This window comes from Sitophilus oryzae, unplaced genomic scaffold (genome assembly GCF_002938485.1).
Source record: "Sitophilus oryzae breed Bouriz unplaced genomic scaffold, Soryzae_2.0 scaffold_1385_pilon_pilon, whole genome shotgun sequence".
NCBI lineage: Eukaryota > Metazoa > Arthropoda > Insecta > Coleoptera > Curculionidae > Sitophilus > Sitophilus oryzae.
This window is the reverse complement of record NW_022146043.1, coordinates 202,782-321,130: the sequence shown is the minus strand read 5'-3', so window position 1 is coordinate 321,130 and position 118,349 is coordinate 202,782. Positions and strand designations below refer to the sequence as shown.

The window sequence follows — 118,349 nt, the reverse complement described above, 5'->3', positions numbered from 1 at the left end:
AGAATGGAAATAGTCAATACATGTCATTATTGACAAAAAAATAAACACGTTCAGTAGATAGTTATTTGACTGAAATAATAAATTTGGGAAATTTTTATTTTTTCAAATTAGTCATAAATTTTTCTGCGAAAAAATGATGAAAAGTTTCTGTTGAACTTTTTGCACAAAAACATTTCAAATTTATGATTTCAGTGTAATCAGGGCCGGGCCCAAGGGGGGGGGGTGGGTGCGATGGGGATCTACCCCCCCCCCCCCAAAGTCGAGCCAGTTGGTTCCAAATGCGGTTGGCAAAATCTACCTACCAAGCTACTAATCGTAATAAAAAAAATAGAATATAATTTTTAACTAACTAAAATTACTAAAAATCAAAAAATCAAATAAAAATTTCAATTCAGTACTCTTAATTAATGGGAAATGTCATCGATCGTCATTTCATAACCATCGCTGACGCCGTTTTTTTTCGATTGTAAAATCGGTTATTTTTGGGGCTTACTCAACCCGGTCTCACAATGCAAATTCACCTCAAATATCCATTTAGTTGGTCATCGGCGAGCACTCTCTCATTGTACATGAAAATAACAAAACAAACATTTACTGATCTGGATAAAATTGATAGTTAAATAGTAAGACTCACCCGGGGGTACTCCGCCCCCTAGCCACTGACATCACTGATATTCTATTCAATATATCACATTCCATATCTTCCATCTAATTCAAATATTATTCGGATCTATTGGTTAATAATCTTCAACAACTAGCTAGTGTCACCTGAAATAGTATAGGGGCTTCCCCCGGACGCAATTCTGCCGCTAAACAGATTAGCATCCCAATCGAATAAGCTATTTGGGTGGCTCACCATCCCAACGCCGCATCGTCAATCGAGAAGACATTATGGAGACCTCAAACTCTCAAGACCAACTCGAAGGCAAGACGTCACAAGAGGTTTTCTTACCGTGGTCAAACGACCCCGTTGGCTTACAGTCAAACGACTTGCAACTATATTAGTCAAAAGACTCGCAACCTCCATTTGTCAGCTCTGTGACAAAACACAACACTACACAGCCGGCGGGCCTATCAACGACTGACTGACCTGCCGCGCCCGTGCAAGCTAAGCCTCCTCTTACATCAAAATTTTACCTGATCACAAATATTTACATGGCTTGCCAATGAATCATACTATTTTCTCTAATCGACTTTCATATAGAGTGTTTTAGCATTACTAGATAAATAAATAGAGAGTTTCTGAAGGAAAGCATATTTTTATTAGAATAGTGAATAAATAAAAGCATTATTATAACAAACTTATTTTCCAAGTTTTACACGATCATACCGTATTTGGCATAAAAAAGGTCAAGTTGTTTTTTTTTACTTCCCCCCCCCCCCTATTACGGCCCTGAGTCTAATAACTATTTACTATTTAGTAGACTTGTTTAATTTATGTCAATGATGATGACAAGTAGGAGTCATAGTGACATCAAAATCAAATGTCTCATATCAAGAAACTCCTAGACACAACTTTTCATCGAAATATTGACGTTTATTATAAAAAATTATTTGGAAAAAATCGAAATAAAAATGAAATTTCTACACCCTGTATCTCCGAAACTAAGCATTTTAGGACATACATTTATATGAACTTTTCTACTTATTTTTATCTGCAGAATATGCTGCCAAAGTTTCCGATACAGTTCGGACCACCCTGTATTTTAGACTTTTCTTTTAGTGGCTAAATTCCCAAGCTTTTTTCAGGAAATAATTGTTTATGTTTAGTTAATGAGAGAAAGCTAATCTTAAGTTGGATAACCCTGTATATAAATTAGAATAACCTCATGTTTATTATTTTAATAAAAGAAAAATATTAATATGTATACTTTTGTATAGTTCTTATAGTCTAGTAAATAAGGATACAAAGCTGTGGAACATGATTTATCAAATTGTGTATGACAATGTTTCTGATATCTGGCACCCGCACAAAATTGTGATAAAACAAATACTTCTTGTTGGTTAAAGAGACTTTAAGAACAAAATGTCAAAAAAAGACTGTAAACAAATCTTGACAAATAAGCTATTATTAGTGAAAATATGAATAAGTTTGCAAAAATCTGAAAATTTTTGGGTCAAGAAATGTTTGGGCCAGGATTTTTATTATCATGAAATATGACAAAATTCAAACAAGTTTCAAAATGTACTAGCTGCTGATTCTACCTTTTAAATGAACTTTGAATCGTCAAAAAATATTAAATTTTAGTCGAATTATTAAACAAAAAATTGTAAATTGCATATTTTGGCAGATACTTGCAAAAAACTGATTTATCGGCCAAAGCTGACCGAGCACGGTGTTACAATTTCCCCCTTTTAAAATTACTGCCCAAAAGGAACACAATCCACCTCAAAAGTGTGTTTCAACCTTCATTCACTGGACTACTACAGAAACTGAGATCTATGAAAGCAAGAAAATTCAATATATCAGTATTATTCTATAGGGACAATGGATATTACAATTCATATTTGCATAATATTGAAATAGACAATGATTACATATCTTTCCTTTATTCAAGGTATAATTATAAATACTACATAGTAGTTGTGTTTCTGAATGTCTGAAACAATTATCAACGGAATGAACTTTAGAAGTGATGCTGACTATTTATACCCAATACTTCAAAAGTTACTTTTGTTTTATAACGAGATCTTGTAAAATAATAAAAAATCAATCAGGGTCGAATTTGTGTCTTGTTTCTGCAGATTCGGCCTTGACAATCGAATGCGTGAACCGGTCATGCGTGACGGAAATATTTTATAAATAAAAAAATATATTTAATCAATATTTTATAAGATTCATTTTCGTCAGGTTCAGTAGTTATGTAATATTAGTTTCTTATTATTCACTTCGGTATTATTCATGATATATTTTTTTGCAGACAGAGAAAACAAAGAAAATAATCTCATTGTGTCGGGTGGCCAACCTGAGAACAATAGAGAAGTGTCTAGCTCCAGCAGGCAACTATTCAGCTTGACCAATCAGGTTTTTTTTCACAACAAGGGGCCGTCCTCTGCTGGAAATACTGCGACCTGTGATGCCTATTGTGTTTCTATATCTGCACCTATTCTCCTATCCCTGTTCCCTGCACTAACTTATACAGGTTCTTGATAGGCTGGGAGCATAGTTCCTCCAGTTCTAGCCTAGCTTTCCCAAATAAAAAAGTATCGCTTGCGATCCAGAGCCTCGCAATGACATATTATGTGCTCCCCTGTTTCAGGATCTTTATCGCAGAGTCTGCAGCAAAGACTTCCTTGATACGGGTTGAGCTCGTTCAGGTAACACTTGACAACCATGTGTCCTGTCAAGAGGCCTGTTGTAATCCGCAATTTATTCCTGCTAAGCATTATCAGTTCTTTTGCGGTTTTAGAGCTAGGTCCATGGATAAAAGCCTTGCTGTGCCTGTGCCTTGTCTGTTTCTCCAGTGAACATTCTGCTTTTCCCCGATCCAGAGTTTTAGTGCACTACGGGCCATACATTTGGGTATTCCCAGTACTGGCTCTGGACCAATCAGGTTGGTTAGCGTGGTTATTTGAAGGGTGTTAATTCATTTGTGTTTGGGTCAAAAACTCTAACGTGATTGGTCTCTAACATGATTGACAAAGAACTTATAATCATAGAATAAACAACAAAAATAAAATTCTTTTATAGGTACTGAATATGTCGCATGATCAAAAAAATTCGTTTAGTTAATGACGATTATTGACATTTACCATAATATTTTACATATGAAATAACAACGATCTTCATTCCCAAGCCAACTTTGACGCCGTTCTTTGTTTAATCATATAATATTGTATTAAACTGTTTAATGATTCCTATTATTAACGTACTGGCAACACTGTCTCCGGCAGCCACTCACTCTGTCGAATGAAAGCAGAACTACGATACAGTATTCTTTATCTGCTGCGCTGTAAACGATCAGCGCGCAGCGGCGCAGACCTAAACTAAATCTCGGAATTCTCGGACAGGCTGACGGTAACGCCAGCTACATCTCGGACAGGTTTTGTACCACAAAATCGCCCATTAGGTTACGCATCTTCTTATTTCTTCAATCAACGATAGAACGGTTCCAGATACATAAATACTTAATTTTCAAAAAAAAATTGGAATTTTAAACTACACCATTTAAAAATCATTTTTGCTCAATATAAAAATAAATTTCAACTTTGGCAGCAAGCGCCATTAAAAAATAACGAAAAGTATAGGCTAACTAATTGACTTCTAGGGCTTGACCTCGCCAAAATTATCAACGGTTGTCATTTCCCAGCCGTTTTTGACGCCGTTTTTTTCCATTTTATGATATTATTAGAAAATTAGTATTTAAAAAATTAAAAATAAAAGAGATACGTAAACAAATAGTGCATTTTTATATTAGTTAGTAAATAAACTAAATTAATATGAACAAATTACGGTTACAAAATTACTTTGTACAGTACTTGCAAAAAAGATAGAAGTAAATTAGATAACTATAATAATTGTACTAAAAACTATTATTTTATGTACCTGACACGAAAGTCAAGGTTATATGCTTGAAAGATATTTCTCACTTACCTGTACATGAAGTTTGCCACTCACCAGATTTATAAAAATAAATATAGTATTTTAAACAATATAAATATGTTATTGAAATAATCGATCCTTAACATTTTTTAGTATAGTAGCTGATACAATATGATCGAAGAAAAAAATCGGCCTCAGTGGTGTCTATGAAATGAAGATCGCTGTCATTTTGTATGTAAAATTGTATGGGGAATGCTATCAATTGTTTCATTTCCAAGCCAACTGGATGCCGTTTTTTTATCGATCATACGGTATAATGATTGGCTATATCTAGACTATTATTTTATATTAATATGTCGATACTATTATAATTAATAAAATTAAACAAACAAATGTTATTAAATAAATTTGCAGAGGATAAACAAATTTCTATAATTAAAATTATTGGATATTAAATTATTTAACACGTTTAAAATGTGTTTATGTTTAAACAATATGTTGTAGAACATAATTTCCCAGTTATTAATGAAGTTTTTGAAAAATATAGTAGTATGTGTGTCCATGACAGTAACCTTCCTGAAATGAATGAAAATGTAAAATAACACTATGTGGTTACTGTAGTAACATTAAAATGATGCAATATTTACCTAGTTCATTTGAAACCAATGAACTCTCTTGAACTCAATTCATAATTATTGGGAAGTAGAATTGATTTAATTGTACTCATTTATTATTGATAGTCTTCAAAAATGCGTTTTTATAGGTATTCGTGCATACAGGGTGTCCCAAAATTTCGTGGACATAGTTTTGGAAACAAAATAAGTTCATTCGACACAATTTACTTCTATACAAAAGTACTTCGTTCGTCCGTTAAGGGGGTATGAAACTTTAAAAAACTAAAAACATTTTTTAAAGTATTTTAAAACCGTTATTCCGATTTGAATAAGATTTGGTGTAACTATGCTTTGCTTGGTTTTGCCAAGTGTTTAACATTTAACTTTCACAAAAATCAAGGGTAAAAAAGTAAAAAGTACGGGAAGGATGAAGTCCGTCTGTCTCTCTGTAACACGATAACTCAAAAACCGCTAACCGCAATTTTTTATTATAGGAGCTAAAGATGCCCGACGCACTGTTGCACGACCCTGTGCAGGATGAGTCTTAAATAAGTGCAAATATTTTCAGGGCTTGTAATTCTCGATAAAAGAATCATATTCTCTCATGTTTCAAATAAATCCAAAATAATCCGGTTATTTTACTTTGAAAATTTCCAAAAAGAAATGATTTTTTGCTAAAATTTTGAGGACCATTGGATTTTTTCTGGATTTTCTTTCTTGTAAATTTCAGCTACTACCTATGTTGCCATATTATCAGGAATTATGTTTTCTAACTAAAAACTAAAAAAATAGCCAAAAATAAAAAAAAATCGCGAAAAACTTCATAATCGTGTTTCTGGGGTCGAAATATACTATTTCTAAAAATATTTGCACTTATTTGAGACTCTGCATAAACCAAAACAAATATATGTACCTATTGAAAGAATCCCGAAATTATTGTGATCGAAAAGAAAATCATTATTTCATCAAAAATCACAAGATCGATCATATTTGTTGTACACTTTTTGGTACACAGTGTATAATATCTATTTCTGCTATCAAGAGTAGCATGCAGTTTAAAATTATAATTGGTATCTTAATTAAAAGACCACAAAACACCAAAAGCTACAAGAAACATATCAATAAAGAAATAACAGTTGTAGTTCCTGTATTTATTATTTTTGCAAATTTGAAATGATATAAATTTAAATTAAAATCCATTAAATTCCAAAATCTCGCTAAAACAATACAACAGCTACCCAATAACTGCGCAATTGTCGCAATCACGTGGCAAAATCTACACCAGAGACAATCATTTTTTCCTCGCGTCTATCTCTGTATATGTAAATGCCGTTCACCGTATATAAATACAATGCTCACCACCGGTCCACTTTTATTGTAAGCTCACAGCGTATCGCAAAGACACGGTACTCGTTCACGAAAGGAACCCGACCGTCGATCTAGGTGCCTGCTGTCAGTCAGCGAGCTTCAACTGTTCCAGCAGCGGCGGAAGAAGAAGCAGGAATCGCCGCGCGTCAAGATCAAGCGGTCCGTGAAAGTGAATCTTATTCATAATCGCAGGAGAAAGTTATTTCTTCGGCGGCAGGCTGAAGATTTTCGTTGATCGATTTCGTCGAATTAGGACTGAGTGAGTTCCAAGATGGACGCCGAACAGTTCAGGGAGTTCGGCAAGGCGGCCGTTGATTATATTGCTGATTATTTCGAGACTATCAGAGACAGGTGAGAGTAGAGACAATTTTCTTTGATTTTGTGTTAATTTGGTTCTTTTAATATTACTTAATTTTAAGTTTCAAAATGTAAATAAGTATTGTAGTATACAATTCTGAGAAATTTTTTATTAATCTGGTTTCCAATTTTTCATGGAGAAATAAATAGAAAAGAAAGAAAATATCTATAACGATTGTTATGAAAAAAAAAATATAAATTTGAGATATTCGATTTAATGAATTTTAAATTAAATATGGCTATACAGGGCGAGTCTTAAAAAAGTGCAAATATTTTTAGGGGTAGTATATTTCGACCCCTGAAACACGATTATGAGGTTTTTTCCCGATTTTTTTTTTAAATTTGGAATTTTTTGAAATTTATTTTAGTTTTTAGTTAAAAACAAAATTTATTGATAATATGACAATATAGGCAGTAGATTAAATTAACAAGAAAGAAAATCCAGAAAAGATTCAGTGGTTTTCAAAATTTTAGCAAAAAAGCATTTTTTAGGAATTCTGATTTTACATGACTGATAGTAAATTTAAGTATACAGGGACTCCCTGTATATTAATGTATATTTCAATTTTTCCTTAAATTTTCATCTATAATCGTAATACACATAGTGTACCTAAATTCAACAATTTCCGAATTACGAAGTTTTGATTTTGAAATATTAAACGAAAATTTTGTAATTTCCAGACTTAGATATAATCTCATTTTATACATCTATAAATGATAACTCGAAAACTAATGTAAAATATATCATTGTTAAATAAAACCAAACACATATCGAAATTAATTAAATCGAATTTTTTAAGTGATAAATTGAATGATTCAGTGTTGTGTCAGTGTTGTGAAAAACAAGTCAATAACTCGGAAACGGTTGGTTTGAGGTACATTGTGTGTACTCGAATTTTGCTTAGAATGGAAGGAAGAACCGAAATATGCAATAATATATTGGGGGTTCCATTTAAAAAAAAATTAAACTTTGATGTGCCACGACTTTATGACAAACCCTGTATACTTAAATTTATTACCCGCTAATAGATATCTAAAAACCCTATAACTTTTATATTTAACTTTTTGCGGTACCTCTTATATTTTACTTAATAATGGACCGTTCCCATACATATCAGCCACCCTGTATATACAGGGTGTCCCAGAAATAAGTGCAAGTATTTTAAGGGCTGGTAGATCTCGATAAAAGAAACGTATTTTCTCTTTATCGTTTTTCAAATAAGTCCAAAATAACGGAGTTATTTTACTTTGCAAATTTCCAAAAAAAAAATGATTTTTGCTAAAATATTGAGACCACTGGACCTTTTCTGGATTTTCTATCTTGTAAATTTAATCTAATACCTATGTTGTCATATTATCAAGAAATTATTAACTAAAAACTAAAAAAAATTCCAAAAAAATGTTTAAAAAATTTCGAATTTTCAAATTTTTTTTTCGCGAAAGAAACCTCATGGGCGTGTTTCTGGGGTTGAACTATACTACCAGTTAAAATACTTCACTTATTTCTGGGACACACTGTATTTGCCAATTTGATCCCGTTTTTTTATTTTGATAAAAAAACCCAAAATAACCAAATTGGCTTGGAAATGGCGATCCATAACATTTACTATATAAAATAACAACGATCTTCATTTCCAAGCCACCTTTGACGTCATTGTTGTTTTGGTTATATCGTATCAACAGTTGAATAGTTTCAATTGTTTATATTTTAGTAGTTCTGCAATATTTGACTATCAATAATTTCAATGTAAGCATGTCATAATTTCATTGTAAATAATAAACTAATAATAAAAATTAACCAATTATTTTTAGGTTAGTTATTTTTAGAAGTTTTATTCTGTTAGTTTTATATATTTTCTAACTTTTTCATGTTCAATTGTTCTATTTTATTCTGTTTTTAGTAGTTTACCTTTTTAATTTAGTAATTATTCTTTTCTACAATATCCCTTTTATTTGACGAATTTATTTTAATTAAAATCATTTAAAGAATACAAAATGACTTTGTGTGGTTTTTCGCTCGAAAAATTGTCAATCTTAATTATTATTGATTTGTTCCTTCGTATTCTTCAATAATATGAAAATGTATGCATAGAATGCATTAAAATGCACACTTTAATATTTATGTAGAAACACAAAAATTAATTTTTGTCATACGCTCCCAAAAACAGCTATTTTACGGACTCATTTCAGTCCGTAAAATGTTTCTTTTTCGGCCTAGGCCGTAAAGGTCATCATGGCAACCTTTATGGACTAAAATGTCTAAATTCGTTATTTGGTTGTTTTATTTTGTCATTCGAAATTTGTCACAAAATCACATAAAATTATACATATATTTATAATTAAATTATTAAATACTAACAATATCAAAAGCTAAGTTATTTGTTTAAAGTAAGTACCTAGGTACTTACTTTTTCGTGGAAATAATTTAGCAATACATCTTCATTTACAACGAATACGCCATTTTTGTCTTTCCATTCATTAAAAACATCATATTCTTTCTGGTAAATGGCACGAGACTTCACAGGAAGTAAATCCAACACGATTTCTTTGGCCTTATTAGCAATATGTTCGGGATTTTGGAACATTTTAAAATTGTTGATGAATTTGTGTGATTTTGTGACAAATTTCGAATGACATGTCAAAATGCGATGAAATAAACAAACTCGTTACTAAGATATGAATTTATAAGCCAACTTTTTCAAACATTATAATTTCAAATATGGAAAATTTGCAAATATGCGTTCTAAAAAACTGTAAAAAGCGTATGACAAAAAATAGTGTATGTAACACGTACCTAAATTATGTTTTTTAGGACTCATCTACTATTTCGGACTCGGCTAACGCCTCGTCCGCAAACAGTAATGATTCGTCCTAAAAAACATCATTTTAGGTACTAGTTACATAAATAGCTATTTTGTCATACGCTCCCAAAAACAGCTATTTTACGGACTCATTTCAGTCCGTAAAATGTTTCTTTTTCGGCCTAGGCCGTAAAGGTCGTCATGGCAACCTTTATGGACTAAAATGTCTAAATTCGTTATTTGGTTGTTTTATTTTGTCATTCGAAATTTGTCACAAAATCACATAAAATTATACATATATTTATAATTAAATTATTAAATACTAACAATATCAAAAGCTAAGTTATTTGTTTAAAGTAAGTACCTAGGTACCTATTTAAAAGAGGCTTTTAAATTAAAATATTCTTAAATTACAGTCACAAACATTCAAACCATCGTCAATTTGGTCGAAATATTCCATGCTGAGAGCAGTGTTAAGTGTTAAAGAAGATATTATATTGACAAATTTCCAAAACTTATTGCTTTTTTGAAGAGGAATTCGGTTGGTTACGAGCCTAAAAAGTCTAAGGTTTTGTCCATAAAAGAGATCGGTGATTTTTTGGCCACGGCTAGTGATGAAACTTATTTACTTACTAAGGTAAGTTTGCGATAATGATTTTTAAAATATATAGATGGTTTCTTATTCCATTGTATTTGATTTTTAAATTATTAAATACTAACAATATCAAAAGCTAAGTTATTTGGAAAAATAAAAATGAAATGAACAATTTTGTGCATTTTGAAAACTTGCATCTGCAATCGAAACGACTCCTCCATTGGCAGGTAAATTTACTTTCTGATGAGGTGGAGTAAATGCGAACGATGATGTACTTGGTAATACATCCGTGGAAGTGGTCGCGATTTTCTTTTCCCCCATTAGCAGTTTGCAAACTTTCTTCTTTTTCTCAATAGATTCTTCTATGTAACCTTCGGCCACTGTGGACGACCTAAATAATTATTGTTGTTTAGAACAAGATCGGAAAATATTAAAATTTTTACCTCCAACCTCCTAGGCGTTTCAGCGATGTAAAATCCACATCTGCATCTGCAGCAAGAGTAGCAGAACTACGTCGGAAACAATGACCTGTATATTCGTTTGGGTTCGACAACTTTAAAAATGCTGCTACAATCGATGGCATCTTCCCAAATGAATGAATGCCGACTCGTTGCACGGTGCATTTTCCTTTACGATAAGAGATGAAGACATAATCATGTGGTACATTTTTTGGCCTAAGACAAGCATATTTTCTATACAACTCAACTGGATTGACAACGTTCCCTTCGTTCACCACCGGAAACACTCTTTTGATATTAGTTTTTGTATCCGCAAGGGTAACTAAAAGGCAGCTGTTGTCTTTTTCTATGATGTCTTGCACTCGTAGAGAGTACAATTCTTCTCTTCTACATGCTCCACAAAGGCCAATGACAAGAGCTACCTAAAAATCAAATACAATGGAATAAGAAACCATCTATATATTTTAAAAATCATTATCGCAAACTTACCTTAGTAAGTAAATAAGTTTCATCACTAGCCGTGGCCAAAAATCACCGATCTCTTTTATGGACAAAACCTTAGACTTTTTAGGCTCGTAACCAACCGAATTCCTCTTCAAAAAAAGCAATAAGTTTTGGAAATTTGTCAATATAAATATCTTCTTTAACACTTAACACTGCTCTCAGCATGGAATATTTCGACCAAATTGACGATGGTTTGAATGTTTGTGACTGTAATTTAAGAATATTTTAATTTAAAAGCCTCTTTTAAATAGGTACCTAGGTACTTACTTTTCGTGGAAATAATTTAGCAATACATCTTCATTTACAACGAATACGCCATTTTGTCTTTCCATTCATTAAAAACATCATATTCTTTCTGGTAAATGGCACGAGACTTCACAGGAAGTAAATCCAACACGATTTCTTTGGCCTTATTAGCAATATGTTCGGGATTTTGGAACATTTTAAAATTGTTGATGAATTTGTGTGATTTTGTGACAAATTTCGAATGACATGTCAAAATGCGATGAAATAAACAAACTCGTTACTAAGATATGAATTTATAAGCCAACTTTTTTTCAAACATTATAATTTCAAATATGGAAAATTTGCAAATATGCGTTCTAAAAAACTGTAAAAAGCGTATGACAAAAAATAGTGTATGTAACACGTACCTAAATTATGTTTTTTAGGACTCATCTACTATTTCGGACTCGGCTAACGCCTCGTCCGCAAACAGTAATGATTCGTCCTAAAAAACATCATTTTAGGTACTAGTTACATAAATAGCTAATATGTAACATTTTTTTAAAAATCTTTTTGGACAAATAATATAACAAAATTTATATTTATCGCGTTCAACTGTTGATTACTTGTCACAAACTGCTATTGTGTACATACCAAAGGTCTTGAACTAATAAGAAATTATAAAAATGCTTTTGATTCAGATTATTTTGTAGTTGCAAAACATGAGATTATGATTAGTGCAGAATACTTAAAATAAATATGTCTATAATGAGACTTTAATTAGTATTTTTTATTATTTGGTGCTACAAAACTTATAAATACTTTTATACACCAGTTATTACTATTCAACAATTGAACAATTCAAACTTTACCTACTGAAATACTAAATTTGATCCAACTTCTAAAATACTTCATTCGACGGTTAAAAAAGTGCTGAATCCTGTTGTTATACCTGGCTATAATTTTAGTACCTTACAAATATGTTTTTTTTTTTAATTTCAGACCAGTCTTATCCAACGTCCAACCAGGCTACCTGGGAGACCTCCTGCCCAAAGATCCTCCACAAAACGGCGAATCATGGAGAGACGTTCTTCAGGACGTGGATCGCATTATAATGCCAGGAATAACCCACTGGCATAGTCCACATTTCCATGCGTATTATCCCACAGCACATTCTTTTCCTGCTGTTGTTGGAGAGTTGATGAGCGCTGGATTTGGCGTTGTTGGATTGAGCTGGGTAAGTTTAGTGTTTAGTGTATATGTTTTAATACTCATAATTGGATTTATTATACAGGGCGTGTCTTAAATAAGTGCAAATATTTTTAGGAGTAGTATATTTCAACCCCAGAAAACACGTCTATGAGGAAAAATTTTAACATTTGGAACTTTTAAAAAAAACATAATATCTTCATAATATGGCGACATATGTAATAGATTAAATTTACAAGAAAGAAAACCCAGGAAAAATATAGTTATTCTCAAAATTTAAGCAAAAAATAAAATTATTTTGAAATAGTCAAATACAGTATCTCGGTTATTTTGAACTTATTTGGAAACCGGTAAAGATAAAATATGTTTCTTTTATGAAGATCTATCAGCCCCGAGAATATTTGCAGCTATTTAAGGCTCACCCTGTATAAGACACTATGAAAATCTTACCAACTAGATGAAGATGTAACATTTAAACATTTGATTAGCTAAGGTTTTTGGTGATAGGCTTCTTTCTGTATTCCTAAAAATAGCTGTAAAAAAGCTATATTCTTAAGATTACTGGGAAATAAATTGAAAACTTTATAAGTCAGAAGTATATTGAAGAATTTTGTATTTTTCTAAAATGTAGTAACGTTGATTACAGTTGTTGGTTGGAACCTTTGGTGTTACACAGCAAAATAAAACCCTAAATCACCACAATACACCAAAACACTTTTATTTTTTACACTGGACGCGCGTTTCGCTAAGCATGTATCATGTATAGTAACGTATTGTATATCAAGTGTAGTAGCGTGTAGTAACTTTAGTTGGGACTGTAAGATTATTTAGTTAGGACACATAAGCCCGGTTTTGACTCTAGGTACTTTTATTTAGGGATATTTTGCTTGCAGTATAAGATTATAAGATGATTAAAAACCTAGTTTAAACTTAGAAAAGGGCTGGCTCAATTTTAATCGTCAAATACCTAATTTTTGAACTAAGTTCAACGAAAAGAAGTTATTAAAATTTTGAACTTGATTTAAATCTGAACTCACCCTGAACCGAGCATTAACAACCGGACCTTAAGAACTACAAACAAATAGCACAAAAATATTGGAGGATAAATTAGAATGATTTTATTGAGGTTCTAGATAAGTTTATAAAAAAAACTGTCAAATTTCGGTCAGAAAGACAAAATATTGTGTCGTAGTTAGTATCGTGTTAAAAAAACAATTAAGTTAAATCTTTTTTATACTGTCATATTCTTTTAATTGCCTATTGTATTTGTTATTATTAATTTTTATTATTTCTTTAATTATTTAATTAACGTTTTATTTTTCTTAATTCCAAACAATTTCGTAGAAAACGTATGAAACATAATATATAGATATTAATTACTGCAAATTATAAATAATTTAATGAGATTTGCGGTGAGAATATAGAATAAAAATGTATAAAACCAACACGATTAACCTTTTATTATGTCATTCTTAATTTGCATTTATATCAAAGATAATTTGATGTTTAATTAAAATCAGAATTATTTACCGCTAAAACACCTATGGTTTTATAATATTTATAATTTTAATTTAAATACCATAATTCAATCTCACTGATTTTATTTTTTTTTTGAAAACGTCTTATATACTGAGGGTGAGTCTTAAATAACTACAAATATTTTCCGGGCTGGTAGATCTCGATAAAAGAAACATATCTTCTCTTTACCGTTTTTCAAATAAATCCAAAATATCCGAGATATTTTACTTTGAAAATTTAAAAAAAAATGATTTTTTTCTTAAATTTTGAGAACCACTGGATCTTTTCTGGGTTTTCTTTCTTGTAAATTTAATCTACTAGCTATGTTGCCATATTATGAAGATATTATGTTTTTTAACTAAAAATTAAAAATATTACAAACATATTTTCAAAAAATTCCAAAATTTCAAAATATTTTTTCGCGACAAAAAACTCAGACGTATATTTGGTGTCGAAATATACTACCCTTAAAAAGATTTGCACTTATCTAAGACTCACCCTGTATTTAATGTACCTAATTTGAGCGTCAAACTTAAATAATAAATTCTGAAAATAATTTTCATTGTCAGCTGTCAATTTCAGATGTAAGAGTAAATTTTATCGAGTAAATTTCGAACTGAAATTTTATTTATAGGCTTACTATGACAACATTTTTTATTCAATCGTACGGAATATTTATTTCAAATTATACAGGGTGTCCCAGAAATAAGTGCAAGTATTTTAACTGGGAGTATAGTTCAACCCCAGAAACGGAATTCTCAAAAGACATTTTTTGAAAAGAATTTTAGATTTTTTTTTAGTTTTTAGTTAAAAAACATAATTTCTTGATAATATGGCAACATAAGTAGTAGATTAAATTTACAGGAAAGAAAACAGATAAAAGATTCAGTGGTTTCTCAAAATTTTATTTAAGTAAAATAACTCCGTTATTTTGGACTTATTTGAAAAACGACAAAGAGAAATTTTTTGTCGGCTTATCTCGATTTTTGGCGATTTTGATGGGTCATATTTTAACATAGCGAATTTGCGCATCTCAATATTGTACTTTTTTCATTTTATATTAGTTTAAAAATTTGCCCCATCTCAAATACTACAATTCTTCGTTATGACGAAGAGACGTATGTTGAGATAGGGCTCTTTGTTATATCAATTATTGTTATACCAATTGTTATACTACAAGAAAGATGGAATTTGAGATAGGTCCTTTTGTTTTAAGTTATGAAAATGCATGCGAGAGAAAATCACACCACAGGAAAATTTTGATCGAAAGCAAAACAACGAAACGAAAATTACCCTGATGGAAAATTTCCCGAAATCATAATTTCTCTAAGAACATTTTAGCGAACCAAAAACTTGCCCGAAAAATACAATAATTTTCATCTCATTATCATTGTCAGGCCATTGGCATTGTCATCCCTACCAATTTTTGGAAAATTTTATTTATTTTGCCTATCATCATCCAGCATAAACACGTAGAATGGAAGTCGAATTTGTTATCAATAAACAGGGAAAACAGAAACTGTTACTCCACAGTTATTTGTATAAAAAAAAACGAATGAAGAAACATGTTTTTTTTTAGTTTAGTTTGGTTTTTATTATATGGACCGTGAGTTTAAATGCCCTGTATTAATGCCCTCAATTAACTAAAAAATTACTAAAAATATATTAGTTAAAAAAATGCATTTTTGCATAAAAAACAATATTAGATATTAAAATAAGCTAGATAAGAGTATTTTAATTGATTATTATTGTCTTTGCTTCTGGCCTGAAAATTGTCTTTGTTTTCAGTTGATCTAATCCAACGCGAATAAAAGTATTTAAAAATATTTGATTCTAATTTTTTGGCGATTTTCAGATTTTATTGTATGTATGTATTGTATTTTCTTGTAAGTATTCTATAATGTGAATATTGTATATTTTTTTTCTTATTAAGAACACTTTACCGTCACTTTTAAATTTATTTTACATGGGCGTATGTATACTATTCGTTCGGGGAAATACATTTATTATTATTATAACAAAAAGGCCTATCTCTATTAAACAACAAAAAATAAATTATTTATTAGAATTTACGCTCAATTTATCTTCAGAACATTTCCTCAATGTCTCCGTTTAAGTGTTAATACAAAAACACTATTAAAAAATTAAAAACTTTACATCTATTGGCCAAATAAAGTAAGTGATTTTCTTTAAATTGCTCTCCTGAAAAGTAGTAAAAATCGAGATAAGCCTTTTCGTCATAAAGCCGACGATTTCACCTAATAATTGACCGTTTCCACCATAGACTTAAAATAAAATATAGACTGAGCATCTCATTCATAAATAGCTGGAACATGCGGTCAGACACTGTCTTGTTATTGTTGTGTTATTGTTTTAGGTTATAACGAGTGCGACACGAGCGATAGATAGGTTGTCTCTGTCGTAACGGTCGTTCCCTGACGACTCTGCCGAGAAACACAACACTGTCTTTCGTTTCTCAAGTACACCTGAACTCTCCGTATCATAGCCGGGTATTTTTTTTATTTTAATGAAGCTATAATAATTAAATTAAAAATATATCGTATTTAAACTTTTTTATATTTTATTGAGATTTAGGACAGGTTTTTTAAATAAAAGTTTAGAAAAAACAATTTAGAGTCCAAAAAGGATAAAAATAATAAAATACACGTTATAGAAGAAATTTTATAATCGAAATTAGGTAATTTTTGAAATTAATAATAAATTATTAATTTTAGTCAAACATTTACAACCCCTAATATTAATCAAAACAGGATCTATTCCACAGATATAATAGAATCGGCGACAGGGAGAGAAAAAAAAATATGATTGTTGTAATTTTTTTTCTGGTTAAGTGATGTCTTATTATGTAAATTAGAGAAAACATAAATCTGTTCCATTAAAGCAAGGAAGGTGATAGGAAGTGGATAAAATAAAAACTACATTTATTTAACTCGGTACTGTCTTTATTATACCGGGTGCGTCTCAAAAGTGGCTCATCCCCCATAATTTTTTTATATTTTCAAATAAAAAAACAAGATTTAGTATGTTAGTATATGAAATAAATTTGGATTGATTGACGCATCAATTGTTTTTGGTCACTTCCTGTTTCACCGGAAATGACTATAACTTTTAATTTTTAAACGGCACCCTCGGTATATTTCTACTTTATTCGATAGAAAATGACACTCTGAATATAATGACATATCATATGTCAACTTTTGACATTTTCGCATATGGTTTAATTGTAATTGTAACACGCGGTTCATAACGACAATTTGACTCGAAATACCAAGTGTGTGGTATCAATATATTCATAAAAAATGCTTTTTCCAAATATGCTAATGAGTCACCCTTGTTCCATTTGAAAAAATTGACATATGTATGATTAAAAATACGATTTGTACATCTTTTAACCGGCCTAGACAAGACACGAAACCTATTAGACGATCAAAACTATATTTCCAAGGCTCCTTGATTAAAACTTAGTGGATTGAAAAAAACTGGATTGAAATTTAAAATAGGATATGTTTTTAAGCGACAATGTCAAAAGTTGACATATGATAAGTCATTCTATTCAGAGTGTCATTTTTTATCGAATAAAGTAGCAATATACCGAGGGTGCCTTTAAAAATCAAAAGATGTAATCATTTCGGTGAAACAGGAAGAGACCAAAAACAATTGCATACGTCAATAAATCCTAATTTATGTCATATACCTACTAACATACAAATCTGTTTTTTATCTGAAAAATAAAAAAGTTATAGGGTTGAACCACTTTTGAGACGACCCGGTATATTAAAAAATATTGTTTCATAATGTAATATCATTTTAAAATTCTTGTACGTTATTTTAGATTCTGAAGATAATTTTAGAATAAACCGGAATATATTTTTAATAAAAACATTATTAATTTTAACAGGGTTATAATTATGATTTTGTTACAATGTAAGTAAGTAAATAATGTAATGTAAAAGAAAAAATTCAGATTTTACATTTTACTAAAATATTATCTAAATAAGCGCCTTTCTACAACAACGCCACTGACTGCCAATGGGTAAATTGAGAGTTGCCTACCGGTCCAAAGTCGTTTCAAGACTTAAATGGATTATTTAAGTCAAATTTCTTGCAAATTTGGCACTGGCGAACCATATTTTATAGTTCCTGAACAGAAAAAGTCAATAAAATAAACACTTAAGGACTACAAGCTAAGAGAATGCGTTAATACAGCCGGGGAGATAGCGGCAACAAAGCTTTACCGCACACGTGCGACACGTACTACAAGGTAATAAATGAATGAATAGGCTCCTCGCCTCTAATCGGTGTTGTCATATTGTAAAGAACTTATCCTTATTAAACAGTATCCGACTTATAATTTAGTAGTATAAGGACTATTTAATACATCTATGGAATATTAAAACCTACTTTATTAAACTGTAGTATTAATATCTCAATATATGTGTATAACAAGAAAAAAAATATTGATAATATTAAAGACGTGACAACCTAGGCTGGATGAGGAAGGCTCGGTCGACTGTATCCAGAAGTAAACATGTGTACAAAAAAGGTTGTTTGTCCGCGTTGAGATGTAAATAGTGTAGTCTATATTTTATTTTAAGTCTATGGTTTCCACACATAACAGCGACCCTGTATAATTTATTAGACCCTGTATAATTTATTAAATACAGGCGACTGTTAAAGTGAAGAATTATTTTATAAACAATTTCAATTAGCAAATAATCTGTTTAAACATGATGCAATAAAATATTAGGTTGTTTACCTTTACGGTAATTAAAAATTAACGCTTAAATTATGTGACAAAATATAATAATTATTGTAAAATAATGTAGGTTTAATTTTAAATCTACTACGTCACCACAAACAACAGTTCAATAAACAACAATGGCACTGACAATGATTTCGTTGGACTCCAGCTCTAGGTCATGGATAGCAAGCTGCGAGCTCCAATTTAATTGATTTTCATTGATTGTAAAACAGAAACTATTTACCCATTTATAAATATATTTTCAAATATTTACAACACAGGAAATTGATTGTTTATTTTGTAATATGCAAAATTACTCATTGTTTAGAGAAAATTATTATTAACCTACATAATATTATATTTTGATTTCTTCATATTTGCATACATCTGAATCTGTAAGTTTCTCATTAAGATGACTTAGCTTTTTTTCAATAGGACAAAAATTAATAAAAAAAAAGAAAAGAGTATTCCGACAATGATGCTTGAATTTCGGAGATAGTCGTTAACCTACAAATTTTGATTGCTTTTAATTTACATACACCTGAGGCTGTAGGTTCCTGATTACATATTGCATGATGATTATATAAAAAGCAGCCTTAAGAGTACCACTCTATTTTTAAATTTTTATTGATGTTCTTTGAATGATAGATAATATACGAGATGATAAACGAATTATAGATAATAAAGGACAAGAAAACCATACCACAAACCACAAACAATACTCTTATAACTGCTATACCTATAATATCAATAATATTTTGAAGAGAGTTAAAAACACAGGTTTAAAAATATTAAATAATATTTTGAAAAGGACGTCTAAACCAGAAGTAAAGAATTTGTGTGGTTTGTGGTCTAACACTTGTCAAAACATTGTTTTATATAAATTAATGGGAACTTGCTAAAAACAAGTTTAATTTAAAATCTGCCGAAATTTAATTATTAAAGAAAGTCAAAATTTGTTTCACAACTATAGCAAATGTTATAATAATATTATAAACCGACCCCGTGAAAATTTGCACGTTTACCAAAAATTGTTTTTGCAACTTTTGTTTGTGTAACATTTTGAGAGAAATTAAATTATTTTAATTGTGGTCAGGATTGTTAAATGTATATACAGGGTAGCGCCTCTAATACGACACGGAGGCTACAATGAGAACGGTAGCAACGGTAATTTGTATTTAAATGAAATTTTGGGAGCATAATATGTAGGTTAATTGAAAGCATTTTATAAAAATATAACGGTAGGCATATCAGAACCACCTATATTTTATCAAATAATAAAGAATTACTAACACTAAATCATAAAAATGAAAATCTTTTTCTAAGGGGTAGGCAACCTTAATAGTATTTGAAGAGACGTGAATTCCCCATTGAACATACTGCGTTTTCAATTTAAAATAACAGTAACTTGCTTTTAAAATTGGACAATATTCAATATTAATTTTGTCTCGCCCTGTATAACCTTTCGAGTCAAGTTTTAATTTGATTTAAAGAACAATGATTATTTTAACTCCATAAAGATAGAATCAGACATAGCTACTTTTGTTGCGCAGCACATTAAAAAACTGCGCAACTTGATCTGCTGCAAGTGTGAATATCTAGGCAACCTGCAACGTTGCGATCGCAGCTTGGTTGCGTAGGCTACCTTTTTGTTGCGCGCAGTTTAAGAAATAGCCGTGTGTGAACAATTGTTGAGGAAGGTTGCAAGTGCAGCAAAAGATTACTAATCAGCTGAAACTTTTACTGCCGACATCGGTGCAGTATTCTGTTGGTATGCCCGAAATGTATACACTTTTTTCAGTTAACTCCAGGATTTATATGTAGGTATTTAGTAAAGAATTAATCGACAAATTGCGATGTCGTCGAAGTCAAAACAAGCGATTTGGAACACAGAACAGGTAAAATGTTTAATAGAAGCGGTAAAAGCAAGGGAGTGTTTATGGAATATAAAAAGTCCATTCTATCACAACCAAACGAAAAGAGGAGCCGCTATTTCGGAAATTTCTTCTGAATTACATATGCCCGATGAAGACATAAAAAAGAAAATTCACACGTTGCGTGCACAATATTCGAAAGAAAGTTCAGAAGTGAAAAGTTCCAAATCCGGTTTGCTCTCCCAAAAGGTACACACACGATACCTTGAGCTGTGGGTGGTGTACTAATGAATGATGCCCAAGGCTGCAGCTACTAAAATATGTTGCAAAAGTAGCGCTTTGGTGTGAACATATGAAAAGCATGTAGTGTCGACCTGCAACTTTTTTATGCAGCTGTTGCATAAATACTGCGCGTTTTGGGCTACTTTCTGCTGATGTATGAACACTGTCTGCAACTTCTGTAGCGGCTGCAAAAAAATTGCGCAACAAAAGTAGCTGTGTCTGATACTACCTTAAGGTTATACCGGGAAAATTCCAACTTTTATTGAAGAGATATTATACATGTCAAAAACCTTACCTTTTAATTATTTGCTTCTGTAATGAAACTCATCCATACTTTTTTCTTAGAATCCGATATTAAATTAATATACAGGGTGAGTCTTAAATAAGAGCAAATATTTTTAGAGATAGTATATTTCGAGCTCTGAAACTATGAGGTTTTTCTCGTAAAAAAAAAATTGGAATTTTAGACTTAATTTTTAGTTAAAAACAATATCTTCATAATACGGCAACATAGGTACTAGATTAAATTTACAAGAAAGAAAAGATCGAGTGGTTCTCAAAATTTTCAAAAAATTATTTTTTTTTAATTTTGAAAGTAAAATATGGGTTATTTTGGACCTATTTGAAAAACGGTAAAGAAATATGTTTCTTCTATCGAAATCAATCAGTCCTAAAAATATATTTGTACTTATTTAAGACTCACCCTGTATAGAATGTTCCATTACAAAAGAAAAACATAATTTTGATGTGTAACTTTTTGGGAACACCCAGTAGAACATTAAATATTTTAAAAAAATGTTCTAAATTAACATACATACCTATGCTCATCAAATTTCATTTCAATTCAAACTGTTGTTCTTTTTGGAGCTTCCGCTTTTTATGAGCGACGCGACGCCACCCTGTACGATGTACTAGGTCACCATATATTTTGAACAAATTACTGTCTAGATAGAAAACAACTAACGATCCCATTACAGGAACAAAAAATCACAGAATATTTTTTTCAAAATGCAACTGGAGTCGTTCAATCTAATGGAAATTATATTTAAGTGGTTTTCTACTATCTGGCCAAAAAATGGCTATTTTAATTTATACATGATATTTATTTCTTCATTTTTTTCAGATTGCCAGTCCAGCTATGACCGAACTTGAAGTAGTCATGATGAACTGGTTAGGAAGAATGTTAGGACTTCCAGAAGAGTTTTTAAATTGCTCAGAAGGACCAGGAGGTGGTGTTATACAGGTAGATAAACCTCCTTTAAAAAAAATCTGAATAATTTTTAATTAAATTTTTATTTAAAAGGGTTCAGCCAGTGAAGCGACTTACGTTGGTTTGCTAACAGCGAAAGAAAAGAAAGTTAAAGACTTGATGGAAGAAGATAAAAACCTAACTGAAGCCGAAATCAAAGGAAAACTGATTGCTTATTCTTCAGATCAGTCAAACTCCTCAGTAGAAAAAGCAGGTTTATTAGGTAAGAATGATAAAATAATATAAATAATATAGTATATGCTATATTCTTTATATTATACTACCACTATACATGGTGGTTTTATGTCAATTTTTCGTAAATAATGTCTAGAGATTCGCCTTGCCAAAATTATTATCGATTGTCATTCACCTGGCGTTTTATGACGCCGTTTTTTTTTTCGAACATACGGTATATGATATGAACAGATTTTTCTGGTATATATTTAAATTTTTATCTATTTGAAGATCCCGAAACTACCCCAGTGCCGTTGAAATATGTTGGAAAAAGAATTATACCGGGTGCGTCTCAAAAGTGGCTCACCCCTATAACTTTTTTTATTTTTTTTCAGATAAAAAACGAGATTTGATATGTTAGTAATTGGCATAAATTTGTTTTCGGTCACTTTCCGTTCTTAAATGGTACCCTCGGTATTTTTTTACTTAATTCAATAGAAAATGACTCTGAATAGAATAAAAAATCGTATTTTAAATTTCAATCTAGAATGCCACAGTTGTGTTTGCCATATAGTGCCATATGTGTGTGCCATAATAGTGCCATAGTTGTGTTAAAAAAACACTATTCTTTTACCAAGGATACTTAGAAACATTTATTTCATCATCTAATGTTTTTAGTGTCTTGTCCTGGGCGGTTAAAAGATGCCCAAATCGTATTTTTAATCATATCTCGATTTTTTCAAATGGAACGAGGATGGCTCATTAGCATATTTGGAAAAAGAATATTTTTACGAATAATTTGGTAAACCACACACTTGGTATTTCGTGTCAAATTGTCGTTATGAACCGCATGTTACAATTCCAAATAAACCGTTTGTCAAACGAGAAAAGAAATGTCAAAAGGTGACATATGATATGTCATTCTATTCAGAGTGGCATTTCTTATCGAATAAAGTAGAAATATACCGAGGGTGCCATTTAAAAATCAAAAGTTGTCATCATTTCCGGTGAAACAGGAAGTAATCAAAAACAACTGAATACGTCAATGAATCCTAATTTATGTCATATACTAACATACCAAATCTCGTTTTTTATCTGAAAAAATAAAAAAGTTATGGGGTGAGGGGTGAGCCACTTTTGAGACGCACCTGGTATGTAGGAGTCTTCATTTCTTGCAAAAAGTCCGATTTTTCGCTGGAAAAGAATCCTACGAATTAAAAAAGTTATCTTTGGGAAACACTAACTATGTGTGGGTACCTATCTATTTCAAAAATGAAATCTTGTCTTCAAAAGTTTTAAATTTAACTGAAAAAAAATTATAACTAAACATAACAAAATATCCTATATCAGCTTCAAAAAGAAAAATTTTTTAGTTTTTTGAACTATTATTTATTATAAATTATAACTATTTATATTATCTGCTGGTAATCCAGCCCTGAAGACTGCTCCTTGTTTAAACTCTTTTGTATTTCATTCAACGCTAACAGTACTCTAAAAATAAAAACGCACTTAGCAACCAGATCATACATATACGTTCTTATAAATCTATGATTTAGCGATATAATTTACAATCACTTGCTGTTAGGCAAAACTGCATAAAAAACCTCATTAGTTAGTTATACCTACCATTTTTTCATATAAATATAAGAGAAAAATCCTAGCTTATTCAAGGTTGACAGTAATTATTGAATTTTTCCACAATTCTTTCAACTTTTAATAATCGTTTTGATATATAATTTTTTGCATTTATCATAGAACAAGATACATTTCTTAGAACTATCTAAAATAACGTAGCTAAATCAAAACCTCATTAACATACTGCCTAATTAGCAATATTCAGTGGATTTCTTTAATTAACTTATAGCTATTAGTTTTTGCTTTACTTGTATATAAATCATGCAGTTATGTGCATGTTACATTTTAAATTCTGTTATAATTAACCTTAGCTAATGACAGAGTACGTAAACTATGTTGTGAGAGTAACAAGGGGCAAGAGTTATTTATGTTATTGCGAACAAAGCATGTTGTGCTAATAAGGCAATAATTTATTTTCAGGATCCATGGTTATGAGACTGTTGCCAACGAACAAAGAGGGACAGTTAACAGGAGAAACTTTACAAGAAGCTATAAATAAAGATAAGGCAGCCGGATTAATACCATGCTATGTAGTAGCAAATTTAGGTAAGATATAAGTGATATATCAACAGGAGAGTATCTTAGACCGTATACTGCTTTGCATAAAAGTTAAAAAAATTACCGAATTTTTCGGCTTGGGCGGTTGTTATTATTGGGAATATTTAGATTGATCTCTTCCACATCTTATACATATATATTTTTAAGATTTTTATTAGCATTATTTTAATAGAAATATCAAATTTTCAAACGTCTTGCAAATGGCACGATTCAGGACACTATAGGCTTCCTATATCGAACCTACTTATTCTTCTTCTTCTTTAGGCCTCTTCTAGGTTTTTCCATTTACGCGATCTCTAGCCAATTTCATCCATTGTGTTCCTGCCAATGTTTTGACGCCATCGACCCATCTTTTTTTTGGTCGGTCCACACTTCTTTAAGTTCCTCTTGGTCTCCATAGTGTATGACATTTTGGGTACATCATCGGTCTGGATCCTGTTGTGCCCCATGTCCGATCCATTGCCATTTCAGTCTTGCCACTCTTTTAAGATTACAGTTGCGGGTTGGAATCTTTGGTGCTACAACAACAAAACAGAACACTAAATCACCACAATACACCAAAACACTTTTACTTTTACACTGGACGCGCGTTTCGCTAACCATGTTAGCATCATCAGCTGATTAAAATTAGTTTTTTAACTGTAATTCATAATAACCTCGATCATAACAAAACTCAAATTCGAAAAATCATATGTCATATACCGGGTGTGTCTCAAAAGTGGCTCAAACCTATAACTTCTTTATTTTTTCAGATAATATAACGAGATTTGGAATGTTAGTATAACAGCATATCACATAAATTAGGATTTGGGCGTATTCAATTATTTTTGGTCGCTTTCTGTTACACCGGAAATGACTACAACTTTTGATTTTTAAATGGCACCCTCGGTATTCTTTTACTTTATTCGATAGAAAAGGACACTCTGAATATAATGACATATCATATATCAATTTTCGACATTTTCTCATCTAGTTTATTTGAAAATTTAACATGCGGTTCTTAACGCCAATTTGACTCGAAATACCGAGTGTGTGGTACCAAATTATTCCTAAAAAAATGCTTTTTCCAAATGTGGTAATGAGCCACCCTCGTTCCATTTGAAAAATATGACATATGGTTAAAAATATGATTTGGGCATAGTTTAACCGAACAGAACAAGCCACGAAAAACATTAGACGATCAAATCTATTTTTTCAAGGCTCCTTGATAAAAATTAGTATTTTTAACACAGTCATGGCACTCTAGATTGAAATTTAAAATAAGATTTTTTAAAAGGAAAATGTTAAAAGTTGACATATAATATGCCATTCTATTCAGAGTGTCATTTTCTATCGAATAAAGTAAAAAAAATGCCGATGGTGCCATTTAAAAATCAAAATTTCCCGTGAAATGGGAAGTGACCAAAAAAACGACTGAATACGTCAATCAATCCAAATTTATGTCATATACTAACATACGAAATCTCGTTTTTTATCTGAAAAAATAAAAAAGTTATAGGGGGTGATCCACTTTGGTATGACGCACACGGTATGTCAGTTTTCGTCTTCGAAAATGCAATTTGATAACACGACGTTTGTTTATTTACAAGCTAGGATCTTAGAGATTTTGTTTTGTTACCATTTTTATTTTATTTTTTGAAAATAAGACAAAAATTCTGCGCTACAAACCATACAGAGTCCATGATGTAGAATGTTTAAGAGGGTTAGAGTTGATCACCGCGACCTTATAGATCTATTGTGTGTTCCCCTTTCTTGAGTTATAACGAGTTATAACTCATCAGACAGTCTCAGGGCTTTAACAAAAGCCAGTATCTGAGACGGCTCCACAGAGGCCAGCTCTCCATCCTCGACATCAGCCGTACCAAAGTTCATGGCACGAATGGTCGTCGTTTCGGCGCACTCAGTGATAAAGTGTTTCCCCATTTTTCCTACAGAATCTGCGCCTTGTTTCTCAGCTTGGGCCTACTGAGGTGTTCGTTGAGGAGACAGTGTCCTGTTAGAAACCCCGTGACAATCCAAAGATTGTTTTTACTTAAATCAAGGAAAATCTTTGATTTTTCTCGGTCGTAAGTTCTGAGGAATTTTTTCGAGTGTCTTAGACCGTTGGAGGACACCTATTCCAAGTTAACGGATGGAGTCTTCCAGATTCTTCAGTTCCGCTTTCAGTTGGTTCCCGTTTGGAAAACAGAACGGTTCTGGTCCAGTTAGTGGAGTGTTCGCTTCTTTCCTAGCTAGAGCATTTGCTTTTTCATTGCATTCTATCCCTTGGTGAGCAGACACCCAGAGTAGGAGGACTATTTTTTTACGTCCATGATCTTAATGAGTGAAATCTACAACAAAAAATAAAACATAACTTTTTACAAGTTAGTATTTTGGACAGTAGGGTACATTAGTGCCAGTCCGCATTCTATGGGTTGAGTTGCATTCTACAGGGTGTTCCTTAATGACATGCATGACATTTAAGGAGATGATGCTTGGACCTTTTCTAAGAAAAAAATTTTTGTATGAATATATGTATGTCCTAAACATCTTAAATTTTCAGATACAGGGTGGTAAAATTTTCTTTTTTTTTTAAAATATATCTGATGTTATATTTGATACGCGTCTTCCATGCATTAAAATATTGCAGAAATGATTCCACACAAGTCACCGCATCAGATTTTCAGCGATTTGACCCTGAAGTAAACTGACTTTAATTTTTTTAAGCAAAAATTATGCGTAGAAGAAATAGAAACGAACGGAGATTTCGAAAATAATTTTTATTTTAAGAGGAGTCAGTGCTTTAACCACTTTTTTCTCTAAAAATATTTAATGTAAAACCCGTATGGACGACACTGGTTGAAATAAATAAAATTCTTTCTACATGATGATAAAAGAACATAGTACATAATGCATAGCAGATGTGTATCAAGTTTCATAAAAATATCTATAATAAAAAAGAGTTACTAAAAAAATTAGACTAATTATTATGTTTTATTAGAATTAATTATACCATACCACCCTGTATCTCAGAAATTAAGATGTTTAGGATATACATTCATAATATGAAGATTTTCTGTTAGAATAGGTTCAAGAATCACCCCCTTAAATATTAGCATGTCATGAAGGAACATCCTGTATAATTATTTTTTCAGTCTTTAATCTATGTATAAAAATATAGTACTTGTCTTTTGTCTTTGAGTTTTTTGTTCAATGTTAATAATTAATTAATACACTTGGAGATCTACCTATAGTATATTAAAATAGTATTTTAACAAAGTAGTAATTAATTTAACTTATCTTTTCAGGTACGACACCAACCTGTGCCTTCGACAACTTGGAAGAACTCGGCCCAATATGCAAAAAAGAAAATGTATGGCTCCACGTCGACGCAGCATATGCCGGTACCGCCTTCGTATGCCCAGAATACAGGCATTTGATGAAAGGCGTTGAAATGTCCGACTCCTTCAACTTCAACCCCCACAAATGGATGTTGGTCAACTTCGATTGCTCAGCGATGTGGATCAGAGATGCCAAATATCTCGTCGAAGCTTTCAACGTGGAAAGGATTTACCTGAAAGACCAACACAAAGGGTTAGCACCCGAATACAGACACTGGCAGATCGCTTTGGGTAGACGATTTAGGGCGTTGAAGATCTGGTTTGTCTTGAGAATCTATGGTGTGGAAGGAATTCAGAAACATGTCAGAAACCAAATCGGTCTAGCCAAGTACCTGGAAGATCTTGTAAAGAAAGACAGTCGATTTGAATCTTGCAGTTGCAGCATGGGTTTGGTTACGTTCCGACTTAAAGGTGACGATTCCCTAAGCAAAAAACTTTTGCAGAAGATTTCAGATAGAAAGAATGTATTTTAATTGCGGGACATTTGAACGGAAAATTTGTCATAAGGTATGCGGTTTGCAGTAGACTAACTGAGAAAAGGGATGTAGATTTTTCGTGGAAAGAGATCACAGAAGCGGCAGAAGAAATAGTACCATCAAAGATCAGTTCCCAAGATATACCAGACAAAAAGAGTATTCACGCTTTAGATATTAAGACCTTAAATGGGAACATTGAGAAGTCAAAATAGGTTAATTTCTATGTCTAGTTTAAATAAGTATTTTATTGTTATTATTTGTTAAACTTACTAGCAGTAGTTAATTTTTGAATTTGAAAGACTTTTAGCGAATTCAACGTTATTTAAATAGATTTTGTACATATTATATATGAATCTACCTAAGATAATAAGAGTTTTAAGTTGATTACATTGAGTTTTATTTGTTTATTTCCTTTAAATGTAGTTTAAGTTTGTCTAAAAGAGAAGCGACAATTTCGACAGACGATATCTAAAAACTACAGAAAATGTAAACTACTTTAGAATTAAAATGACACACAACAACTGTCAATTTGGTGGAATATCATTGGAATATCCTTGAATCGTTGAAATAGATTGGGCTTTTAATTTTTGAATGCTAAATATCTCGTTGAAGCTTTCAACGTGGAAAGGATTTACCTGAAAGACCAACACAAAGGCTTAGCACCCGAATACAGACACTGGCAGATCGCTTTGGGTAGACGATTTAGGCGTTGAAGATCTGGTTTGTCTTGAGAATCTATGGTGTGGAAGGAATTCAGAAACATGTCAGAAACCAAATCGGTCTAGCCAAGTACCTGGAAGATCTTGTAAAGAAAGACAGTCGATTTGAATCTTGCAGTTGCAGCATGGGTTTGGTTACGTTCCGACTTAAAGGTGACGATTCCCTAAGCAAAAACTTTTGCAGAAGATTTCAGATAGAAAGAATGTATTTTTAATTGCGGGACATTTGAACGGAAAATTTGTTATAAGGTACGCGGTTTGCAGTAGACTAACTGAGAAAAGGGATGTAGATTTTTCGTGGAAAGAGATCACAGAAGCGGCAGAAGAAATAGTACCATCAAAGATCAGTTCCCAAGATATACCAGACAAAAAGAGTATTCACGCTTTAGATATTAAGACCTTAAACGGGAACATTGAGAAGTCAAAATAGGTTAATTTCTATGTCTAGTTTAAATAAGTATTTTATTGTTATTATTTGTTAAACTTACTAGCAGTAGTTAATTTTTGAATTTGAAAGACTTTTAGCGAATTCAATGTTATTTAAATAGATTTTGTACATATTATATATGAATCTACCTAAGATAATAAGAGTTTTAAGTTGATTACATTGAGTTTTATTTGTTTATTTCCCTTTTAAATGTAGTTTAAGTTTGTCTAAAAGAGAAGCGACAATTTCGACAGACGATATCTAAAAAAACTACAGAAAATGTAAACTACTTTAGAATTAAAATGACACACAACAACTGTCAATTTGGTGGAATATCATTGGAATATCCTTGAATCGTTGAAATAGATTGGGCTTTTAATTTTTGAATGCTAAATATCTCGTTGAAGCTTTCAACGTGGAAAGGATTTACCTGAAAGACCAACACAAAGGCTTAGCACCCGAATACAGACACTGGCAGATCGCTTTGGGTAGACGATTTAGGGCGTTGAAGATCTGGTTTGTCTTGAGAATCTATGGTGTGGAAGGAATTCAGAAACATGTCAGAAACCAAATCGGTCTAGCCAAGTACCTGGAAGATCTTGTAAAGAAAGACAGTCGATTTGAATCTTGCAGTTGCAGCATGGGTTTGGTTACGTTCCGACTTAAAGGTGACGATTCCCTAAGCAAAAAACTTTTGCAGAAGATTTCAGATAGAAAGAATGTATTTTTAATTGCGGGACATTTGAACGGAAAATTTGTTATAAGGTACGCGGTTTGCAGTAGACTAACTGAGAAAAGGGATGTAGATTTTTCGTGGAAAGAGATCACAGAAGCGGCAGAAGAAATAGTACCATCAAAGATCAGTTCCCAAGATATACCAGACAAAAAGAGTATTCACGCTTTAGATATTAAGACCTTAAACGGGAACATTGAGAAGTCAAAATAGGTTAATTTCTATGTCTAGTTTAAATAAGTATTTTATTGTTATTATTTGTTAAACTTACTAGCAGTAGTTAATTTTTGAATTTGAAAGACTTTTAGCGAATTCAATGTTATTTAAATAGATTTTGTACATATTATATATGAATCTACCTAAGATAATAAGAGTTTTAAGTTGATTACATTGAGTTTTATTTGTTTATTTCCTTTAAATGTAGTTTAAGTTTGTCTAAAAGAGAAGCGACAATTTCGACAGACGATATCTAAAAAACTACAGAAAATGTAAACTACTTTAGAATTAAAATGACACACAACAACTGTCAATTTGGTGGAATATCATTGGAATATCCTTGAATCGTTGAAATAGATTGGGCTTTTAATTTTTGAATGCTAAATATCTCGTTGAAGCTTTCAACGTGGAAAGGATTTACCTGAAAGACCAACACAAAGGCTTAGCACCCGAATACAGACACTGGCAGATCGCTTTGGGTAGACGATTTAGGGCGTTGAAGATCTGGTTTGTCTTGAGAATCTATGGTGTGGAAGGAATTCAGAAACATGTCAGAAACCAAATCGGTCTAGCCAAGTACCTGGAAGATCTTGTAAAGAAAGACAGTCGATTTGAATCTTGCAGTTGCAGCATGGGTTTGGTTACGTTCCGACTTAAAGGTGACGATTCCCTAAGCAAAAAACTTTTGCAGAAGATTTCAGATAGAAAGAATGTATTTTTAATTGCGGGACATTTGAACGGAAAATTTGTCATAAGGTATGCGGTTTGCAGTAGACTAACTGAGAAAAGGGATGTAGATTTTTCGTGGAAAGAGATCACAGAAGCGGCAGAAGAAATAGTACCATCAAAGATCAGTTCCCAAGATATACCAGACAAAAAGAGTATTCACGCTTTAGATATTAAGACCTTAAATGGGAACATTGAGAAGTCAAAATAGGTTAATTTCTATGTCTAGTTTAAATAAGTATTTTATTGTTATTATTTGTTAAACTTACTAGCAGTAGTTAATTTTGAATTTGAAAGACTTTTAGCGAATTCAACGTTATTTAAATAGATTTTGTACATATTATATATGAATCTACCTAAGATAATAAGAGTTTTAAGTTGATTACATTGAGTTTTATTTGTTTATTTCCTTTAAATGTAGTTTAAGTTTGTCTAAAAGAGAAGCGACAATTTCGACAGACGATATCTAAAAAACTACAGAAAATGTAAACTACTTTAGAATTAAAATGACACACAACAACTGTCAATTTGGTGGAATATCATTGGAATATCCTTGAATCGTTGAAATAGATTGGGCTTTTAATTTTTGAATGCTAAATATCTCGTTGAAGCTTTCAACGTGGAAAGGATTTACCTGAAAGACCAACACAAAGGCTTAGCACCCGAATACAGACACTGGCAGATCGCTTTGGGTAGACGATTTAGGGCGTTGAAGATCTGGTTTGTCTTGAGAATCTATGGTGTGGAAGGAATTCAGAAACATGTCAGAAACCAAATCGGTCTAGCCAAGTACCTGGAAGATCTTGTAAAGAAAGACAGTCGATTTGAATCTTGCAGTTGCAGCATGGGTTTGGTTACGTTCCGACTTAAAGGTGACGATTCCCTAAGCAAAAACTTTTGCAGAAGATTTCAGATAGAAAGAATGTATTTTTAATTGCGGGACATTTGAACGGAAAATTTGTTATAAGGTACGCGGTTTGCAGTAGACTAACTGAGAAAAGGGATGTAGATTTTTCGTGGAAAGAGATCACAGAAGCGGCAGAAGAAATAGTACCATCAAAGATCAGTTCCCAAGATATACCAGACAAAAAAGAGTATTCACGCTTTAGATATTAAGACCTTAAACGGGAACATTGAGAAGTCAAAATAGGTTAATTTCTATGTCTAGTTTAAATAAGTATTTTATTGTTATTATTTGTTAAACTTACTAGCAGTAGTTAATTTTTGAATTTGAAAGACTTTTAGCGAATTCAATGTTATTTAAATAGATTTTGTACATATTATATATGAATCTACCTAAGATAATAAGAGTTTTAAGTTGATTACATTGAGTTTTATTTGTTTATTTCCTTTAAATGTAGTTTAAGTTTGTCTAAAAGAGAAGCGACAATTTCGACAGACGATATCTAAAAAACTACAGAAAATGTAAACTACTTTAGAATTAAAATGACACACAACAACTGTCAATTTGGTGGAATATCATTGGAATATCCTTGAATCGTTGAAATAGATTGGGCTTTTAATTTTTTGAATGCTAAATATCTCGTTGAAGCTTTCAACGTGGAAAGGATTTACCTGAAAGACCAACACAAAGGCTTAGCACCCGAATACAGACACTGGCAGATCGCTTTGGGTAGACGATTTAGGGCGTTGAAGATCTGGTTTGTCTTGAGAATCTATGGTGTGGAAGGAATTCAGAAACATGTCAGAAACCAAATCGGTCTAGCCAAGTACCTGGAAGATCTTGTAAAGAAAGACAGTCGATTTGAATCTTGCAGTTGCAGCATGGGTTTGGTTACGTTCCGACTTAAAGGTGACGATTCCCTAAGCAAAAAACTTTTGCAGAAGATTTCAGATAGAAAGAATGTATTTTTAATTGCGGGACATTTGAACGGAAAATTTGTCATAAGGTATGCGGTTTGCAGTAGACTAACTGAGAAAAGGGATGTAGATTTTTCGTGGAAAGAGATCACAGAAGCGGCAGAAGAAATAGTACCATCAAAGATCAGTTCCCAAGATATACCAGACAAAAAGAGTATTCACGCTTTAGATATTAAGACCTTAAATGGGAACATTGAGAAGTCAAAATAGGTTAATTTCTATGTCTAGTTTAAATAAGTATTTTATTGTTATTATTTGTTAAACTTACTAGCAGTAGTTAATTTTTGAATTTGAAAGACTTTTAGCGAATTCAACGTTATTTAAATAGATTTTGTACATATTATATATGAATCTACCTAAGATAATAAGAGTTTTAAGTTGATTACATTGAGTTTTATTTGTTTATTTCCTTTAAATGTAGTTTAAGTTTGTCTAAAAGAGAAGCGACAATTTCGACAGACGATATCTAAAAAAACTACAGAAAATGTAAACTACTTTAGAATTAAAATGACACACAACAACTGTCAATTTGGTGGAATATCATTGGAATATCCTTGAATCGTTGAAATAGATTGGGCTTTTAATTTTTGAATGCTAAATATCTCGTTGAAGCTTTCAACGTGGAAAGGATTTACCTGAAAGACCAACACAAAGGCTTAGCACCCGAATACAGACACTGGCAGATCGCTTTGGGTAGACGATTAGGGCGTTGAAGATCTGGTTTGTCTTGAGAATCTATGGTGTGGAAGGAATTCAGAAACATGTCAGAAACCAAATCGGTCTAGCCAAGTACCTGGAAGATCTTGTAAAGAAAGACAGTCGATTTGAATCTTGCAGTTGCAGCATGGGTTTGGTTACGTTCCGACTTAAAGGTGACGATTCCCTAAGCAAAAACTTTTGCAGAAGATTTCAGATAGAAAGAATGTATTTTTAATTGCGGGACATTTGAACGGAAAATTTGTTATAAGGTACGCGGTTTGCAGTAGACTAACTGAGAAAAGGGATGTAGATTTTTCGTGGAAAGAGATCACAGAAGCGGCAGAAGAAATAGTACCATCAAAGATCAGTTCCCAAGATATACCAGACAAAAAGAGTATTCACGCTTTTAGATATTAAGACCTTAAACGGGAACATTGAGAAGTCAAAATAGGTTAATTTCTATGTCTAGTTTAAATAAGTATTTTATTGTTATTATTTGTTAAACTTACTAGCAGTAGTTAATTTTTGAATTTGAAAGACTTTTAGCGAATTCAATGTTATTTAAATAGATTTTGTACATATTATATATGAATCTACCTAAGATAATAAGAGTTTTAAGTTGATTACATTGAGTTTTATTTGTTTATTTCCTTTAAATGTAGTTTAAGTTTGTCTAAAAGAGAAGCGACAATTTCGACAGACGATATCTAAAAAACTACAGAAAATGTAAACTACTTTAGAATTAAAATGACACACAACAACTGTCAATTTGGTGGAATATCATTGGAATATCCTTGAATCGTTGAAATAGATTGGGCTTTTAATTTTTGAATGCTAAATATCTCGTTGAAGCTTTCAACGTGGAAAGGATTTACCTGAAAGACCAACACAAAGGCTTAGCACCCGAATACAGACACTGGCAGATCGCTTTGGGTAGACGATTTAGGCGTTGAAGATCTGGTTTGTCTTGAGAATCTATGGTGTGGAAGGAATTCAGAAACATGTCAGAAACCAAATCGGTCTAGCCAAGTACCTGGAAGATCTTGTAAAGAAAGACAGTCGATTTGAATCTTGCAGTTGCAGCATGGGTTTGGTTACGTTCCGACTTAAAGGTGACGATTCCCTAAGCAAAAAAAACTTTTGCAGAAGATTTCAGATAGAAAGAATGTATTTTTAATTGCGGGACATTTGAACGGAAAATTTGTTATAAGGTACGCGGTTTGCAGTAGACTAACTGAGAAAAGGGATGTAGATTTTTCGTGGAAAGAGATCACAGAAGCGGCAGAAGAAATAGTACCATCAAAGATCAGTTCCCAAGATATACCAGACAAAAAGAGTATTCACGCTTTAGATATTAAGACCTTAAACGGGAACATTGAGAAGTCAAAATAGGTTAATTTCTATGTCTAGTTTAAATAAGTATTTTATTGTTATTATTTGTTAAACTTACTAGCAGTAGTTAATTTTTGAATTTGAAAGACTTTTAGCGAATTCAATGTTATTTAAATAGATTTTGTACATATTATATATGAATCTACCTAAGATAATAAGAGTTTTAAGTTGATTACATTGAGTTTTATTTGTTTATTTCCTTTAAATGTAGTTTAAGTTTGTCTAAAAGAGAAGCGACAATTTCGACAGACGATATCTAAAAAACTACAGAAAATGTAAACTACTTTAGAATTAAAATGACACACAACAACTGTCAATTTGGTGGAATATCATTGGAATATCCTTGAATCGTTGAAATAGATTGGGCTTTTTAATTTTTGAATGCTAAATATCTCGTTGAAGCTTTCAACGTGGAAAGGATTTACCTGAAAGACCAACACAAAGGCTTAGCACCCGAATACAGACACTGGCAGATCGCTTTGGGTAGACGATTTAGGGCGTTGAAGATCTGGTTTGTCTTGAGAATCTATGGTGTGGAAGGAATTCAGAAACATGTCAGAAACCAAATCGGTCTAGCCAAGTACCTGGAAGATCTTGTAAAGAAAGACAGTCGATTTGAATCTTGCAGTTGCAGCATGGGTTTGGTTACGTTCCGACTTAAAGGCGACGATTCCCTAAGCAAAAAACTTTTGCAGAAGATTTCAGATAGAAAGAATGTATTTTTAATTGCCGGACATTTGAACGGAAAATTTGTCATAAGGTATGCGGTTTGCAGTAGACTAACTGAGAAAAGGGATGTAGATTTTTCGTGGAAAGAGATCACAGAAGCGGCAGAAGAAATAGTACCATCAAAGATCAGTTCCCAAGATATACCAGACAAAAAGAGTATTCACGCTTTAGATATTAAGACCTTAAATGGGAACATTGAGAAGTCAAAATAGGTTAATTTCTATGTCTAGTTTAAATAAGTATTTTATTGTTATTATTTGTTAAACTTACTAGCAGTAGTTAATTTTGAATTTGAAAGACTTTTAGCGAATTCAATGTTATTTAAATAGATTTTGTACATATTATATATGAATCTACCTAAGATAATAAGAGTTTTAAGTTGATTACATTGAGTTTTATTTGTTTATTTCCTTTAAATGTAGTTTAAGTTTGTCTAAAAGAGAAGCGACAATTTCGACAGACGATATCTAAAAAAACTACAGAAAATGTAAACTACTTTAGAATTAAAATGACACACAACAACTGTCAATTTGGTGGAATATCATTGGAATATCCTTGAATCGTTGAAATAGATTGGGCTTTTAATTTTTGAATGCTAAATATCTCGTTGAAGCTTTCAACGTGGAAAGATTATACTTAAAAGTTAAAAGACCAACACATAGGCTTAGCGCCCGAATAACACTCTGGCACATCGCTTTAGGTAGACGATTTAAAGCCTTTAAGATCTTACTCAGCTGTTTCAAACTATATTAGGGTTTCCTATACCTATCTAGCTCAGATTTTGAATAAAGAGCAATTTTTCAATAAAATGGCAACCAAGCGAGCTGATGTCATGGCAATTTTCTAATGACAGTTAGTAGTTATTTTCAAAATCGAAATTAGTTTATGGATTTTATTTAAATTTATAGCAGTTTATTTTTATTTAATTTACCTACGATAGTTTAATAAATAATATGTATTTAATATTCTATCAAGAAACACGAAGAAGTAGTTCTTTGATTTATTTTACGATGACTTGAAGATATATGAATTTTCTATAAAAGAGCCAATTACGGCAAATTCATTTTCTTCACTTCCAACGACAGGTTTCTGCCTAATAGGTTTTTTTGAAACCACACTACCAGCTCTGCAAAATAGGACAATTAGTTTTTCAGAGGAACGCTTATCAGGAATATTCCTATTTGAGTATCTTTGCATAATATAGTATCTTGCTCAAAGGCATAAGCCTTTGAGGCCAAAAAGCAATTTTGCTCACAAAATAAAATGACTCACAACCTAGAATTTTTTAGAATTTAGAATGAGTGGGAGGGGGGTTAATCACTTCGACCTTACAGATCCATTGTGTCCCCCTTTCTTGAATCATAACTCATCATACAGTCCCAAGGCTTTGACAAAAGCCAGTATCTGGGACGGTTTTATAGAGGGTAGTTCTCCATCTCCAATATCAGTCGTACCAAAATTCATGGCACGAATGGTTGTCGTCTCGGCGCACTCAGTGATGAGGTGTACTGGTGTTTTCCCATCTTCCCCACAGAATCTGCATTCGCCGTTTCTTCTTAGTTTCAATCTACTAAGGTGTTCATTGAGGAGACAGTGTCCTGTTAAAAACCACGTGACAATCCGAAGATTGTTCTTACTCAGACCCAGGAAGATCTGTGATTTTTCTTGATCATAAGCCCTCAGAAACATTTTCGAGTGTCTTAGACCATTGCAAGATTTCCATTCCAGGTTGCGGATGGAATCTTCCAAGTTCTTGAGTTCCGCCTTGAGTTGGTTACCACTTGGAAAGCAGAACGGTTCTGGTCCAGTTAGTGGAGTGTTCGCTCCTTTCCTAGCTAGATTATTTGCTTTTTCATTGCCTTCTATCCCTTGGTGAGCAGGCACCCAGTGTAGGAGGACTTTGTTTTCTTTGCCTAATTTATTCAGCTTCTATGCATTCTTTGACCAATTTCGAATTGATTGATACTGAGTTGATCGCCTTTAACGCTGCTTGACTATCAGATAAGATGGCTATTTCTTGTTTCCGATAGTTCCTATCTAAGATAAGTTGTACGCATCTCTCGATAGCGTAGATTTCTGCCTGTAGGATACGAGGGTAAGTGCCCATTGGGTCGGAGTAATTAGCTCTCGGCCCAAACACTCCGATCCCTGTTCCCGTATTGGTTTTGGAAGCATCAGTATACCAAGTTATGGTATGGTCTTTTAACTGCTGGGCAAGCGTTTCGCTCTTTCAATCCTTCTTATTGCTCAATACTACATTGACATGTTTGTCAAAGTTGTACGTTCTTGGCATATTGTCCACTGGGAGTTGCAGGAGTGTACTCACAACCTAACATATCCATTCGTTCCGATATTGCAGATACTTCAGATACTGATTTATTTTTGTCAGTTTAATAAGATTTATGAGATAGTAATCAAGTATTAACTATTAAGCTAAAATGTAAGCCATTTATTTTAATTCGTTTACTACACAACTAATTACTGTCAATATTTTTTTAATTATATTTACTTTTAAAGTCTTTAGCTAACTTATTTTTAATTGTTAACACGCGGTATTATTAAATAAATTGTATTATTAAAATTACTGAAATGCAAATATTCTTTGATATTTTCAATTATAATGTTTTTAGTTTTTTTGTTTATCATGCAATTTTTTTATAAGATACAAGTACAATTTTATTTCAAAGCGCCTATTTCTTATTCAGTACTATTCCATTGGGGAAAAATATCTAATGAAGCATTTATTATTATTTTTAAGAATATTGTGCTATTATTAATTATTTTAATTTCAGGCTTATATCACTTTGTTAATTGTTAATTGATTATAATTGGCCGTAATTCTTTTGATCTCTGGAACTCCAGTCTGTCAGATTCTTGCGCATTTTTTTTTGTGGTAGTATTTTTTGTATGTAATCTTATTTGCTATTTAAATGAAAAAATGCTTATTACCCACCGAATAATCGACGAATCTATACTAATATATAAAATCCTTAAGTGACTGACTCACTGATTAATCACGATCCGGCTCAAACCACTCAACGTAAGAAGTTCAATTTTGGCATACAGGTTGATTCTAGGGTGTAGAGGTTCGATAAGAAGGGATTTTTCGAAATTCCAGTTCCAAGGGGGTGAAACCACCCCTCAAATATTACAATATTTTTTTATTTAAAAAACGGTCAAGTTACCGAAAAAACGCTTAAACACGTATAATTTATTTTGTTTTTTTACATATTTTAAGTTTTTTTAAAAATGTTTACAGGGTGTTTTGCAAAATCTGATCATTGATTAATCACAGTACTGCTTAAAGCGCTTTACATAAAAAGCTGATTTTTGGAAAATGGATTGATTTTAGGGTGTAGAGGTTCGATAAGAAGGGATTTTTTGAAACTCGAATTCTAAGGGGGTGAAACCACCCCTCAAATATTAGAATATTTTTTATTTAAAAACCGGTGAGTTTTTCGGAAAAACTCTTAAACACATATATTTTATTTTGTTGTTTTACATATTTTAAGATTTTTTAAAAATTTATACAGGGTGTTTCATCAAATATGACCATTGGGTAATTACGATTCTGCTTAAACTGATTGACGTTTAAAGCTGATTTTTGGCAAACGGATTGACTGTGGGGAGTAGAGGTTCGATAAGGAGGGGTTTCTCGAATCTTAAATTCCAAGAGGGTGAAAACGCCCCTCAAATATTACAATATTTGTTGTTTAAAAAACGGTTAGTCTTTCGGGAAAACGCTTGGACAAGCATAATTTATTTGTCTTTTTACATATTTTGAAATTTTTTAAAAAATCACACAGGGTGTTCCAAAAAGTTGGGTAATTGATTAACCACGATTCTGCTTAAACTGCTTGACGTAAAAAGCTTATTTTTGGCAAACGGATTTTTCGAAAGTCAAATTCCAACGAAATGAAACTACCCCGCAAATATTACCAAATTATATAATAATATCGCCATATTGTTTTTTCTCATGCTTTCTAAATGTGAGAAAATTTTATCCAGTTTGTATGTTAATGGAAATTCTTGCTTTGCTTTATCATCACCATTACAAATGATTAATTCATTCGTTGTCGCTGATATTTTAATAACCTTATCAGTAAAGAAAACTAAATCAATATATGTATTAGGCCAGTTTTGCCAAATGTAGAGCTAGGTTACCTAAGTAGAGAATTTCCATAAACGGCACCACAAAAAAGGGAATCATAGAAACACATAATGGAAGATATAAACACATATATCGTTCCTGGATTGCCGCAGTGGCATTCTCCATATTTCCATGATCTCCAGATTCTACTTAAACAGCTTGACGTAAAAAGCTTATTTTTGGCAAACGGATTTTTCGAAAGTCAAATTCCAACGAGATGAAACTACCCCTCAAGTATTACCAAATTATATAATAATATCGCCATATTCTTTTTTCTCATGCTGACATAAATGTGAGAAAATTTTATCCAGTTTGTATGTTAATGGAAATTCTTGCTTTGCTTTATCATCACCATTACAAATGATTAATTCGACGCGAACGAAGTCGCGGGTACACGCTAGTTTGTTTATAAAGAGTTTGGTACTCTTAATGTCGTCTCGCGAGTACCCTACTTCGGATGTGGCGGTACGTTACGCGCTCTTTTTCGCTACGATAAAATTATGACATCGCGTCTATTACGTGTTTCGGTGATTTAACAGCTGCGGACGAGGGAGAAAGTGGATTCGCCGCGATTACTTCCTTCATTAAAAGAAGAATTGACCGCATTTCTTCGCTGGCCATTCGACGTCGCGCGATGGACGTCGCACAGTTTAAAGAGTTCGCCGACGCGTCCCTGGACTTCATCGCGGATTACTGTGAGAATATTCGACAATTGTGAGTAGATTTCAGTGATTTATTTATCAATTGAATGCATTCATTACCTATTTTTTCTTAATTTTTCTGGTGGAGAAAAAGTGAAAATTAAGGCCTGTAAAACGCTCTACTTTTTGTTATTTCGGTACAGTTGTTTCATTAGTATTTTTTCCTTTTTTTCTGTATTTGATTCATCAATAAAAAAACTTATAAATAATGTAAAAAGAAAAATACCAAGTGACCCAGTGTTTCTAGAAAGCTTCAAAGTTTTCTTTTATCGCATTTATAGAGCAATCTTTATTACAAAATATGCGTACAGTGCTAGGGTACCATGATGACACCAATACCGGGTGCGTCTCAAAAGTGGCTCACCCCTATAACTTTTTTATTTTTTCAGATAAAAAAACGAGATTTGGTATGTTAATATACGACATAAATTGGGATTGATTGACGTGTTCACTTGTTTTTGGTCACTTCCTGTTTCACTGGAAATGACTACAACTTTTGATTTTTAAATGGCTCCCTCGGTATTTTTTTACTTTATTCGATAGAAAATGATATTCTGAACAGAATGACATATCATATGTCAACTTTTGACATTCTCGCTTAATATAAAATAGTATTTTAAATTTCAATCTAGAGTGCCGTGGTTATGTTAAAAACACTAATCCTTAATCAAGGAGCTTTGGAAAAATAGATTTGATCGTCTAATGTTTTTGATGTCTTGTCTTGGCCGGTTGAAAGATGCCCAAATCGTATTTTTAATCATATCTCAATTTTTTCAAATGGAACGAGGGTGGCTCATTAGCATATTTGGCAAAAGCATTTTTTTACGAATAATTTGATACCACACACTTGGTATTTCGAGTCAAATTATAACAATATAATTTCAAATAAACCATATGCAAAAATGTCAAAAGTTGACATATGACATTTCATTCTATTCAGAGTGTTATTTTCTATCGAATAAAGCAAAAAAATACTGAGGGTGCCATTTAAAAATCAAAAGTTTTAGGCATTTCCGGTGAAACAGGAAGTGACCGAAAACAATTGAATACGTCAATCAATACTAATTTATGTCATACACTAACACACCCAATCTCGTTTTTTTAACTGAAAAAATAAAAAAGTTATACGGGTGAGCCACTTTTGAGATGCACCCGGTATATTAATCTTTTAATCTGTGATTTTTTCAAGATATTTTATGATTCCTTCTGTAGGATAAAATATAAACTATGGCGTGTATAATTTACTAAATTCTTGTAAAAAGATTTTTTCAATACTGGTCTGTCGATGTGTGTTTCCAACTTCTTAAAAGAAAATTTAATATATCGTAATTTTAATTTTTGCAAATTCGACATTAATTTTTAAATTTAAAGATTACTAATATTATTTTAATATTTCGTATTTTTCCCTAAAATCTTAAGGTCCTTGAAAAATATTCCGTTTTTAAATATTCAGTGATTTATAATAAACTAGGCTTTGATCTCCGAAATTATTAAAAAATGCCCAGTAGATATAAGCCAGTCAGTATACTTAATTTAAATTAAAATATAAAGCGATTCACAAAGAATATTAATAATATAAATCTGCGTTATGGATTTATTATTATTGTCATTGATCTATTCAAGTAAATGGAAGATCAAAAAGTTGTGATTAACATTGAACTTGATAACAATTGACAATTATTGAAATCCCAAAAAAAAAGCAAAATCTAACATAATTTCATTTAATCTAACATTTCATTATTCTTGTATATAAAATATTTGGATATTTATTTTCTTATTTTGATAAGGTAAAAAAATAATATGCTTACAAATGATTTGACAAAACATATTGAAACTACTCATATCACTAATTACCGGTAAAAATCAAAGATAAATTTCTGTTATTTTTTAGGCCAGTTTTACCAAATGTGGAGCCAGGTTACCTAAGTAGAGAATTTCCACAAACGGCACCACAGAAAGGAGAATCATGGAAACACATAATGGAAGATATAAACACATCTATCGTTCCTGGATTGACGCAGTGGCATTCTCCATATTTCCATGCGTTCTTTCCGACAGGCCAGTCATATCCTGCTATCATTGGAGAATTGTTCATGGCAGGAATTGGAGCAGTAGCATCAAACTGGGTAAGTATAAATTTTCTGACAGAAGGAATAACGTTTTTAGTAAAAAAATAGTAATTTAAATAAATTCAACTATTTCAATATTCATCATCTGCAATTCATACCAAACAAACTTTTAATCACGTGATTAAGCTTGATCGGCACAGCGTTGCCCACTTTTATAAATTTTTTTTATAATCAAAATATTTTATAAAACAAAAATAAATTATTTATAAGCATGATATGAAATATATATAATTTAACTTATGGATAACTCTCTGGATATTAAATTAATGAAAAATTTGTTACCACCATTATAACGTGATATCTATTTTGTAAATTTCTTTTTTATACAATTATTTTAGGAATCCAGTCCTGCGGTAGTTGAATTAGAAGTTCGAGTTATGGATTGGTTAGCAAAAATTTTGGGACTTCCAGAAGAATTCCTTAATTCTTCAGATGGTCCTGGAGGAGGTGTAATTCAGGTAAATAAATTATTCAGAAGTATTAGAATTATTAGTAGTATTAGATTTCTCGAGATAATATGCGAAAACTGTTTTAGCTAACTGATAACTAATAATTAATATTTAATTTTTAAAGAGAAAAAACGCAAAAATAATTTGGATAAGGCGGGTTTTGTTGCAGTATGATGCATATTGCTGGTTTTGCTAAAGCAAGATATTTGCAATTTGATTTATTAGATATGGTATTTTATTAAAAATAGATAAGGATTTGAAATGGATAATCGTCAGTAGTAATATTATACTTGTGTTAAAAACCTATGAAAAATGCGGGATTTGCTACAATAATGACAATAAAAAGCAAATATATGTAGATAAGGTAAATATTGCTGCAGTAACATAATTTGTAGTGAATTATAGGAATAAGCGACTTTTGCTGCAGTTCGATACTATATTTTTATGTAGATTTCAGGGTCCACTATGAATATTATGTCATTAGGACATTTTTTTAAATGTCTCAAATAATATCGATGTTTAATAATTTTTTATACATTATTAAAAGTGAACATTGTTAAAATAATAATGTTAAAAATATATAGGTTGTGATATTTTCATGACCCTGTATAATAATTCTTATAAAGATTTTACAATATATTTTTATGAGAAATACAAAATGGAGATAAAATGTAAATTAAGAAGTCTAGAGTATATATTTTGAGTTAGTTAAAGTAACTTTGAATGAATATGAATACTCCTAATTCTACGAAGTAACTCGGCTGTTGGCGAGAACCGGTCAGCGAACCATTACCTACATCACGTTCATTAGAATTATTTTTAAAATATATTTGATGCAATTTAATAATAATAACTGGAAATAACAATAGGGTCGACGTAACAACCAGTAATTGAAGGCTAAACTCAATCGGGGTCATCAGCTGTTTGTAAAATTATGTTTTATTATATTTAATATGGTAATATTAAATAATAATAAATTTTAATTTATGTAATTTAGAATATTTTTCCACCAAACCATGCGTAGTGTTTACTCATGTGTTTACATGAGTTTAATAAATACTAACTAGACGAATTATTCTTCAGTCAATTTATTAGTAATCTTGTATGTACAGGGTGGGCCAAATTGGACACTTTTAAAGAGAAACACCTTTTGCTATAGGAGATAGACGAAAACCAATATCAGTATCCGGAGATCATTTTTTATCAAAAACGTGATGTTAAAAACCGGACATCGATATCTGTTACCGTTCGGGAGTTACGGGGTGTTTCTGAAAAATGTCCATTTTTAACAATCACTGTAACTTTTTTGCTATGAAAAATTTTGTATTTTTATGAAAATATCTCCAAAGCACCTTTTTACCTAGAATTTAATGGTTTCAGTATAATTTTTTTTAAATTAATAATTCAAAGAGTTATAAACGGAAAAAAAATTATTTGGAAAACCCTGTATATTTTTTATAATTAACTGAAAAGAACTTAAAATGGCCATTCTAAAAATATATAGTCACCTTCAAAATACAGAATTTTTAAAATTTGCCACTTTTAACTAGTAGGCTTTGGACCCCTTATTTTTGGAAAGGTAATTTTAAATTCTTTTGGATGAAATAAAAATATACAGGGCGTCCAACTGAAAAAATTAAATTTTCTGTTCATAACTCTTAAATTATTAAATTTAAAAAATTATACTTAAACCATAAAATTCTACGTAAAAAGGTGCTTTGGAAATGTTTTCATAAAAATTAAAAAAATTCCAGAGCAAAAAAGTTACAGCGGTTTGTTAAAAAAGCACATTTTTGAGAAACACCCTGTAACTCCGGAACGGTAACAAATATCGATGTACGGTTTAACCATCATGTTTTTGATAAAAATTGAGCTCCAGACACCGATATTAGCTATCTCCTATCGAAAAGGGTGTTTCCCTTTAGTAGTGTCCAATTTGGCTCATCCTATACATCTTTCTACTAATCTATTGTGATTTTGACGATATACAAATGATTCTCCCATCTATGTATTGAAAATACTTTTCTATATCACATATCATGTTTATTTTATTTTTTTCGCTGGATGACTTAATAAAACAACATGATCGAAAAAAAACGGCGTCAAAGACTACTGGGAAGTGGCAAGCGTTGATAATTTTGGCAAGATCAATCTCTAGACGTCATTTACTATAAATTGTCAAAAATTAGCACTACTTATAGAAAGATTAAAAAGGATAGAATATTTCCAAACCCACAAATCTATTTCAAAAAAATATTTTTTTGTCTTGAGAAACTACATCATTTAAAAATAATTTTCTTCTTCTAACTGTGCCTATCATCTCCTTTTCCTACTTTGGTAGTATCTTAAATTGTAAAATATATATTCAATCTTTTACAAATAAATACTATTCGTTTAAGTAAAATTCTAATTTTGGATTTGGAATGTCTTTATTACATTTTGTAATAAGGTGCCGAACAGGTGAATTTCTGATCATCTTCATACTGAAGCTGGTAATAAATGTCAGAGACTCACCTGTTCGAAACTTAGTTACAAAATTAGACACTGCAAGTCCAATATCAAAGTTTTACTCAAGAAAAATCTAACAAATACTTATTTGTTATTTTCCAGACCGCTGCTAGTGAATCAACCTTGGTGGGTCTACTCGTCGGAAAACACAGAAAACTTCAAGAAGTAAAATCCAGCAATCCCAACCTACAAGACTGTGGCATTTTAGGAAAACTAGTTGCCTACACTTCCAAAGAGTCTAACTCTTCAGTAGAAAAATCCGGAATTATAGCTTCCGTTAAGATGAAACTCTTACCAACTGATGCTGATGGCAGTCTTCGCGGTAGCGTTTTGGAAGAAGCTATAAGAAAAGATAAAGAAGATGGTTTAATACCTTGTTGCGTGGTGGCTTCCTTAGGAACTACAGGAACTTGCGCTTTTGATAACATCGAAGAGCTAGGAAAGATCTGTCAAAGAGAGAACATGTGGCTTCATATTGATGCAGCTTATGCAGGCACAGCTTTATCTTGCCCAGAATACAGATACCTTCTCAATGGAATAGAATACGTAGATTCCTTCAATTTTAACGCCCACAAATGGTTTTTAGTAAACGGTGATTGTTCAGCTTTATGGTTTAGGAACACCAAACAAGTAGAAGATGCCTTTAAATTAAAGAATATCGTAGACCTACCTCAATTCCTGCCCGAATTAGAACACTGGCAAATACCAGACCATCGTAGATTTAGGGCTTTAAAACTCTGGTTTGTTATCAGAATCTATGGTGTACAGGGTATTCAGAAACACGTGCGACATCACATTAGTTTAGCGAAACATTTTCGATCTTTAGTGGAGTCAGATTTGCGTTTTGAAGTGATTACGTCGAATTTAGGAGTGATATGTTTCAAACTACGTCAGAGTGAAGCTGTGACTCAAAGAATATTGGAGAATATCGCTAAAAGGAGAAAAATTTATATTATGCCGTATTATTATAAGAAACAACTGCTGTTCAGGTTCGTGATATGTAGCCGGTTTATCACTGTGGAAGATGTTGAATGCTCCTGGAGGGAGATTTCATCTCAAACATCTGAAGTTTTAAAAACTTTAGAGGAAGCGTGACAAAGGTCTCAGAGGCAAGGGCCAGTTGTTGAAATGTTCCTTATTGTTACTGTAAATATTGTTGATGAAATATTATACACTTTATTAAAAAAAAATGTTTTGTTTTATTATATAGTTTATAAAATGTTTTTATTTTTATTTTTTGAGCTGGAAATGTTCATATCAGGTTTTAACTGGTATTTTCAAAAATAATATACGGAGTCAAATATTACTGTTATTGATATAAACCATATTTTTGAAATATATATGCCACCCTATAATTAATTTTCCAAAGTTTTCAGCAAGAGTGTCTAAAAATTTATATTAAATAATTATTAGCTTTAAACGGCAATAACCTACAAGACTGTGGCATTTTAGGTATTTTAAATCAAAACGTAAATATTTCAAACGTCGACAAGATTAAAAATGCGGTAAACCTTAATCAAATTTTTCTTTATTTTAACCGTAGAAGCTAAAAATGGAATAATATACAGAGTGTTCCATTTAAAAATACAAATTTAATATTTTATATTTGTTTGGGACACTCTGCATCTTTTAAAAATATTTTGAAATTGAAGCTATAATAGTCCTTCAACGAACCCAAACTTACAATTTGTAAAAATCTGATCGTTTAGCGACAATGCTCCGTGTTGTATGTTATGAATAACCCTGTATACATTAACAACACAGGTAATATAATGAGTAAAATAAAGAAAGTATTACCTTACATATTGCTTTAAGCTCTTTTGGCATTTTTGTGCATGTCAAATGATCAACCTTTTAACGTCACTGTCGTCAAAAAGCACAAACTCAAAATTTTAGTATAAAAATGATAATACCTCTATTTTCATCGATCAGACCAATGTTAGTGAAACAGTCGAGATGGTAATTTGTATCAAAAGTAGGTACTACGTAGAGGTATACATTAACATTAATAATTTCTAGCTTTACAAAAACGTTCGAGAAATTATTAAGAACGTTTGCCACAGCAGGTGACGGCAAACCAACTGGAAATTTCCAACAATGCACCATCACAGAGAATATGGTGGATCCTTGTAAGCCTGAGCCACGGGTTGTGATCATAGGAGCTGGAATAGCTGGATTGAGCGTAGCTCAAAGATTAGCGCAATGCGGTTTGAGCAAATTTGTGGTTTTGGAAGCAACTGATAGGTATTTTAAATCAATAGTAATTAATTATACACTTAGCTACTTAGAACTTAAAGAAGTTAATGACTTTACTAAATGGCTAATTCTGTGACGACAGTCACTAATATAGAGTTTCTTCTTCTTCTTCTTCTTCTTTTAGAAGGCGTATCGCCTGTTTAGTTCCGGTTTCCTCCTCGTCTAAGCAACTCTTGCGAGGTTGACTGCCAACTGTCTTGCCAACGTTTAGGTGGTCGTCCCGTAGGTCTTCTGCCATGGGGTACGTTGTTGCGAATTATTATGGCCATTCTGTCGGGGCCCATTCTATTGACATGCTGGTTCCATTCTCTTCTTCTCTGCCTTATCCATCTGACAACGTCGTTTGTTTGGCACTTTTCTCTTATCTCTACATTTCTCTGTCTGTCCCTCAATGTGTATCCAGTTATCATTCTTAAGGTCTTCATTTCAGTAGTTCGTAGGATTCTCTTTGTTACTGATGTTTCAGCTCTGGTTTCCGCACCATATGTCATCACTGGTCGTATGCAGGTTTTGTATATTCTTGACTTACATTCTGTACTCAAATGTTTGTTTTTCCATATGGGATATTTAAGATGTCCTGATATTGCGGCAGCTTTATTGGCTTGTTTCCTTACTTCCAGGAATCCTGAGCTTGTAATTTTGCATCTGAGGTATTCGAATGACATTATCTGATCAATAGTTTTGTTTTTTATTACCAATTTGCACCGTAGAGGCTCCTTTGTAATGGTCATGCATTTGGTCTTATTTGTAGAAATTTGCATGTTAATTTTTTTTGCCTGTCTGTTAAAAGTTTGTAGCATTCTTTGGAGGTCGTCCTCTGACTCTGCAATAAGTACTGCGTCATCGGCATAGCATAATATGTTTACTTTATGCATTCCCATTCGATATCCTAATCCAGTATCTAATAGAGTTTATTTAAATAAAGTGAAGACAAGCTTTGATACAAAATTTAGAGTAATATGATTGAACATTAGATTTAAAACTTTTAACCTTTTTTTGAATTTGAAAGTGTCGACGAAATATTAATACCTACAGGTATTCTTTCCCATGGATAATTGATTATAAAATAAAATGATTAAACCATGTCGAAAGATTGAAAAAAATAGTATCACTGTTAGGTTATGACAATATGGTCTAATGACAAAATAAACTTTCGTTATTTTCAACAAAACATTTCAAATTCAATTACTTAAAGTAAATCAAATTAAATCATGGAACTGAACACATAATTTTTTTTAAACATAGCCATTCGTTTTGGAACTAGTTTATTTTAAATTGCTCGAAACTAAAAAGAAAGTACAGATTATACCGGGTGCGTCTTAAAAGTGGCTCACTTTTAAAGTTTTTGTATTTTTTCAGATAAAAAAACGAGATTTGTATGTTAGTATATGATATAAAATAGGATTGATTGACGCATTCAATTGTTTTAGGGCACTTCCTGTTTCACCGGAAATGACTACAACTTTTGATTTTTAAATGGCACTCTTATTTTTTTACTTTATTCGATAGAAAATTACATTCTGAATAGAATGACATATCAACAGGTTCATAAACACAGTTTGACTCGAAATACTAAGTGTGTGGTACCAAATTATTCGTAAAAAATGTTTTTTTCCAAATATGCTAATGAGCCACCTTTATTAATTGATTTGAAAAAATTGAGATATGATTAAGAATATGATTTCGGCATGTTTTAACCGACCAGGACAAGAGACGAAAAACATTAGACCATCAAACCAATTTTTCCAAAGCTCCTTGATTAAAAATTAGTACACTGCCATGGCACTCTGGATTGAAATATAAAATACAATTTTTATTTTTTACGAATTTACTCATTTATTTTTATGCATTTTTTACGAATAATTTGGTACCACACACCTGGAGTCAAATTATCGTTATGAACAGCAAGTTAGAATATCAAATAAACCATATGAGAAAATGTCAAAAGTTGACATATGATATGTCATTCTATTCTATACAGGAGTGCCATTTAAAAATCAAAATTTGTAGTCATTTCCGGTGAAACAATAAGTGACCAAAAACAATTGAATAGTCAATCCTAATTTATGTAATATACTAACACACGCAATTTGTTTTTTTTTATCTGATAAAATAAAAAAGTTATAGGGGTGAGCCAATTTTGAGACGCACCCGGTATAAAGTGTACTATTTCAAACTAAAATATATTTATTGAGTTTTTTTATAAAGTATTAAATAATTGAATTAAACCACATTTCAGTTTGTAGTTTTTATGCAATTCTTAAATAATATTGTAGAGAAGTCAAACTAAGCTTTTCAGACTAACATTAAAGACATATTAAGGTTAAATATTAAAAAGACAAAACAAAAACATTATTTTTTTTATTAATAAAACACTAATGCTTATACATTTTCCAACCATAAATATAACATTAACAAGACAAAGACAAAAACTGTCGCCATCTATTGAGCTAACAACCTGTTACACGTTCCTTCGTTAAAAACTGGAACTCTTATTGATTTACTTTACAGGCCAGGCGGCAGAATCCATTCCTGCTGGTTAGGGGATGTTGTAGCTGAAATGGGTTGTCAGTTTATTCACGGCGCCTGCATAGGCAACCCGGTATACACCCTAGCTGCTCAGGAAGGTCTTTTGAAAAGTCCATTGAAGAGAATCACCTATTCAGATGGGTATTGTTCGTTGTTTCATTAGTATTTTAAAAACGTAATTTTAGAAACGTCTCTTAATAAAAATAGCCACTAGTAATGGTTCTCCAGATATTTGGAATCGAAATTATCATTGACATATATTAAACATGTTGACTAAATAGTTATTAGACTGAAATCATAAATTCGAAATGTTTCTGTGCCAAAAGTTCAAAAGAAACTGTTTTATCCTCATTTTTTCGGAGAAAAATTTATGATAAATTTTTAAAAAAATAAAAAGTTCCCAAATTTACCATTTCAGTAAAATAACTATCTACTCAGCCTGTTATTTTTTTGTCAATAATGACATGTATTGACTATTTCCGTTCTAAATATCTTGAGAATGGTTGCTGGTAGCGATTTTTACGTAAAGACATTTTTTGCGTAAAAAATCATGAAAATGTATATTTTTCACTCATTAGTTTTATACAGGCACAGACAAAAACTTCTTACTCCTCAAAACAGTTAAAACACGTGTAGGCGGCGCCCCTATAAATAGGAGTCATATTAACACCAAAATCAAATTTCTCATGTCAAAAAACTCCCACACACCAATTTTTATCCAAATATTGACTTTAATTCAAAAATTATTTGGAAAAAATCGAAATAAAAATGAAACTTCTACACCCTATATCTCCGAAATTAAGCATTTTAGGACATACATTTATAAAAACTTTTTTACTTATTTTTATCTGCAGAATATGCTGCCGAAGTTTCCGGAATACAGTTCGGACCACCCTGTCTAATATACTAATTACATTTCTAGTGTATATTGCACAAGCGATGGAAGATGCGTGGACAATTCGGTAGCCCTGCTAGGACAGCACGTGTTCAAACAAATCTTATCTGAAGCTTCCAATCTATTTACAATGGGATGTGGAAAAGAGCACGGAAACCTTTATAATTTCTTAAGTAATGCACCACAATAATTGCCTAAATCATACTACAATTACACAAGTGTTTCGTAGCTCTAAGAATTCAACAGGAGTTACAGTTATTCCCCGAAGAACAGAGATATGACTTGGCTCGTGTCATGTATGGAAAAACAAACCAAATTAGATATATTACTGGAGAGGATTTAACTAAAGTCAGTGCCGATAATTTCGGTAGCTACATTAATATTCCAGGGGGTAGTATTCAGATTCCAGTTGGATTTGTCGGTATATTAATCCTTTGTTATACAGGGTGTTTCAAAACAAATGCGAAAAACATCAGGGGGTGATTCCTTGTTCAAAATAAAGAGTAGTTTGCTTTATAAACATTGGGTTAAAAGTCAACCATTAGGGAGATATCGCGGTACAAAGATGGCGGAAAAATAATGTTTTTATTTTTTATCTTGAAAACGAAAAGAGATAGACTAATGACATTTTACGGAAGCATTACTGTTATGAAAACACACTTTCTGGTAATTTTTTCACTTTTTTAAAATGAGTGGAAGGGGTTGAAATAAACTACCCCTATCATTCTTGTTAATTAAATTTAAAGAAAAATCTTATCAAACACATGCAAAAAAATTAATTTTGATAGTTGAGTTTATTTAGAAACTTTTTTATCTCTTGTGTTTTTTTGATAAAACTCACCGATTTGAAATTAAAAAATAAAATGTAAAGCATTACATGTCAGGACAAAAAACATTTTTAGATAAAGAATCTAGTGGGCAGCTGTAATTTTTTAGGAAAAAATCTAGTCGGCCGCTGTCACTTTTTAGGATGTTTCTAATATTGTTTTATTTGACATTACCCTACTGCAATACGTTATTATCTAGATTATTATTATTATCATTATTATCACTAGATTCTTAATCTAAAAATACTTTTAGTCCTGACATGTAATGCTTTACATTTTATTTTTTAATTTCAAATCGGTGAGTTTTATAAAAAAAATACAAGAGATAAAAAAGTTTCTAAACAAACCAAACTATCAAAATTAATTTTTTTGCATGTGTTTGATAAGATTTTTCTTTAAATTTCATTAACAAGAATGATAGGGGTAGTTTATTTCAACCCCTTCCACTCATTTTAAAAAAGTAAAAAAATTACCCGAAAGTGTGTTTTCATAACAGTAATGCTTCCATAAAATTTCATTAGTCTATCTCTTTTCGTTTTCAAGATAAAAAATAAGAACATTATTTTTCCACCATCTTTGTACCGCGATATCTCCCTAATGGTTGACTTTTGACCCAACGTTTATAAAGCAAACTACCCTTTATTTTGAACAAGGAATCACCCCCTGAAGTTTTTCGCATTTGTTTTGAAACACCCTGTATATTATTTTAAAATTGCACAAATCTACTATTTTATATACTATATACATATGTTACAGTTGAGGGTTGGAACCTTTGGTGTTCTTCTTAAGGTGTGGTACAGATTTCTCGCGTTGGTAATGCTAACACGCTGCGTAGGCGTTCATCTTTTTCTTCCTCATCAGATTTTACCCTGGAGAATGTAGTATGTGTCCCAAATATGTATTTTCCTCTTCTTAGTGATTTCGAAGAGTTCACGTTCTTCTAGACCAGCTCTTCTGAGAATGTCTTCATTCCTCACACGTAGGGTCCACATTGTGAAGGCTTCAATTTTGTTTATTGTTGCTACTTTCAGTGTCCATGCTTCCACACCATATAACAAAACGGACCAGATATAGCACTTTAACATTATGTGTCTAAGGCCAAAGTTCAAGTTCCTATCTGTGAGAAACCTTCGAAGTTTTAGAAAAGTTGTTCTTGCTTGTTCGATCTTGCATTCGATCTCCTGATCTGGATTTCACGTTTGGTTAACCATCCATCCCAAGTATTTAAGTTGTGTGACCTGCTTGATGAACTATCCATTTAAATAAATTCTGGTGGTTGGACTGTTGAACAGCCATAAATTTAGTTTTTCTAATATTAATGTTTAAATCCAGTCTTTGGCTTTCGTTGATAATCTTATTTAAAAGAATTTGGAGATCATTTGCATTGTCTGCCAACCATTTGCATTGTAATTGTCTGACAGTATCTGCCAATACCATTGTCTGCCGCATATTGGATATTATTAATTGGAATGCCATTTATTTTGAAACTAATGGGACTTTCGGTGATTGACTCAGTGAATGCTCTTTCCACATATAAGTTAAACAACATTTGATACAGTATAAACCCCTGCCTTTTTTATTTCAAAATCTTCTTCTTTGGTGTTACAACAGTAAAATAAAACACAAACACAAACACACAATTTACCACAATACACTAAAACTCTTTACTTTAGAATTTGGAACTGGACGCGCGTTTTGCCATGTTAGAATCATCAGCAGATGATGCTTGATTGAAACTAACTGAGTTTATATCAGTCAGTTAGTTAATTCACCATTTCCGAAATTAGTTGTACCAAAGTTTATATCACGAATGGTTGTGGTTTCTGCGCACTCAATGATGAGGTGTTCTAGTGTTTCTCCATTTTCCTCACAGAATCTACATTTTTGCTGTTGTTTTTTGGCTTCAATCTACTGAGGTGTTCATTGAGGAGATAATGTTCTGTTAACAATCCCGTGATAATCCGAAGATTATTCTTACTTAAATCAAGGAAATTCTTTCATTTTTCTCGGTCGTAAGTTCTTCTATGTTTCTGATCTTTGGTTTGGCAAACCTTTTGCAGGCATTCGTTTTAGAGTACTTCCATATTTTGCTTCAAAATAATTAATAAACAATATCGTAGGCACTTAGTCACAATTCACAACACAAAATGAAATATTTATACACTATATAGCTCGAAAAACTTTAAAACACTTATTTCACAATTAAAATCGACAAAAATTATTAACTCACACATACACATAGCCTGCTACTGACGTCACAAAGCGAGAAGTTTTTGCATACACATGGCAGACACTTTCGGCTGAGTGAGCAATTCTATTAGGTTAACTATTGGTTAGGTTAACTGTTGGTAACTGTGTATTAAAAGTGTTAGAATTCACTGATTTCTGGCTTCTACTGTAACATATTTTAAATTTATTATCTTAAAGATTTCAACTAAATAAAATAATTATTTTCAGGTGTTCTATCACCCTTATTAAAAGAACTCCCCGAATGCGCTGTCAAGTTCGGTAAACCAGTTGGTCTAATCAGATGGGGAGCTGTCCAAAGCAGAAAAAAAGGTCCTAGAGCTATCGTTCAATGCTGTGATGGTGAGGAATACTGTGCCGACTACGTAGTGGTCACCGTTTCTTTGGGCGTGTTGAAGGAACACGCTGAAAAAATGTTTTGTCCAGCTTTGCCTACTAATAAAATGGAAGCTATTTCCGCACTAGGTTAGGCATATTTTTAAGCATAATATTAATAGTGAATAATAATTATTATGTTACAATTTTAGGCTATGGGAATGTAGATAAGATATATTTGGATTACGATAGGCCGTTTTGGGTTTGGTCGGAAGGCGGTATTAAGTTTGCTTGGTCTCCAGATGAATTGGCTCAAAGATCAGATTGGACTAAAGGTAAACTGTCTTCTTCTTAATATATCTGTTAATTAATTTTAACGGTATTTTTAGACTTTTTTTAAAATACAGATAAAAATAATATCTTACATAATTATTGAGGATATGATTCTCTTTTCGTTATTTAATTTTTACGTTATTTAATTACTCTCAGCTACCCTCAATACTTTTGTGAGTTTGAAAAAAAATATTTTACTTTTATGATAATCGGGACATCTAAAAGTCGGATTAAATTATTGCATAATTAATTAATTTGGTTTTATTTTAATAATTAATAATACAACATATTGTATTAATTAAACAATACACTATATTTAGGTTTAGTATCTGTAGAAGAAGTAGAAGGCAGCAAGCATGTATTGTGTGCTTTTATTTCGGGTCCAGAAGCTGTTATAATGGAACAAGCATCCGATGAACAGGTAGCGGAAGGTAAGGACGATTTTTGACACAGCTTATTAAGTACCAGCTGGTCATTTTCGCTTGTACTTGAGTAATGTAAAGGCTGTAGTTTTTTACTATCCTAATTCTAATTTATAATTAACATAAAAACCTATTATTAATGAATAATTATGTTATTGTGGTACTCAAAATGACTACATGTAATCAGATCAAGAATTTTGATCTGATTATTCAAGTGGCTTGGAAATGACGACCCAATAACAATCAACTTTCATATACAAAATTCCAATTCTATTCCATTTCCAAGCCACCTCTAATTCCGTTTCTTTTTTAATTGTTTGGTATGTCTTTTTTTTTTTTATAGGTATAACAAAACTTCTACGACAATTTACTGGAGACGCTTCTCTGCCGTATCCATCGACTATCCTTCGATCCAAGTGGGCTTCGGATCCATATTTTTGCGGATCTTATTCGTACATGAATATCAACTCAAATGTGGGACATCAATGCGATCTCAGCTGTCCTGTCCCGGGATCATGTGATCCTGTTCCTCCGATCCTTTTGTTTGCTGGTGAAGCAACATGTGCAGGTAAAAAAAACAAGAACTGTGTAAATAATAAATATCTTATTTTTAAGACATATCTTTTAATGTTTGCCATTTAATAATTAACTTCTTTTCTGCATTTTTGAAAGATTTCTTATATGTAATATGTAACGTATGATCGAAAAAAAAGTCTGCGATGACTATAAAACGAAAATCGCTGTTATTTTATATGTAAAAATTATTCGCAATAATGTCACTGTTAATTTAAATTCTGACACAGCTTTCTTCTAGATTTACAACCAATACCAACTGTAGAATAAATAATAAATAACATAAAATATGCTCAGAAAATTTTAACAAATACGCAAAATTTCAAATCAAATTCAAATATTGTGTTAAAAGTTTAAAAGAACCTTCAGATTCTAAATGCGGCATAATTTTTATTTTGTGCTATTCCAAAAAACAACAATTTTAGGGTAAATGTTATTTTACAAAATTATTATATAATTTTGTATGTAATTTGTTTTATTTTTTAAAATTACAAAATAAGTTTTATGTATGGAGATAAAATTAAAAAACACAATACAGGGTGTCCGGAAATTAATCCAACAAAATTTGGTCATAGATTCTTGAAAAAAATAGGTGGCCCGTATTTTTTATTTTTAGCCAGTGACCCCCCTTTTCGGAATTTCGCCCCAAAAAAGAGGTTTTTTTTAATATCTCAGGGCCCTTTTGGACGAAAATCACTAAATTTGGTACACGTTGTTTTACCATAAAATGACATTTTTTGATGCTATTAACTTTTTTTTATTTTCATCAGTGACGTCCCTACGGTATTTAAACTAAATATTATTGAAGAAAAAAATGGTACGCCACTGTTTTTTTTAATAAAAATTACTTTTAAAATCTACATTAAATTTGGAACAAATTTGATCTCTTGACTTTTTTTCGTACGACGCGACGCACCGTTTTCGCGTAAAAAAATAAAAACCATTTTTATACATGACCAAATCGCTAAAATTTTGTAAAAAATATAAATTTTCGTAGCAAGATTTAAAAAACGGCAATTTAGGTTTTTGGTCATTTTGGTACTCACTTAGGTAATAAAAACAAGATTTTGAAAAATAAAAAATAATTTTAAACTTAAGTTTGGCGTTTTAAAAATGTTGCCATTGAAATTTTTTTTTGTTGCGGTAAAATTTTAGCGATTTTGTCATTGCCAGTTAGTCTAATGAAAATGGTTTTTATTTTTTTACGCGAAAACGGTTCGTCGTACGAAAAAAGTTAAGAAATCAAATTTGTTCCAAATTTAATGTAGATTTCAAAATAAAATATTTTTATTTAAAAAGAAAACAACGTGTACCAAATTTAGTGATTTTCGTCCAACATGGCCCTGAGATATTAAAAAAAAAACCTCTTTTTAGGGGCGAAATTCAGGGGGCTGTAAATCCGAAAAGGGAGGCCACTCGCCAAAAATAAAAAATACGGGTCACCTATTTTTTTTCAAGAATCTATGACCAAATTTTGTTGCATTAATTTCCGGACACCCTGTATATTTTGCACTTTATAGAGTTTTTCTTGATAAAATGGCGAAGGAGAATAAAGTGCTATTGAAATATTTTCAAGAGAGTATGTCTCACCTCTCTCAATAATAAATTATATTCGTATAAAAAACATCTTTCCTTTGACATAGATTTAATGAGGACTTCGCAAAAGAAATATACAGGGTGGTCCGAACTGTATTCCCGAAACTTCGGCTGCAAATTCTGCAGATAAAAATAAGTAAAAAAGTTTGTATAAATGTATGTTCTAATAATAATATATATATATATATATATATATATATATATATATATATATATATATATATATATATATATATATATATATATATATATATATATATATATATATATATATATATATATATATATATATATATATATATATATATATATATATTAAGGATTTTTATTATTAAATATATATTTTTTACTCAGTAGTATACAGATACGGACGAAAAGTTACTCTTCAAACCAGATAAAAATTATGTAGGTGGCGTTCTCTAGAAGTAGGTGTCATATTGACATCCAAATCAAATTTCTTATGTCAAAAAACTCCTAGATACCAATTTTCATATAAATATTGACGTTACTTCAAAAATTATTTGGAAAAAATAGAAAAAAATGAAACTCCTACACCCTGTATCTCCGAAACTAAGGACATACATTTATACGAAGTTTTTTACTTATTTTTATTTGCAGAATATGCTGCCGAAGTTCAGAAATACAGTTCGGACCACCCTGTATATTTCTGTTGCTTAGGTTAGTGTTCATAGAAAAAAATAATATATTTTTTGGAAAAAAAAACGGCGTTAAGTTGGCTTAAAAATGATGATATTTACCGTATAATATTACATATAAAATGACAGCAAACTTTATTTCCAAGCTATATTTGATGTTTTTCTTTTGATCAAATTGGATTTCTTTATTAATAACTAATGATAATAAGAAATAAACGATAATATTTTATTTTCCTTATAATTAGGTCATCACTCTACTGTCCACGGTGCCAGACTGAGTGGTATACGTGAAGCCGAAAGAATAGTCCAACTAACCAGAAAATTCGGTGGACCTCCACCTCAACTATAATGGTCGAAGGAATATTAAAACCCTGTAATGAATTCTGCAGATAATAATTATATATTTTTGTATTTTTTTAAGATTTAACAATTAATACTTTTTTGACACATGTAATATACATTTATTGTTTATTTGGTCGTTTTTTATTACCTCTTAAATCTATGCACTTATAACTAAGAAAAATATATAGATAAATGTCTTTTGCTTTACAAAAAGGAAATAAATAAATAATTAATACAATACACACATGTAAATAAATACATCTTTTATCTCTAAAAAAAATATTCACATCAAATGCACAATTAGTTTGGTCGTTTTATATTATAAGTATATAATACATATAAAACTGGATATGATTGAATAAAGTTAAAATCGAGTTAGCTTGGAGATCAATAGACCTACTCTATTTTATCATAGTATATTGTTTTAAGCTTGATTTTCATGCATCCGTTAAGCCGGAGTCTCATGCATCCGAAATCCGATGACACGACGATGCGACGGTGCTGCTATTGGTCGAAATATTTTGACAACAATTTTTATCCGATAATTTTATCCAAACCAAACTAATCATCCGACGTCGTATAAAGTTAAATTTTGTTTAACTTTTGTACAATATCGTGTGTTTTTTAACCTCACTTTTTTTGAAAACATTTGTTTTTAAAAACAAGTTTAGTGGGAAGTGGGCAATTTCGGGATATTTGGCGAGGAAGTTATTTTTATAAGTGTTTCTCCAATAAAACATGACATGAATCTCTATTCAGCGCAGCAGAAAAATGTCAAAACTGTCAAATTTCGGAACGAACTTTCGGATGCATGTGACAGGCTTTTTTTATTTCACACGATAACTTCAAATTTCGGATGTTGTACCATCGGATTTCGGATGCATGAGACTCCGGCTTTATACGTTGGTACGATGGTCCGACGATGCTATGATTGGTCATACCGTTTTCGCGCCACTTTTCATCCGTAAATATTTTACTTCAGCCCGTCAACGGACCCGTTCATACGATAACGGACGTTTTGATACTTTTTGGACAAATTTAATCTAACCTTAATAAAAATATAAGTAAAATAGCAAAATCGATGGAAACGAAAATATAAAATGACACGAACGTATATCCCATAAAAGGAGGCATGAAAATGCAATACATTTAAAACCTGCGTTATTTTCTAACCATTCAAAGTCTTTAAATTCTACCAATAAAATTAATATCATATCAACGTATCGATGGACAACGGATGCATGAAAATCAAGCTTTACGATACAGTTCGAAATAAAATGATTTTTCAAAGCTCCAGAGTAAACAGACAATTTTTATTATAAAATAATAAAGATTAATAATTAAATTTTAAATTAAAATATTTAAGATATCTCCAATAGATCGGAAATTTTATATATGCTGTCGTGACCAACATTTTTCGAAAAGAGATATTTTTATAGTTTTATTACTTTGTTTCGTAATGGCAGTTTAGGATTTGACAACTCGATTCTAGTTTTATTCAACCATACAATCACTAACCCTTATATAATGAGCAAAAATCAACGTGTTTTAGCGAAATATATCCAAATAACATGATTGCCAAAGCTGTAATATTCTGGTACGTAGTCTGTGGAAGATTCTCGGCCATTTTCATTGTTTCTGTTCGGCAAGAACTTCGTCGGCAGCTTCCTTAACTTCCTTCCAAGATACGTCTATGTCATTTTCTTCAGTGAATCTTGAACATATAGCCAACCTGAGGAAATAGGTATCGCGGATTTTTGATGGTACCAAGTGAATAACACCTGAAATTATTAATAATTATTATTAAATACGAGAAATCATATTCGTCATTATTAATTATTATTAAATCGGGAAATACCGGGTGCGTCTCAAAAATGGCTTGATATGAAATATATACAGTATAAGTATATACAGTGTGGTCCGAACTGTATTCCGGAAACTTCGGCAGCATATTCTACACATAAAAATAAGTAAAAAAAGTTCGTATAAATGTATATCCAAAAATGCTTAGTTTCGGAGATACAGGGTGTACAAATCGCATTTTTATTTCGATTTTTTCCCAATAATTCCTGAACTAAATTTGATATTGGGATGAAAATTGGTGTCTGGGAGTTTTTTGACATCAGAAATTTGATTTTCATGTCGATAAGACTCCTACTTGTAGAAGGCGCTACTTACACATTTTTTAACTGGTTTGAAATGTAATAACTTTTTGTCCGTACCTGTATAAAGCTATTGAGTATACAAATATACATTTCCGCTGTTTTTTATGTAAAAAAGGTCTCTTGGTAAAAATTGCTACGAGTAATGGGTTTCGAGATATTTGGAATCGAAATTATCAATACCTGTCATCATTAGCATAAACTAACAATACTAACATATTAACTATAAAATAGTTATTAGACTAAAAGATGTCTATACCTAACTAAAAGTTTGATTAGTTATTAGACTGAAATCATAAATTTGAAATATTTGTGCCAAAAGTTCAAAGGAAACTGTTTTATCATCATTTTTCGCAGAAACATTTATGACTAATTTAAAAAAATAAAATTTTCCCAAATTTGTTATTTCAGTCATATAACTATCCACTCAACGTGTTTATTTTTTGTCAATAATGACATGTATTGACTATTTCCGTTCTAAATATCTTTGCTAGTAGTAATTTTTACCAAGAGACATTTTTTACGTAAAAAGTCACGGAAATGTATATTTTTTCACTTAGTAGTTTTATACAGGTATAGTAAACTTCTCTGGAACAGGCATATTAAGAACATTACCAGCAAAGCCACAAAGGTTCTCATGATATGCAGAAGACTGGCGGAAAATAGGTGGGGCTGCACCTCTAACATTTTGCGCTGGATGTATACCATGATAGTAAGACCCATGATTACTTATGGAGCAGTTGCTTGGTATACAAAACTAGAGCACTGTACAGCAAGGCAAAACCTGTGCAAAGTACAGAGACTGGCATGTATCTGCATCACAGGTGCCATGAGAACATGTTCAACAGCAGCAATGGAGGTCATTCTAGACCTAACACCCCTGCACATTGTCGTCGGTAGTTATGTCAATGTCAATGTTCAATGATTAGAATGGTCATTGACGGAAACAGTACTGGGAGAATTTTCAGGTCAGGGGCTTGGAACACCCTCAAAAAGAAAATTCCATTTCTCCAACTCCCAGTGGATGACATACCAAGAATTTACAACTTTGAGAAACACCTCACTGTAGTATTGAGTAATAAAAAGGATTGGGAAGAAAGAAACGCTTACTCAGCAAATAAAAGACCATAACATCACGTGGTATACTGATGCTTCCAAAACCAAAGCAGGGACAGGGATAGGAGTATTTGGGGCGAAAACTAAATACTCCGAACCAATGGGCACCTACCCCAGTATCCTTCAGGCAGAAATTTGCGCTATCGAAAGATGCGTACAATTTATCTTAGATAGGAACTATCGAAAACAGGAAATTGCCATCCTATCCGATAGTCAAGCAGCACTTAACGCGATCAACTCAGTAACCATCAATTCGAAGTTGGCCAAAGAATGCCTAGAGAAGCTCAACAAGTGAGCAAGAAAATAAGTCCTCCTACTCTGAGTGCCTGCTGCGAGGATAGAAGGCAATCTAGCGCAAATGATCTAGAGAAAAGGAGCGAACACTCCACTAACTGGACCAGAACCGTTCTGTTTTCCAAACGGGAACCAACTAAAAGCGGAACTGAAGAATCTGGAAGACTCCATCCGTAACTTGGAATGGGTGTCCTCCAACGGTCTAAGATACTCGAAAAAGTTTCTCAGAACTTATGACCGAGAAAAATCAAAGATTTTCCTTGATTTAAGTAAAAACAATCTTCGGATTGTCACGGGGTTTCTAACAGGACGCTGTCTCCTCAACGAACACCTCAGTAGGCTGAAACTGAGAAACAACGGCGAATGCAGATTTTGTGGGGAAAACGGGGAAACACCAGAACACCTTATCACTGAGTGCACCGAGACGACGACCATTCGTGCCATGAACCTTGGTACGTCTGATGTCGAGGATGGAGAGGTGGCCTCTGTCGAGCCGTCTCAGATACTGGCTTTTGTTAAAGCCCTGAGACTGTATGATGAGTTATAACTCGTTATAACTCAAGAAAGGGGAATACACAATAGATCTATAAGGTCGCGGTGATTACTCTTCAAAACAGTTAAAACACGTGTAGGTGGCGCCCCCTAAAAATAGGACTCATATTAACACCAAAATCAAATTTATCATGTCAAAAAACTCCCACTAATTTTCTTTAAAATATTGATGTTACTTCAGAAATTATTTGGAAAAAATCGAAATAAAAATGAAACTTCTACACCCTGTATCTCCGAAACTAAACATTTTAGGACATACATTTATACGAACTTTTTTACTTATTTTATCTGCAGAATATGCTGCCGAAGTTTGCGAAATACAGTTCGGTTAGAGAAACTTACTAGCTACCATGAATACACTTTTAGTTTTTACCTTTTCCATTGATCTTTTTCAATAAAACCTCATTAAGCTCGTTGGTTCCTTTGAGCCTGAAACACACCAATCCCATAAGAACTTCTTCCGTTATTTCGAATCTGTCATCTCCACGGACTTTAGACTCGAAGTAATGGGCTAAAGCAATGTGTTTGCGAATGTGAGCTTGCAAGTTTTCGAGTCCGTATAGCCTGAGAACGAACCACAACTTCAGTGCTCTGAATCGACGACCTAGGGGTATTTGCCAATGGCGGTAGTCAGGTGCGGATCCTAAATAAAGAAAGAGGAATTGTAGAGGAAATATAAACGGGATTAACCATTTTAGAAGAAGCAATTTTTTTATGAAGAACGCATTTTTATCAAAATGTCAATAATAACAAAGTTTTTCCTCTTGTAAACACAATCCGGGGACACACTGTATATTCAATAATAGGTACACATCAATATAAATTCCGAGATAGCTCATTTTTACCTTGTTGCTCATGCTTAAGATATAATGGGTCCACATTGAAAGCATTCACCAGCCATGATGGATCCTTTAACCACATCGCGGAACAATCAAAATTCACTAGCAGCCATTTGTGTGGATTGAAATTGAATGAATCGGCCCTTTCAATGCCTTTCATTAAGTACCTAGAAAATATTAATACATTTGCTTATTGAATTAAGGATTAATGTGTTTGTTTGTACCTATATTCAGGACAAATGAAAGAAGATCCAGCATAGGCGGCGTCTACATGAAGCCAAACTTCGTTTTCGTTGCACACTGGGCCAATTTCGTCCAAACGGTCGAAAGTACAAGATGAGGTTGTTCCTAAAGTTGCTACGCACTGAAAGAAATATATTAAATCAAAAAATAATTACAACAAAAATATATTTTATTAGTTACTGCTAGTAGTTAATTAGCCACAAAGCCCGGTTACAAAGTGTATTTGAGCCAAATACACTTGGACTGTGCTTGGATCTCGGAGCTGATTTAAAGCCCGGATGACACGGTACAAGGGTACTTGGATCAAATACACTAACTTGGATTCTGCCATTTAAATATACTTATACGGATATTTAGCGCGCCTCACTTGTACGCTGTTTGTATGGTATCACATGTTTTATTCAAGTCGAGTTGTAAAGCTTCGTAGCATCCAAGAAAGTAGACTTGTTGCTAACTAAACCTTCCAACTCAACTTGGATAAAACAGGTAATAAGATACAAGCAGTATCCAAGTGCACTTGCTCCAAGTACAAGTAGACAGTGCCAACGCGCCAATGAAAAAAATAATGAAAATTTCAACTGTTATCTAGAAACCACTCACACCAACAACGAGTGTTTATAAGAAGCAGTGAAAGAGAGATCTTTTCATAAAATTGTAAAAATATGTAGCCTATATCATATACATATACCTACTTAGATGATCTGGGCTTAAATTTTGTTAGTATTGATTTCCAGACATATGTCTATTTAATCTTTTCTTTATAAAGTGAGGTAACGAATCATCTTATAAAGTGTTTTACGAATATAAAAGACACCTTTAGAACGGCTTTTTAATGTTATAGTATTTGCGATGATAAATTTTAATATCGATATTATTTTTTTCGAATTTTTTTGTCGCAATTTGTACAAACTCTTTTCATTCATTACTGATAAAATCTAAACTCGTTCTCTTACGTAAAAAGGAATAAGGCCAGCTTCACGGTCCTCCTTAATGGCCTGTTCCACCGTCTCTCCCCTGAGTTTGTTGCTGGCGTCCGGCTGAAGAGAACGTAATCTAACCCCTCCCAGGAGACCGGCACGTTCAACAGACGAGTGACTTTGACCTGGAAAATGTCGATAAAATACATACAATATGATACAAATCGAAAACAAGACAGTTTTAAGTTTTTGATTAATTTATTTCATATAGACACTGTAAAGCTTTTTGTTAGAACCATTGATCAGAACGTTACATTTTGACAGTTTTCTATAGAGCAACTGTCCGTAACTAACTATGATACAGGGTGTTCCTTAATGACTTTATAATAAAATAATTAAATATAATATTTATGATTAAACTTTTTTTCATAATATCTCTGATTTTATTATAGATATATTTATGAAACTTGATACACGTCTTCTGTGCATCAAAATACCTTTTTCGGTGTACGAAGAATTTTATTTATTTCAACCAGTGCCGTCCATACGAGTTTTACCTTCAATATTTTTGGAGAAAAAAGTGGTACACCACTGACTTCTCTTAAAATAAAAATTATTTTCAAAATCACCATTCATTTCTAAACAATTTGTTTTATCAAAATAAGCATTTTGTTGCATGGAAGACGCGTATCAAATATATTATCAGATATATTTAAAAAAAAAACGATTTGAACGACTCGAAATACCAAGCGTGTAGTACCAAATTATTCGCAAAAAATGATTTTCCAAATATGCCAATCAGCCATCCATGTTCCATTTGAAAGAATTGAGATATATGATTTAAAATACGATTTGGGCATCTTTTAACCGGCCAGGATAAGACACGAAAAAGATTAAACCATCAAATTAATTATTCTAAGGCTCATTGATCAAAAATTAGTGTTTTTAACACAGCCATGACACTTTAAATTAAAATTTATAATACGATTTTTTAAACAAAAATGTCAAAAGTTGACATATGATATGACGTTCTACTCAGAGTGTCATTTTCTCTAAAAAATCAAAAGTTGTAGTCATTTCTGGTGAAACAGGAAGAGGCCAAAAACAATTGTGACCAACAACCAAATCTCGTTTTTTTATCTGAAAAAATAAAAGTTATAGAGGGGGGAATAAACCCTCTACAAAGACAGAGACATAACCTATTTAATAATACTGATATTTTGAGAGCGTATAAGTTTCAGAATGTTATTCATCTAGTAGAAAGTAACTACAAACAATTAAAAAAAACACTGATATTGATATGCCTATTCACAAAGTGTTCTTGACCCGAAACATAGACTGTCAGGGATTGGGTTATGTTTCACTAATAATTAAAAGGTATATCTTAGCTGATCGAATATTTTGATAAGCCACAGAAAAAAATTATGCAACGCTGCTTGCCAGTATATTATAGGAATTAAATATGTTCATAATAATTATTTTTATGAATTGAAATTTTCATTTAAATTCTTTATTTTGAAACAATTCTAATATTTAATTTACTGTTACTAATTACTAACAAGATTTGTTTTAATCTTTAATTTACTCCAATTATTAGTATTTAATCCTCAAAGTTTTTAATGCGTTTTATATTTTTGGAAGTATCCAATAAGAAATTATATTCATAAATTGTATTCATTTTATACTGAAATCTAAAAGATGCCTGTATTGATTTAAACCTTTACGTGACTTCCAAGATTTTATCCAAAAGAATCGCAACGTTTTTAACGTGATATTCATCAGATTTAGCCAATAACTCTGTAAAAATACTTACTAGAAGTATAACCGACAAGCTTTGCGATAATTTCGGATTCTTTCATTTCGGGGTGTTTTTTCTTCTCTACTGCTATAGCTTTAGCTTTAGCTCCTAACAAAGCTACTAAAGTTGCTTCACTGGCCGTACCTTGTATCACTCCACCACCTTAAAAGAATAGAAAATTAATTTTTATTAAATTAGTATTTTTGAAAATATAGACAAATTCCAATTGAATTTTTGAAATAATTTAATATACAGGGTGGTCCGAATTGTATTCGGAAAATTTCGGCAGTATATTCTTCTGAGAAAAATAAGTAAAAAAGTTGTTATAAATGCATGTCCTAAAATGCTTCGTTTCGGTGATACAGACTGTAGAAAGTTAATTTTTATTTCGGTTTTTTCCAAATAATTCCGGAACAGTAGTCGATTTTTGGATGAAAATCGGTGTCTGGATTTTTTTTTTGACGTGAGGATGTCAATATGACTCCTACTTGTAGAGGGCATAGCCTATATGTTTTTTCGCTGTTTTGAAGTGTCTTTCATTTTAGGACACGAGTTTATACGATTTGGACCATCCTGTATATTTCATATCCCATTTAAAAGCCAAATGCACGGCAAATTAAAAAAAAAACAAGTCCTATACAGCATGCAAGTATTATAATTTTTCATTTTTTTTACAGTTAAATTTAATATTTTACTTATTTTGTATCTTTATTTTTAGTATTTTTGTAATTTTTTTTGTAAATAAGTTTTACCTTTGCCTCCAGAACAAGCCAGAAATTCTTTGGGAAGACCTAATGCTTTTCCTAACCAATCCAACATTACAACTTCAAGTTCTGTACAAGCAGGACTGGCAATCTAAAAAATGAGGATTTATTTAAATACCATTATAACATTACTTATTACTATAATTTTATTTTTACTGAATATGAATTGACTTTTAAGTGAATACAGCATTATACTTATTGGTAGTAGGTACTCCACAGATAATGAGCAACGGTTTTTGCACACGACCCTATTAGGACCGTATAGTTAAAAAATTCATTTTGCTCTTAAAAATCATGATTTATTATCATGAAAATCGAATTTAAATATTTAGAGATTTTTTTATTTACAAAATTAATTTTTGATCTGTTTTTGTGATACTGCCGATAAATATTCAGATTCATTTATTGCCCACTGAAGAGCAAAATCAGAATAGGCAACTATTTCAATCATTATTGATCGTTCTGTATAAAAATAATTATTGTAGCTGAAAACATAATATTCAAATAAATGTTTTTTTGCTAATTTAAGTTATTTTCTATCAATATTAATATATTTATAATGAAACAGAAAAGTACCATTAACTTCTTTAGATGGATTCTTTCAATTTCTTGGGCAAATGGAAATTAAAATCAAGTAGATTACAGATCCACTTTTCGTATGAAAGAATGAAAATTAACCTCGTTCCAGCATTAAACGACGGAAAGCACGCTCGAGAAAATCCTTTATAAATCGGAAATGTGCCGTTGAAACTCGGGAGAACAGGCTTTTCATTTTAGTCCAGGATAAAAGGAAGAATTTTACCGTTACGAGGGATCATTAAATACGATGGAAGGATGGCAGAAACAATGATGCTTATATGAATCATGTATGAAAGTAAATTATAATAACTATTGAAAAAAATACAAAAAGTTATTATTCATTTTTTTTATTTATTAATTTCATTATTTAACATAGTTGTTAAAAGATCTGGAGCAAAATAATTGACTTTAATTTTTTTTTTACTTAGATTACTTTATTACTCTATTAGACTTACTTTAGATTTTTAGGTAAAAAAACTTGATGTGGTTTCTTAGTATCGAGGTTAGTATATGACATAAATTAGAATTGATTGACATATTCAATTGTTCTTGGGCACTTTCTGTTTCACCGGAAATGACTACAACTTTTGATTTTTAAATGGCACCTTCGGTATATTGCTATTATATTGCTTATTCGATAGAAAATGACACTCTGAATAGAATGACATATCATATGTCCACTTCATTTTCGCTTAAAAAATCGCATATTAAATTCCAATCTGGATCAGCAAAGAATGGTTGTGTATGTAAAAACACTAATTTTTCATTAAGGAGCCTTGGAAAAATAGTTTTGATTATTTAATCGATTTTTTAAGCAAATTACAATTTTTTCTAATCGAACGAGGGTGGCTCATTAGCATATTTGAAAAAAAAACATTTTTTACGAATAATTTGGTACCACACACTTGGTATTTCGAGTTAAATTGTCGTTATGAACCGCATGTTACAATTTCAACTAAACCACATGTAAAAATGTCAAAAGTTGACATATGATATGTCATTATATCAAAGCATTATATTTAAAGTGTCATTTTCTATTGAATAAAGTAGAGATATACCAAAGATGCCATTTATTAATCAAAATTTGTAGTCATTTCCAGTGAAACAGGAAGTGATCAAAAACAATTAATTGAATACGTCAATCAATTCTAATTTATGTCATATACTAACATGCCAAATCTCGTTTTTATCTAAAAAATAAAAAAAAGTTGTAAGGATGGGCTACTTTTGAGACGCACCCGGTATATATGTATTTATAATAATTTTTATACATACAAATAACTGTGGAGAAAGAGTTCCTGTTTGCCCTTTTTACTGGCTACAAATTCAAGTGCCATACTAGGCATTTATACTAGGATGGTGATAAGCACAATAAATACAATTTTACAAAAATTGGCAGGGATGGCAATGATAAAGGCCTAAAGGCCTGATAATGACAGTGACCTGACAATTATTTTTTTTAGGTCAATTTTCCTTCGGCCATTTGCTTTCGGGAAAATTTTCTGATAGGGCTGTTTAATGTTAGGAAACTTAAAAAACAGATGAATTTATTATAATCGGTTCTGTTCGATGGATGAAGTGTAATACAAAAAAAATGCAGCACTTAGGACTCATTGTTTCTTGAAAGTCATAGGAGAATAGAGTCGCTACTTTATTGAGATATACTGCAAAATTTTTAGTCAATTTGCAACAGACTGCTTTATCCCAATACTTTTTGTTTTGTATGGTGATGTCCCTTGATTTTATCAGTGTCTGTCTTAGCATTGGGGATACAACATTACACAGGAAAATGTACAGGGTGATTTTTTCGTAAAATCTTACCGAAAACACCAGGTTTTGGGACCTTGGAAGCTCTCTTCTTCATAAAAAAATCCTGGGCCGTTTTTATAAAAAGAAAGTGGATGATAGGTGGTGATGTTTAAAAATGTGATAACATCTTGGAGAACAAAAAAGAAGAAGTTGCAATAAGAATGTATTTTTTTTGTTATAAGTCTTCGAAAGTATTCGGACTTTAAAATGGCATTTTGATTGGCATTTAATTCAACTTTGTCTCTATTTAACCCATCCCGTATCTCTTTTAGTTTTCGAGATCTCAATGAGAACTCTATAGCTCTGATTTGGGAAACTGTACAGGTCTCTTTGATCTAGAGATAAAAGATACATCTTCTCCGCTAAGATCTCATTAATTTTGTCTACAGGAATCGAGTTTTGAAATCTAGATAAAACAGACGGTTAGAATATAGAGAGCAACCAGACCTATCTTCTCCCTCAGATGTAGTCCGCTTTTCAATTCTCAGTCCCATATTATATCCCAAATCCGAATGATTTTTAACTAAAGTTAGAGACCAGTTTATATAGTTTTTTCCATAGCGACTGTTAAAATTGCCCTAAAATGATACTTTAACAGCGAGGATAGGTTAAAAACTTTATTTCTTCTCGCACGTTTTTTAGTTGCTTCCATTTGTGAAAATGGTTGTATACCTTTTCATGAGTTATTCGGGATTTAAATGGAAGTAGTTTGGATATGGCGTTTGTCGCCTCAGCCTGAATATCTGTTGGTAATTTACTTATTTCGTTTTGAGTCATTTCTGGCTCCAATTCAATCAGCAATCGACACGAAAGAGAATTAAAAAATATTGACTCAAAACTGACAACTAAAGAGACAGCTTTATTTATTTGTCAAATTACATAGAAACCAACGCCAACCCAGCACAATATTTTTTCTACTTGTAATAAACTCCTTGAAATAATAATTTCTGAATATTGTTATATACATGACGATAATTGCATTAACGCAACGTCTCCCGAATAATTTTGAATCTTTTCGGCCAACGATAAAATACCATTTTATCGTCTTATATAAAAAATAACTATTAATTAAGGGGAAAACTCCCAACAAAGAGTAGAAATATAACACTCGCAGAGATTGGGACAATTTTTATTTTTTTTTATTCCTCTAATGCCTTAAGTAGACATTATCTGTCGGCAACAGATAGTCTCTGGTTCTATTTACATGTCCAAAAATGCGAAATATCACATAACCACTTAATCAGGCATTTTATTTCATGTTTTTGGGAACTTGCTTGCTCTCCTCCCTTTGTTCAGTACATCTTATTGTTTAAAAAAACACCTGTACTCTTCATAGACTATTCTTGCCAGGCGTTTCCGACCATGTATATGGTTTTCATTAGAACAACTATTAAAATAAATAACTGCTTTGTAAGAACTCAATATCTTGTATAATAGCATTGGATTCATATTATTTATAGAATCAAGTTTTTTTTATTAATTATCCAGTAGCAATAAAAAGTCTATTATAAATAGCTCTAAATATTTTATTTTAAAATAACGTCCTTTATATTCTTGCATTACTTACAAAACGTTATAAGCACATTAAATAAAACTAGAAGCACATTATTGATAATAATGATTGTCATAAACTAAGCAATTTGCAATTCAACGTTATTGCTTTTAAAGAGTGCCTATTGGAAAGGCACAAACACGATTTATCGTTGGTAATGAAAATTTATAGTATGAAATTGCGATACTTACCCATGTAAATCCTATACAGGCTATAGCTCCGCTAAGAATATCTGCCACGATAGCTGGGTACGAATTGGCAGTTGGAAAATAGGCATGGAATCTAGGCGAATGCCAATGAGTTATCTGGAAATAATGCAGTAGATATAATAATAGTAGTGTATACATAACAATAAGAGTAAAAATACTGAAGTTCAATTTTTTGTCTAAAAAGGTTCAATTATACTGAAAAATTGACTTAACTTAGGTTTGAATTTAGACTACAACTTCAGTTGAAAATTTTTACCTTTATGTTGAAAGATATGATGTAAAATAAAATATTCTTAAAAATATGTTAGTAACGCACGGCAATTACTTCTTTGATGTTTTTTAGAACAACAAACAACACCACATAATATCTATAAATAACCCATTGAATATAGGTACAATTAGCATGAGCATTGGCCACCCCAAGTACTGCTGGGCACCATCCAGATAAATCTTGAATTTTGACTAAATTATGACTATCTTGGCTAAATATTAATTTTTATTTGCTTGTGATGTAGTAAAAATGACTTTTTCTAGTTTTGTTTATGTAAAATTATTTTGTTTTGTTCAAAAAAAGTGTGTTAGTTTTTATTTTTTTACCACTGGAACACGGTTTGTTAACCAAGTCTATCAAATTTATTGATTAAGAAAATCAGGTAAACGTTTTATTCAAAAAATGTGTTTATTTTTTAATATAATTATTCCTGGTGTAAAAAAAGACAAAAGCCCTAGGCCTTCTAAGTCTGTCATACAAGTCAGGAAAAAATTTGACAGATGACGTTAAAAAATGACAGAAAATACAATTTATTTGTTAATTAAAAACACAGGCACAAGTGTCAGTGTAATTGCTTTTTGGATAGACTTATATTCATAAAGCGCACGTAGTCATAACAAAATAAAGCCAAAACTTCACATCCACAGGGGCACCGAAAATGAAAAATTAGACAGATAGATATAGGTACTTTCTAACAATGTCAATCTAGTAGATATGTGACATCGTAACAATTACAATATGCAACAAAGTTAAGTCGTTTTTAGTGTTAGATTTAAAATATACAATATATATTTTAAAATTTCTGTCCGTATAGGTTTTGTCCATACTTCTTCATATAATTTTTGTCACTGGGATCCTATAAAATGGCATTCTATAAATTCATAATTGCTTAAAATTCATCAAAATCGGTCCACTAGAACACAGTATATAAAACTTTAAAATACATGAAAATTTTAAGGTGTCCGTTTTTCGTGACGGTGAGTGTAATAAGCATCCCTAAGTAGTGCAAATATTCGGCACTAAAAAAGCACTTAAAATAAAAGTCCACTAAAAGTGACTCACTCTGTTAATATAATTCAAGTTACTGTGAAACCAATCGTTTTTACCAATATTAAACAACATTTCACAGCGAGTTCAATGCTACTAGCAATTAAAAAAATCTGTAAAAGATTAAGTTAACTTGACCTACATAATAATAATAGTGGCAAAACAAAGCCTATTGCTTAATCTAATTTGAAAGTAAACGAGCTATATTTTGAGTTAATTGTGTGTGGAACATTAGCTTTAGTAATAAAATAATAGTAGTGTTAAAATAACTACAGTAATGATATGCATCTTCGAAGGTTTCCCTTCAGATCCTTTGGAAAGATAATATTAATTAAAAAAGAATCATTTTCTAATATCAATTAAACACAAAAATTCTTTTCCATTACAATATTAGATAAATCACAATTCAATCATCAGAATGTCAACATTTTTATTAAATATAAGCAGTGGCGGCTGGTCCTAAAGGGCACAGGGTTCTAAAGCACAAATGCGATACTAACCGTCAAAATAAGAAGAACAAAAATAAGTATATAATTGTGTGTATTATGAAATTTTCACGGAACACTTTATAAGATTAAATAATCATGTGATTTCTTGCATGAAATCTAGGATAGATTTTATTTACCAAAAATAGTATTTAGATATGTTTTCCCACGAGCCGCCACTTAGAAAATAGCTACTATGTGTAAACTATTATCAATGGAACTAAATTTAGCAATTTTAAATAGTTTTTTCTTTATTCTCATCGCTTTATGCCCTTGATGATGAAAGAGATATGTCCCCTGAAACCTTAATTCTTTATTAAGTAACTAGTTGAAGCCTGGCGCATCCGCCACGACATGCGACATAAGGGAAAAAATACTTAACTTACCCCAGGCATTATAACTTTTTCGACGTCCTTTAACACGTCTTCCCATTTTTCTGGTTTTTCTGGAGCATTTTCAGGAATTAATGGTCTTAAATATCCAGGTTCAACTGTAGGCAGAACTCGGCTATAAATAAAAAAGTATTACTTAATAATGAAAACAAATAAACAGAAAGAAGTTAAATATACATTGATTTCTAATAGTAATAATTAAAATGCTTTTATAGGAAAGAAAAAAACACAAATATTTAGGAAACTATTTCGTAAAGTATTTAGGCCTATTTTTCCTCTGTCTAACTAATGTGTCTATTATACGAGGAAAAACTAAATGTTCATATACAGGCGAAAGGTTGAAACATCCTTCGGAATGGTTTAGCAAAGTAAAGAATTAAAAACTACTTCATCATGAAGGTGCATCTTTTCTCGATAGATGTTTTTTGACTCATCACAATAGCTATTTTCGTTGGAGATGTTCGCTTTTGAACAAAACAGTAACAATTAATAACAATAAAGGCTAATAGTTAATTAATAAACAATTTATTATTGTTTTCGTAATGTCACTGTCATGACAAGAAGACTTATTACACAAGTATACACGGTTTTGGACCTGAGCAACTAAAAGCAATTTCTAAGATAATTTTTGGAGCTGAATCCAAATCAGCAGTCCATTTTTTAAGATTTGTTCTAGTTTTCAAAATATTCAATAAATTCATTATTTTTCTATTTTTGACAGTTAACGGTCATTTATTGAATTAGTCAATATAAATCAGAAATGAACAAAGGTTGAACTGAGTCTTTTATACTGCTTGGGATCTGTTTCACGGATTAGGGTCCAACATTAATCGCTCATCATGCCTTCGTCCCAAAATCCTTGGTATCGCCTTTCGATTTTCGCTATATTTTGGTGTAGCCGCTCTCCTTGCTCGTCGTTCGTGTCGCCCAAGTTTTGTGGAAAAAAATCAAGATGTGAATGCAGAAAATGTATCTTGAGAAACATTCGAGCTCCAATCTTGTAGTAATTTTGCAACAAATTGTCGATTACTTGCTTGTAATCCGGTGATTTATGATTACCGAGAAAGTTGTGAACAACACTTTGAAACGATGCCCATGCTGCTGCCTCATCAAGCGTTAAACATTTTGTAAACGTTGCGTCAGCCATTAGTTTTCGAATATCATGTCCGACAAATATTCCTTCTTTGATTTTTGTGTATGACAGTTTTGGAAACAACTTGATTAAGTACTGGAAAGCCGGTCCTTCGCGATTGAGCGCTTTGACAAAGTTCTTAATAAGGCCAAGTTTAATGTGAAGGCCAAGTTTGTTGTCAGTGCTACTGCCATGCGCGGACTCGAAAACTAGAGCCAATCTTGATAAACGGATTGAAGATCTGATTTCAGGGCATCAAATAACGTTAAGAATCGATCTCATCCAAAAAAAAGGTCCAAAAGTTGACCCGAATTTGTAAACTTGTGTTATTATTACTGTTTGTATGTTGGAAGTTACCCTAGCAGAAGCATGATTTTAATGCTAAAATTCCTTTAAGTCGTTACTCTGTCTTCATTAAAAGCGAACATCTCCAATTAAAATAAAGCTATTGACAAAAATCACAAAAAGGAACTATCAGGAAAAAACGCTTTCACCTAAATGACATTTTGATTTTTCTTGTATAATAGACAGATGAGCACTTCAATTTTTAATTTAAAAAGATGTTAAAAAGTCAAATAGTTAAGCTACATATTTCTTAAAAAATCAAAATCGGTTCTACTAGAACAAAATTTATTGAACTTTAAAATGCATGTATTGATGTCAAAAATATGTGTGTATTATTTATTTAACCAATAATTTCCTAAATTTTTATTTTTTTTTTGAGAGAGAATTTAAATTTTCTTTAAAAATAAAGTGGCTCTATATAACTTTTCATTTCTAATAATCTACTTACCGATCTCGAATATTCTCCAGATATTCGGCCGTGTAGTCTATCATGGCCTTTCCGAACTCCCTAAACTGATTTGCCTCCATTTCTGCAACACGAGAACTGTGTAATTATAATCAAAAGGGCTGTTAAAACGCGAGGAGACGTTTAAGTGCGTCTTTCAATGCAGCCCTCCAATTTAACAATTTACAGCCAAGGGAACATAATTGAATACTGAGTAAAATAAAATAACAAGCATCATGCAACAATGAATATTATGTTCCTATTTGTACATAGTAGATAAATATATTACGTAATATTTAAACTTCTAAAATAGTGTAAAATAAAAAGAGTTTTTTACGAGTATTTATATACAGGGTGTAAATGAATTTGTATACGAAAAAAGTCAGGAGGTGATAGCTTTTCAGATATCTAATGCGTTTTTTTCGTACGCCTTAAATAATACGAGTATTTTGATCTAACATTTTTATGCAAATGTGTCTTATTATATAGGGCAAACCAAAATAACAATATTAACGATAATTTTTTCCTAAACGGTTCATAGCAAGGAGTTGAAATTTATTTTATAGGTATAATACTAATCAAATCCTGCTTTTAGGTAGAATGATTATACAGATATGTTTTCTTATATTTTTTTTTCGATTAGTAATCAATTTTGAACATTTTTGTCTGTCCATGATTCGTTTCTACATAAAGTAGTTTTGATAATTCCACGTTAAATTCACAGAAAAAATGATAAGTAGACGTCTGTCAATATTTTCAACTACAGTAGGTCTTCAGTTAAAACAAAATTCCCAAATTTATTATTTCAGTCAAATAACTATCTACTCAACATGTTTATTTTTTGTCAATAATGACATGTATTGACTATTTTCATTCAAAATATCTTGGAAACGGTTGCTCGTAGAGATTCTTACCAAGAGACATTTTTTACGTAAAAAAACGTGACAAATATATATTTTTTTACTCAGTAGTTTTATACAGATACGGACGAACAAGTATTAGTCTTCAAAACAGTTAAAAAACATGTAAGTGGCGCCCTCTACAAGTAGGAGTCATATTGATATCAAAATCAAATATAGCATGTTAAAAAACTCCCAGATACCAAATATTGACGTTACTTCAGAAATTATTTGAAAAAAAAAGAAATAAAAATGGAACTTCGACACACCCTATATCTCCGAAACTAACGCATTTTAGGACATATTTATTCGAACTTTTTTACTTATTTTTATCTGCAGAATATGCTGCCGAAGTTTCCGGAATACAGTTTGGACCATCCTGTATATTCTAGGCATGTATATTAACTGTATCTTCCATAATTTTTCATGCCAAAAGCATCTAAATATGTGATTTTTAAAACATAGATGAATATAATATAATGTTTCAAAATTAATGGTCACAAAATTGTATTATATAGCCATACATAACGAAAAGCTGGATAACTAACACAAACATACAAATAATAAATGAAAAAAATGTTGAAATGACCAGAACGAATTAAACTAAATTAATTTTTGACAAACCATCCATTTGAGATCCTCTTCTTATTGTGCGGCATAGAAAATATATGTGTATGATTAGCAAACATTTCAAAAGCTTTAAAATCTAAAAAACTAACAAAACTTGACCAAAAAATTCTATAATTTGTTTTCTAATAAAAGTAAACACCAAAAATAAAAATCATATTGTCCGCTAAAAGTGAGAAAAAATAAAATGTAAACACTGTAAGTACTGGTCCAAGTAATAAAATATATACAGCAGTTTTCTAGAATACATTTTTTGTAACAATTAAATATTTCTGAGATCTATTTAAAACACCATTCAATCAATTCACAATATTTTAAAAAAATTCTGCTCCCCAATTTTGGCGCTCTTTTTTTTCAGACACTCAAAACAATATTATATGTATATTGAAACATTATACACAAACTCAAACACAATTATTTACCTTTCTATAAGATAATATCACTGATCAAAGAAACCTTTAAACAAAACTAGCACTTAATACAAAATCTACGAAATATTCAGTCAAGAAGAATAAATCACAGACTCACTGACGGTCGTTTTAAATCCTGCTGGAACGAGTGACGGCCGCAGGAGCGCTTTTGACTGAATTCGCGCGGTCGACAGCAGGCTTTCTGGGTGATTTTGATTTGAACAGAGAGCGTGCCGACCGTTGGGGTGGTGGGGAGCATGGGGGAGAACCCATCGATTCTTCGAGGTGTATATGGTAGCGCTGGTAAAACCCCAACGGGCTCAGTGAACGTATCAAACGGTATTTTTTATGTTTTGTGTTTGTTTTTTGGAAACGAATGACGTTCGAACCAATACAGTGAATAACTTCTTCGTATTGATCATATTTAATAGAGCATTATAGTTCATATTTAATGAACTTTTGGTCAGGTGATTAAGCTTGACCGGCACAGCGTTGTCCACTTTTAAATATTTTTTTCTCTTTTATTATTTAAATTATTTTATCTTTTTTATATTAAAACCAACTGATAATATACAATTAATTATATATACAACATTTTATAAAATCACACACATATTACACTGTCAAATTTTTCATAAAATATATTTTAAATAAAATCTTTGACAAAGAAATTTGATAGTGTAATAGTTAAGTCAAACGTACAGCCTCGCCAGAAAAAGTATCATTTTTACTCTTAATAAAATAATGTACTATTATTTTGACGCACTTATATGCATTTAATGGTCAGTAATTTGGTATTTGTTTGATTAATTTTAAATTATTACGTACTGATAGGAATGGTAAAATAAATAAATATTCTTTTCATGTCGAAAAACATATGATGTGATTGTAATAAAACCAACTATAGTAAATCTAAATTAAAATTATTGACCTAGTTTTGTAATTGTAGTAGTGATTGATGATAACCTACTTTATTGATACGGTCAAATGATCAAAATTAAATTTATTTTTTTTCGTTATTTATTTAGATAGCCAGTTATAAAAATGCATTGAAATGTAGCTAATTTGGTTAAAAAAAATGGAGGGACGAATAGCCGCCCATAATTGATATTTTTTTAACTGCGACTTTGACTGATTTTGATGTTATTACAAATTTTGTTGCAAATATTATTCCTAATCTTAAATTGAAAACCGCGTTTCGCTAGCTAATGTAATTTTGAAGTTACGATTTTTTTTAATTTTTAACCCCCTCCCATACCCCCTTACCAACACTCCACCCCCACCAAAAACTAATGGACAGATTCTCGGGTGCCACAGTATTTTTGTGCCAAATTTGGTTAAAATAGGTTTAGCGGTTTTTGAATTATCGTGTTACAGACGGACAGACAGACAAACAGACACCACGAAAATATTTTGTATTTAGGTCTATACTCATAATAATAACTCATTTTGAATAAAATTAAAAAAACTTTTTTTTGTCGATCTTAATAGCCTACCATACCTGTCGGTATGCTCGGCTAAAAATAACAATTAGCATTAACAATTTAATATAGTAGCTAATATATTATACGGCAAAGTTATTTTTATACCATTAAAAAAATAAAGAAGATATTAGTCGGAAAATATGACCCATTAATAAGCAACATAAAATATACATTAGCTTCCTCTGAAAGCAAAAATTCAATTAATTTTATCCTTTCTAATAAAACTAAGGTGCTTAAAACACCACTGCAACGAATATAAAAGCCTAATTCAGAATCAACTCCTCGTTCATTCTTTGGGTTATCCGTTTCCATGGATACAAAGAGTCGCTTAAATCAGCACACACTGGGCTAATGCACGTGAATTTTTCGTAGAAGTAATCAGAAAATCGATAAAAAAGTAAATTTAATCATTGCAACTTTCAGGGATAATGCCAATAAAAATAAAAAGCTATTTTTGAAGTGAAACTTCTCTACGCGCGATGGGATTAAAAATAATTGAATGCCGGTGACACTACGAGACGCAATGAAAAGTGGTAACGTTGACTTTTTGACCTTGGAGCGTCGTAACTCGGGCCCTATTTGAGCTAAGGGGGCTGAAAGTCGGAATGTATGTTGACGACGTTTCGTGCACTATGAAAACCCATCATCAATGAATCTAATCAAAAAATCGTCCGACTTAAATAAAACTTGGTATATCGATAGATTAGACCAAGGTCAACTTTACCGTGTACGATACGTGTCATTGTAACAGTTAATTTTGACGTAAGAAACGTCAAAAATTGATGTTGTTCGATTGCGACCAACTTTGGTGGGTATATAGTAGGGGATTCAATCCCGGACAATTTTATGTTGACGGGATCCCGGGATTCTTAACCCCGAATCTCGGGATCCCGGGATTTCAGTAATAATGTTACCAATGTTACTTTCAAAGAACATTTTATTAAAATTAACGTTAATTAGTTAAAACAAAAACAAAGTCTTTGGAACACAAAAATACACTATGAAAATATGAACCCTTCCTGGACACAAACGGTACATTGTGAGACAGGAAATTGTAGAGAGAAACAAGCCCTATATCATAGGATACAACATTTTAATGAACAGTGCTTTCCATAAAATCAATAAAGTGAAATATATACGAAATAAAATAAATGTACTGATTTCTTTCGAAAATGGACAACTATGAAAATATGAACCCTTCCTGGACACAAACGGTACATTGTGTGACAGGAAATTGTAGAAAGAAACAAGCCCTATAACATAGGATACAACATTTTAATGAACAGTGCTTTCCATGAAATCAATAAAATGAAAAATATACGAAAAAAAATAAATGTACCGATTTCTTTCGAAAATCGACATCTATGAAAATATGAACCCTTCCTGAACACCATCAGTACATTGTGAGACAGGAAATTGTAGAGAGAAACAAGCGCTATAACATAGGATACAACATTTTAATGAACAGTGCTTTCCATAAAATCAATAAAATGAAAAATATACGAAATAAAATAAATGTACCGATTTCTTTCGAAAATCGACATCTATGAAACTATGAACCCTTCCTGGACACAAACGGTACATTGTGATGGGCTATGTGAGCGACGGCGCACACGGTCCCACCCTGCAAAGTTGGATTCGATGTTTCGTTTACATCTTCATCAGGGTGGGACTAAAGCGGCTCATATATTATCAAACAAATTGCGCAACACAGGCTGTTGCGCAACGAGTTGCCAATGTATGGCCCTGTTTGATGCGTTGCGCAATTGTTTGATAAGTTTCAAGAATGTTTTAATTTTTTTGTCCAACGGGACTATTTGCGCAGCACGTTGTGTAGTGTATGTGTGTGTTGCGCTTCGTTGTGCAATATTTTAGTTGCCATCAGCCGGTTTTTAGCGGGACGTCGCTTGTTTCTCGAACAATGCACAACTTTAAATAAAAAGTTTGACCAAAATGTTACCAAGTGTATGGGTGATGATGGAGTTGTGCAACGCAACGTTGCGCATCGCTTTGTTGCGCAATTTGTTTGATAATGTATGGGTCGCTTAAGGATTTGATATTGAAAAAAAATGTAGGTCGATTTCGGCATAATTGGGGACGGGCTACAGGATGACGCCTTCGACGTTTCGAACCGATGCCTCTAAATGGACGAAATCATCAGGATTTTTCTTATTATGGGTCGATTGGAACCAAACTCGGCACGTGGATAGAGGTACCTGAATGGAGTTCCCAGACGGACAGACAGACAGACGGTAGTTTCACTTCAAATATGCGCACATAGTACACACACAATTTCTTCTAATACAAACAGCATGTCGATATACTAGACAAAATTGAAACGAACAAAATTACTTCATGAATAAACAGTCAAATATGTCAGTATTATCTGATTTATATCGGAAAATTATGGAAACCCTACTTATATTAACATAAGCAATTTTATTATTTCCAATATATCGCACGTATTGACCTTTAAGTAAATTTGCATTTATGGTTTACTCGTTTAAAGAATTTTGTTTCTATGTTTTCAGTCAGTATTACATGAAAAGCCACATCGAACTACTTGTTACAACATTCTTTTATTGTATTGCATAAAAAATATCTGTGTAACTTTCCATGCCACACTGAAATGCATAATAATGACAAAGAAGAATTATTCAAATTCTCATTATTTTAAGAATTGTAAATAACAGCGATTTTGATGGATATTTAACAACTGAATGACCGGATATCAATTAATTTTTCATTCAAAAGTTATTAGCGAAAGCAGTATATTCTCTTGCGGTCAAATTCTGCGTATTGTCATTGCTTTCCACTTGGCGTCAGAAACAGAAGCTGAATATCGAGAATTATCGAGTTATTCACCGGGGAAATCCACTCGTTTTAACGTTTATTTGACGCGCGACGAATCGTTTTTTACATAATTATACCGTTGATAAAGGAAAAGAGAGATGTTCAATCAACTATACTTACAATCATCTCATACGTATGGTAATATATTTCATGAATAAAACCTACAGTACTAAACAAATCTATGGACGTTGATGACTGAATATTTTCTAATAAGACTATAAGTAATATATGACTATATTACTCAGGCTGAAATAGTAAATTACACAATAATACAATCAGTCATGAAACTACCTATAATTTTGAATTAGTATAATATAATTAGTAATATGGCTGTCGTTTAAACAAGGCAGGGGCGGATACAGAAAATTATTTTAGGGGGGGCCAAAATAAAAAATAATGCAAAATATGCCTTTTAGGGCGCTATTTTTTACCCAAAAGCCTAATATTTAAGCCAATTTGTAGTACTGCTATTAAAAATGAGTTAGCTCACCTTGAAGGAGTAAATGTTTCAAGAGAGACCATAGCAAGAAGACTCCATGAAAGAGGATTACATTTAAAGAGGCCTCTACGTGTTCTGAAGCTTAATTTATAGCACAAAATTACGCGACTACAATGGGCTGAGGAGATGAGAGCAAATGGACCTAATTGGAATTTCGTCATGTTTAGTGATGAAACAAGAATAGGCCTAGTGTCAGACTTGCGACGAACTTTGGTCTGGAGAGTATTTGGAAGACGAGCACGCTTGAATGCAGCTCAACCCCGTGTCCCGTTTCAAGAGCGAAGCATTATGGTATGGGCAGGTATAATGCACGGAGCTCAAACTCCTTTTGTTTTTATTGATGGCACAATAACAGGTGCCTCATATCTTAGAGACGTTTTAGAGCCTATTGTGCGTCCATTTCGAGGGGCAGTTGGGGTTGAATTTGTTTACATGGACGATAATGCTACTCCCCATCGCACTTTAGCGGTTCGCAAATTTTGTGAGGAAGAGGGTATAAGAAAACTATGGTGGCCACCGATGTCTTCAGATATGAGTGTGATCGAGCATGCTTGGGACATGCTAAAACGCCATATTGCCAAAAGGAATGATCCCCCCCCGTACCTTAAAAGAATTGAAAATTGCTGCGCGCGAAACATGGGAAGCCATTCCTCAACATCTTCTGGACAACTTAATTGAGAGCGTGCCTCGTCGTCTCACAGCTTGCATTGAGGCTCGAGGGGGCAATACAGACTATTAGCTGTGAGTTCAATATTTTCTGTTTAAAATGAAATGTGATTTGTTGATTTTCACTCATTATGAAATAAAATTATAATAACAGCCTAGTTGCACTTATATTTTTAATTTTATATTAGTTAGTCGTGTAGTAAGCTAATATGTCCAAAAATATAAAAAGAATCATAATAAAATAAATATATCGTTATATGCAATAATTTTGGCCATGTGTGTATATTTAGTATAAACATAGTTTTTAGGAGATTGGTGAATATGATGGGAAATTATACATTTTAATATACAAGAAAAGATACAAAACACTATATTAGTTTATAATTTGTATTATTCTGTATTGGTAGGTTCAAATTAATGGCTTATAAATATAAAAAAGTTAATATATTTGAATTTTATTTTGTTGGTTGTTACTTTTTAAAATAACGTGTGGTCTGTTCATGTGACCTTGTGGTTAGGTTTTGTCGAGGGTTTTGTCGGTTAAAATTATTACTAATAAAATCTAAGTAAATGGTTTCTCAAACCGCATCAGTTAAAAGTAGACCTTGTGCCTAATACTACTGGTCAGAACTAAAGCGTAATATGTATATACCGAGATTGTTTGAATATGAATTTCAATTAAATGCTTTTGTTAATTAAATTTGCATACGGCAATTAATAGTTCATTCCCCTCTAGATTTATAGTAAATTTTATATTTACTCTTTAGTTTTTTTAATCTCCACAAAAAATATTGCAATTATAATTTAACCAGTAAGATTTGTTGCTTAGAATAAATAACGCTTTATTGTGCAAAGGGCTAAAATAGCTTCATCGACAAAGCATTTACAAAACAAACAAAAGCACAAAAAATATACAAATAGATAATAAAAAAATATACAATAAAAATCATACAATTCAAAAAAATAAAATTAAGTCATTATAGTTACAAATAGAACATACATGGATTCCAGAATACAAAAAAAAGGCGTACTAATAAAATTTTACAAGAGGAAAATTGTAAATGGATATAATTTTAAGAGTTATAAAATTAAATACTCGACTTTTCACCAGTGTATGAGATGATCAAAATTTTAATAATAATAATAGCTCCCGTTTAACGCCTTGGGAGTAGCAATGTACAGCTTGTCATACTAGAGTCGTTCGGTATACAAGGAAGGTAATGGGGCTAGCATTACGCTTCAACCGCCTATTACCTCAGGATTGTGAATCCCAAGTACTCATTTAAGGCTGAGTCGACCTAGGTATCCAAACTATTTTTATTTTAACAAAAATAGTCGGCTGATGAAATACCGGGTGTGGGATCAAAATTTTAAAATTCAAAATTGTTCATGATTAAACATCAACAAAAAAGTCGTTTACTGCATATAGGTAAGTACTCTCCAGTAAGTATGATTTTAGAGCTTTGCGAAATGCGGGAAAGAATGAAAGCGACTTGATATTCAAAGGCAGATGATTGTACATTTTTTGCCATTGTACAGTATTGAGGCTTTAACTAGTTCTGAACTCAGAGTTGGCAGATAAAGATGGTACTCTGGCCTTTCGGGAATAGGAGATATGTGCTTGCGGATTCAGCAAACGGATTCAAAAATGAATAAAGAAGGAAGAGTCAGTGTTTTCAAATTTTGAAATTTTTAAAAATTCATTTTGTTTTCATTTCATTTTAAATAAAGAAATTAGAAGTATTTAAATATATTACAGGGTTATCATAAAAACTACAAGTGTCGTGGAAAATTATCTAATACTGTCTCAAATTTTCAGAAAAAGGAAAAACTACCTTCTTTTCTCCATGTTTCTAGAAAATAAAATGCGAGTTCTAAGAAGAAAAAAATCGAAAAAATTATAATCTCGCTACTGTATACAGAATTAGGCAATCTTTTAGCAATGGTAATTTTTACTAACTCGGAATAAGATAAAGGAAGTTTTAGGTTTAAATAAGCATTAGGGCCCTGCTTACCAAAACACTATAGATAATTATTGAAGACAAGGACTTCCAAAAATAGAGTCTAGTTACTTGTTGTTCCTATTATTACTTATTATGTTCCAACAGGTATCGTATTAAATACCTCTAAAAAGCCTGTACCTACATACTTAATAGTACGAAATTATAATTCATTTTTTTTTGTTTCGTTTCTTTGACCTGTATACTATATATTTTTTTGTTTTCACTCTTGGCTTTAGGTCGTTGGGGTTGTAAAGATGTTTCTAGATTTTGTTCATTATTTTTTTATTTTGTGACGACGTTTCGACAGTATATGTCTTTTTCGAGCCTCTTGAACGTAGATTCTTACAGAGTTAAAATTTGTTAAACTGGACAACACAATAAATTTTAACTCTGTAAGAATCTACGTTCAAGAGGCTTGAAAAAGACATATACTGTCGAAACGTCGTCACAAAATAAAAAAATAATGAACAAAATCTAGAAACATCTTTACAACCCCAACGACCTAAAGCCAAGAGTGAAAACAAAAAAAAAAAATTATAATTCATATTGTTCTTCGATTTCAATAGCCGCAATATAACAAAAGTTTTGTTATGTAGTTTACAAGAAATGGGTGCAGTGTCTCCATCGTTACAATTTTTATTAGATGCAAAAGAGGTGCATACACATGACTGATTTCTAATAATTGTTCTTTCTCTGAAGTGTGTGATGCAAAACCTTGAGCTATTTCGCAAACAGATGTTGTAACAAGAACCATTGAACTTTGGTTTATATCTGCTGATTTTTCTTTTGGTATATATGCATATTTTGATCAAAATTCATATTTATCTCGATATTTAAATAAAATGGTAGAGTTACTGTACCTAATTGTACATTAAAACTTTATTCTTATGAATCTTTCTATAAGTGATAATATTCTCATTTTAATAATAATAATTAATAGCTCTCGGGTGCGTCTCAAAAGTGGCTCACCCCTAGAACTTTTTTATTTTTACAGTTAAAAAAAACGAGATTTGGTATGTTAGTATATGACATAAATTAGGATTGATTGACGTATTCAATTGTTTTCTCTCACTTTCCGTTTCACCGGAAATGACTACAACTTTTGATTTTTAAATGGCACTATCGGTACTTTTTTACTTTATTCGATAGAAAATAACACTCTGAATAGAATGACATATCATATGTCAACTTTTGACATTTTCGCATATGGTTTATTTCAAATTAAAACTTGCTCGTTCGTAACGAAAATTTGACTCGAAATACCAAGTGTGTGGTACCAAATTATTCATAACAAAATGCTTTTTTAAAATATGCTAATGAGCCACCCTCGTTCCATTTGAAAAAATTGAAAAATGATTAAAAATACGAAATGAGCATTTTCTAACTGGCCAGGAAAAGCACTAAAAACATAGACAATCAAATCTATTTTTCCAAGGCTCTTTGATTAAGAATTAGTATTTTTAACATAACCATGGCACTCTAGATTGAATTTTAAAATTTAATTTTGTTTTAAGCGAGAATGTCAAAAGTTGACATATCATATGTTATTCTATTCAGAATGTCATTGTCTATCGAATAAAATAAAAAAATACCGAGGGTGCCATTTAAAAATCAAATGTTGTAGTCATTTCCGGTGAAACAGGAAGTGACCAAAAACAATTGAATACGTCAATCAATCCTAATTTATGTCATATACTAACATACCAAATTTCGATTTTTATCTGAAAAAATAAAAAAGTTATAGGGGGAGCCACATTTGAGATACACCCGGTATAGGCTTGGTGAATTTTCCGCCTATGCTGCCACCATAGAAAAGACTATAAACAGCGAACTAAACAAATACAGGGGTTTAAATAGCGAATATACGAAAAATATTTGTGAAATATAATAATTTATGAAAATTCTAAAAAAAAATCAAAAATATTGTGAGATATTTTGATATCTTCAGAAGGTCTAACTTGTATTATAATTTACTATTCAAGAATCAAAATATAGTTCATTTTTTAATTCTCCATCTATCGAAGAAATAATATACAGGGTGTTTTATTTGAAAAAAAAAAAACGAAGGAAAATTATTGTATATTTTAGAAAGTTTGGCGTAGAACTTTGAGCATCCTGTATGATTTACGATTACCATATTTATAGCAAAGTCAGGACAGACCATCTAAAGTAAATGCCTAATATAGTTTTGATTTCCGGATTGTTCTTGTATTTTTAATAATTTTTTTAAGAAAGACTGAAAAATATATTTTTCTAATGCATTTATTAATATCTCTGAAACTATCGAAATATATTTACTCATATCTTAGGATTATATAAAGTAATCTGAAAGGAAGCCAAAAATGCAATAATATAAAGGGTGTTTTATTTAAAAAATCATCCAGATCCACTGACACTTTTTTTAACCACCCTGTAGATAGTTAAAATATTTTCCTGATATACATCCTAGTACATACTTTAGATTTGCACCAAACCAAACCAATTTTTTTATTCTAGGAGCTACAGATGCCCGACACACTATTGCCGGACCCTGTATACAGGGTGGCTCGAATTCGACGCTCATCATTGGGATTTCGGAAACCGTAAGAGATACAGGATCGGTTAAATAGAGGCAAAGTTGCGCAATTTGATGCTCAATAAAATGCCGTATTGCATTTTGAAAAATTCCGAATACTTCCGAATATATTCGAAAAAAAAAACGGAATTTTCAATTTTGTTTTCTATTGTTTCCTGGCTTTATTTGTTAAGATAACTTAAAATGAAATACACATTTTCATGGCCACTTTCTCTGACGTTTCGGCTTCTGGCGACCATCATCAACTTAACTTTTTTAAATTCGGACCTGATTTTTTTTTTCAATTTAATTAAATCCTTTCATCACTCTTAAAACACTATATATAGTCACTTTGATATTTGCTGACGTTTCGTACAGAAAATTCCATCACCAGAATATTTTATGCAAAAAAAATAAAAATGCAATACGACATTTTATTTACCATGAAATTGCGCAACTTTGCCTCCATTTAACCGATCCTGTATCTCTTACGGTTTCCGAAATCCCAATGATGAGCGTAGAATTCGAGTCACCCTGTATACCAAGAATAAGCACCACTTCTAACACCGGTAAATAAGCACGTTTAATAAAATGACGCTTATGTGTCAAAGATTTTTACATATCTAACTGTCAAAATTTATAGTCGATTAGAAAATTCGATGATCTAATGTAGACTAAAACCACCCCTCGCAAAATTCTCGTGTACTTCGTGACGTCAACATGGGTATGCTTCTTCCCTGTGTGACAGCGGCCGTACTAAATGGGTTCGCGCTGCAACTGTTTCGGGAGCCGGCAAAAGTGGGAGACGGACCCCTGATGGCACTGTACATCTTCATATTCACCGGTTTCATACTGTTGTGGAGTCTGCGATTGTATCCCAGGAACTTTAGAAGACTTGGCAAATTACATTTCATAATCGAGGTAAAGTATGTTTAGATTTGAAATTTAGGATATGTCGTAGGCATAAAGCTGATATTCGTTTGCCTATGCATTTGTTATGCGCCATGGAAAATAACAAATATAGTAAAAAGAACGATTTTGCTATCTGACCAGGTATTTGATATTTGTTGATTTCGCTAGCCAAATGCCAAATGCCTAGGTTAAACTCAGGCATTTTCTATTTGCCAGGCTCCACGTATCGCGCATAAATACAAGATGGGTTTCCTACGATGTTCTCTATGGAGATAGAGTTTCTATACTGGAGATAAAGAGTCGGTTAAATGGGGAAAGAATTGCAGTTTTGTGGGATCATATCGCCTTTCAGATTTTTGAAAAAGTTCATGGCTTACTAGATATTTTGAAAAAAAAACAAATTTTGGCTATTTTAAAAATTGTCCCTAATTCCATTATAATCTATTTTAGACAAAAAGTCTTCAGATAAAAGTTGTTGATAATCACATGCCTAATGAGTTTGTGTTGTGTGAGAGAAATTATTGTAGCTGCTTTTCGAGGTAGAACTCCACATATGCCTTTTAAAATGAAAAGATCCTTTTGAAAAGACAATTATTTTATGCAGTTAACAGGAAAGGAAGCATTTTGAGCATTTGATTTCATCTAGCTAATTTTTGTCGCATAATTATAGGTTTATATCTAGTTTTAATTGTGTAATAATTAAAATATGTTTTAAATGTGTATTGAGTATTTTACTCTACAATCTTTAATTTTTGTTAAATTAAGAAAAGGTATATCACAGACAGCCACCCTAGATTTTTTCAAATAATAAAGATCTAGGTACTTACGCAAAATCATAAAAATTAAAATATCAAGGAAAATCTTTGTCTGAGAAGTAGTCAACCTTAATAATATTTTGAAGATACATATATAAATTTCCCATTGAACACCGGAATAATATATTGGGTGTTCTATTTAAAATAAAGGAGTAACTTGCTTTTAAAAGTGACTAATATTCCATATTAATTTTTTCTCACCCTGTATAACTTTTCGGGTCAAATTTCAATTTGGTTTAGCATACAATAGTTACTGTAATTAAATATCAGGCTATACAAGGTCAACTAAAATTTAGGTAGCTGTTATCGAAATTTAAAATTTACTCTACATTTTCACAAAATGTGAAATATGTCAAAATCCTTAGATTTTAGGTATACGCTTCTTTAATAAAACTCCCCTTTATTTTTTTCCTAGAATCCGAAAATCAATTCATATATAGGGTGTTCCATTAGAAAAAAAACTCAACTTTGATGTGTACCTTTTTTCGGGGACACCCTGTATAATTTTATATATTTTTATAAAATGCTTCCATTATACATATGCTGGCAAAATTTTATTTCGATATAAACTACCGTTCTCCTTGGAGCTTCCGCGGCGTATGAGAGACGCCACCCTGTAGAGTTCTAATCAGTGTCGATATGACATTACCACAATAGTCACAAAAGTAATGCGAGTTGAAAGAATTGCAAATTGTTGGTGGTAATTTATTTTGCTCTTAAAAATTAAGCAAGGCATTTGTTGACATAAGTCAAAAAACGAAATACTCAGGAGATACGGTTCTGATCGAAAAATAATGTTTTAGGAAAAGGTACTCACGAAATTCTTGCACAGACACAAGGTGTCTGTGCTGTAATAAAGTTTAGGTAAAAAACAACCCTTCAATTAACCCTATATAATAAGCCAAATACTAAATTTCATAAAGATCATGAAAAATTCATGAATTTTTCGTGTGTCAAGGCCTTGAAATTTTACTCGCAACGCACGTAAAAAGTTTCCCTTCATTCAAAAAAACTTTAAATTAGACGTATACCTAAAAAATTTGATTTCAATACAAACGTCGTTCTCTTTGCAGAATCATATGAGAGACGCCACCTTGTATGACAATTACTTTTTTTTAATATGCGAATTATTTTGAATAGTATATTTCCATTTATTTTGAAAAATCACAATAATAAAGATTTACTCTTCGCATCTATTTTTAGATACAAAGTACATTAAACTAGCGTAATTGTTAGCTATGAATTAATTGACATTTATTAAACTCATTATGCATACACATTAATTATAACTCTACATGAAATTATATAAAAATATCTTATCTAGATCGTTTACGTTACATTTTACTAATACTATCACCCTAATGATCAGTTTGCAATTTGCAGAAATGATACAGCATAAATATGGCAATTTTATTCACACCTGCTTTGACCCTTTAAAGAATAAAAAATGTTATGTTTGAATTTCAGTTCCTTATCGCCGAGTTCATTATGGAACAGTTGGTTACAGATTTCTGGTTCCCGTTGGAAAAATGGGTATTAGAGTCTCTGCCGGCCTTGGCTAACCACATTGAAGAATCGCTTTCAGGTAAAAGAAATGTAATTTTAAGATAATTAATACTTTCACAATAAATATAAGAGTAATAAAGGATAGTTAAAAAAGAGAACTGTATTAGTTTATAAATCTAAAAACCACATATATTGTATGATCGTATATGCATGATCCATTTTATCGTTTAGAATATTTATCCAGGCAACTATATTTTTTTTATAGTTATAATTTGTCGTACTATGATATACTCTTTCTAAAAAAATAGTTTCTTTTAGAGGTCAAGATGGGGCATACGAAAGCCCTTTTTTATCTCTATAAATAAAAAAATATATTTTAAAATTTATTTAATGCTTAATTGACAGTTTTTAGATTTCAATGACAAGTATTTAGATGTGTTACGGCTAAAATGGATACTTGGCTAGTTTTAAAACTAGCCAGCTATTTTGCAAACTAACTAAAAGCGCTGTTATTTTGAAGGAATCCGCGCATTCTTGCAAAATAGCAGGCAGCCAACGGCTAGTCTACAACTGGGTTACTTTGCAAACTATACAGGGTTGTTCACCACATACGACACGGAGTATTGTAGCTAAACGATTAGATTTTTACAAATTGTAAGTTTTGGGTTCATTGAAGGACTATTAGAGCTACAATTTAAAAATATTTTTACAAGATACAGAGTGTCCCAAATAAATAAAAAATATTATAAGAAGTTGTATTTTTTTAAACGGAACACCCTGTAAATTATTACATTTTTAGTTTCTACCATTAAAATAAAGGTAAATTTGATTAAGGTTTATCACACTTCAACCTTGCCGTTTTTGAAATATATTCAATTTTGTGAAGTTGTATTGAAAATTTTAGGCTTCATTTCTCCAAGAGTATGAAAGTGTTTAATGCTAAATATTTACAATAGCTACAATAATCCGTATCGTATTTGGTGAATAACCCTGTATATACACACATTACATATTCATTATTTCTGCACTGATGAAATTTAAAATAGAATATTTGATGTTCTTGCCTTTTTTAGAGACTGAGTGGTCTGCAGATGCGATTCTAGACCTATTGAAAAGCCACACCTTGGGATTTTACGTCAGTTATTTTATGGCTATATTTTTCTTACTAGCGGCCCTGCATGCCAGTAGAACGGTCGATCTCCGTACTTTAAAGTAAGCACAATTTACATAAAATAACAAATGTAACACCACAGTTTAAAGAATACATACCAGTTGGCCCACTCTAAGGAATTCTATTGTTATTTTGACTTCAAAGGCGGCCCGTGACCCTTCGAGGTGACAAAAAAATTGTACGTTTACCGGGTGCAGCGGAAATGCTATTTTATCAGTCAGAACGCTGGCCGTATACGAGGGATCAACTAAAAATACTAAGGAATTTTAATATAGCAAGTAGAAAAATAAAAATACAGTACTAGTTTTATTGATTAACAGTTTTAGGCGTCTTTAATAATTGATCAATATTTATATTTACTTTCTTCTTATTATTATTTAATAACATATCTCATTGTTTACAAATATAAATACGATATGAATTGAAATGTGAAATAAATAACGGATTTTAGTTCAGTACAATATCTTATAATACTAATTTATTCATGTTAATTTTACAACAAAATAATTTACATATATTATTCTATCCTAATTCTTTGGAATATGGAATTGTCAATAGGGTAATTATTATTAATAATTATTATGGAAACACCATATGAAAAATTATACTAAATAAATATAATAAGTTAATATATATAATAATAATTTGCATATTTCTTAAATTATAAAAAAACGGTTTCCTGAACATTTATAATTTCTGGATACTCATCGTTTTTCCCATGTGCTCGTCAATTTTTATATTTACTGTTATATAAAATTTAGCAAAAACTCTAAAAAATTTGTCAATAGCAGAACAAGTTGTGTGCACGTATTTTTATTACCTGACTTGTTGTCCTAAAATTTGGACTTTCCAGGTAGATAGTTAAAGTTAAATACAAACATCTAAAAAGTAAAACATGCTATTTAAAAAAATGCAAATATCTTAAAAAATAATTTAATATGCACTTTGCAAACCGATAAATACTGTAAAATCCAAAACATAATAGTAAAGTATCTACTACTACTCTAAAATATCTACTAAAATAATAAACTAATTGTTAAAAATAAATATTTTGTGCATATTTCGAGTAAAATATTTTCTTAATTTATATGTATATTTTTAAAACAATTTATTCATAGTTAGATTTCCATAATTATAATATACTTAATATGTCTAATACTTTAATTATTATATACTTAATATCCTATACTATATAAACACATACCTTCCTTCATCTTTTGGACACCTAAAGAACGATATATTGTCTGTCATTCTACTTTCACAACCATCCACTGCACAAATATTTCTAGTAGACATTTTATTCACAATTCGAATAAAACAACTAAAACACTATTTTTGGTTCACCCTATGCGTCGGACCGAAAACAAAACTAAAATAAACTTGGAACGCTGTGTACACGTCGAGCAGCGGATGTAGACTGACCCAAGCCTACAAGACAGGCGGGGAGCGGCGGGAGGAATTTTGATACGGGCAAAGAGTGGGTCAACTGATATTTTTATATTCTTTAAACTGTGGTAACACTATTAATTGATAGAATGATTTTTTGCATATTATAATAATTCATATCTAGTGACATAGTATATACATTTCATAGTTAGTATATTACATATATTCATAGTCATTTTCGGTGAAACAGGAAGTGTCCAAAATCAATTGAATACATCAATCAATCCTAATTTGTCAATACACTAACTTACCAAATCTCGTTTTTATCTAAAAAAAATAAAACAAGAGTGAGTCGCTTTTGAGACACACCCGGTATATGGAAATATACAAGGTGTTTCAAAATTCCGTGGAACTGCCTACTGCCTAGTACTACGTATATTTTGAATCGACATAAGTGCTTCGTATTAGTGATGGGCATATAACGATATTCTTTTTAGAGAATACAATCACTCGATTCAATTTCTCATACTGAATTGACTCTACGATTCGTTCATTTGAACAAACTATAAAAGCATTTTGCGTATCATAATACAAAATAGATATTTTTTTTAAATAACTTTGACATTTCTAGCATTTTAATTTTAATATCCATGATGTTTGTTCAGGGCTTTTTGTTCGAGTCTATTGCTGCCCTACTACAGTCAAATAAACTTTATTAGTCGCGTGATTAAGCTTGACCGGCACAGCGTTGCCAACGTAGCATTTTTTATTTTGATTTCAAAAATACGTAGAAGGTCTTTAGCGGTTAGGCTAACACCCTGTATATAGTGGTATTGAAACTGTTTATACGAATTTAAAATTTTGTTTGAATGGAATTTTTTTGTTATTAATAAAATAATGGTTTTTAGGGAAGAAGGACCGCTAGGATTTTACAGAGAAATCGTTCACAAAATAAAATTGCAAAAACGTCGCTTTATAAGAAAATTGGGCTTTGGAAAGAAGAAAGTTAAAATCAACGAATGCCATAATAGATACAGTGACGTTGGGGGAAGATCTCTCGCCTATCAAAATGCACATAATAAGTCAAACCCTTTGTTTCCCGAATTGCCGCAAAAAATCAAACATCCCTGTAACAATTCAGGAAGAATCAATAAATTGTGTCCCCTCCATAAGCCAGCTGAGCCAAGCCTTGACGATTATGATACATCAGATAATTGTAGCGATTTCGAAGATTTGGGCAAATTTTCTGATTCGGACTGCCTTTAAAAATCAATTTTGCATCACATGCATCCTCATTAAACATTTTTAACGTCGATTTGTAATAAAATTAATTAAATAATGTTTTGCATGGTTTTTTATTACATTCAAATATTTTAATTTAGCGCCATCTGCTAACGGGTAGATAAACTAAGCTGTAGAAAGTTTCTATTTTATTTTGTTAAATGTCCTATTTATTTGGCACTTGAGGTTAAGTTTAAATTTTTGTGATTTTTCTTGAAATTGCATGGGTAAATAATGTTGAAAATATGCAAAGTTCTCTTAAAAAATCCTCAGAATTGTCGAATTCTTTGGTCTGCAAATCAAAAAATATCATTCAAACATAGACTCAATTTGTGGAGTGTCAAATTGCATAATGTTACGTTTAATTTTCCAAAACTATCAGATAGTTATTATTACAAGTTTAATAAACACCCTAGTTTAATATTTGCGATCAGTATATTAACGTGGCTGGGATTCGCTAAAGATGATGAAGAAAAAGAGTCAGAATTGATAATGACATTGAAAAGAGCTGTCTTATGTAAACAACGAGAACAGTACGATAAAGCCGAACAAATGCTTCATTTGGCTTTGAGGTAAAGCGAACTTCTAATTGCTAATTACTTTGTTTAATAATTATGTTTAGGCTGGCCCAACAACAGATGAATGATCAAGGAATATTATATTGTTACGATTTAATGGGTAATTTGGCATTTGATACGTATGAACTAGACAAAGCTGAAAAATTATTTGTCAGTGTTTTACAACTGCTTTTATCAAAAGGTACACCTGAAGATGATCTTAAGGTATTCCGTAACATATTTTTTTATATCTGTTCAGTAATTGTTGAATAAATAAGTTCTTTTTCTTTTAAAGCAGTCATTTGTAGGTGATTCATATAAGCCTAAAATTAGCCAGGATATGTCAGCTGAAAGCAGACACAGAAAAGGCTGATATAGGCTACAGGTGGTGCTTGGAGCAAATAGATAAACACAAAGATGCCAATGAAAATGCAAAAGTTTTGTACGGAGTTATCAATGATTGGTACGCCCAATATTTACTGGACATAGGCGACACGAAAAAAGCTTTAAATCATCTAAACGAGGCTCATAAGGTTTGCCAAGAATTTCACGGTGAGAATAGCGAAAAAAGTATGTTATTGCTAAATGATTTGGGCATAACTAGCTTTAGAGCTGAGGACTACGATAAGGCAGAAACATATTTACAAGAAGCAGTAACTATGGGAAATAAATTAGAGGATAAGACTCACTTGGGAGTTGTCCATGCTAATTTGGGTTTAATTCTGTTGCAAAAAGGAATTCTTAAAGAGGCAGAAAAATGTTGCAGATTAGGCTGGAAGTTAGGTAAATTAAAATTTTAATTTAGACTTGGTTTTCTCGATTTTATTTTAAAATTTTTAGGAAAGAAGTATGAAAATACAGAATCAGTAGAACAGTCGAATTATTGTTTAGAACAAATTAAATTGCATGCAGAAAAATAAGTTATTGAAAGCTGTGATATTAGTAAAAATTTATTAGAACTAATTGATGTTTTGTTGTAAATAATTTAAATAAAATAATATTAACCTCTTCAGCATATAAAAATAAATATATTTTTGTCTGTATAAATTTGCTTAAATTAATTTCAATTTACTTAAGATTATATAGAAAAGCAAAAATATTTCTAATCCAATAAAACATACTCAACCATGAAGTCCACTCAGAAAATAACTAAATTACACAGTCATCACAGTTAAAAAATATTTTGCTATACAATCTATTCAAAAAGATTATAGACTACTTTATAAAACAAATAGGTAACAGAGTTTATGTCTTATATCTAAAAACACTGATCCTTTTTAGATACCTAATTGTATTCTGAGTTAAATTACCTATTTAATTGAGGTATTATACATAACAATCTATATTCTAAGACTTCCCAAATTCCATTTTCAATCAATAATGTCTGAAAAAAAGTAGTTTTATTTTGTATTTATTTTTTTAGTTGACTTAACAGTGCAAGCACGTGTTAAGGATTTTTCTATTCAAACATTCCTACAAGGACCATCATAAACACGCCAATAAGCATAAAAAGAATCTGCAAAAGACTGTTCTTGAAACTTGGCTTTTCTTCATCTAATAATTCTGGAATAACAGACACTAGTGCAATGTAAATGAAACCTCCAGCAGTAAAAGGCAGTATCCAGGAAGCTGCGTTTGCGCCTGCGCTATTCTGAGCAAATAGCGATATAGCTGTGCCTAAAAATTAATTAAAACACATTGCTAGTGATGGTACCTTCAAAGATTAGCATGATATTTAATTTTATTAAACTATTTTTCAATGTGATTAGATTTAATAAGACTGTAAATTCTTGAGAACACATGAATTTATCATTTGAGGTGAATAATTGATAATTTTGTTCTTTTTAAAAATTGTATAGAGACAAATTCTGTAAAGTTATTTTATTATTTTGCTGAACATCTGTTCCAATAACAAAAATAATGAGAAAAAATCCAATTGCTATTTAATTTCTGAGGTTCTGTTCAAGTCTAATAAAAGTATATCTACAGGATGACCCACTATTTCAGAAAAGTTCCATATCTAGTTCCTGTTTGAGATTTTTAATCCGTTTTTCTAAAGAATGATGGTATTTTGGACAAAAAGAAAATTTACCTACAGCATTTTATTTAAAAACTATAACTCTGGTGTAAAATTATATTTTATTCTCCCTGTATAGATATGTATGTTGTTCCTCTTGTAAAGACAATTCAGGGGCATACTGTATATAAATATAGTATCTGATATTTTTATATTACCTGCTATGGCACCTAATGCAGTAGTGAGTTGCAACATCATAGCGTTTTTTCTTGAAACTCCACTTTGAAGTAATATGGCAAAATCTCCAATTTCATGAGGTACTTCGTGTAGTAAAATTGTTATTGTGGTTACTATTCCTACAGTGTTTCCAGCTAGATATGAGGAACCTATGGCAAGACCATCAGTAAAGTTGTGACTAAAATCAGCAGCAAGGTTTAAATAACCTGCCACTTTAATAGGTTCGTGATGCTCTTCTTTTTTCTGAACTACAATAGTTAAAAATTAATAATCAATATACCTTTGTAGATTTTACATACTGTCTTTCTTGTCAGTCTTTTTATTTTTCTCCTTCTTGTCAGTAGATTTTTTTGAGTTTGTTTCTTTAGGTTTTGGGGCAGAATGTGAATGACTATGAGGCCCTTTCAAAATCCTGACAGTCTTTTCAACAACTAAAAATGCTAATATTCCAGCTAACACCCATAATCCTACCTAACGAATGAAATTAATATTAATAAAATATCAATGTGTCTATAAACTACAATCATTTACCGACATGTCATGTTCATGCTCTCCCTCGTGGGCCCCATGACTATGTCCATGGCCATGGTGGCCAGAGTTTTCATCTCCCACACCCAATGTAGCATGAGGTATCAAATGCAGAAATGCATCACCAAGAAGCCCACCCGATGCAAAAGCCAGTAGAATTTTTAATAATGGTTTCTCCTTATCAGTGTTGTCAAGAGGAACTAAAATATTTATTGTTTAATTTATAAGGAACGGAACAAATAAGCCACATACCTAAAAATAGAATTAAAAAAGGAGCAGCACTTATAAGCAATGTGGAAGCCATTGCCTTAAGCCAGAGTTCGTTTGTAGGCCTTATTGGAATTTTCTCTTGTACGTTTGGTTTTTCGTGGGAATGACTCTCCCCGGCACTTTTAAATTTTTCATTAGCTTCCTTTGAATACTTGAAAGCTGGACGTGGATCAACCTCGTCGTGGTGATGGTGGTGGTCATGATCATGTTGAGAACTTAAGCTAACAAAAGTTATCAGTAAAGCACATATAAGAAAATATCGTCTTTTAATAAACATGACGGATAAATTTTTATATTTTCGTAAAAATCTACCAAACACTTTAGTTATAAAAAAGTAGAACTGGAAAACTAGTATTTTGATAAAGCCGATATGGACAATAAAAATATATGATAAAAATTTAAGGTTAGAATTGTTACGATGACGTATGACGTGTACAGTCAAGTACAGTGTGGATATCATGTGCATATTTTCTTTATCTATGTGCAAATGTAATAAATGTATTCACAACCCTCGATGTATTATAAAGTGCAAATTTGTGTGGATTTTTGTAACTGTATGCTGTAAAAGAAGTTATTGATGGTGTGTTTTTAATTACTGTTCTTGATACGTCTACTTTATAGAGAAAGTAATATCAGAATATAGCTATTTCTCTATGGTCTATTTGCTGCACTTACTCATAGATACGAGACGTGCGTACCTTGTAGATGTTGCCAGATTGTGTGTCTATTTAGATATTAATAAAAAATACCAGCTTTTTTGTGTTGTTTTGGGCTTGAAAATTGTTAAAAATCTACACAAACATAATTAGTAGGGCACAGAATCTTGTTAAATGTGCTTTTTTTAATGATTTCAAGGCATAAATTAGTGAAATAAAAGTAAATAGCAAAATAAAAACACTAAATCACCTCAGATGATTATAAACTAGTTTATAATCATCTGCTGATGATGCTAACATGGTTAGCGAAACGCGCGTCCAGTGTAAAAGTAAAAGTGTTTTGGTGTATTGTGGTGATTTAGTGTTTTTATTTTGCTGTTTAACACCAAAGGTTCCAACCCTCAACTGTAAAAGTAAATATCTTGTAGTTATTAATAAGTAGTAAGTTATACATATATAATATATTCTTGTTTTGGGGCTTGAGAATTGATAAAAAAACTACAATTACATAATTTGTACAGCACAGAATCATGTTAAATGAGGTTTTTTATTGATAGCAAAATTGGTAAAATAAAAGCAAAAAATGGTGAAATAAAAGCAAACAAACATTGACTAAGAAAATGTCTTGTAGATAGAAGTTATAAATAGGCGGGGTATTACTGCCTTTTATTTTATAATTTATAAGATGTAATAAGTCTCTATTTAACTAAATATTACATTATTTCGGAAAATATGGAACAACAAAGTTGTTCCAAGAAACAAGTTTTTCTCCAATGTAGCGTTATATTGCTAAATTTTCATTTAAACTTGAAATTTAGGTCATAAATTACATAATTTTTCATCAGTAAACAGAAGAAAAGCGCCAGTTGGCGCTCCCTCTAGCGTCAAAAATCAGAAACCGAGCGCCAAAAACTCAATATTATTGGTCGTTTCGGTCCATCGTCATTTCTAGACGGACCGTTGACGAGGATGTAATAATGTTTTTGTCGATTACCTCTCCAGAATTTTTAAGGAAAAGTGCCTTTTAGTGTGTATTGGTGTGTATATTGCGCTCGGAAATCATGTGTAGTACATAGCTGGACTCTTAGAGAGGGTAAGTTCGACCATTTTCCTACGAATTTCTGGATATTTTTCAAAAATCCGATTATCTATAGGCAGCCGGTAGAAGCGCAAGATCAACAAAAAAAGTCAAAGCCACCTTTATTTTGTTAAACTTTCCGTTTCTTTCTGTTTGTTTTTTTATACTTTCTGTTGCTATAAATAGTTCTTTTTTACGGTTGTACGTTTACAGTTGTATTAAAATAAATTATTTTCAGACTTAAATATTTTGATGAATATAGTATTTTAGAAATAAAAACCTTTATTATATAAGCGAATAAATTATAGTCAATCAATTTTCTGAAGAATATTACGAATAGTAGTGCACTTGATATGGTTTTTCTTAGAGATATTATATAATCGAAGAATACTTATGCAATAAATCTTTTATAAAATAATCTGAATAGATTTTAGGAAGCTCTAAAACACAGAAAAAATACTTTTGCCTGTATTTATTCCAAATAACATTTGGAAACTTAATATAAGGTAATAATTAGTACTTAATATTGTAGGTAGGATTATTATTGATAGTTTTTCTGAAGCTATAGTATATTTTCTTTGCTAATTCATTAATTTTATTTATTTCTTAGAGACTTTTTGCTTAGGTTTTTATGTTTCTAGATGTTCTGGTCTTGTACAGGGTCTGGCAATAGTGCGTCGGACATCTGTAGTTCCTAGAATAAAAAAACTTGGGAATTTCGTTTAAGTGCAAACCTAAAGTATGTACGAGGATGTATTTCAGGCAAATATTTTAATTTTTATAGAGTGGCTCAAAAAAGTGTGAGTGGATCGGGATGAGTGTATCAGGAACATATTATGAACTATGTATCTGAAAGATATTTTGTCTTTTTTCAGATTATGCCAAAAATTATCCAGGGTTACGGATATCCAAGGACCACACTGCCAGTGAAGAAGGAGATGACGAACAACACACCAACACAGCAATAGATCTTCAACTCGCAAAGAAACCAAGCTGCCTTTGGATGGAATGGACTAAGGATCGGTATGGGTCTGGACACGTCATATAGCTCAGGTCGTACCTGAGCTCGGGCGCTGTATCCAGACGTGCTGCACTCCGGGTGTGAATGTGCGCCTTTACACATTTTGCTCGGTACAATCGCGGGTAAGGCCCAGCTGGACTCGAGAGATGGTAAGTACGACCATTTTCCTATGAATTTCCTGATATTTTTCGACAAATCGGACGCTCTTAAAGAGGCTGGCTTGAAAGCAATTTTATTGGCTGAATGTAACGTAATTTCTTTTCCGATTGGTCGAAGCTTTATCAGGCAGTGTATAAAAGTTTCGCCTTTTTTATAATTTCTGCTTGCTATAAAAAGATGTAATTTTTTGTGAATTGGCAGTTTTCTAAATTTGTTATTTTTATGGTTGTACAGGATATCTATGTATTAAAATAAATAATTTTTAGACTTAGATATCTTGATGTACATACATAGTATTTTAGAAATAAAAGAAATAAAAAATTATATAAGTGAATATATGTATAAAGGTGCGTTAACATTGGCTGCGCCGCTCCGTTCAAATAATTTTTTTAACATATACTTTAGTGCGCGCTAAAAAAATACACTTCAAAAGTACATGTTAAAAAAATGTTTTGTGCGGCGCAGCCGGTGTAAACGCACCTTTATAACCACTCAATTTTCTGTAGTAGTGCATTTGATATGGTTTTTCTTAAAGATATTATATAATAGGGGAATACTTATGTTTTACATCTTTTATAAAATAATCTAAATAAGGTGTAGAAAGCTGTAAAGCACAGAATTGGCATCTGCCTGTAGCTGCTTTAATTAGTAAAATATTCAATGAAGAATAACTAGTGAATTTAATTGATAATCAGCTGATCTTTTTCTTGAAACTGATCTAAACAAGATCTAAACCCTAAAAATTAAAATACTGCGGTTCCTTGTTTTTTAAGTTTGTGAAATATTTCTCTATAATCTATGTTATTATAATTGTGCATTGATTATTTTTTTCTAAATATATTTGCATTCATTTTATAAACGCACGTGTTAGATGTATTACATTAGATGTTGTTTCTTTTACAAAAGATGCATTTAAACAAAAGTTATTGATAGTTTTTCTGAAGCTAGTAAATTTTGCTTGCTAATTCATTGATTTTGTTTAATTCTTAGAGACTATGTGCTTGGGGTTGATAATATCTTTTTGTTGCTTCTGGCAAGATTTTCAAATAGTTTACTGATATTTTATTAACTTTTCATCCACTACTAATCTCTACAGAAATATGTAATTACCAATATATTTTTATTTTCTTTTATTAATATTTGCGAAGAATTTTTTAAGGAATGTTATCAGCTGTTTTGTTTTAATAATGGTACTTTATTGTAATATTTTATTTATACTCTGTTAAACTCTGTCTCTATGACTTTTATCTGTTTTATCTATCTATATTTATTTTTTAAATACTTTTTTATTAAATAGCTATTGAAATTTCTTGGTAACAATTTTTTTAGTACCTATAGATATATAGGGTGAACCAAAATTACAATATTATTCACCCATTCTTTCAAAAACAGACACACTAAGATTTTTAAATATTTAATGATATTTTACTATTTCTTCGTCCATTACTAATTTCTACAGAAATATATTTTATATATTTTGTTTTCTTTTTTGGACATTTGGTATAGAATTTTTTAAGAAAAACTATTAGTTGTTTTCAATGATCTAATTTCATTAGATTTTCCTAAAATAATGCTACTTTCCAGGCTACTTTATTGTAATTTTATTTTTATTATACTATATTTCTTAGTGACATCTACATATTACATTTTTTAAATATTTGTTTAATAAATAGTTATTTAAACTTGGTAACAATTTTTATTAGCACTTATAGGGTGAACCAAAATCACAATAGATATTATTCACTCCGTTTTTCAAAAACAGATAACACGAAGATTTTGAAATATTTTACTGGTGTTTTATTAATTTTTCGTATTCACTACTAATCTACAGAAATATGTGTATATTTATTGTTTTTTTATAATATTTGTATATACATTTTTAAGAAAAATATTAGCTTTATTAGCTGATTTCAATAATATTTCATAAGATTTTTTTAAAATAGTGCTACTTTATTGTGATTTTAATTTTTTTATAATTCGTTCTTTTTGGCTTACTATATCTATATTTATTTTTGAAATTATTTTTAATTAAATAATTTTTTTAATTTCTTGGTTAATTTTTTTTGGAACTCATGGGTGTATAGGGTCTCAACCAAAATTACAATATTATTCACCCACTTTTTCAAAAACAGCTCACACTATGAAAAGTTAATTCTGTTATAATATCAAATCACATTTTTCTAAATTGAGAATAATTATTTGGTTGTATACAGTATACAGGGGGTTCACGCAGCTACTTAACTTATAATATTTTACTATATTTTTTTTCTACAACCAATTTGTAAATAAATATTTTTTTAATGTATATATCTATCAATTTGGAAACATTTTTCTCTATAAACATTTTTTCTCTGTCACATAGAGTGTTAATAAGACCTACACTCTTTAACGCCCTGTCTAACTGAGGTGTTTTATTGAAGCGCGAATACTGGCATACCCTGTATATTTATTTTACATTTTTAGTTTTACATATATTTTTTATTTTAACTTACATATATTTTTTATTTTAACTTAGTTTACTAAGATTATATATTAGTAAAAGCCAGAGGGTTGTTTGGGGTCTTTATGTAAGTTTTTTTTCTTTTTTCTTTTTTCAGATCGCAATCGAATGGGGACACACAATTGTAATTACCAAACTACACTTACTTTACCCATGCAGACGGCTCATGGAATGCTATCACGTGAAAATCCATCAACGCTCCCAGCTAGTAAGCGTGCGGTTTAATGTCTCTACTATCAGGCTCTAAAGACATGACCGCTGAGTTCGTGTTAGATTAATCCGTCGTTTTACTTAGTCTGGGTTCAATATCACAAGTGTCACTCTTTTTCTCTAACGCAAATAAAACTTTATAAGAAATGTTTATAGACTTTTATCCATGAAAAAAGAGATGTTCATCTCTATATTTGAAAGAATAATTAAATTAAATAAATGTCACTTTAACAGAATCTTTCACATGAAGTATCTAATAAATACCAGTACTTTTTATTGCTAGTATTTTAATATAATAAATACGAGTACTTTTTAGTGCTCGTATTTTTCTAAAATCGATAGACACAAAAAAGCAGCGTTGCGGGGTGGTTGCGATGCAATCTGTTGGCTGTGGGGACTGTCGCGAGGGGCCAGTCTCGGAGGCCTGGGACTGTTTCGCCCTGGATTCGTTCGCATATTATTACAGCCCGGTAACAGGCCGGGGTTCCCAGGTGCTCGTTGCGTTGTAGTCTGCCAGTGGGTATGTTATTCGACCGCTCCATTACCGGGCGTAAGCTTATAACATGCTATGCAGGCTATCCCATGGGGCCGGGTTGTTGTCCTAAACGTAAAGGGTGTCTGGGGAGTGGGGCTCAGCTCAATTAGAGGACTACGAGGCTTGTAAAGGGGTGCAGTGGGTTGGGATCATCTGGCACTCTTGGACCGGAAAGGGCAGGTAAACGCTGGTCCTTGAGTGGGGGGAATGTGGCAGAAGACGTTACGTTAAATTGTCCGATCGGAACGTCATAAAACTATGTGGTTATTCTCAGCCTCCGATGTCGTACTAGCACCTTGCTAGTTAACCACCAATATAAAGCTTTTACTAGTAAAAGACTTTATATTTTTACTTCTCCTCTCGAAACTGGAAAAACGCAGGCATATAAACTTGTTTTCCGGGTTGCCTCGTTACTCGAAAAATGCAAACCGTTGTCGAATGGTTTTTTCTCGACGACACCATCAAATTCTTAATCTGATTCTTTTTGAGCTGGGTCGCCCTGTAGCCCGGTGATTTTTGGTCTGGCCAGGGTTCAAAGGAACAAATGTCCTCAGGAGTGGAGGATCAAGCTGGTATCGGAGGGTCGAGGCTTGGCCAAGATTCCGTAAAGGTTCGAATTGACTGGAACAACACCCGCCGTGCCTTTGGGTCTCTCCGGTGTTTTGGACTGTCCATTTAAGCGGTTTAAGAAGGTTCTATTTCTTGGAGTTATGAGCGTTGAAACCTATTTTTTTCTAAAACTTTAACGACATATGTGCCAGAAAATCGGATCTTCAATAAACCACTCATTTTGCTAAGTATTATTGTAACAAAAATTTATGTTTTTTATTTTTATCAAGTCTCAGTAGTGCTGAATGGGGAGTGCTAAGGTAATGGAGGAACACATCTTTCCTTATTTTACTGTTTAGTGCTAGTCTGGTCTCTAACGTTGAATCGAGAGTGCTAAGGCAATGTAGATTCCAAGTCTTTCATTGTTCTAGTGTTTTCTTTTTAGCGTTGTTTGGGATTAGGTTCGCACTAAAAATTCTGAAGAATATAATTTTTACTTTCTGTAATTTTAAACTAAATTAAATCACCCTATTTTAGTCTCTGTAATGTTGAATCGAGAGTGCTAAGGCAGTGGAGATTCCAAGTCTTTCAGTGTTCTAGTGCTTTCTTTTTAGCGTTATTTGGGATTAGATTATCTCTCATAAAAATTGAGTTTACAGCCTTTCTTATTTTAGCGTTTCCTGTTTAGTGTTATTTGAGACTGTATCCTTTCTAAAAATTTAAAACGATGCTATTCTAGTCTCTGTAATGTTGAATCGAGGGTGCTACGGCAATGGAGGTTTACAACCTCTCTTGTTTTAGGTCTTCTTTCTGGCCTTAATGGGATTATAATAGATTCTCTCTCTTAAAAACTAATATAAAAAACATAATTTTTGTTTAAAATAATCTTTTTTACATGGTCTCTTGTGAATGGATGGTACTATTACGATCGAAGAGTAACAGCCTTCTTGTTTTAGTATTCCCATTCACGTATAAATTAAGTAAATTCACTCTGATTTAAACTGTTTTATTCTCTATATTTTTATATAATTTCAAATCAAACTTATAATAATTTTTATTAAATTTACTGGTCTTTGAGATGAATGAATTGATAATTCTAAAATAGTGCCGGTTCCAGTCTAGCGTTATTTTAGGGTTTTCTTTTCACTGTTGTAAGAGATTGGAATAAGGGACCATTTCTTTTTTAAATTGTGTTCTGCCCCATTAAATGTTTCTCTGCTCTATCGCTGTATCTAAACTATTTTGCACAACTCTCTATCTTATCTAAACTAATTTTTCCTAATAATCTCATGTCAAAGCGATAGAACTCTTTCAAAATATAAAATTTACCCTGGATGGACAGCCAGCACTGAGGGGGAGGGACATCCTTCTCGACGTCTAATCAGAATGGTGGGATGGGCCGTAGTCCAGCATATTCAGCCTAGTGTCAGTGTTAGTGAGGTAAGTCCGAACACACATCTGTCCATTTCATTTTCATAAATCTAATTTAAAAAATATTTCTATCTTTTCAGAACTATGATCGTGTACGCAGCGCGTGTTATTTGTGAATTTAGTCGGTCTGTGTTTTTAGATGTCCTGCTGCTAAAAAGTAATTCCATGTTCTGTCGATGCTGATGACGCGTTAAATGGGATTCCCCAGGGACCGTCCGTAGTCCCTGAGGAACCAGGGGCGTCCTTCTGCCCCCGCGGTGTGACGACGCTGCTTTTTACGCCGTGTGGCAGGAATCGCCGGTAAAAGGATGTGGAATGGAGGTGAGTTGAATTTATTTGGACTATCTGGACTTGGGCATTATTACTGATTTTTTTTTATCGTTGTTTCAGTATGCAGATGAAGAGGAAATGTAGGAGAACCATTTCTGAAGCATAATTATAACGGTCGCGTCGGTTCGTGGTTCTGGGGCTGTACTAAGGCTTTTCACAGCATTTTAAGGTCACACTTTTTATTTGCGTTCATATTTTCTTTGGTTCGAATCATATATATCCTTTTTATTTCTTGTCGTTTGTAAAAATCACAAGAAATAATATCTTTAATTTTTTTCGAGGTGTCTATTTCTCAAAATAATTTAAACCCAATTTGGCTTTTACTCTGTTATGTTTAATTTATTATTGAAAAACATTTTTTTTTGCTCAAAGTTTATGAAATGTGTGCCAGATATCGGATCTTCAATTAACCATTTTCTTTTTTCAAGTATTTTTATAACAGAAATTATTCTTTTTTATATTTTTATCTATAGTCTCGGTAGTGTTGAATGGGGAGTGCTAAGGTAATTGAGGTTCACAGCCTTTCTTATTTTGGTGTTTTCTGTTTAGTGTTATTTGGGATTAGATTCTTTCTAAAAACCCTAAAGGATATCTTTTATATTTTCTGTAAATTTAAACTAAATTTAATCACTCTATCCTAGTCTCTGTAATGTTGAATCGAAAGTGCTAAGGCAATGGAGATTCCAAGTCTTCCATTGTTTTAGTGTTCTCTTTTTAGCGTTGTTTGGGATTAGGTTCTTTTCAAAAAAATCTAGAGGACATTATAATTTTTATTTTCTGTAATTTTAAACTAAATTTCAAACAATAATCACTCTATTTCAGTCTCTGTAATAGTTTTCTGTAGGGCATTGTCATAGGATTAAATCAAATTTTTTCTATCATCATTTTACTTTTGTTTAATTATTCTCTAATTGCATTTACATTTAAAAAAAGGCGTGAGGTATCATGTTTTTTAATAAACTTGTACCTTTTGTACTAAAACATTCATTTTTTATGTTTAATATAATAAAACTTAAATTTGATAATTTTAAAATATTAACTGTATTAATACATTAACTGTATTTTCGAGTAAAGTAAATTCTCGTTGAAAATACCATTGACTCATATTTTCCTCATTTATTATTATTTAATCTCTAGAGTTCTCTATACAGATTTATCTCGTTAAAGACACCTTAAATATTTCTTGTTATATATAGTAGTAAATCAATAATTTTTGTGGCCTTGAGATGTCCGATGTGCAAGGTCTCAGTCGTAGTACCTTCTTCACTAACTGTTGTCTTAAGGTACTCTTGTCCTTAAGGCTGTTTCTGAGGAGGCACGACGATTGGTGCAGGTCTGGAACGAAGATTTTCTGGAAAAAGACAGTAGGATGGAGAGCATGGAACGAGATAAAATCAGGTATGTTATAAGATTTATTTCTTTTTTTATTATTTTCAACTAACGTATTTTTTCTGTTGTTTCAGGTTAGTGAGCGTATATTTTTTGTGCCAGGGAGGCACATCGTGGGGAATTCTCTGCAAAAAAGTAAGCTATTTTAAATGTACATTTTCTTGTCTGGTTTATTGGGTTGTTCGTTTATTTCCCTGAGCTGGCGTGAGCGCGGTCCTGAAGGAGCTAAAGTCACCTGTGGGGCCCCTCACAGAAGCGAAGCAGAGTGTTGAGTTGACCTCTGCAGGAGCTAACGTCCCCTGTATGAGCGTCCTCACAGAAGCACGTTGGGTTGAGCTCCGCAGGGGCTAAAGTCTTCTGTGGAGTCTCCTCACAGAAGCAACGAACAGCTTTCCTCCCGAAAGCAGAAGAGGTCTGTTGGGTTGTTATGTCTATCAGTCTTTTTATTGGCTTGTTATGTCTATCGGTTTTGCTTAAGAATGTATTTGATGTCGATGACTTTCTAGGTCACAATTTTAAACTTAATTTAATAGAATAATCATCCTATTATAGTCTCTGTAATGTTGAATCGAGGGTGCTAGGATAATGAAGATTCCAAGTCTTTTATTGTTTTAGTGTTTTCTTTTTAACGTTATTTGGGATTAGATTCTCTCTGATTTAAACAATTTCAAAAAAAAATTTAACTATAATTAATATCATTCTTCATATTATCTTAGTCAAATTGAAATTTAGAGAATGTTTAACAGATATTTTTATTTTCTTAAATTAAACGTGTAGGTGTAGGCAATTCTCTATAACTTCCTAATTTTTTAACTCACTTTCTTTTACTTATTACTACTTTAGAGTAAACACATGCCAATATCTAAGCATTTTAATAACTAAATTTTCAATACAAATAGTATAAATGTTTTAAACTTATTTTTGTATTTTCAATTCAAGTTCAGGTATGATTCTAGGGCCTAGAAAAAGGGAATCGAGTTTTTTAGTAGTGCAGTAGAAATTTGTAGGACTTTTTGAGGTCATCATTAGTTCAAGTTTAAATTTTTGAGGTCCAAAACTTAACAGGGTTATATCTAAGTCTGGTTTATTTTCTTACAAGAGTAGGTCTTGGCGCTCTACAAAGACTGATAGAGCCTCTATGAGCTTCCAGTTTGAGTCGACATCTTCAGATGATTTTTGTAGGGTTCTTGTGCTTTATAGGTTCGCGCTTGTTGAAGATATACTTTGTTTGAAGCTGTATACAACAAGTCAGAGTCATGTCGGAGTCAAATTGAGGCCTACACAATCTCTACCTATATGGTAGTCTCTTTTTTGGTTACTATTTTTTACAGGTATTGGAATGAGGCTTAGAGGGAACTACAGCAGCCAGTTTGAGTCGATGCCTCCATAATATTTTGTGGGGTTCTTGTGTTTCATAGGTTCACATGGGTTGAAGTTCTACTACGTTTGAAGCAAGAATGGGAATATAATGATCCATAAGTACGAGGCTTCCCAGGAACTACTGTAGCCTACTTGATTCAACGCCTTTAGAAGATTATTGTATGGTTCTTCTTGTATCTTGTAGATTTACGTTGATTGAACATCTACTTTGTTTAAAGCTGTATGCAACAGGTTAGAGAGTCATGTCGAAGCCAAATTGAAGTCGACACAATTTCTATGTATATGTATATAATACTCTTTTGTTGCTCCTATCTTTTTTGCAGCAGTAGTTCAAGATGCTCTAGTACTATCAGTCTTTGTATGAGTCTCCAAGGAACCACGGCAGGGTAATTTTGAGTAGATATCTTTAAGTTTGTCTGAATGTCTTACAGGTTCACATTGGCTCATGTTCAGTATGTTTCATTTTTTTCAGCTCCAAGCTCTTCAGGGACTAACGTTCTCTGTATGAGCTGCACTGTAGGTATTGTGGATTGGTTGTTGCATATCCTTTTTTTCCAGGGCGCTATATGTGGAATTTTTGGGAGGGTATATTTGAGTGCTGTGAAGATATCAGACAGATTTTGAGTGTGAAAAAAAATATTGGTTGAAAAAATATATAGTGATATATACTACAGGTAAGACAGGAAGACGCGATATCCCCAAAACTGTTTACAGCAACACTAGAAGAAATCTTCCGTCAACTGGACTGGACCAATAAAGGATTAAAAATAGATGGGGAATATCTTAACAATCAAAATTCGCTGATGACATAGTACATAGTCCTAATTGCCAATAGTTCTGATCGAAGAACTACAAGCCCAAATTAACGAACTAAATACAGCCAGCAGTAAAGTAGGTCTCAAAATTAATGTATCTTCTACAAGGAAAAACTAAAGTAATGTACAATGAACTAATAGATATAAAAGACATTCTACTAAATAGCACAACACTAGAAATAATAGAAGATTAAATATTTTTGGGACAACTAATACAAAGCTCGGGATCTCTACCACCAGAAATCAACAGAAGAATTAAGTTAGCATGGAGTGTACTTATGGAAGAAACTCAATCATATTCAAATCAGATCAGAATGCCATTCTATCTAAAGAAGAAAATACTCGACCAATGTGTATTACCAGTCATGAAATAGGCGAAACCTGGACAATTAAAACGGACATTAAAGGAAACTGCGCAGGTTGCACAACGCTCAATGGAACGAAATATGCTGGGAATAACCAAGAGAGACCATAAAAGAATAGAGTGCATACACCAAAAGACCCTCAAAAGTCAAATCCCTCATGTGGCAATAGGCAGGATACCTGGCAAGAAGGAGGGACAACAGATGGGCCAGAAAAATTACAGCATGGTACCCACAAGGAATTAAGAGACCTAGAAGACCATGATATTAGGAAATTAGCAGGGATAACTTGAGCTTGCATAGCCAACAATAGACAACAATGCATGGGCCCAACTACAAAGAGATTATCGAAATATGTGAGGGAGGCTACACCATAATGTTTGTTGAACAATCTGTTGATGATGGCTACAGGTAAGAAAGTATCTTCTTACAGCTTCATAATTTTCTAGATTTTTTAATATGTTTTTCTTAATTTTTTAGATAAAATCATCTGGCATCGAAACTGAAGTGTACAAATAAAATATCTTGGATATCTAAGTAAGAAATTTTATGAAAAAAAAACGTATAAAAATATGTGGCAAATTTGTGAGTTATTTTGGTAAACCGTAATATTTATCATTAAAAAATTATATTTGTATTTTTATAGTCATTATATCAATACTAATACTTTTTTATTTTTGAATTCAACTTCTAGGGAATATTTATCGGAAATCTGAATCCAATTATGATTTCCTTCACCATAAAGTCAAGAAAATCTTGGAAAATTGAAGAAAGAGATAAATATATGGGCATGGATAGGAGTAGAAGATAAAATTTTAAGATATTAGTAGCAGCTGCCAAATTATTTTGGTTTTTGAAATAGTTACTCGCTACGGTGAGAACAAGAGTTTGTACGAGTTTTTGTATCTTTGATTAAAATTTAAATCTTTTTAAATTGATATACAATCTGGCAACATCTACGAGGTACACACGCGTCGTATCTATGAGCAAGTGCAGCAAATAGACGTCTCAAGACAGTCACTTTTCTGACCTGACAACAACCCTGGTAAAATATATAGCATACCATGGATGTTGTGTGTCTGTTGGCCATAGAACTGGAAGCATGATTTGTCAATAATGTCTAAAACGTCACTGTCATTAATTTGCAAGTCGCCAAAGTTACAAAGCAAAATAGTTTTTGAGGTTGTGTTTCGGCGTTTTAAAATATAAAGAAAAATAATTTTTATTTTATTAAAAAATGTCTTCAAGGTATGATAGGGCTATTACTGTGTTTTCTCCAGATGGTCATTTATTACAAGTAGAGTATGCCCAAGAGGCTGTACGGAAGGGATCCACAGCGGTAAGTTAATTATAAATTTTTTCCATGAAGAGAATTTTCAACTTTTGTGTATGGGAACTGGTATAATTGAAATCTGTAACATTTTTGAGTGTTTGTTTACTTTTAAGGTTGGTGTTAGAGGAGCAAATACAGTAGTTTTAGGAGTAGAGAAAAAATCTGTTGCAAAATTACAAGAGGAACGTACAGTTAGGAAAATTTGTTTACTGGATGACCATGTTGTTATGGCGTTTGCTGGACTTACAGCTGATGCGAGAATTCTAATTAATAGAGCACAAATTGAGTGCCAGAGCCATAAACTCACAGTTGAGGACCCTGTGACGTTAGAATATATCACAAGGTAACGATTTTATCTTTAATTGTTAGACTGTATATGATACTATTTTTTTTCTTCAGATACATTGCCAGTCTGAAACAAAAATATACACAAAGTAATGGCCGAAGACCTTTCGGTATCTCATGTTTAATTGGTGGATTTGATTACGACGGAGCCCCTCATTTGTACCAAACAGAACCTTCTGGTATTTATTATGAGTGGAAAGCTAATGCCACTGGTAGATCAGCAAAGACTGTTAGAGAATTCTTAGAAAAATACTATACTTCTGAAGAAGTTTCTACAGAAAGGGGTACAATCAAACTTGCTATTAGAGCCCTTTTAGAAGTTGTTCAATCTGGCCAGAAAAACTTGGAAATTGCTGTTATGAGACATGGGGAACCATTGGAAATGCTCGATGGAGACTCTATTGAAAAATATGTGACAGAGATTGAAAAAGAGAAAGAGGAGGAAGCAGAGAAAAAGAAGTCTAAGAAATGAAAAACAGATTCATTAATAATTTTATAACTATTGTATTATCGAGGTTAAGTTAAATTAATTAATCTTTTTTTTGAATAATGAAATACAAAATTATTTCTAATCTTGGCAATTTTTCTAAGTCCTACGTACCTGGATGAGATCCACAGGACCTTTAAATTTCTTTTTAATTAATTATGTTTTTTTAATTAATTGAACTTTTTTCCAAAGTCTTTTCCGAAATAGTTAATTTTGAGTATAAGTATCTGAGCAAGAAATTTATCTATTTGTATTGTTCTAAATTAAAAATAGTTTTTTACTCGCCAAATAATTCTTTGCTTTCTCATATAATTTGGTTCGATAACACAATATGATCGAAAAAAAAAAACGGCGTCAGCGATGAAGATCGCTGTCATTTTATATATAAAATTATATGGGGAATGTCATCGATCGTCATTTCTAAGCCAACTGTACGTCGTTTTTTTCGATCATACAGTATTTAATCTTATAGTACTTACAGGATCCGGTTGCATGATCATTATGCTCATCGTATTTTTAATCAAAACCTAATTTAAAGTATATTTATTAACAGAAAAAATAGCAGGTTAGTCGTGACTAACTAAGTTAAGAAAAAACTCAAAATTTAAGTGAGCATGCAGTCAATAATCACCACATAGGCAAATAGGCTAATAAAACTACTTTTTTCAAATTTGTCAAGCTTTCGAGAATTTTATTCCCATCATCAGGACAGTTTGACTGAGTCAATTAGCAAAAAAAAACATCCTCTGCGCAAAAAGGCCTTAAAACTAGCATCATATGACATTGGAATACAAGGACATTTCCTTTATAAAATATTAAAATAAATATCCAACAACATTACTTTTCTTTAAACACAAAACAAAAAAGATTTTTTTAAAATTTACTAAACTAATTTCTACATTGTTGTTTCGAGCTCGATCAAACAGTGACTCTATGTGTATTAATAGGAGAATACACTTTTCATTGGGTGCCTATCAAAAACTTGCCGCGAATATAACATAAAAATACTTGTATATATGAGTCTCTCATTAGCCCTGTATATTATTGTATTTTTGCCTTCTTTTTTGATCTCTTTACATAATCCTGAGATATTATTAAATATATTTCGATAGTTTCAGAGATATTCATAAATAAATAAAAAAAGCGTTTTCAGCCTTTTTTAAAAAAAATATAAAAAATACAAGAAATATTCTGAAATCAAAACTATACTAAATATTTACTATTGTTGGTCTGTACTTACTTTGGTATCAATATCATAATCTTAAACTATCCAGGGTGTTCAAAATTCTATGCCAAACTTTCTAAAATATAAAATTTTTCTATTTTTTTTTATTATTCCTTTGTTAATTTTATATTATTCCTTTGTTAAAACTGAAACTATCGAGACGTTAAATAATATCTTAGCATTATGTAAACCTTCTAAAGAGATCTTAGGATTATCTCACCTTCTAAAAAGGTGAGCCACCCTGTAGAAGTTAAACTGTAACTGCTTTTCGAGGTAGAACTCCACATATTATGCCTTTTAAAATGAAAAGATCTTTTTGAAAAGACCATCATTATATGCAGTTAAGAGGAAATCATCTAGCTCATTTTTATCACATAATTAGAAGTTTATATCTAGTTTTAATTCTGTAATAATTAAAATATGTTTTAAACGTGTATCTTTATATATGGTATTACCATAGAGTATTTTATTACTCCACGATCTTTAATTTTTGTTAAATTAACAAAAGGTGTATCACACAGCCACCCTAGATTTTTTTTAAATAATAAAGATCTACTCAAGCAAAATCATAAAAATTAAAATATCTAAGAAAATATTTGTCTGAGGGGTAAGCAACCCTAATAATATTTTGAAGATATATAAATACCTCATTAAACACCGTAAAAATATACTGGGTGTTCCATTTAAAATAAAGGAGTAACTTGCTTTAAAAGTCTTATGTTTCATATTAATTTTGTCTCACCCTGTGTAACTTTTCGGGTCAAATTTCAATTTGGTTTAACATACAAGGGTTACTGTAACTATATATCAGGCTATACAACTAAGTACCGTATGATCGAAAAAAAACGGCGTCCAGTTGGCTGGGAAATGAACATCAATGACATATCCCATATAAATTTACATATAAAATGACAGCGATCTTCATTCCATAGCCATCGCTGACGCCGTTTTTTCTCGATCATACGGTACTATAACTAACGTGACGTTTTTTTTTTATTTTTAAGTTTAACTTGATATACAGACCGGACCACCGTAGTAATAACATAGGCAGAACCGGACGAATTAGCGTATACCCGTCCGCCGAATAAAAAGCAGGCGAAAAAATGCGATAAAATAAAAATAGGTAGATATGTGATAAGAATGTTTCATAATTTGTATTTATTCGTGTTTTAATAGCCAAAACGAATACATAGATTCTCGCGACAGTTCTCGTGTAAAATTTATTTTTAAGTAAAATAATGGATGTTTACGAAGTTCGTGAGAAAATTCAAATTGTAAAATGGTATTTCCAAAATAGGTCTTATCGGAATATACAAACAATTTTTCCACAAACTTTTGTAAACAGGGCAATTCTATCTTTACCTACTATATCAAGAGTTATTAATAATTTTGAAACACATGGGTGCGTGTCCCCACAAAAACACAAGAAGCCGTCGTATTCCTAGTCTGTCACGACCGACCCATCCAAGCACAACTACAACTGCGTACTGCCTGACTACCCGACTAGCCGGCAGTGAATCTCGAGTACGAACGCAAATTGGGTAAACGTAAATTCGTCCGGCAACTTGCTATGTTACTAGTAGCCTGGTCTTCTCTCTATGTCATTTTAACAGAACGTCAACGGTTTTTGTAGACGTATATGTTTTAAAAAACTAAAGTGTTCTCGAATAGTTGAATTTAATATTTTTAATTGTTTTTTTCTTTATTCTTTGTATTTTTTTTGCTTCCGACAACGGAAGGAAAACTTTCCGAAACGTTAAGCATTTTTTTGTTCGTTAGACAGATTTGTATATCTGTAAACCTAACTGCTGACATGTAGCTTCCGTTTGGATTAACGCAGCAGTGTTTACAAAGAAAAGTTAATATACTTACCAAACCAAACTATTTTATTTTGTAGATTTTCTTGCAGTGGCGAAATACCCATATAGGATTTTTTGGGGAGATGAATCCGCCACATAGGTATAGACATTTTTTATTAAATATATCTGATTCTCAAAATCATGTCTAGGTTCTTAATTAAATATTTTTTTAACAGAATTAGGAATAAAGGGAATAAATAATAAAAACCATAGTTATTTCTATAGAATTTTATTTAAATAAAAAATCTTAAATAAAATTTTGACATACCACAGACACATAACATTTTCTAAGAGCAATTCGTTTAAAAATGAAATTTTGAACCTATATTTATATGAACACAAAAATAAATAAAATAACTTAATGGTAACGAATACAGAGGTGATCCGAGCCAGAATCTTTGACACTTTAGGTATCTCTCTTTCAGTTGTTCCTATATATCGTTCTCAATATCCTTTCATCAAATTCTCTGTCGATTAAAAAAAGTTGGATATGTATATGGCTGTTCAAATTTTACTCCAAATCATTTTCGTGAATGTTGTTGAACAGAAATCGTTTTTCTGTTATTGTTTTCTGTTAAAATCTCGTACAAAAATTCTGGCTCTCATGGTATATGTATGGTGACGGGTTGATGGTACACAACAGTGCTAATAATCCTCATAAGATCGATTATATATAATGAATTAAACTCAATTTAAGTGGTGCAAACACGTACTTTAATTAGTAACACGCATTCAGTTTTTTTATTACATGTATATAAGATAATATTGGCACGACTCGCATTCAACATCTTCTCAATTATCTCACACTCACACTTTTGCCTCTATATACATACCTACAAAAATTAAAACTGAGAGAGTATGCAGTGGTTTTCTGACAATTAGTTTTCTTACGATTGGTTGAGTCGCTTTATATTTTCTATATTAAAAATTTACAATACCATAAGACGATAATAAAATTAGCTTCTTTAGTTTAGTAAAAAAAATAACTGAGTATTTTAAATGGGAAGGTAATAGTGAAAATAATAGTCAATAAATCTCTGCACGCGATTTCTTAAGTATACAATGACTTTGGGGGAAAACGTACATATATTTTTCTAAAATATTCTTTCTAAGACAATTGTTATAAATCTAACGTCAAGTTTATAAAACTTGTAAAATTGACGTCAGTCTTTTCTTCACAAATGAAAATGGACAGAGCTTAGGATGCAGTCTCGAGATTCAACGAAAAATATTACATGGCTTTATATTTATGCTTATATTTATGTAATAAATGTTCTTAAATATTACAATATTACGCACTAAATTTTACTATAGATTTCAATCTATTATATTGGGTGTGCCAAATCCATATTTCATAAATATAATTATTACTCTACAGGGTGTTTCAAAAAACATGGGCCATCTCTCGTAAAAATTAAGATTTATTTTTCACATCAACATAGATCTGATTCTGCTTTGTTTCGTAGCTACAGGGTATTAAAGTCTTAATATTTTTTCGATTTATTATACTTTTCTTCCAAGCACTTTTAGCGTTTCTAATGAAATTTTGAGGGTAAAAGTTACTATAAATGCGACATATTTAAATTTAAAAATGTGTCGACATGTTCACCAGCGACGTGCATATGGGTTAACACTGGAATATTTTTCTAAAAAAACATGTACGCCACTGATTTTTTTCTCTTGTTAGTGAAATAGTGTAAGCAGTTTAATGTCGATTAAAAATATATTTTGTCGATTTCGGCCTCCTTGATGAGATAAACCCAATTTTATTAATTTGCCTTGATCCAAGTCTAATATCAACCTTTAAAAAAAATAATATCATTAACTTGCGAAAGTTTGAAATAAGAACTCATTGGTTCCTCATCAAAAAATATGAAAAAAACTTTCTATAAACATAGGTATGGAAATGCATAGTTTTAGAGTTACTGGATGTTAAAACTTTTTAAAATTAGTATTTTGGTAATTATCTTAAAAACCATTATTTTTTTTATTTGAAATTGCTGTAGACTGGATTAATTGTAATAATA

General features: G+C 31.7%; 8 protein-coding genes across 11 annotated transcripts; 6 read left to right on the top strand and 2 right to left on the bottom strand.

The window, feature by feature from the left end:
• Nucleotides 1–6,512: 6,512 nt before the first annotated feature.
• On the top strand, nucleotides 6,513–30,846 carry LOC115875384 (aromatic-L-amino-acid decarboxylase-like). The gene is made up of 7 exons (XM_030890813.1): nucleotides 6,513–6,876; nucleotides 12,468–12,702; nucleotides 22,234–22,353; nucleotides 22,414–22,582; nucleotides 24,589–24,714; nucleotides 28,014–28,517; nucleotides 30,397–30,846. The coding sequence occupies exons 1-7, from the start codon at nucleotides 6,797–6,799 to the stop codon at nucleotides 30,672–30,674; spliced, it is 1,512 nt and encodes a 503-aa protein (XP_030746673.1). The 5' UTR covers nucleotides 6,513–6,796; the 3' UTR covers nucleotides 30,675–30,846.
• Nucleotides 30,847–40,797: 9,951 nt separating this feature from the next.
• On the top strand, nucleotides 40,798–47,202 carry LOC115875383 (3,4-dihydroxyphenylacetaldehyde synthase-like). The gene is made up of 4 exons (XM_030890812.1): nucleotides 40,798–40,968; nucleotides 42,847–43,081; nucleotides 43,423–43,542; nucleotides 46,144–47,202. The coding sequence occupies exons 1-4, from the start codon at nucleotides 40,889–40,891 to the stop codon at nucleotides 47,134–47,136; spliced, it is 1,428 nt and encodes a 475-aa protein (XP_030746672.1). The 5' UTR covers nucleotides 40,798–40,888; the 3' UTR covers nucleotides 47,137–47,202.
• A 670-nt stretch (nucleotides 47,203–47,872) lies between these two features.
• Nucleotides 47,873–59,161, top strand: LOC115875382 (spermine oxidase). 3 transcript variants are annotated; one of them, XM_030890811.1, is made up of 10 exons: nucleotides 47,873–48,000; nucleotides 48,061–48,285; nucleotides 50,809–50,967; nucleotides 51,749–51,894; nucleotides 51,951–52,088; nucleotides 55,006–55,260; nucleotides 55,323–55,445; nucleotides 55,764–55,874; nucleotides 56,209–56,433; nucleotides 58,936–59,161. In XM_030890811.1, exons 1-10 carry the CDS (start codon nucleotides 47,945–47,947, stop codon nucleotides 59,037–59,039), a joined length of 1,542 nt encoding a protein of 513 aa, XP_030746671.1. In that variant the 5' UTR covers nucleotides 47,873–47,944; the 3' UTR covers nucleotides 59,040–59,161. The 3 variants fall into 3 exon arrangements, with proteins under 3 accessions (XP_030746671.1, XP_030746670.1, XP_030746669.1); XM_030890810.1 differs by having other exon boundaries at nucleotides 51,951–52,112; XM_030890809.1 differs by having other exon boundaries at nucleotides 51,951–52,142.
• Nucleotides 59,162–60,327: 1,166 nt separating this feature from the next.
• On the bottom strand, nucleotides 60,328–78,118 carry LOC115875381 (aromatic-L-amino-acid decarboxylase-like). 2 transcript variants are annotated; one of them, XM_030890807.1, is made up of 12 exons: nucleotides 77,932–78,118; nucleotides 77,507–77,523; nucleotides 75,987–76,068; nucleotides 74,056–74,176; nucleotides 71,849–71,962; nucleotides 67,706–67,808; nucleotides 66,969–67,115; nucleotides 65,192–65,340; nucleotides 64,220–64,359; nucleotides 64,002–64,162; nucleotides 63,530–63,799; nucleotides 60,328–60,813 (listed from the first exon to the last, which is right to left on the bottom strand). In XM_030890807.1, the coding sequence occupies exons 2-12, from the start codon at nucleotides 77,511–77,513 to the stop codon at nucleotides 60,662–60,664; spliced, it is 1,446 nt and encodes a 481-aa protein (XP_030746667.1). In that variant the 5' UTR covers nucleotides 77,514–77,523; nucleotides 77,932–78,118; the 3' UTR covers nucleotides 60,328–60,661. The 2 variants fall into 2 exon arrangements, with proteins under 2 accessions (XP_030746667.1, XP_030746668.1); XM_030890808.1 differs by lacking the exon at nucleotides 77,507–77,523.
• Nucleotides 78,119–88,566: 10,448 nt separating this feature from the next.
• LOC115875380 lies at nucleotides 88,567–95,107 on the top strand. The gene is made up of 4 exons (XM_030890806.1): nucleotides 88,567–88,899; nucleotides 91,173–91,290; nucleotides 92,285–92,423; nucleotides 94,677–95,107. Exons 1-4 carry the CDS (start codon nucleotides 88,699–88,701, stop codon nucleotides 95,032–95,034), a joined length of 816 nt encoding a protein of 271 aa, XP_030746666.1. The 5' UTR covers nucleotides 88,567–88,698; the 3' UTR covers nucleotides 95,035–95,107.
• Nucleotides 95,108–95,206: 99 nt separating this feature from the next.
• Nucleotides 95,207–96,644, top strand: LOC115875379 (tetratricopeptide repeat protein 19 homolog, mitochondrial). Its single transcript, XM_030890805.1, has 4 exons — nucleotides 95,207–95,621; nucleotides 95,672–95,831; nucleotides 95,915–96,389; nucleotides 96,447–96,644. The coding sequence occupies exons 1-4, from the start codon at nucleotides 95,284–95,286 to the stop codon at nucleotides 96,524–96,526; spliced, it is 1,053 nt and encodes a 350-aa protein (XP_030746665.1). The 5' UTR covers nucleotides 95,207–95,283; the 3' UTR covers nucleotides 96,527–96,644.
• LOC115875378 (protein catecholamines up) lies at nucleotides 96,615–99,088 on the bottom strand. The gene is made up of 5 exons (XM_030890804.1): nucleotides 98,641–99,088; nucleotides 98,392–98,588; nucleotides 98,160–98,331; nucleotides 97,842–98,108; nucleotides 96,615–97,283 (listed from the first exon to the last, which is right to left on the bottom strand). The coding sequence occupies exons 1-5, from the start codon at nucleotides 98,933–98,935 to the stop codon at nucleotides 97,066–97,068; spliced, it is 1,149 nt and encodes a 382-aa protein (XP_030746664.1). The 5' UTR covers nucleotides 98,936–99,088; the 3' UTR covers nucleotides 96,615–97,065.
• A 13,120-nt stretch (nucleotides 99,089–112,208) lies between these two features.
• Nucleotides 112,209–113,319, top strand: LOC115875377 (proteasome subunit alpha type-7-1-like). Its single transcript, XM_030890803.1, has 3 exons — nucleotides 112,209–112,412; nucleotides 112,520–112,749; nucleotides 112,806–113,319. The coding sequence occupies exons 1-3, from the start codon at nucleotides 112,311–112,313 to the stop codon at nucleotides 113,221–113,223; spliced, it is 750 nt and encodes a 249-aa protein (XP_030746663.1). The 5' UTR covers nucleotides 112,209–112,310; the 3' UTR covers nucleotides 113,224–113,319.
• The last annotated feature ends 5,030 nt before the right edge of the window (nucleotides 113,320–118,349 follow it).

Excerpts from the sequence above, each read along its gene's own strand:
- LOC115875380 (XM_030890806.1), top strand. The coding sequence starts at position 88,699 with ATGGGTATGCTTCTTCCCTGTGTGACAGCGGCCGTACTAAATGGGTTC. Across the intron at positions 91,291-92,284 it reads CATTGAAGAATCGCTTTCAG|AGACTGAGTGGTCTGCAGAT; the intron begins GTAAAAGAAATG and ends TGCCTTTTTTAG. Across the intron at positions 92,424-94,676 it reads GTCGATCTCCGTACTTTAAA|GGAAGAAGGACCGCTAGGAT; the intron begins GTAAGCACAATT and ends AATGGTTTTTAG.
- LOC115875382 (XM_030890809.1), top strand. The coding sequence starts at position 47,945 with ATGATAATACCTCTATTTTCATCGATCAGACCAATGTTAGTGAAACAG. Across the intron at positions 55,875-56,208 it reads CGATGAACAGGTAGCGGAAG|GTATAACAAAACTTCTACGA; the intron begins GTAAGGACGATT and ends TTTTTTTTATAG. Across the intron at positions 56,434-58,935 it reads TGGTGAAGCAACATGTGCAG|GTCATCACTCTACTGTCCAC; the intron begins GTAAAAAAAACA and ends CCTTATAATTAG.
- LOC115875383 (XM_030890812.1), top strand. The coding sequence starts at position 40,889 with ATGGACGTCGCACAGTTTAAAGAGTTCGCCGACGCGTCCCTGGACTTC. Across the intron at positions 40,969-42,846 it reads TGTGAGAATATTCGACAATT|GCCAGTTTTACCAAATGTGG; the intron begins GTGAGTAGATTT and ends GTTATTTTTTAG. Across the intron at positions 43,543-46,143 it reads CTGGAGGAGGTGTAATTCAG|ACCGCTGCTAGTGAATCAAC; the intron begins GTAAATAAATTA and ends GTTATTTTCCAG.
- LOC115875378 (XM_030890804.1), bottom strand. The coding sequence starts at position 98,935 with ATGTTTATTAAAAGACGATATTTTCTTATATGTGCTTTACTGATAACT. Across the intron at positions 98,589-98,640 it reads TTTTTTAATTCTATTTTTAG|TTCCTCTTGACAACACTGAT; the intron begins GTATGTGGCTTA and ends TAAATATTTTAG. Across the intron at positions 97,284-97,841 it reads TGCATTAGGTGCCATAGCAG|GCACAGCTATATCGCTATTT; the intron begins GTAATATAAAAA and ends ATTAATTTTTAG.
- LOC115875384 (XM_030890813.1), top strand. The coding sequence starts at position 6,797 with ATGGACGCCGAACAGTTCAGGGAGTTCGGCAAGGCGGCCGTTGATTAT. Across the intron at positions 22,583-24,588 it reads AGAAAAAGCAGGTTTATTAG|GATCCATGGTTATGAGACTG; the intron begins GTAAGAATGATA and ends ATTTATTTTCAG. Across the intron at positions 24,715-28,013 it reads CTATGTAGTAGCAAATTTAG|GTACGACACCAACCTGTGCC; the intron begins GTAAGATATAAG and ends TTATCTTTTCAG.
- LOC115875379 (XM_030890805.1), top strand. The coding sequence starts at position 95,284 with ATGTTGAAAATATGCAAAGTTCTCTTAAAAAATCCTCAGAATTGTCGA. Across the intron at positions 95,622-95,671 it reads ATGCTTCATTTGGCTTTGAG|GCTGGCCCAACAACAGATGA; the intron begins GTAAAGCGAACT and ends AATTATGTTTAG. Across the intron at positions 96,390-96,446 it reads CAGATTAGGCTGGAAGTTAG|GAAAGAAGTATGAAAATACA; the intron begins GTAAATTAAAAT and ends TAAAATTTTTAG.
- LOC115875381 (XM_030890807.1), bottom strand. Across the intron at positions 74,177-75,986 it reads CTGGAGAATATTCGAGATCG|CCGAGTTCTGCCTACAGTTG; the intron begins GTAAGTAGATTA and ends TTTTATTTATAG. Across the intron at positions 67,116-67,705 it reads GGCTTGTTCTGGAGGCAAAG|GTGGTGGAGTGATACAAGGT; the intron begins GTAAAACTTATT and ends TATTCTTTTAAG.
- LOC115875377 (XM_030890803.1), top strand. The coding sequence starts at position 112,311 with ATGTCTTCAAGGTATGATAGGGCTATTACTGTGTTTTCTCCAGATGGT. Across the intron at positions 112,413-112,519 it reads TACGGAAGGGATCCACAGCG|GTTGGTGTTAGAGGAGCAAA; the intron begins GTAAGTTAATTA and ends TTTACTTTTAAG. Across the intron at positions 112,750-112,805 it reads ACGTTAGAATATATCACAAG|ATACATTGCCAGTCTGAAAC; the intron begins GTAACGATTTTA and ends TTTTTTCTTCAG.